Consider the following 144179-nt stretch of genomic DNA (forward strand, 5'->3'; position numbering starts at 1 on the left):
CCGTATCCCTTAGTTACTCATTATATGATTGCATGGTATGTGGCATTATGGGGGAACTCACTAAGCTTCGTGCTTACGTTTTATAGTTTTGTTTTCAGGTACCTCTTCAGCTAGGGGAAAGGAGCCGGCGCGGTAGCGGCATATCACACACTCTCATGTTTTCCGCACTATGGATTTCCTGGGATGTACTCTGAATATTTTACTATGATGTTACCGGTTCTCAGACATAAATTAATATTATGAATGTTTTGTAACGATGTTTTTATGAATTAACCTAATTTAAAAAAAAATGAAATTTTTAGCTGGTATTTTTTTTGGGATGTTACAACTCAAGACCACTGAGTTGATTCAGCAGGTTCGGAGTAGACTTTAGACAGCTCAGATTCAGCAGAAAAGCTATGCCGACAAGCGTCGATCAGACCTAGAGTTTCAAGTTGGGAATATGGTTCTACTGAAGGTGTCTCCTTGGAAATGTGTCATTCGATTCAGGAAGCAGAGCAAGCTGGGCCCCAGGTATATCAGTCCTTTCAGGGTTATAGCCCGGGTGGGCAGGGTAGCATATCGGTTGGATCTCCCAGAGGAACTCAGTCAGATTCACAATATTTTTCACGTCCTTTAGTTGCAGAAGTGTTTGGATGATGATTCCGCAGTGGTTCTATTGTAGGACATACATATGGATGACCGTCTGAACTACATTGAGAGACTGGTAGCGATCCTCGACGGGAAGATGAAGGCCTTGAGCAACAAAGTCAGAGATTTGATGAAGGCGCAGTGGCAGCATCGAAAGGGTTCAGAATGGACATGGGAGCCTAAGGATGAAATGATGGTGCATTACCGAGAATTATTTACAGCGACGTACTTTGAGTACGAGGTCTGATTCAAGTGGGGGAGATTTGTAGCAACCGAATCCTTGAGGTACTTAAATTATTGAAGTTTTGCATTTTGGATGAGGCTCATGGCGTAAGACACAGTGGCCACAACTTGAGAATACCCATTAAACGTTTGACCCGTATCCTCGAACCCTCACAACGTGAAGCATAAGGTCTCACGACGTGAGCCAGGTCTGATGACCCAAAACGCTAATTTTCGAGTATTTAATGGAATGAGAGGGCTAGGATTGTCCATCCTTAGCCTCTCTCACTCTCTAGCCCCCTGAAATACCTAACTTCGACCTCCTTGAGACTTTGGGCCATTGTTGGTGATTTTGAAGAGCTTACTTGGAGGTTTTTGGTTCTTTGAAGTGGAAGAAGGTTCTTGTGGTGCTTCATTTTGGCAATCTAGCTTCCACCTCTTGGATTTGCTGAGCTTATGAGCATTTGTAAGTCATAAAGCTCTTATCTTTTTGCCCTAATCATTCTAGATCTAAGCTTTGGAACCTTTCTTTGCATGGTTGGGTTATTTCACATGCATGAGATCCATAAAGTTGGCAACTTTATGGATCATTGAGACATCTTCTATATGTGAGTCCTTGGATCTGGGTTTTGGTGTGTGTTTTGGACTCGAAGCTTGAGTCTTGATCTTAATACCCTTCTTTTGAACTAGTTAGAGTCTAAGTCATGCATTGAAAATGCATGACTGAAAAGCTACTATTTTTATGGTCCTTGGGGTCGAGGAAGGTGTTCTGGAAAGTACCAATGTTTGTCTTTAAGGTTTAAGAGCTTAATGCTCATAGTTGGTCAGAACTGATCTCACGACGTGAGAAATAGAACCTCACGACGTGAGTAAGGTGGTTGTCCCGATCTGAGGATCCTGATGGATGAGTGAAACTGAGTCGACTCGCTGAGTGGGTCTGGGTCGAGTCTGTCCTCACCACGTGAGCCTTAGTGGTCATGACGTGAGGGTAAGCTAAGGAGAAAGTTGACCGTCGACCCTAGGCATTGACTTTTAACCTGAGTGGACTTTTCGTCAACTCTTGGTTTGAAGGGCAAAATTGATGGGTTTGAGCCACAAGAATATCCTATGTGCTCATGCAAACCCTAATGCTTGGATCTAGGTTTCTCTAATTGTACATGCATTCATCCAAGACTTTCTAACCCTATATCTAATGATAATAATTCGAATTTATAATGACCAAACCAGATCTAGAAGATTACCTCTTGTTACTTGCTTGAATCTTTCTTCTTTCTTGAGCTTAGAGTCACAAGTGTAACTCCTTTAATGGCTTACAAACACCAACTAGCAAGAGGGTAGTATTTGAGAGAGGGAGGGAGGCACTTGAAATCGGCTCTAGGGTTCTAGGAGAAGCAGTGGCCGATTTCTGTAACCTAGGGGATATATTTATACTGTGAGCAACTAGGGTTTCAGTCAAAACCCTAATGGATAGCTTAAACATTAAGCAGCCCATGGAACCTTCTGGAATAAGGCCATGGATGAAAATATGATGGACTCCCATCATAATTTCGTTCACCCCTTAGTCCATTAGGTTTCCCAGCCCAATATACAACTATCAAACATTTGACAGTTTATGTCCCTTTATTCAATTAATCTCTTTTAGTCACCAAATTAATTTCTAATTAATCTATGACTAATATTAATCAAATAATATGATTTCTCCTTTAATATGTTATTCTTATAATATATTAATAAACCATAATATCTTCTCTCTCTTCATAAATTACCCTGTCAAGTTGCTATGGTGAAGGCAATCCAAAAGGACCATGCACAACCGGGTCAAGTACTTACCAAATATAGTTACGAGCTTAGACACTAATCCAACAGTCTCCCACTTGGATAAGTCTAGTAACTATAATGTAAGCATATTCTGATTAGCAATCGTAGCTCTCAAAGACGCTGTCGAACTCTGATCTTATCAGCAACCTGTCCTTTAGATAAGAGATCATATAGTCCTCTGTTCTAGATATCATGCGGACACTTACATGGAACATAGTCATACTTATTGTCCAGCAGTTTGTTTCTCGATCTCAGATTCATTTGACATAGAACTTAATTGAACACATCAATTCAGTCCTGACCGGGCCCGACACATAAGTCAAATCAAATCATCGAGGGGCGCTGATATCGCCTTTACCCTCTTAGGATAAAAGGAACAGATAAACTTCGACTTATATGCATTTACTATTCACTAATCAAATCATACACAACAATGTGTTTTATGAAACCAAGTTACTGATGCGTTTTCCAATTATCAATGCACAACCAATCAGCAAACAATAAACCATATATCTAGGTTTTAAGACCATATGATATTATCGTATTGCGATCACTCGTGATAAATTCCATGAAGTGATTCCAGCAAGCGCGGGTTTATTCCAATGCTCAAAACTTGTTCATAAGCACTCATGAACGTTGTAGCAAACCTTTGCTATGTCTAATACCTTTCAGACAATCTACACACCTATTCATGACAGTCTTCATTCATACCTACTTCCAACATATGAACGACTGTGGACCGTTTGAATAATTCGATTATTCTTAAATAACTCAATTATTCAGGAAGTCAAAACATGCAAAGTGAAACAATAGTTAAACAATTAACATAAGACAGTAACTTTACTTATAAATAATACTCCTTTATTTAATCATCAAATGTTTATTACATTTATCTATTACACGTTTCTAAACTATCTAATCTAAACTAATATCGTCCTTAAGCCCAATGCTCCTAGCGTGCTGTAAGTGCTTAACCCTACTCAATCCCTTCGTAAGCGGATCTGCTGGGTTATCCTCTGACGATACCCTCTTCACTACGAGGAGTCCTTCTTCTACCCGATGTCGTATAAAGTGATATTTTCTGTCGATATGTCGAGATCTACCATGATCCCTCGATTCCTTGGTCAAGGCAACCGCTCCTTCATTATCACAGAAAATTTCCATGGGCTCCTTTATGGCAGGCACAACTCCAAGGTCTCCTATGAAGTTCTTCAACCATATTGCCTCCTTTGACGCTTCGCTCGCTGCAATATACTCTGATTCACACGTTGAATCAGCTACTGTTTCTTGCTTGTAACTTTTCCAAGTCACTGCTCCTCCATTGAGGGTAAAGACCCAGCCCGACTGCGAATGGTAGTTGTCTCTGTCGGTCTGAACACTGGCATCACTGTACCCTCGCACCTTTAAGCCATCACTCCCACCGAGGACTAGAAACCATTCCTTGGTCCTCCGAAGGTACTTAAGAATATTCTTGACTGCGGTCCAATGTGCTTTGCCAGGGTTCCCTTGATATCTGCTGACCATGCTCAAAGCGAAGGCCACATCAGGGCGAGTACAAGTCATAGCATACATGATCGAGGCAACTGCGGAAGCGTAAGGTACTCGGCTCATCTCTGCTATCTCGGCTTCGGTACTCGGACTTTGAGTCTTACTCAACTTGGCATTACTTTGGATTGGTAACTCTCCCTTCTTTGAATTCTCCATACTAAAACGTTTTAGTACCTTGTCCAAGTAAGTATTATGACTAATTTCTATTAGTCTCCTACTTCGGTCTCTCACTATCCTTATTCCCAAAATATAGGAAGCCTATCCGAGGTCCTTCATAGCGAAGCACTTCCTAAGCCAGGACTTAACCTCCTGCAGTGTCGGGATGTCGTTTCCTATGAGCAGTATGTCATCGACATACAATACAAGGAAGCTAACTATACTCCCACTGGCTTTGACATATACACACGATTCATCTTCGCTTCGTATAAACCCAAACTCTTTGACTTTCTCATCGAAGCAAAGATTCCATCTGCGAGACGCTTGCTTAAGTCCATAAATGGACTTCTCAAGCTTGCACACTCTATTGGGATGCTTCGCATTGACAAAACCCTCTGGCTGAGCCATGTAAACATCCTCAGCCAACTTCCCATTAAGGAAAGCTATTTTAACATCCATTTGCCATATTTCATAATCATGAAATGCAGCAATGGCCAACATCACCCTAATAGATTTTATTTTCGCAACTGGTGAGAAGGTCTCATCATAGTCAACCCCGGGAGTTTGAGTAAAGCCCTTCGCAACCAATCGCGCCTTATATGTGTGCACATTCCCATCCACGTCGGTCTTCTTCTTGAATATCCACTTGCACCCGACCGTCTTACGTCCGGGTACATGGTCAACCAAATTCCAAACTTGGTTGTCGTACATGGACTGAATCTCGCTGCCCATTGCCTCTTTCCATTTTGCAGACTCCGGGCCTGCCATGGCTTCCTTATAGCTGTTAGGTTCGTCCAAATTCACTAGTGTACTATCACTAATGAACGTATCCCCTTCCATAGTAATATGAAAACCATAAAACTGGGGTTGAACCCTAACTCTTTCGGAACGTCTAAGAGGTAAGGACTCGTCAATCGGTTCAACCGGAGTTTCCTCCTCGGGTTGAGCGCCAGCGTTAGAGGTTCCTTCATCGCTCGGCTCTTGAATCTCTTCAAGATCGATTTGCCTCCCACTGTCTCCTTGGCTTATGAGCTCTCGCTCTCGGAAAACTCCTCTCCTCGCAACGAAGACAACATTGTCACTCGGTCTATAGAAGAGATATCCAAAGGATTTCTGAGGGTAGCCGATGAAAATACACCGCTCACTACGAGGTTCGAGCTTGTCGTGAGTCTCTCGTCTTACGAAAGCCTCACAACCCCAAACCTTGATATGTACCAACGAGGGAGCTTTCCCTGTCCACATCTCGTGAGGCGTTTTGGCAACCTTCTTCGTAGGGACTAAGTTAAGGATATGGGCGGCAGTCTCTAAGGCGTACCCCCAAAATGAGATTGGTAGTGAAGCACGACTCATCATGGAACGAACCATGTCCAACAAGGTTCGATTACGCCTCTTAGCTACACCATTCAATTGTGGTGTCCTTGGTGGCGTCAATTGCGAAACTATTTCGCATTCCTTGAGGTAGACGTGGAATTCAAGACTTAGGTACTCTCCTCCTCGATCGGATCGAAGCATCTTGATTTTCCTACCCAATTGATTCTCCACTTCTTGTTTAAACTCTTTGAACTTTTCAAAGGTTTCTGACTTGTGCTTGATTTTCCTACCCAATTGATTCTCCACTTCTTGTTTAAGTAGATATACCCATATCTGCTATAATCGTTGGTAAAAGTCACGTAGAAGCGGTTCGCATCCCTTGTGGTTGATCTAAAGGGCCCACACACATCGGTGTGTATGAGATCCAATAGACCCTCACCCCTTTCACAAGTGCCAGTGAAGGGTGAATTGGTCATCTTTCCAAGTAAACAAGACTCGCACATGTCATCGTCCCTAAGGTCGAATGCCTCCAACACTCCATCCTTTTGGAGTTGGGCTATGCGTTTCTTGTTGACATGTCCAAGACGACAATGCCACAAACATGCTTTATCCATACTATTGGAAGAATCCACACACAACACATCATTTCCTAGGTTGTCTACAACCATAACAGTTTCATAAATTCCATTACAAGGCAATGCTTCGAAATATAAAACACCATTTAGATAAGCATAAATAGAACCTTTCTCATTATCAAATGAATATCTAAATCCTTGTCTAAACAAACCATGAAATGAAATGATGTTTCTTGCCATATCTGGCGAATAGCAACAATTATTTAAATCTAATCCTAATCCATTACTAAGCGCTAGAGAATACACTCCAATCTTGGTGACAGGCGACGATCTTCTGTTCCCCATGATTAGATTTATCCTTCCACGCTCCACATCCCTATCTCTTCTTAGTCCCTGCAAATCAGAACATATGTGAAACCCACATCCTGTATCAAGAACCCAAGAAATAGCATGTGATGAATCATTAGATTTAATTGTGTAAATACCTGCGAAAGATGGCTTGATCCTCCCATCCTTGATGGCTTGTAGATATTCCGGGCAGCTTCTCTTCCAGTGCCCTATCTTGTGGCAGTGGTGGCACTCTGCCTCCTTCGGGTTAGAGTTGGGCTTAGCAGAACCAACTTTGGTTCCACTAGAAGAGGTACCATCTTGGGATTTTCCCTTGTGGTGGCTCTTTGAAGGAGTCTTCCTCTTCTTGCCCCTCCCTTGCCCAATGGCCAAAACAGGAGCAGCGGTTGGAGTGGGAGTTGATGCAACAGACTTATCTTTGAGATTGTTCTCAGCAGTCCTAAGCAATCCTTGAAGCTTGCTCAAGGTGACCTCTTCCTTATTCATGTGGTAGGTCATGCGGAACTGGTTGTAGCATGGAGGCAAGGAGTGAAGGATAATGTCAATTGCCAGCTCTTCATCGAAGTTAACATTTAACTTCAGCAGGCGATCGATATATCTCTGCATCTTTTGCAGATGAGCGGTAAGGGACTCTCCATTACCCATTTTGGTAGTGATCATCGAAGTGATGCTCTCATACCTTTCTTGCCTCGCACTTTGGTGGTACCGGTCCACCAAGTCTTGATGCATCTCGTAGGGATAGTAGTCCTCGTAGGACTTTTGTAGTTCAGCAGTCATGGTCGCCAGCATGATGCAATGGACTTTCGTGGCATCACGCTCATGGGCCTCAAAGGCAGCGATTTCTTCGGGAGTAGCAGTGTTGATGTTCACCTCCTTCAGCTCCTTATCGAGGACATACTCTTTGTCCTCGTAACGAGTGGCCATTCGGATGTTACGGATCCAATCATTGAAATTGGTCCCGTCAAAGATCACTCTTCCACACAAGTTCATGAGTGAGAACGAGCCGGATGAGGTTGAGCCTGAAGCGTTGTTGTTGTTTGAGTTCGACATCTGAAGAAAAGAACAAAGTTTGATTAGAAATTAATCCCTAATTAAACACCCAAAATGAGAAATTAGGGCTAGGATCCAACAACATTATTTACATATTAGAAAAGGGATACCGTAATCTAACATGCAAATAATTTGAAGGTAAGTGAATGACGATTCACTAATTCTCCATCATGAAAAACGAAAAGAAGATTAAGTTTTAAATGTATTGAAAAACCCTAGATTCCTTTGAGATTCATTGAACTTTTCAATGACATGTTTTAATCTCGATATGCCCCTCAAGTTTGTGACTGGGATGCCGAGGATCACAAAGCGGGTGTGAATAACCATGCAAATGTACATGGTGCCCTCATTGTTACAGTCACCCATTCGATGTGCCGGTTAACCACACACGCTCAATCGAACTATGACCAACAATGAGTCACCCTTTGCCACCTTTGCTTAGAACCATGGTTGCAGAAATCGGGATTAATCAGCGATTAATCGTGGATTAATCGTTTGGCGTTCTCCAACCGTCGATGATTAGGACATTAATCGGAAATTTAGGATTAATCGGGTTTGGCGGGATTAATCGGCCTTGGCGAGATTAATCGGTCAACAAAAGTCAACAAAAGAAAAAAAAAGTCAAAAAATGTCAAAAAAAATTTAAAATTTTTTAACAAAATTCAAAAAACCAACTTTTTTTTTTACTCCAAAATTTTCAAAATTTCAAATAATATACCAAAATGTTCATATTTTCGTATTTCCAAATTACAAATTTTTTTATTTTCTAATTTTGAAGTACTTGTTTTTCGTAAGATATATTAATATTTAATTAATTTTAATATTTTATTAATAATCTATGGTCCCCGATTAATCCCCGCCAAGACCGATTAATCCCTTAACACCAGTAAACCGTTGAGCTACCGTCGAACGATTTTTACAACCTTGCTTAGAACTAATTAGTGTGTCGGTTAACCACACACACTCCACTAACTTCTAAGCAAGGGTACAAAGTGTAATTTCATGGGATTGCATCAATTCACTTTTCCTAAAGTAACTAAGATTGGGAATTTTGTAAAAAAACATTTAGTTACTTTATATAGATTCGTTATACTTTTAATGAGGAATGGTTGCCCCATCCTACCCGTTCGGCTAACGACCCTCCACCAATCAAGGAAGCGGTGGGTGAGAGTGGACACCCATTAAATGGTCATTTTATAGGCCATAACCTTATACCCCCCCTTATAGATCGGCTTCGTAAATGAGGCCTACTAACGGTAAGACTAGCATTTTAAGCTATACATATATATATATATATATATATATATATATATATATATATATATATATATATCAATCTTATAATATTGTAAAGTATAAGGTTGAATTTTAAACTTGTAACATTCTAGGGTTTGAAATTTAAATAGTTCAAATTAAACAATTTTAATCATAAAATTTAAATTTCAAAACTTGAGGACAAGTTTTGAACATTTTTAAAACATAAAGATCAAATAGCAAATAATTTTTTCAATTAAACATTTAATTTAATAATTATCTAAATTTGACCTAGTCAGTATTACTTGCAAGATAATTCATCAATTAATTTAAATAATCAATTATTATCAAATAAGGAAATTATTATTTAAACAATTGGAAATTATCTTTTGTTTTGATGAGGATATTGATAAAAAGGTAATAAAATTCGGATTTTATTAGGCTAAAACAATTTAGGTAATTATCCTTAAGCAAAACAGCAAGAAATCCCGAAATTCCCTCTGTCTGACAGCTAAACTCGTCGAGTTCAACCTACTCGTCGAGTTCCTCATGGAACTCGTCGAGTTCATCAGGCAGTTGGCATAAAAATCGATTTTAAAGCTTGAACAAATAAATAAGGCATCAATACAATACAAACCAAACATAGCTCTGATACCACTGATGGGTTTGAGCCACAAGAACATCTTATGTGCTCATGCAAACCCTAATGCTTGGATCTAGGTTTCTCTAATTGTACATGCATTCATCCAAGACTTTCTAACCCTAGATCTAATGATAATAATTTGAAATTATAATGACCAAACCGGATCTAGAAGATTACCTCTTGTTACTTGCTTGAATCTTTCTTCTTTCTTGAGCTTAGAGTCACAAGTGTAACTCCTCTAATGGCTTACAAACACCAACTAGCAAGAGGGTAGTATTTGAGAGAGGGAGGGAGGCACTTGAAATCGGCTCTAGGGTTCTAGGAGAAGCAGTGGCCGATTTCTGTAACCTAGGGGATATATTTATATTGTGAGCAGCTAGGGTTTCAGTCAAAACCCTAATGGATAGCTTAAACATTAAGCAGCCCATGGAACCTTCTGGAATAAGGCCATGGACGAAAATATGATGGACTCCCATCATAATTTCGTTCACCCCTTAGTCCATTAGGTTTCCCAGCCCAAAATACAACTATCAAACATTTGACAGTTTAAGTCCCTTTATTCAATTAATATCTTTTAGTCACCAAATTAATTTCTAATTAATCTATGACTAATATTAATCAAATAATATGATTTCTCCTTTAATATGTTATTCTTATAATATATTAATAAACCATAATATCTTCTCTCTCTTCATAAATTACCCTGTCAAGTTGCTATGGTGAAGGCAACCCAAAAGGACCATGCACAACCGGGTCAAGTACTTACCAAATATAGTTACGGGCTTAGACACTAATCCAACAAAAATGTAAGGTTTTCCTTACATGATTATCTAGGTGTGGAGTAGCACTAGTGTAGCTGATCGTGAGAGAAGCAGTAGTTGATTATCGATCGAGAAGTGAGTTTTCCTTCATTGTATCCGTAAGTCGAAGGCACCAATATCGGCCCACTAGTTTATGATGTAATGTGATGATTGTCTTTGTGACAATTGTCAGTTATGCCTGTATTGCTTGATGACTCTATTATTCTTGTAACGATATTATGTGGTAGTAGTATGGGTGAAATAGACTCAGTATCCGGTTGAGATCAACCGAATGGGATTGCAAGCACCCAGATATGCTTAACAATATCCGGTTGAAATAGACCGAAGGGGATTGCAAGCACCCAGATATGCATGATAGTATCCGGTTAAAATAGACCGAAGGGTAGGCAAGCACACATATATGCTTAGCTGTATGTTTGTTTAGTATGTGGTATTTTGGGGGAACTCAATAAACTTTGTGCTTATAGTTTTCAGTTTATGTTTTAGGTACTTCCAATGTGAAGGGGAAGGGTCCGGCCTGATCGCATCGCATCACCCTATGGTTTTCCGCATTTAGAGATGTTGGGAATTTGTACTCTGATAACATGTTACTATGGTACTCTTTTGACTATTTTGATATTAGTATCATATGATTTGAATGAATTTAAAAACAAAAATTTATCTGTATTTTTTGGTTGTTACAGTTTGACATGGAGTTTGAAAGTTAAGAACCCGTAAGGGCATTCAGTTTATAAGGTAGGTGGTTGTGAGAACAGCTTCACCCCATAAGTGTTTGGGAACTTGAGTAGAAAACATGAGAGATCGAGCAACTTCAAGGAGATGTCAATTTTTTCTTTCAACAATTCCATTTTGCTGAGGGATGTTTACACAGGAGCTTAAGTGTAGGATACCGTGTTGAGTGAGATAAGGACTAAGAATAGAATTGAAGAATTCTTTGTTGTTATCCGTCTTAAGGATTTGAATCTTGGTGTGAAATTGAGTTTGAATCATAGAATGAAAGTTTTTGAAAATTTCACCCACTTCTGATTTAGAATTCATGAGATAAACCCAGGTTAACCTAGTGTGATCGTCGATAAAAGATACAAACCATTTTTTTTCGATTATAGTATTAACTCGTGAGGGACCCCCACACGTCGCTATGAATTAATAAAAATGGTTTGGAAGGTGTGTATGGTATACTATGATAAGTTGTTCGAGTATGTTTTGCGTGTTGGCAAATTTCACAGCAAAGAGAATCGGGACGTTTATTAATAAACAATGAGGGAAACATTTTTGACAAATAGCAAAAGTTTGAATGACCGAGACGATAGTGCCACTACATGATATCACTATTTTTATTGGAACGAGACTGGTTATTTAAAGAGAACAAGCTAAATTTTTGAGATGTCCCGACAGAAAGAGCGTCATTTTGTAAGACATAGAGCTCATAACACGTCTTAGCACTGCCAATCATCTTCCTTAAACCCAAGTCCTGAAACACACAAATATCTAGGTAAAACTTAGCCATATAATTGAGTGCACGTGCAAATTTACGAACATATCATAAATTATTTTCCAATTTGGGTACATAAAGAATATATTTGAGGGTTAGATTTGGGTTTACTTTGATTGAACCCACACCCGCTACTTTGGAGGATGTGTGTAGCACCCGGTTCCTGGTATGTATTTCATTCAAGTATTTTTCACAATTTGGACTAAGACTCGGCGAGTTGATGGCCCAACTCGTCGAGTAGTAGCGACTTGGACCCGGGGGTTAAGTGGCGGACTCATCGAGTCGGCAGCATGACTCGACGAGTAGACTCTGGCTGGACAAAACCCTAATCCAAGGGTTTGCACCCTATTTAAACGTCTTATTCAGCCTCCCTCGTCCCTTATGCTCTCAGAACCCCCCTCACATCAAACCCTAATCGTCCTCAGTGAAGATCTAAGGCCTTTTTGGTGATTCTTAGTGGTTTGTGGTGGCAAGAAGGAAGGAGAAGCTTGAGGAACCAAAAGGTTGGCCAGAGGAGTCAAACTTGTGCATCATCTACAGTTCTTGCAAGGTATAAAGTCGATACCTTGCTCCTTCTTGTAATAGATCCCTTTTTGGGGAGATTTAGGGCTTTTATAAGCTATTCTTGGTGACCAACCATGATTGCAAGCATGGTGGGGGTTAAGGTTTCAGATCCAGGCTCATTAAAGGGATTAGAAGGCAGAAAGGGACTGCCTTTGCACCCATGGAAAGCCCCATGCAACTCAAGAGCTTCTTTTAGGGTCTTTTTAGCTCATAATCCCATGCATGCACGTAAAGTTCGTAACTTTACGTGCTATATCGATCTTAGGAGCCTAGATCTATCATTTGGACAAGTGTTGTACATCAGAAATCGAGAAATGAGACTTGGACAACCTCGACTCGGCGAGTTGTTCTTGGGACTCGGCGAGTCCGAGGCTTGACTCCCCTTTCCTGTTAGGGTTCAAAGGAACCCAATGAGTGTTAGAATGGTCTTAGAAGGGTCCGGGGGGAGTGACCCAACGCATTGGACTTAGCCATAGACCTGGAGTTCATAGGACTCGACGAGTGCATGAGCAGACTCGGCGAGTCCAAGGCAATCTCCCAACTTTTGAAGATGAAATCGACGAGTTGTTCATACAACTCGGCGAGTCAAGGACATGACTTGTTTGTAGGACGAGGATGAACTCGACGAGTTGTTCATACAACTCGGCGAGTCGGATGAAGGTTCATTCGAGGTTGTTTTAGAAGGAGAACCCGTCAAGTCATTGCTAAACTCGACGAGTAGAAGCGTGAAGAAGGACAGATGAAGGGTAGAGACTCGACGAGTTGGAGGCCCAACTCGGCGAGTCAGGTCAACTGGAAGTTGACTTTGACTTTGACTTGGTCAGGGGTAAAATAGTCATTTTACCCTAAGAACAGTTATCAGTGTCTGACTAAGTGTTTTATGGGGATTATAGCCGGAGGATCACCGAAGCAGCAATCAGACATCTGTCGATCAGCTTTTCAGCAGTCAGCCTTACGAGGTGAGTTACCTTCCAGTAGGGGTGGGTCTAAGGCACCAATGCCGGCCCACCAGTAGGTGATTATGGTTGAGATGGTTATCTTTGTGATAATTGTCTGGTTGTTATATCTGTGCTGAGTATGTGTTAAGTAGTAGTAGGGCTCACTAGCCCTGGTTACCGGTTGAAAGATACCGAGGACAATTACCGGTTGAAAGATACCGAAGGGGTGGATAAAACCCATGCATGTATAGTAGTATGATTATGATATGTCATTATGTGACTCTGTATGCTTATGTATGTTATTATGAAACCAATATGTTGATGACCTGTAATATGTGATAGGGATAGGGATGAAATAGTCCCCAGATACCGGTTGAAAGATACCGAAGGGGAGGTTAGTTCCCAGATACCGGTTGAAAGATACCGAAGGGGAGAGTAGCTCCCGGTTACCGGTTGAAAGATACCGAAGGGGAGGGTAGCTCCCGGTTACCGGTTGAAAGATACCGAAGGGGAGGGTAGCTCCCGGTTACCGGTTGAAAGATACCGAAGGGGAGGGTAGCTCCCGGTTACCGGTTGAAAGATACCGATGATTATGTGTTATGGGTATGATGGGGGAACTCACTAAGCTTCATGCTTACAGTTCCAGTTTTGGTTTCAGGTACCTCTTCGTCTAAGGGGAAGGAGCGGGCGGTGTAGCAGCGCATCACACACATACATGTTTTCCGCATGGAGCTTCCTGGGAATGTACTCTGATTTACTTTACTTTTGACAAAATGGTTTTATGGGGACATGTTTTGGATTATTGAGACATTGGTTGTGACATGAGATATCATTATGAATGTTTTTATACCGATGGTTTTATGTTATCATTTATTTTAAAAACGAAATTTTTGGCCTTAAATTTTGGGATGTTACAATGTGCGATCTGCAATTTTTACTGTGTGATGTTCTGGAGTTGCATGAAACTCATAAATAATGCTCGGATTTCCTGTCATATGATCTGATGCTCTAGAATCAAGAATCTAAGGGTTAATATTCTTTTTATTGACCATAAGGGCTAATGAATGGTTACCTTTAGTGGTCAACAACCCTATACTAAGAGTGGTGTTTGGTTGAATGGATTGACTTAGAATTTTTTGAAGTGCCTCCAATTGCTCTTTGGTGAAAGGAGATGAATTGGATGTGTCCCCTTTTCCTTCTGCAACACTTGAAAGAGTAACAACCATATTTCCATGAGTTTCTTTGTCTTTACATGATTTTGGTTTCTAATCAGCAAGTTTTCCATGAAGTTTCCAACATGTTTCTCGATAATGTCCAGATTTACAACAATGTTCACACCAAGTTTGTCCTTTTTGTTGTCCTCGGGCAGCAAGAGTAGAAGAATATTTAGTTGATGGATTAGGGGAAGCACCAAGCATGGACTTTTTCTTGCTATCTTCCTGTCAAACCTCTGAGAATGCTTCTTTGGCATGAGGAAGAGGCTTGATACTCATGATCCTACTCCTGACTGCATCAAGTTCTTTATTGAGTACATGAAGAAACTTGAAAGTTCTCATTTTCTCACCGATATTTTGGTATAGAGTAATGTCATCAGTACACTTCTAGGAATATGGTTCAAATTTATCTAACTTATGCTAATACCGAGTAAGAGCGTTAAATTATTGTGTGATAGAGGTGTCTTCTTGGTGGAGGTCATAAAGGGCGGCTTTAATATCGAAAAGTTCTGATGTATTTTTAGAATTGGAGTAGGATTCTTTGACAACATCCCAAAGCTCTTTTGCAGACATATATAAAAGAAAGTTTTCTCCTATATCATTATTTATAGAATTAATCAACCATTAATTAATCATGTGATTATCAGCCTTCCATGTTTTGTACTTTGGATCATCTGACTTTGGAGTCTCGATCTCTCCAGTAAGATTTTCCTCTTTTCCTTTTCCACCAATATACATTATCACAGATTGTGACCATTAAAGAAAGTTATGGCCATTAAACTTGTGACTGATAACAAGAGATACAGCTTCATTATCGTGAGAGGATGAACCAGATATGTTGAGGTTATTGAGGGTAGAAGGATGTGAAGAAGCATCTGATGTGAGATTGCTTTTGTCATTAGCCATGAGATCTGTTGAAGAAAGAGAAGGCTAGAACAAAGATTGCTAGAAGAGATGAAGGTGAAAAAGAGGCTTCTAATGCTCTAATACCATGAAGCTTTTGGAATGAACTGATACTTTATTCACCAGAGGAAAAATGCCTATTTATAGGCTAATTCCAGAGGATATCCTAGTTGTACAATCAATGTTAATTCCCGTAAATCAGTGATTCTACCTATAATTCAGGGATTTATAATAATTAATATTATTCTTTAATTAATACTCATAAATCATTCTACAACTTCACCATCCTTGGTGCAAACGGATGGAAAAAAAACTAGGGTTCACTATTTGGATAAAACAGAATTGTCTAATTAGACAATTTATATTGAACTATTTGGTTCGGATATTTGGATTAGTTTTCAACAAACCAGATTATTATTTTACATTTCGGATTGGTTTTGGTTTATAAAATAATAACTGAATAGTTCAAAAAAACTGAATAACAATTTATTATTTATTTAATATATCTATAATTATTTTTTAATTTTATAATTTATTTTTTTCAAATAGGTTCAAAAAGTGTCGTCTAATAAAAAACATAAATATGTATTTTCTCTCAATAGTTTTTTATCTATAATATATTAAATTATAATATTACTTCTTAGTAGTTGTTTATAAATTTCAAATCAAAACTAAATAATTTGTTTTTGCTTCTTCTATAAAATGTTCCGGTTTTTGAAAACCTAATTTTAAAGTTCGATCCAACCGAATTGTAATTGGATCGGATCAGATCAAATTTGAATTTAATTTGAACTATTTGGATCTATGTTTTGAAAACCAAAATTATTTTGGGTCGACTTGATTGGATTGGTTCGAATCGATCCATCCAAATGAAGACCCATACAAAAAAAAAACCTCATACTCAATGGGAAACCCGAAACCTACACCCGGTTTGACCGGGGAATCCCCAAATTGACCGGGGATAAGTATGGGGATAGTCCCCGGTCCTCGACAATGCCCCGGTAGATATTAATATATAAAAACCATACAAAACATACGTTTATTGTAAAATATATGATACCTAAAATTTAAACAAAGTCACCCGAAATCGGATAGTAACATCCTCTTAAATCTACCACACGAAATATCATTTAATTCAAACAATTATAATACTATTTTAATAGTTTATATATTTTTTTTATTTAATGAAATATTTTGATTATGTTAAATATTATATTAAACTTATTTTTATTATTATTTGTATTATACCATAATAAAAAAAGGAACGAAATATGAAAGAGGTATAAAATATTGAGTGAGAATTAAATGACGACTGCATGACATACAAATGTTGAAAGTTCAAAGATATATAACACCTATCTTACTAGAAGGCTTCCGTACTTCCATTCCCCAGATATCGGATGACTTTTCAAATTAGTGGCTAGATTTCTTTGCAAACAATCTTTTATTCTAAAAACTTTGAAACGGAACACAGACGGAGGTTTTGTGCGATGGCATCACGGTTGTGGTTGTGCTTCTTCTTCGGCTTGATGATCACCGACGCCCTAACTCGAGCTCAAAACACCACCGATCCAGCTGAAGGTACTGCTTCATCTCTCTCTCTCTCTCTCTCTCTCTCTCTCTCTCTCTCTGTGTTTACGTTTTCATCCGTTCAGTACTTCAGTTATATTATGATCTCCGATTATGCACAGCTGCCATAGCTTTCTGCTCAGTGTGTGTGTGTGTGTGTGTTTTGTAGGAAGAGAACATCGTTCTCTCATTATTCAGATTTCATTTTGAGTTTTATGTTCATTCGTATTAAAAGAACTTACTCAGTAGATTACCTAACAAATCCAGCATTTATTAAAAGAACTTTTAATATTATCTTTTTTCGAACCGTATAGGCGGTGCCGGTCCAAGACGATTTGAGGCCCGAATAAAATTTGAGGCCCTTCACTGCTGCACCTCGGAAAATTTGTTAAATTTAAAAACTTAATACAATATTTTAAAATTGTCTTTGATCCCTTACAGACTTTGTTTTTATAGTTTTCATTTTTATTAATATAATTTCTTAATTATTATTTACTCCCTCATACATAATTGTTTGGACCGAAACTTTATTTTTATAAATTGTAGTCCACTTTGCAAATGAGTTCTCCATTGCATCGCGTGTCGTATTAAATACTAATCGTATAAAAGATAAAGTTAATACGATAAAACAAAATAAAATAAAAAAATCTTGTAAAAATCACCTTATAGAAGAAAACCTAAACCTAGCATAATCTAATTGATTAAATCAACCACGCGCAAAAGTTCACAAAAAAAATAATGTTTTGTTCTTGAATCAGAATTTAATCTCCTTTTGGAAGCTGTCGACATGAACTAATAATATTCCCTTCATTATTTTTTATGATCTTTCCATTTGAATTTGTATAACATAATAGGAAATTTTGTTGTTGAATTGAAAGTTTTGATAGGATATATTTGTAGAATGCACTTTTGAGAAAAAAAAAAAGAATATGTTTACACATAGAATTTCAACAATAACAATTTTTGATGTGGGTGATTTCTTCCTAGTGGCTCCACGTTTTTTAGAGGGGCCTTAACATTTAGTAAAATATATATATAACAAGGACCTTTTTGGGAGCAGTGAGGTTCGAACACGGATTAACAACCACAACCATTCCTACGCTTCAAACCAAATGAAATACAAGCACATTTGGTTATTTTTCGGATACGTATAGTATTTATCATTTTAAAACTATATATATAATATTAATCACTATTTGGGGCCCGAGATTTGGCGAGGCCCGGGGCGGTCGCCCAGCTTGCCCACCCTCTAGGGCCGGCCTGCTTATAGGCAATATATAAATTTGATCAATTTAATTAGTTTGTATTATCTTTATGAATACATAAGTATGAGTTATGTTTTATTTTTATTTGATCGAGTAAATTGTTAATAAAATAGTTTAGACCAAAAGTGTGAAATTTGTTAATACGTAGTTATATACCAAATTGTGATAACGTGGTATTATTATTTGCATTTAACAAATTAATTATTTTCAAAAATTAAAAATAAATAGAAAATATGTGCACACCAACCTAACCAAGGCCATATTATTTGACCAATTATAATGTAGAAAACTTTTGTACGAGTTCTAGAATTGACTAAAACAAACAAATTGACTTGTGAGATCCGTCAAATATGTATCAAGTGTAATGTCGCAACTGCATTCTTGAACTCTTTGTATGATAATTCTTTCTAGATTAAATGACGATAAACACTGCATATAAAGTTAGTTGTTGTTTGTCTTTTTGAACCCAAAATGTTTGTAGTCTGCGAACCACATCTTCAAGTCTTTGCAGCAGAAGAGGTGGGTCAAACGTCTGCAGTTTGCAATAAGAAATATGTTTGTTTTTTAACGTCTACATGCTATTAAAATAAACTGAATTTTAAGTCAACTGATTTTACAAACTTAAAATGGTTTTTTCAACACCAAAATTTTAATAATAATTGAAACGTCCCAAAAATACAACCCAAAAATTTTGTTTTTAAATCATTATTATAACCATAATATCATCGTCATAGTATAAAATGATAAATCACGTGTCTCAAAATATCATAATATCTGTCAACATATTAAAATCTCATATCAAATATCAGAGTAAATCTCTCAGGCTAAAGACTGTGGTGTGCGCCATGCGATCATCCCGAGCCCTTCCTACCATATACCATACAAATAACATACAACTAGGAGATACGGGCCCCACCCACTTTCATGGAGATTCGGGCCCCGCCCACACTCCGTTGTCTAGGAGATTCGAGCCCCGCCCCTTGTAGGAGATGTGGGCCCCGCCCACACTCCGCTGTCTAGGAGATTCGGGCCCCGCCCACACTCGGCTACTAACATGCGTACAAGCATCACATAGACAACAAGTATATCTATCAAGCAATCACATAACTATACTCAAATAATACTATGAGATTCGGGCCCCGCCCACACTCGACTGCTAGGAGATTCGGGCCCCGTCCACACTCAACTACTAACATAACACATATACGGGCCGACCTTGGTGCCTTTGACCCGTTCCTACTGAAAGGGAACTCACCTCGCAAGACTGACTGCTGAAAACTCGAGTGAGGAATTCGTGTCTGCTGCTCCGGCGACTCTCCGACTATCAATTCCATAACAACACTTAATCAAAATCTGATAATCCTTCTTAGGGTGAAATAACCATTTTACCCCTGGTCAAAGTCAACATCGTGGTCCAAGTCAAAGTCAAGGTCAACTCCCAGTCAACCCCAACTCGTCGAGTCATCTCCCAACTCGGCGAGTTCACGAACAACTCAGACACGTGGTCAACTAAGTCAACTCGTCGAGTCCCTTAGCAGACTCGTCGAGTTCTTCCTGTCATAAGGATCGGGACAACCCACTTCAACTCGTCGAGTCCTTTCCTAGACTCGCCGAGTTCCCCTGTCTGTTTGAGCCATCTTAATAGATTAAGCCCCTATCTTCTGGATCCAAGGTCCTTGGTTCGTTTGCTCACTGGAATGGCCTTTCTAAGGGTAAAGTTTCCAACTTTACCCGTTCATAACTCTTCTTAAAGGGTTTAGACAAAACCCTAATTCCTTTAGGACATGGATCTTGTCCAAAGAGCCTTAGAATCTCAAATCCACGCATGCAAACCTAGATCTAGGGTCTAGCTATCAAATGATCACTAAAAGTCTCGAGCTTGATTCCATTAATGGCCCTTTTGGGTTCAAAAGGCCATAAATATTTCTTTAGCACTTGCATGAGGACTCTAAGGGCATAAAGTTTGCACCTTTATGTCCTCACAGCCTCTCAAGGCACTAGATCTGGAAGAGTAACTCATGGGTTAATCCTTACCCACAACTTAGCAAATCTTGGACCAAAAACCCTCAAAAGAGGTCATAAATAGATCTAAGAAGAGAATGATCAAGTTTGAGGCTTTATTACCAGAAAATGTAGCTAAAGGAATGAAACTTCTGGATCTACAGTCTTTCTCTTGAGTCCTCCAACTTCTTCTTCTTCCACAAGCTTCAAAAGACACAAATAACACTCACAAGTGGCTCACACACTCAAAAAGCACTCTAGGGTTTCGTAGCTAAGGGTTTGGGACAAGGAGACTGCAAATGAGGCTAAGGGGTGATTAAGGTGTTTAAATAGGGTGCATAACCCTGAAATTAGGGTTTCACCCTGACTGAGCTACTCGCCGAGTCAAGAGCTTGACTCGCGGAGTAGACAACTTAAACTCCGCGCATAGTCAGCCTTCTATTCGACGAGTTAGGGCTACCAACTCGTCGAGTCTTTCTCTCAAAATAAATAAATAATTAAATTAAATGCGTACCATGGGACCGGGCGTTACAATAATAGTCGTATTTCATACACATTTCAGCAAAAAAATCAACATATAATGACTATTTTCAACAATAACGAGTCCTTTCAGCAACAATATGGAATTTCCAGCACTATTTTCATATTTTCAGCACTATTTTTCATATTTTCATCAACAAAAAACTTGATTTCTAACAATCTTATGGAATTTCCAGCAAAATACACTAAGGAATATTGATTTTCAGCAACATTTAACAAAAATTTTAAGCAAGAAAAGCTATTTTTATAAATTTTTTCGGATTTCCAACATCCAACAACAAATTTAAGCAACAAGAAGCAATTTCAGCAAAAGTAAACAACAAATTTCAGTACATTAGAGAGTTTTCGTGCAAGATTAAGTATTAACTTCAAGTTAGAACTAAAAAAACGAAACATGAGGTGCAAACATCTTCATTTTCAATGGAAATCGAAAAGAGCTTTTTTCGCCCCTGATCAGAAAGGAGCGTCTGTGATCGGAGAAGAGGGCGGCGATGCCCTTGCTTCTGACCGGAGATGAGGAACGGTGGTGCTGGAGCGAGGCAAGAGGCACGGGGTTGGGAGGCTTCGATGGGAAGTCGAAAGAAATAAGGAGGCGTCGATAAAACAAAAGGGCGTGTTTTTTTAGGTTAAAATCCTTCGCATACCTTAGAAGTGGCTAGTACATGTCTGTGTGGTGAAGACTTCTTTTTAGATCTGCACATTTCGAAAAACAAACACACTATGAGGTTGTATGTCTGCACGTGGTCTGTGCGGCGTAGACAAAAGTGATTTCACAGACCTGCAGCTAAAAAACAAACAACCCCTTAGTATAGTTATAATTAGGGATGAGTATTAGAACCACTGGAATTGGACCGAAACCGGAACCGGATTTAATAAAACGGTTCGGTTAGCGGTTCTCTATTTATAGCAAAGTCTATTCAGTTCCACAAAAAATCGGTTAAAAAACTGGAATTGGTTTTTATAATTCCGTAACTCACTCATATTAAGTAGGTATAACTTGATTTTTTTTCCATAATGTAATTTAGTGTTTTTACTTCATTTTAGACTATAAAAAAACATATTTTGATTAAATATTAAATCATATACAAGCCCTAGAAGACAACATATAAATGTTGTGTTTTTTTATATTTCAACATGTTTTTTTTATTCTGTCCCGATTTTTAAAATATCGTAACTCATTAATATAAAGTCGAAATTACTTGATTTTTTTCCAACATGTAATTTAGTGTTTGTACTTCATTTTAGACTGTAACAAATCATATTTTGGTTAAATATTGAATCATATACAAACCTCAGAAGACAACATATCAATGCTATGTTTTTTCTGTTTCAACACGTTTTTTTATTCTGTCCCGGTGTTTAAAATACCTTAACTCACACATATGAAGTCGGAATTACTTGATTTTTTTTCAACATGTAATTTAGTGTTTGTACTTCATTTTAGATTGTAAAAAAACATATTTTGGTTAAAGCAGGACCGCGTCAACCCAACAAACCATATCATGTCGACATATACAATATCAATAAAAAACCAGCAAGTACAGATAATCAGGCTGATCTACCAATCTAGCCCATAATCAGTAAACACAGGTAATCATACAAATCTACTAGTCTATTGCATAACCAGCACGACATCAATCTAGTATACCACGATACATGATCCAGTGGGTCGGCATTAATGCCTTCGACCTATAAGTACAGTGAGATAAAACTCAGCTCACAATCCGAAATGTGAGCTGAACATATCATTGCTCAAACTGCCGACTCTACCGGTCACCTAAACAATAAACAGTGACATAAACTCAAACTACTACTCAAAATATCCCAAATGTCCTTAAGTCAAACTTGGTCAAAGTCAACGGTCAACGATCAAAAGTCAAAGTCAACTACAGTTGGTCGTCATGCCGTGGCGATCCCTAGCCACGCCGTGGGCACTGGGTTCCGAACAACTTAATTGGTTAAGTCATTTTCTTCGATTCTAAGAGCTGCACAACTCATATTTGGTCCATTTCATGGTCTAAATGGATAAAGTTTTCAACTTTATCTCTTAAGACCTTCCATGAGGCAAAGATCTCACCCTTAGGTCTAAAAAGGGTGAAAACACATCATGGCTTAATCATTAAGCACTTAATCTTTAAGATCTCATGACCAACGATTCCAGATGGGTTCCTAGTACCAAAAATATCATAAAAATCCATGCTTTACAGACTTCCATGTCTAATGCATGTCTTGAACTCTTAATAGGTCAAAAACTAGGGTTTAATGACCAAAACTCCATGAATGACACCCAAACTCATTTATAAATAAGACCCAAGACATCAAATACTCCATTTAACCTGAAGATTCATAAAGTTGCAAACTTTATGAGATCCTACCACTCAAATCCATCAAGACACGAAGAAAAGGGACAAATCAAGAGATCTAGTAACATGGCAAGTAAAGGGTTAGATCTTGGACACTCACCAAGGTCCAAGAGATGTGCTACCTGAAGAAAATAATACTTGCCAACTAACTACTACACCAAGAGCTTCCTTCTCCTTTAAAATCACGAAAAAGCACCAAGAATGAGCACACAAGTTCAATGTAGTCTAGGGTTATGGTTTCTGAGTTTGAGAGGGAGATGGAGGCTAATGATCATGAAACCCTATCCTTAATGTTCTTTATATAGGCCCAAAGCCCGAAATTAGGATTTTCATTAACAACACATGCACGTCGTGCCAGGTCATTTAAATCCCGCGGTCCAAAACATTTTGCCACGTTGTAGTGATGCTCCACCACGCCGTGGCCACCCAAATTAAAGTTGATTCATACATGGAACGGATGTTACAATATCTATTTTTTCTAAACTTCAAAGGAACCACCTTCTCTCTCTTTCTCTCTCTCTCTCTCTCTCTCTATATATATATATATATATATATATATATATATATATATATATATACACACACACACACACACATATGGTTAAGCTGTTTTGAGAACTTGAAGATGCATGAGAACTAGAGAACTTAGAACTCATAATTTGCTCAATATTTTTCAAAATGAAGACCATGATTTGTCTCCAAATGTTGCGTCTAAACTATATGTAAGCTCAAAAGAAAAAAAAAACTTAACGATTTTGCCAACGGCACCATCCTTTTTTTCACTCTTATATATATATATATATATATATATATATATATATATATATATATATATATATATATATATATATATATATAGGCTTAGGTTATTTTGTTTCTAGTAACTATTGTGTGCTAGAATGCACAGATAGCTGTTTTGAGAACTTGAAGATGCATGAGAACTAGAGAACTTAGAACTCATAATTTGCTCAATATTTTTCAAAATGAAGACCATGATTTGTCTCCAAATGTTGCGTCTAAACTATATGTAAGCTCAAAAGAAAAAAAAACTTGAACGATTTTGCCAACGGCACCATCCTTTTTTTCACTCTTATATATATATATATATATATATATATATATATATATATATATATATAGGCTTAGGTTATTATGTTTCTAGTAACTATTGTGTGCTAGAATGCACAGATCTGGACCATAGGATGGAATATAATCAAAGGTCATGATCTGAGGGTCTATGATATTAGAATAGGATAACATGTACCATATAATCACACAAATTTCAGCATAAGGGCATTTTAGTCGATTAACCTATATTAAAAAAGGAAATTTTCGGATTTTTAGGGATAATTAATTCCTTTATTTTTAAAAATATGAATATTTTAAATTAATTCAAATTTAAAAATCCGATTTTATTCTGTCAGAATGATAGAATGCCAACCATAAACTAGTAAATATATTTTTCGATTTTATTCTGTCAGAATGACAGAATGCCAACCATAAACTAGTAAATACATTCTGAAAGAATACACAAAATCATTCTTGAACTAATAATATACCAAATAATTTCATTGTATGATTGTGATTCATTGAATAATAACAACATTCTGAAAGAAAAAAAAACATCAAAATCTAACAAAAACACTAATCTATTCTGAAAGAATATTATTTTTAAGCAACACTTTGTACATTGTAGCATAACACATTCTGGTATAATACACTCTCGTTCTCTATGTTTTCTTCCTTCTCCACATCAATGTTAGCCTCTTCAAAACCTAAATCCACAAAAAAAACATAATCAAGTTTCAAAATTTTAAAAATTCAATGCATTCTAAGAGAATAAAAACTATAAATTCTGACAGAATGTATTAAAGACTATAAAGTTTGACAGAATATAGTAGAAAATAAAAACTATAAATTCTGACAGAATGTAGTAGATACTATAAAGTCAACCATAAAGTATCACAAATTCATTACCAGTTAAACAAATATACTTGTTGTTAACAATTATTCTCAGACATTCTAACAGAATACATTTATATAACTAAATTCTAACAGAATACATTACAGAATTCAAGACCTGGGATTGAATCATCAACACATATCTGCATTCATTCTCAGTCATGAATTCAAGAAACAAACACACAAGGATTCCCCTGTCAAATACCGAAACCCAAACAACCATGAGTTATATCCCATCTATTATCATAAATTTTTTTAGGAAAACCTAAACATCCAAATTTCCATGGATTCAAATCAAAATAAGATGAAGATGAAGATCACCTGTTGGCCATGGATGCTTTCGTTAACTTCTTCTTCCTTCAATTAGTCAAGAATCGAGACCCTTGTCCCCCTCAAACTTGTTGTTTTGCTGCTTCCTTTCTCCCTTCTGTGTCAATGGCCAACAACCCCATTTTCGTGTTTTTCCTATCCTGACAAACAAATAAAAACAAACACTTCCCAATTTCAGTCTTTTGTTGCCATTCTCTCCCCCTAGTTGTTGGATTATCGAACCAGAGGAAGAAGAACAGGAGGCTGTCGGAGCATACCTCCGTCCACGTACCTGCAATCGCCGAGAGTGATGCCCTCCTAAGCCTCTTTCCCATCAAAAGACATCGCCAAACACTGACCATCACAAACACCACCGGATTCCCTCCCTGTTCGCTCCTCGCTTCTCACTCGCGTTCACGGACCCCACAACAGCGTCACTGCTCCTCCGCATCCCCTTCTTCAGCCTCATCGAACTCCAGAGTCCATCATCGATTGCGAGACCAGAGTCTGTCCTCCCTTTTGGATCCGTTGACTGTAGAAGAAGAAGCAGAAGCGGTGGATCAGATTTAGGGCTAATGTTCTAAATTTATCATCGTCCCTTGCGTGATATCATTGCGTGATATCAGGAATATTAATTATCTATCATAATTAGTTATACAAAGATTACTATAATACCCTTTTTGATTTAATTAATTATTTAATTATTTGCTAAATTGTGATTGGTGCATTTAGGAACACAATAGTTGCTACAAACATTTGAACCTATATATATATATATATATATATATATATATATATATATATATATATATATATATATATATATATATATACACACACACACACACACACACACATCATAGCTTTTTTATTGGTTTAACCAAATATATTTTATGTTTAAGAATATATTGTCAATGGTTAAATCAATAAAAAACCAACATTTTTCACTCTTTTACTTTTTAAAGTTTAATGTTTAACCCCTAAATTATAGACAATATGATTTTCTTATTGTTATCACCCCTGAACTTTGTTAAATGTCACTTTCACCTCTTCGACTTTCTAAGTTTTTCCGTTTACCCCATCTACCGACAGTTTTGTCAGTGGTACCAACTTTGTATATTTATCTACAAACAATTACTTTTTATTTACAGAATCGTCAAAATTCATTTTACAAAACGTAATGGCCCCCGCTACGCACCACAGTCAAAATACTATAAATACTAGTTATTATAGTTATTATGGAATTCTAAATTTTGAGAACTCCTTTAGAAATAAAATCAGAATCCTAATTTGGAATTTGTTAATTGTTAGGATGAGGATGGGGCTTTTAGTATTTACCTAAAAATAAAGGATTGCGTTTGACAATTTGTGAAACAAATATCCGCCGACTTTTATACCATATTCGTCTGCTCGTTTTACCCCTTGAACGAGCATAATTCCGGTGGTAGCACGAGCTCGCTCTGTCTTTAATTAGTGAATTAAGAATAACGTCACTTGTAACAATGATTATGATCTCCATTATGAATGAAACTGAAGAAAATTGGTGCTGCAGTGCGAGTTATAAATGCAATGTTCAGCCAATGGGGGATACCAGAGAGCTCAGCAACAGAGATGGGATGGAACATAAGTGGAAACCCATGCACCGGCGCCGCCGTGGACTCTAGCGACTTTGGTGCCGATACCTACAATCCCGGCATCAAATGCGACTGTAATATCCCCAATTCTACTACTTGCCACATTACCCAAGTGTGAGTGCTTCTCTCCGTTCTTTCCCCTTCAGAGATACAACTTTGTCATGTCGGAATAAACATTAGGAACATGATCTTTGGTTGCTTCGTTTGTTACTTATTTGTATGTTATTTATCTTCTAACAATCATTCTCTCCCTGCAAATAATCAGAAAAGTTGTTGCAATGGATGCTGTGGGCCCAATCCCAGAAGGACTTTGGACTTTGACTTACCTTATCGATCTGTATGAATGCTGCTATTTCTTTACTATAATGTTATTATATTAGGCCCTGTTTGACGAGACTAGCTGAAAAGCCGGTTGGTAACCGAGTGTTTGGTAAAACGTAGTTTATAACTACATTGCAATGTAAAATGACATAAATAGACATTTAGATATATAACTAAAAAAGAATATATATATATATATATATATATATATATATATATATATATATATATATAATTGAAGGCATATTTGGAATATTTTTTTAAAAATTTCATAAGCTTATCAAAAGCTATCTCAAAATAGCTTATCAAAAACTAGCTTATAAGCTAGTTCATAAGCTAAACTAAGATACTTTTGTGGTTTAACCAAACAGTAAATTAAAATAAGTTAACTTATAAGCTAGTTTATTTTTGCCAATCAGGGCCTTAGTGTTAACTACTATAGAAAGTTAAAACCTATATATATATATATATATATATATATATATATATATATATATATATATATATATATATGTTTTATGAATATTTATGCTTGTATTATGCTAAAAAATGAATTGTTTGCTACAGTAATTTAGCCCAGAATTACTTGACAGGTTCCTTGTCACCTTCCATTGGCAATTTAAGTCGTATGCAGTACCTGTAAGCCATCCCTTTTTGCTACTTTAAACTCAAATAATGATTGTGACCTCTATATCTTTAAGAATACATCTGAGATTTCAGATATATGATGATGAATCTCAACTTTTTATAGGAGTTTCGGGACCAATGCATTATCAGGGCAGGTTCCACCAGAGCTAGGACAGCTTACTGACCTTAGATCTCTGTATATTTTTTTTATGCTTTCTTTGTCTTTCATCTTCCATCATTCAGTGACTTCTGTTTAATTGTTTGTTGATTATATTTGTGTTTTCTATATTCTTTTATGTTGCAGCTCATTTGGCACAAACAATTTCACTGGTTCCCTTCCATCTGAACTTGGAAATTTGAGAAGATTGGAAGGGCTGTAAGAACTAAGAACACCCATCTTGAACTCCTCTTTCATTACTATTGGAAATAAATCACCTATATTGTCTTCTGTTGTGCATATATGTAAACAATATATATTTTATTAATTACCTCATCTAATACCATCTTTGTTTATGTTCATTTTTGTCAGTTACATTGATAGTGCTGGAGTTGGTGGTGAAATACCTCCTTCATTTGCTAATTTACGGAACCTACAGATAGTGTAAGAGAGTTTATATTTAATGATGTTTATGGAACTTTATCCATCATATAAGAAATCATGATACTTTCCTTTTGGGATGTTTGATAAATGCAACATTTCCTTCTTGGAATGTTTTTATGTAACAATGACCTACTTCTACATTGTGCTAAATGATACACTTGGTCCTTTGACCTACATACAATCATACTCTTTTATAAAAATACATCTCATTTCCATCAACAACATTTATAAGTCCTACAAATAAATCCACAATACTATTTATATTCCAAAATAATACTTATTGCAACAAAATGTAAAATTTAAGATGTTACACAATATTCAAGAAGGAGCATCATATGTTTATTCTTCCCAGTTTTTAATAATTTGGGTCTTTAATTTGTTGTGGAAAATAACTCTTGGTTTCTCAGAGGGGCTTCTGATAATGGATTCACAGGCAGAATACCGGACTTTATAGGGAATTGGACACAGTTACAAGAATTGTAAGCAAGCATCTTAGATTATTTACATGTTTTTCATTTGGTAAATTTTCACTATAAGTTATCCTTGATGTTTCTATAGCAGGATTGAGGGAAACTCTTTTGAAGGTTCAATACCACCTTCATTTTCTAGACTGACCTCTCTGCAGGACTTGTAAGCCTTTGTTTTGCAAGTTACTATATGATCTTTTAACTTGCAGACTAAAATCTTACTGCTTTGGTTTTATAATGTTACAGGAGGATAATCGGTTTATCTAATGGAACTCTCGACTTTATTAGGGATTTGAAGTCCCTGAGTGTTCTGTAAGCTACTATATTGATTTTTTTTCTTCAGTCTAGTACCCATGCTCCCTTTATTATCCTGAAGCTAAGTATATAAAAAGATGTCATCTCTTGCAGAACTTTGAGGAATAACGGACTTTCTGGTTCTATTCCTAATGACATAGGAGAATATGTAGACTTGGTAGCACTGTGAGTTATCAGAATACATAGATTTACCTATATAATATAAAACAAGCTCTCCAATTGGGTGTCTACTTTCAGGGATTTGAGTTTCAACAATTTGAGTGGGGAGATTCCAAGAGGATTGTTCACCTTGAGTGAAATGTCTTTCTTGTAATACACATATACTCCTTCTTTGATAAATAATATTTGGTCAATAGGTCTTGGTATTGACCAGATTTACATGTCATCATTCTCAGGTTTCTTGGAAACAACAGCTTAACTGGTACTCTTCCTAATGTAAAGAGCAGAACTCTCAACAATATGTAAGTGGATTTGGTATTTGCAAAATTGATTATAGGTTGGTTAATCAAAAAGAAAATGATTTTTATTTTTCTAATTATCATACAATGTTCTATCATGCAGTGATTTGTCATACAATGAACTATCTGGGACACTTCCTTCTTGGGCCACTGACCCAAACTTACAACTGTACGTGCTTCATTTTTTATATTTCTTTGAAACTCTGACTTGCACCTTGTCTATTTTCTGTTAAAAAGTAGCAAACATACATTACTTTTTAGCATAATTTTCAAAGCTAATATCACATTTCTAGTTATTAGATATATACCTATCTGATTATGTTGTAATTATCTAATTATATTAGATATTTAAATTAGGATTCTACTTCCCAATGGTAGGTCTCATCTTGTGTATATATTGAGAGGTTGAGATTGTAAATATCAAGGAAATACAATCAACCCTAGCTGCCGATTCCCTACTTCCTTCTTCGGCGATCAGCTTTTTCCCATTCTCGTCTCTCTTTTTTCTCTATTCGGTATTAACTCTTGTTCCTTGCTAATCAATGGTTAACGACACCAAATTTCACCCAGATTTCACCGTTTAAAATATCAAGAATCTCATACCTATCAGCTTGGAGATGGAAAAGAGTTTGAAATACTTCCTCGTCCGAACTATTCAAGATTCACTGTCTTGCCTATCAAGTCATCAATCATATCATTCTTCCTATATCACCGCCACTGCTACCCTCCTAGATGTTGTCGCCAAAGAAACATGGACTCGTCTTGATGCTACTGTCCTTAGTGGATTACGATACGATTTCAAACTATCTACTCCATACCATTATTCCACCCAACTCCATCGCTTAGCAAGCATGGGAGCGCGCCTACAAAACATCTTTCCAGATAACAAGCATTCACGTGTAGTCATCTTGCAACTTATCGCCAATCTCATAAAGCCTTATGATGGGGTTGCAACTCTTATCCTTTCCCTTCTTTCTACGAAGTCTGATCGAAACTTGTCGTGGAGGAAACTTGAAAAGCAAAGCAATCTGCCTCCACCGCCTTATACTCCTCCACCGGTAGCTCCGTTGTTATCCCATCACCAAACACCTCCAACCTATTGCCACCACCACGACACCACCTAAAAATAGTGTTGGTGTGTGAAGTCTTGTTCAAAGCGTGCTTCTGGTGATCAAAGTGTGCTCTCGGTGATCAAAGTGTGCTTTTAGGAAGCATGGTGTCCCCTGAAGCATGATGTGCCATCTTGAAATCAAGATGAGCCCTTTGGAGCCTGATGTGCCACCTTAGAAGTACGGTGTTAGGATCGAGACACTTAACACACGACTCTAAACACACACACAGCTCATGAAAAACAAGAACACAAGGATGAACACGAGGGATTTAACGTGGTTCGGTCCTTCTCTGACCTACGTCCACCGGCAACTAGGAGTTTATATTTCTTGGTGCTAATCTGCACTCACTCTTTGTTGCTTATTTTTACAATACAGATGAGACTCATATATAGAGTCTGAAGTAAACAATTGAACAAGAAAAGCAGCCATGAAACATGCATCCGGGAAATATGGATCACCTCTCCTTTTCCACCTTTTTGACTTGCTTTTCTTCCATGTTTTCTGCCATGTTTTCTGCCTTTTGACCAGCCCAATGGCTTCACACTCAACAATCTCCCACTTGAAGCCACGAAACAATCTTCACCATAGCTTCAACTGTGTATCTGTATTTCTGTAAAAACTTTTGATCTTGACTCCTTCCTAGTTACCCTGACCTTCTCTTCAATTTACCTGAAGGCTAGTTGAAGCTTCCGTTAGCTCCAACACATCAGTCATGACTAAGTCTGCCACTGACCTGTTCTCTGTCTCCACCGGCTCCCACTGAAATGAACTGCCCGATCCTGGAACATCTTGAGAACAAACGACACTCTCCATATGAAGCAGATAATCTGGAGAGACTTTTACAGATGGAATACTGGTTCTCTTAACCCACTGTGTTCTGGGTATTCTAGCTGAAGCACAACCCTTGCTCCCACTGCTATGAATGCCCTTGACTGGTTTTTTTGAACCGTTCCAAACACGTTCAACCTGAATCTGACCTGTGACTCTGGGTTTGCCATCTGCAAAGCAAACCTTCTTCTGTCCACGAGACTCTATGAACCGGATTTTGTTTTTCTTCTGAACTGGGACGGTTACTCCCTCAGATGGTAATCTGACCATATATAATGAACCCTTCTTATGTCCACGAGCTATCACAAGATTTCCTTTGACAACCTTCCACTGCCCATTCCTGAACTTAACCTCGTGTCCCTGTTCATCCAACTGCCCAACAGAAATCAATTGTTTCTTCAGACTTGGAATTACCCGGACATCCTTCAAAGTCCATGGACCGACTGGAGTCTTCAAAACTAAGTCACCTATGCTCGTCACATCAAGAACCTCATCGTTCGCCAGTCTTACCTTACCAAAATCTCCTTCTTTTAGATTCTGCAGTGCTTCACGGCCGTGGGTAGCGTGAAATGAAGCACCCGAATCCATAACCCAGGAATCCACATTGCTCTCCACACTACAGATCAAAACATCATCGTCTGAATGGTCTACTGTAGCGTTAACTTCTTTCTTGTCTTTTGGACATTGATTCCTGAAATGTCCAACCTCTTTACAGTTCCAACAAGTCACATCATTTCGAGTCCTCGACTGACTCCTTCTCCTGTTCCCGCTCCCACTACCTCTGTTATTTTTTCTACCTCTGACCGCATTCAATTGTTCACTTGATGATTCCCCAGAATTTCTTCGTCTGACGTCTTCGCCTAGAATTAAATCCCGAATTCCCTCAAAAGTGAGCTCTTTCGATCCTGAGGAACTAGTAACGGTTGTAACTGTTCCGGACCAACTGTCAGGTAATGATGATAACAGTAGTAAAGCTTGAACTTCGTCCTCAAATTTTATTCCCACTGACCCAAGTCTGGATAAAATCGAGTTTAAATTGTTGATGTGTACTGTAACTGAACTTCCTTCCCTCATCCTCGTGTTGACTAGCTCCCGAATCAGGAAGACTTTATTTGCTGTCGACGGCTTCTCGTACATATTAGACAATGCCTCCATGATTCCCTTTGCCAAGGTCTCCTTCAAAATGTTGAAGGCAACATCCTTTGACAACGTCAGTCTAATAAATGCCTTGGCCTTCTTATCCAAAATCTCCCAGTTTGTCTGTGTTATCGCCTCCGGTTTTTCACCTAAAACTGCGTCCAAGTCTTTCTGCACGAGCAAATCTTCAATTTGCATCTTCCACCAACCAAAATCTTTCCCATCAAACTTCTCAATCTGAAGCTTACTGTTTTCTGCCATTTTCTGAAAGATTAGGGGCTAAACTGCAATTTTCTGAAAGTTCAGGGGCTAAACTGCAATGTTTCAAATCAGCTACAATTTTGCTACAGTGCCTGCTGACGTCACCGCTGACGTCGTGCTACAGTGCTTGCTACAGTTTCTGTTGACGTCACCGCTGACGTCGTGCTACAGTGCCTGCTACAGTGTCGTTTTCTCCGGCAGAACTCCGGTGCTACAGTGTCGTCTTCTCCGGCGGAACTTCGGTGCTACAGTGTCGTCTTCTCCGGCGAAACTGGTTTTTCCGGTAACTATTCCGGCAACCTTTGACCGGCGATTTGGACGTCTTCCGGTGGTCAAAAAATTCAGAAAAAAAATATTTTCGGAATCTTCAGAACGAGACCTTTCCAACGGTATACACCAAAATCGTTTTTGACGAAAAAAAAATTTCGACCAAAAACTGAAAATCACCTTCTTGAGCTAAAACCTTGCTCTGATACCACTTGTTAGGATCGAGACACTTAACACATGACTCTAAACACACACACAGCTCACGAAAAACAAGAACACAAGGATGAACACGAGGGATTTAACGTGGTTCGGTCCTTCTCTGACCTACGTCCACCGGTAACTAGGAGTTTATATTTCTTGGTGCTAATCTGCACTCACTCTTTGTTGCTTATTTTTACAATACAGATGAGACTCATATATAGAGTCTGAAGTAAACAATTGAACAAGAAAAGCAGCCATGAAACATGCATCCGGGAAATATGGATCACCTCTCCTTTTCCACCTTTTTTGACTTGCTTTTCTTCCATGTTTTCTGCCATGTTTTCTACCTTTTGACCAGCCCAATGGCTTCACACTCAACATACGGTACACCCCATTGGAGCATGAGGCATCATCTTGGAATCAAGATGCTCCCTTTGGAGCATGATACGCCACATTGCATGCAATATGCACCCTGCACATTCAAGATGCACCCTGTGCATTCAAGATGCACTCCTATATGCATGGTAGGTGGCCATGCACATCCCTTAAGATTGAAGATTCAAAAAGCACCTATATGGCGTCCCGAGATTGGTTGACAATTAGGGCATCCCTTTTCATGGGCTAATTATGGATGGGTTTGGCCCATCAGAATTAAGGTTTCTCATGCTTGCCTATAAATAGACACATACCACCTTCATTATTCCTTTATGCAGAAAGTTCAAGAGAGAAATCATTATGAGGTTGAGAGCACATCCTGTGGAGTGGTTAGTCAGCAAAATAGATTCTTTTTGTTTGAGATCTCAAGTGAGGTATAACCTTTGTGAGTGATTGTAATTGTTCCTAGAAGTTTAATAAAATCTTTTCTCTCTTGTTCGCGTGTGGACGTAGGTATTTTGACCGAAGCATGTTAATTACTTTTTTTTAATAGTTTTTAGAGTTTTATTCCGCAAGTTCTACCGAAATTCATTTATTGTTTGTCTGAAGTACTTAACTTGTTATTTTAGTTCCCAACAAATAACACTACTAACATCGTAAACCAAAGCCGAGGCCTTCGTCTAGCTATTGATAATAATATCTCTCGATTTCTACCCATTTGATTTTATTGTGAAAGATTACGCAACATGGACACATTTAATGCAATGCAAAGAGTCCTCAAGCCTTTAGCTCGTTTTCTTAAGATTTATGACGTCACTGCCTTGGTCACCTAGTCGCCTCTATTTTAAATTCTCTTGCTTGTAATAATTTCATTCCTTGTAAGAATCAAACAACTTCTAGCATTTTTCAATCATGTGTTTTTGGAAAACAAGTTACCTTTTTATTAAGTGTTTTGCTTCATATCCTTTCGATATTAATTATACTATCTTATGAACATCACCGGTTTTTAGTGTCGGGGAACACCGATACTATATTTTTTTTTCTTGATGACTATGTATATTTTCAATGGAACTTCCCCCTCGACCTTCATAGTGTTCACTAATATTATTTTATTTAAACACACTTTATAAAACCAATCAACGTATTCCATTGTGACAATGGTACCGAATATAATATTTATTTGTTTTACAATTTTTGTTCACAAAATGAAGTGGTCTTTCATTTTTCTTGCCCAAAGTTCTTTCTAAAATAACAAATCCGGATGGAAAATCCATTCCATAAACATCATTAGAGCTCTCCTTTCTCATTCTCATGTACCCATAGTTTTTTTTGGTACCATTCCCTTCAAACGACAACATACCACCTCAACCTCCTTCGTAGCAAACTATTAACTTTTACAACCTCCACCCAACTACTCTATTAAATACTTCTCTTTTATCACCACCTTCGGGTATTCAGATACCCATTATACCCTCCCATACCCTCCATCACGGTCAATAAATTCCAATCCCGCTCTCTATATATTGCATTTTTCTTTGCTATCCCGGTAACCATCGAGGATTTAAATGTTATAACCTTGCCACTAAAAATCATTCTTTTTCTTCATATAAATCTGGATGAAACAAAATTCCCTTTTGCGAACATAACATACCCAAAACCACCAAACTATACCCTTCATGAACATTAATCCCATTTTTCACTACCAAAACCACTTCCAACCACCTATGTCCCCCTACTTACCTCTATTGGCCGTGGACTCAAGCAACCCGCACCGCCTACCTATACGCAGTTGCCAGCCCAATTCAACCTCATGCTGGCGACATTGGCCCTTTACCGACTGCCTGCCAAAACCTTCACCTTCAGCCCACTCTACACGCAAACATGCCACCATGCTAGCCCCTATCCCATCCGACATACTACATTGGCCGTTCCTACACGGACAATCTAAACCCGTAGTATGTCGCGTACCTCAAACACCCGACATGAATATTATAGGGTCCATGTAAATTTTTTTTGACACAAAATAAACTTGGATGGGTCCTTTGAAAGATACAAGGCATGTTTGGTAGGGGTGGATGCTCACAACAAATGGGCATTGCTTTTCATGAAACATTTAGTTGGGTTATTGCTACCATATGTATGGTCCTCAGTCTTGCAATCTCTAAATCATGGCTTATTTATTAAATGTATGTAAAAAGACTTTCTTACATTGCAACATATGTGAGACCATTTACATGTACCGGTCGGTTGGTTTTAAGATCCATCATGGACTCGATTTTGTATGCTTACTAAGGAAGTCACCATATCTATACAGGTTCAAACAATCCCCTCGAGTTTGGTATAAGAGATTTGCCGATGACGTTTCCTCAATTGGATTCAATCATAACAAGTATGACCACTCGCTTTCCATCTACCAACATGGTGTTGGCTACCTAGTATTATAAGTCGATGACATAATCCTCACCACATCCTCTCATGCACTTCATCAATCATTCATGACACTCTTGGCTCGTGAGATTTCCATGAAGGACCTTGTCCCCCTAAGTTATTTTTTAGGGCCGTAAACTGAAGTGAAAATAGGATCTTTCTCCAACAAATACAATATGCCAAGGACATCATTAACCGGACTATGGATACAAATGCAAAACTCGACTCCACCATTTGCGATCCTTTTCTGGATCCAAATTATTTTCAAATTTTAACCGGCACACTTCAATACCTTACCTTCACCCGTCTCGACATCTCGTATGTCGGCCAATAAATTTGTCTCCACATGCACAATCCTCATACGTGTCACATGAATGCTCTCAAACATATTATTCATTACTTGCAAGGCACTACCTTTAAGGCTTACATTTATCCAAAACAAAATCAGATAACCTACTTTGTTACATGGAGAGTTCGATACAGATTGGGACATGTGCCTCGATACACGACGATTTACTTCCAACTATTGTGTTTTTTCTAGGAGACAGTCTTATTTTGTGATCATCTAAGTGACAACCTATTCTCTCTCGTGTGGAGGCCAAGTACCATGACATCTCTAATGTTGTTACTGAGCCTTGTTGGCTCCGTAACCTACTTCTTAAGTTGCATTGTCCTCTCACAAAAGCCACTATAGTAAATTTTGATATGTTAGTGCCATTTTCGGGTGAACCTGGTTCAAGTTCAACTAACTAAACGTATTGAGATGGATATCCCTTTCGTTCTGGAAAAGGTTGCTTGTGGAGAGGTTTTCATTTTACATGTACCTTATCAACATCAAATTATCAATGTGTTCTACAGAGGATTCTCTTTGATGATTACAGGGACGGTCTTAGCATCTTGCCACCTCTAGCTTCGGCTACGGGGGACTATTAGATATACCTATATGATTATATTGTAGTTATCTAGTTGTATTAGATTAGGATTCTACTTTCCATAGATAGGTCTCATCTTATTTATATATTTAGAGTTTGAGATTGAAATATCATTAAGGAAATTAATTAACTCCTACACAAATGTGTATTTGCAGCCACATACTTGTGAACAACTTCACTTTAAACGATTCAGGATTAAATTGTCTCCAAAGGGATTTCCCTTGTGGGCGTGGATCACCAAGATGTAAGCCAAAAAAATGAACTTTCTCTTGTTAAGATTTTACATTTTTTTCCTGGTTGTTTGATCCTTATTTGAGGTTATTGTAACGTTTTTGGTCATGTTCCAAGTAAAATGGTTATATATTTGGGAGCAATATTGCCAAAAAAAAAGTTATACCTTACTTAGAAGAAGGACTAAATCGTTACAAGGATCGAAAAGAAGGACCAAATTACGAGAGCTTTTTGGGATTAAAATTGGAAAAATCAGCTATGCCCTGGGACAAAAAATGTAATTTACTCTAATGTTTTTTATTAAATTGATTTGTGGAGTACTCTTTTCATGTTGATTTACAGATAGTAACCTTGGAATCAATTGTGGTGGCCCACAAATTACATCCTCAAGTCAGATAGTCCACGAGCAAGATAACAACCCTCTTGGTCCAGCAACATACTATTTGACCCCCGAAATGAGGTGGGGTGTCAGCAATGTGGCACGAAGGGACATCCCTTCTAACAGCATAGATCCCACCCAACGCTATTTCAACAACACAATAGCCTCCAGTGTAAACCAGTTCACGGACACTACAGATTCAGGACTCTTCCAAACAGCAAGACTCTCCGCTGGATCATTAAGATATTACGGTTTAGCCCTCGAGAATGGTAACTACACCGTAAAACTCCAGTTTGCAGAAATTGTGATTGAAAATGGTCCCACTTGGAGAAGCCTTGGAAGACGATTATTTGACATTTATATCCAGGTCAGTGGTAAATAACACTCTTAGGGGCTGTTTCTTTTTTACTTAATCTGGACAGAATGACTTAATGGATTAAGCTAAAAATCTTTCTTAATTTATTAAGACACCAACTCTTTACCTATTTGTCATTCTTCTTTTTCTTCCCTCGTTAAAATTGATGAATATTAATAAAATTAATGAGTATTGTGAAATTAGGTTTTTGGAATGTAATGTGAAATGGTCATATAATATCATTAACACGATTTATTTGGTCAAGAAAACAAACAAATTTTATGTATACAACGCTTTTTACTGTTAGATGCATAAAGATAAGCATTGTTTACTGTTATATGCAAAAGACCAAGAATTTCCATAAATTTGTAGTATTTAATTATTCATAATAACATTTGTTCAGATAGACACAAGAACAGTTGTAATGAACTCTTGAAGAGAAAAACCAATAATAATTTACCTCTATTAAATTGAAAAGAGAGGGAGGGAGGGAGATCCCTAATATGGGGGAAAACTTTTGTGAAGTTTTGTGAGGGTATTATTGGAAAAATTAATATGAGATTACCACTTAATGTTAAGGACATCTATTTCTCAACTTAACCTTAACATTAAGTAGAAAAGAAACAACCATATATTTGGTGGAAATAGCAGATTCAGTCAAGTTTCAAATTTTGTTGCACGGGTGGTCCTCATGGCTTCACTTTGTTGCAACCTTCGTCCCTGGGTCATTAACTTTTTTTTTTTCTTTTTCCAGGGAAACCAGGTGTTTAAAGATTTTGATATTAAAAGGGAAGCAGGGGGGGCTTCATTTAGCCCTGTTACAAGGGAAGTGACAGTTGACGTTATAAATAACTACCTTGAGATTCATCTATTATGGACTGGAAAAGGAACTTGTTGTGTACCTGATCAAGGAACTTTTGGACCTCTCATATCAGCAATCAGTGCCACCCCAAGTATATATTCTTTCTTGAAGTTTATTATTAATTCTTGGCCTTGATACTTTGACAAAATGACAACATTTCCCTTTACTATATTTGTGTACAGATTTCATCCCTAGTGTGAGCAACAATCTGCCTTCCAACAACAAGAACAATAATACCGGTTTGATTGTGGGGATTTTAGTTCCGATTGGAGCTGTGAGCTTTTTGACATTATTAGCCCTGTATATTCTTCGTCAGCGAAGGAAGAGGAAGGATACATCCGGAAAATGTGATGAAGGTTGTCTTTCTGGATCTTTCTTTATGACAGAGGAAAAATATTTTAGATTGGTACATTTGGATTTCTTTTTGACTTTTCCTTACTTGCAGAGTTTTTGGGAATTGATCACACAAGGCCATATACTTTTGGTTATGGAGATTTAAGAGATGCAACGGATGATTTTAGTCCTGCAAATAAGCTTGGTGAGGGTGGTTTTGGACCTGTTTACAAGGTAAGGTAGTTTTTTACTTTTTTTATGAAGAGTATGTTTTCGCTTCTTAAACTCGAAGTAAACTTTAGTTGGCCAGATGGAATGGAATAACAAAAAATGGGATGACAAGGTTATGGAGTAAGTGAAACAAATGATGAAACTTTTAAGTTGTAACAACATAGGAAAGAGATAATCTACTATAATTACAAGATTAAGGACTAAAATACAGCTAACGTAATAGCTAATTTAGGTCAATTTAAAGCTGTAAGTACAACAGCTGTTAGCTGTATAAGGATGTAATATTTTCAACACTTCCCCCTCAAGTTGGTGAATTTTTATCAATCATAGTTAAACCATGTAAAAGGTAATGAATTGTGTATTATGAAGCGTAGATTACAATCATATATATATGTTAGATAGTTACATTTAGATACCCTCTTATATAAACACTATCAATAGACTATCTAAACATATGTCTAACATTCCCCCGCAAGATGAGGGCGGGGAACGACCTGCAGCTTGGACCGTAAAAAGAGAAATCTTTGAGAGGATAAAGGCTTAGTGAACACATCAGCAATCTGATCATTGGTAGATATAAATTGTACTTTTAATTGACCTCGGGCAACTTGTTCACGAACAAAATGAAAATCTACTTCAACATGTTTTGTTCGGGCATGAAAAACCGGATTTGCAGAGAGATATGTGGCTCCAAGGTTGTCACACCATAGCGTGGGAGAGAATTTTGTAGAAACTCCCAGTTCATGTAGGAGAGCCCTTAGCCAAAGCAACTCAGCAACAGTGTCTGCAAGAGCCTTGTACTCGGACTCCGTAGAGGACCTTGAAACAGTTCGTTGTTTGCGAGCATTCCAGGAGATCAAGTTGGACCCCAAATAGATAGCAAACCCTCCCGTGGAACGTCGATCGACCGGGCAGCCAGCCCAATCAGAATCAGAGAAGGCGGTAATTTTTGAGCCATCAGTAGGTTTCCAGCAACTATCAGTGAAAGCTTGAAGGGAGGAGTCCGAGTTGTGACGAAGAAACAAACCAAAATTAACAGTGCCTTTGAGATAGCGCAATATCCTTTTGACAGCAGACCAGTGGTTCTCAGTGGGAGCATGCATGAACTGACATACCTTATTGACAACAAAGGCAATGTCAGGTCTAGAAAGCGTAACATACTGAAGTGCTCCAACAGTTTGTCGATAGGCAACAGGGCTGGAGAGGTATGGACTATCATCGGGAGTCAAGATCTGAGTAGTACTCATGGGAGATGATACCGGCTTACAATCTGTTAGACCGGAGCGTTGAAGTATGTCCAAAATATACTTGCATTGGGACAAAAGAATGTTATGGCCATGGGGAACAACTTCAATACCCAAGAAGTAATGTAGTGTGCCAAGATCTTTGATGGCAAAGGTAGATCCCAGTTGATGAATGATCTGATCGATAGCCTTAGTGTCATTACCTATAACAATAATATCATCCACGTAAACAAGAACATAAACAATAACACGGCCTGTTTTGAGAATGAAGAGAGAGGGATCTGTTTTGGATCCTAAAAATCCAAGACGGTGAAGAGCCGTCGACAGTCGGGTGAACCAAGCTCGTGGGGCTTGCTTGAGTCCATAAAGAGATTTGTGAAGAAGGCATACATGATCGGGCTTGCGAGGATCAACAAAACCCGGTGGCTGTCGGACATAAACTGTTTCACTGAGATCACCATGCAAGAATGCGTTTTGGACATCTAACAGTCGTAAGGGCCATTTGTTTGTCACGGCTAGGGAGTGTCGTTTTCATTGGTAGTGGGTGCTTCAGGATATAGCTCTGGTGTGCTTGCAACATGAGTGGGAAAAGTGGAGACATAAATGGGTGATGTAGTGGGGTTGGATGGTGATGGTGAAGGAGAGTGAAAAGGAAAGACCTCTTCATTGAAGCGGACATGACGGACGATGTAAATGCGGTCAGGGTCAAAGCATCGATACCCGTGATGAAGAGGACTATATCCCATGAAGACACATGGAGTGGAGCGAAAATCCATTTTGTGTCGGGTATATGGTCGTAGGTGTGGGGAGCATTGACAACCGAAAACCCGAAGGAATGAGTAATCGGGTTTTCTATTGAAAACATGCTGAAAATGTGACTTGTTTGAAGAGATACGGGATGGTAGACGATTAATGAGATAGACAGAAGTTTCAAAGGCAAAATGCCAAAAACGTTGTGGAAGGTTTGCTTGTGCAAGAAGGGCTAGACCAGTTTCAACAACGTGACGATGGCGACGCTCAACAATGCCATTTTGCTCACTAGTGTATGGACATGAACGTCGATGGGTAATTCCAAGAGAGGTGAAAAAAGGAGATAGATTGCGAAACTCACCCCCCCAATCAGTTTGAACAGTTTTGAGCTTGGAATTAAACTGTCTTTCAACTAACGTGACAAAGTTTTTGAAAGTGGAATAAACATCGTATTTGTGAGCTAACGGGTAAAACCACATATAACGAGTATGATGATCAACGCATAACATAAAGAAGCGATAACCATCAGAAGATAAAACGGGTGCAGGTCCCCAAACATCACAATATATCAAATCTAAAATATTATTGCTTTGAAAGTTGGAACTAAATAATGATAATTTGGAAGACTTTCCCAATTGACAAGATGAACATAATGAAGAACATTGTTTTGTAGAAACTGCTAAAGAACAACTAGAAACAATAGAACTAAAAACACGTTGATGTGGATGACCAAGACGTTGATGCCAAATGGTTGAGGAAGCTTTGGTGGTAGTGAAAGCAATCTTAGGAATATACTTGAGTTGAGGAAGGCGTACAGAATAGAGACCATTATCACTTGGACCCGTGAGAAGAGTATTGCGAGTTGTTTCGTCCTTCACAACAAAAAAAGAAGAATGAAATTCAAAGAAAACTTTATTTTCATGACAAAATTGTTGAACAGACATAAGATTCTTTTTAATTGTCGGAACATGAAGAATATTAGAAAGAGTGAAAGTTTTGTGAGGAGAGTAAATTTTGGTAGAGCCAATGTGAAAAATAGGAAGAGGTTTACCATCACCAACATGGAGAGAGTCAGAGCCATGATAAGTCTCTGAAAAATCAAGGTTGGACAGATCAGGTGTAGTGTGGGCGTTAGCACCGGTATCGGGAAACCAGGTTGCGCCTAAACTTGGGCCGTGATCAGAAAAGGCAGCAAAATTGGCCTGAGAAGGTTGTCGTGTTGGGGCAGAATTTTGCTGATTTGGACAATGAGAGGGTAGATGACCAATACCACAACGATTACAATGACCATAAACTGTATTTTGAGTAGAGGCCCATGCAAATTGTCTAGAACCAGAAACCACTGTTGCCACTATTATCACGCCCCCGATTTTGATTTTGAAATTGATTGCGAGAATTATTGTTGCGGGTGTTGCCACGACGATTGTCTCGATTGTTGTTGGGTGGACGCGAGGCATAGAAAGCTTGTGGAGAAGGCTGTTGGGAGGCGATAGGATTCAGTTGAAAGCCTAACTGAGATGCCAATTGTTGAAGACTTTGAATGGCGTTTCCAGTAGAAGTAGCAAAAACCTGTGGTGATGCAGTGACGGTAGTTGTAACGGGTTTGTTGATCATGTAATCATGATCACTTAGAAGACCATGTAACTCGTTGAAGCTGATTGGTGGGTGACGAGCCAAGAGAGTCGACTTCAAACCATTGTATTCTTCCCGAAGTCCCGATATTGCAAGCATAACAAGATCTTTATCCTTCATTGGTTCACCAATGTTGGCAAGGGCTGTGGCATATTCTTGAGCCCTGCTTAGATAGCCCTGTGGAGATTCATCACCTTTCATGGCAATTTTAAGAAGCTGGGTTTTTAGTGTGTATTCACGAGAGGCGGTATTTGGTGAGTATGCCCGTTCAAGGGCTAGCCACAGTTCTCTAGAGGTTGCTCCTTGGACATGTTGAAACGAAGCTTCAGAGATGGTGGATATGATAATCATCCGGACATGTGCATCATTGGCTATCCACCGGGGATAACTAGGGTTATCCGTGATTGCGTCTCCAGTTCCCACTTTCTGTGCTGGACAGGGTATCGTGCCATCTACATAACCAAATAAATTGTTGGTGATGAGAAAGGGTTCAAGCATTGCTTTCCAGTACCCATAGTTGGTGGGAGAGAGAGTGAAAGCAAATTTATGGGAGTTATGTGATGTCTTTTCTGCAGTAGAGAAGGCAGTAATAGTAGCCATGCGAGTTTGAGTTGATCACCAGTGATTGGAGTTGAGCACAGGATGAAGCCGTAAGAGACTTTTCTGCAGTTAGGGTTTAGAGCCGTAAGGTAGGGTTTACTTGGCTCTGATACCAAGTTAAACCATGTAAAAGGTAATGAATTGTGTATTATGAAGCGTAGATTACAATCATATATATATGTTAGATAGTTACATTTAGATACCCTCTAATATAAACACTATCAATAGACTATCTAAACATATGTCTAACAATCATTCCCAACTTGGATACATTTGACTCAAAACTTACCCTCTGTAACAGTTTAGTAAGAATATTGGCTTCTTGATTGTTCGAGGGCACATATGAGAGTTTTATCTATTCGCTTTTAATCTCTGACTTGATGAAATTATATCAATAAGAACGTGCTTCATGCAGTGATGTTGTATAGGATTATGAACATTTGCAATCACTGATTGACGATCACTGTATAGGTATACATCAATTTTCAGTTCCGTTAATGGTAGGTCCAGCCAAATTATTTCACAAATTCCCTGTGCGATGACACGATACTCTGCTTCTGCACTACTTGTTTACACGACTGATTGCTTTTTGCTTCTCCAAGTGAACACATTTCCCCAAAAGTTGGTATAGTGTCGATTGTTGTCAATTATCTGACCAATCTGCATCATCAAAACCCTCAATCTTTTGGTTCTTGGCTTTTTATATTATTATTTTATAGAGCAGTCCTTTTCAGGTGTTCCTTTCATATATCTAAGAATTTGATTAACTGCATTTTGATGGAGAACAGTTGGAGCATGCATAAATTGACTTACCTTGCCAACACTGTAGGCAATGTCCAGGCTTGTGAGTGATAGATAGATCAGTTTTCTTGCTATTTGTTGGAATTTCCATTCCAAGAAAATATAGTTGCTGGTCTAATGATTCTCTTCATTTAAATTCTTCCCTGAAGAAAATCACGAGAGTAAAATGGTTGATCTATGAAAAATGTGACTTGATAGGATGTACATAACGTTTTCATGAGGGGTTTGAAACATTTGTACACTTTTTGTGTAGACGTGTATACACACTTGGTTGATTTTGATCAATTTTTCCTCTAATAAGACTACTGGTGTGAATAAAGGCTGAACACCAAAAACTTTTGGAGGAAGGGAATTAATTACTATGGACTCCAGAAAAGTTTTTTGAAGGACACTGATTGCACAGTCTGGAATTCTAGAGGTTATGAGGGAAGCCGGTTTATGAGATAGGAAGCAGCCAAGATTGATTCTCCCCAAAAAGAATTTGGGACATGACTAGAAAACATGATCGAAGGTGATACCTCTAAAAAATGCATGTTTTTTACAAACGACAATCCCATTTTGTTGAGGATTTGATGCAAACGAATTCTGATGTGAAATACCATTTTCTGTGAGGTAGCTTCCCAGGTTACTAGAGAAACATTCTCCCCCTTTATCTGTTCGGAATATATGAATATTGCTTTGGAATACGTTTTTTTAATCATTTTGTGAAATTTTATAAACTCATCCGCAGCATCCGTTTTTTTAGAATAAAAAATCTAACATACACAAGTATAGTAATCTATGAAGGCGATGAACCAGCAGTCAGAAAGGCCTGTACTTATAGAGTACAACCCTAAATATGCACTAACCTAACCTAGATCTGATACGATGTGAGAGAATCAGATATCTTGAAAATATTTCACTCTTTATATAACGAGTAGAAGCCTTTATATATATATTTACAAACTACATAGCAAACTAGGAAACTAGAAAAAGATACTTTAAGAACTGATAAAACCTTATTCTACATATATGGTCCATTCCATTCCATCGAGCAAAACAAACAAGATTTCATTCGTTCCGACAGAATGAACCATTCTATTCCTTCTCCGGATTCCATCATACCAAACACTACCAACACAATGTTAAAATCTCTATAATTTTAAACAGGGAACACTTGAAGATGGGAGAGTAATAGCTGTCAAACTACTCTCCGTAGCCTCACACCAAGGCAAGTCCCAATTTGTTGCAGAAATTGCCACAATATCCGCAGTCCAACACCGTAACCTCGTGAAACTCTATGGATCCTGCATCGATGGAGAAAAACGACTTCTCGTCTACGAGTATCTTGAAAACAAGAGTCTTGATCAAGCATTATTCGGTAAAAAACAAATTACATATTTAGACATCAAGTGTAAAGTACTAGAGTATAATGGTAATAATGTTACATTTGGGGTATGTGATGCAGGAAGCAGCAGATTGTCGCTTAAATGGTCAACCCGTTTTGATATATGCATGGGATTAGCACGGGGTCTCACGTATCTCCATGAGGAATCACGCATACGGATTATACATCGAGATGTGAAATCTAGCAATGTTTTACTTGATTCTGATCTGAACCCTAAGATATCGGATTTCGGTCTGGCTAAACTTTATGATGACAAGAAAACACACTTGAGTACTCGTGTTGCAGGCACATTGTAAGATTAATTAATTGAAATTTGAAGTTATTCTCATTTTAAGTAACAGACTAACAGTGAGTTGATTAATTCTTGGTGATTCATTGTGTAGTGGATATCTTGCACCAGAGTATGCAATGTGGGGACACCTTACGGAGAAGGCCGATGTGTTTGGGTTTGGAGTTGTGGCTTTAGAGATTATCAGTGGAAGGCCCAACTCTGATTCGAGTTTGGAAGATGAGAAAATATATCTTCTTAATTGGGTATGTTTTATCTTCTTCTTCTTCATAAATGAATTTATGCACTCGATCTACTCTTACCAAGCAAAAAGAAGGATTCATATAATACACTAATTAAAGAGAAATTTACATAAAAAGGTAATATAATTTCGGTCATAACTCTTTTAAGGTATCTAACTTCTTTTAAAAACCAGACTAAAAACTTTGAAAAAAAAATCTATTTAAGGTAACGAAGTTCTAAATTTTTCTCAATTAAGGTAACAAACTCTCATGTATGTACATATGTATGTATGTACGTCGGTCGGTTGATACGTACACACGTGTTGTGGAATAAGAAAACTTGAATACAAATTTCCCTAAAACTCAAACATGAAAAAAGTCATTGTTAATGATTTTGAAAGTTGACGTCTTACCTGTGATGCATTTTTATAATATTTACTGGCCTTTGGTATGATTTTAGGCATGGAAGCTACATGAAGGTAATCGTGAATTAGAGTTAGTGGATGAAGAATTGTCTGAATTTAATGAGACCGAAGTGAAAAGAATGACGAGAGTTGCCCTTTTATGTACGCAAACCTCGCCAACACAACGGCCATCAATGTCACGTGTGGTGGCAATGCTTTCCGGAGACATAGAAGTAACTGGTGTCATTACTCGGCCAGAGTACCTGACTTATTTTGAGTTTGATGACTCTACAACATTTAAGAGTGCTACTCCAACTTCAACTATGAATTAGGTATGTGACCTAATTTCCCGTCATGATATATATATATATATATATATATATATATATATATATATATATATATATATATATATATTTGTAAAGTCACTCGATTCAGACGTTACTTTTTTTTTTTGAAGATGTTGAACGCAAATGTAATTGTTATAATATTGATGGTATACATGACTTATAGATAACTTTTTACAAAATAGGGTTTTATGTTGGCACAGTTAAGTCAGCCCACATCGTTTCTTCCCAACATCATATAGGATATTTATTATGTACATAGTGGCTCGTTAGCTAGATGACATAACACTTGGTTACCAACAAGGAACCTAATCCACATTGGAAATAGAGCCATGCTGTAACGGTTGAAACTCAAAACCTTGGTCATTTCTGCAACTTTACCATCCCAGTCCCTAGACGACGTAACTATGTCCTTGGTCGGATAGTAACCTGTTAACTCAACAACTTCTTGGATCATTTAATTCGGAAAACTAATTAGTACTATTTTATACATGTTAAAAATGTAGAGCATAGACAAAATGGTCCTGTGACATACATGTTAGTAAAATAGAACATAAGTTATAATAATCTCAATTTTTTTATGGAGTAGATGCAATGTACAGTAAAACCTCTATAATTTAATACTCGATAAATTAATAACCTCAATAAAATTAATAATTTGTCCGGTTCTAGCTTGAGACCAGTACAAAATTGGATCATAATCGATAAAATAATAATTTTTTTGAAATCCAAATGTAAATATATTGGTCCCAGCGAAACTATAAATTAATAATTACTAAAATATTCCAAAATTCTATAATTGTCTAGTAAAAAATGAATCTATAGTCACTTGTTTTTTTGTGAACTTCAAATCTATATTGAGTTCATCTTTAAATATCCCAATTGCACTTAAGAGTTGAGGCACTGTATTCTCGTATTGCAACAAAAAGTTGTGAAGAGTTGTTGCTGCTTGCAATGCTTCTTTCCGAGTGACCGGTTCCAAAGGTACTGAATCATCATTAACTTCATCACCAACCGAATTTTGAACGGTATCCGCGATAATTTCTTCAATGCTTTGAACCTCATAACATTCATTATTTTCACCTAGATAATCCAACAACTCATTCACATCCATTTTGTGCTGATAATGCATTCCCGTAATCAAGTTCTCAAGCTCACGAATGTCTTCTCCAGAATTTACATCGTTTAAATCATTTGAGCCGGTTGGATTAATCGAACAAATTTTACAATGTCGAAAGCAATTATGGACTCGTGTTTCACATTTCTCCAAGCCGAGACGGCCAAGTTGATGGCATCTAAAATATTAATCTTTCCTAGGGAAGAAATGTCCAACTCATAACCTTCCAAAATCTTACGATAAAACCTTTTACGGTAGTACATTTTAAAGGCTCTAATTATCCCAACATCACATGGTTTAATTTTTGAAGTCATGTTTGGCGGTAGAAAAAACAACTTGATGTTTTGCAACCCTTGAATATTTTTTGAATGGGTTGGACATATATCCACTACCAAGAGAATTTTTCGACCGTGCATTTGATCATCTAGCCAACGAACACATTCTTCGAAAAGCAACCCAGTCATACATGCTCTTTTGTTGGCACGATATTCACAATCTAAGCTATTCATGTTGACATTCTTAAAACAACGTGGCTTTGCATACTTACCAATGATCCATACAGGAATTTTGTATGAGCCATCCGCATTGCAACAGATAACAATTGTAAGTCTTTCCTTGTCCTGTTTCTTACCTTCAAGTTGTTTTGTTCCAAGTAAATGGTCAGCTTGTAACCTGTAAAACAAACCAGTTTCATCCATATTAAAAACATCTTTCATTGGAAATTGATTATTTTTTTTCCCTTATAGACTCCAATTTATTCTCCATGTCATGTGTGTCGACTGATCCACTTTCTCCAAATTGGCGATACGATATGATACCATGCCTTAACTTGAATTTCTCAAGCCAAACCTGTGAAAGATTATGCTCAGAAGAATCATGTAGACACAAAATCTTCAACGTCTCAACCGTCTTCTCTATGATTAACTCTCATGTTATATTTAAATGCTCTTGATGTTGGAGAAATCATTCATAAACAACTTTTTGTATGTCCGGATACTTGGTTGCTTTGTGACGCTTGGAAGATCCATCTTTATCAAGGTTAGCCGATAGGAACTCCGATGATCTCTTAAGAGTGTAACGCCCCGACTCTCAGGTATTAATTTTATGGATTTAATTTTCATATTGCAAGGTCTACTCGACGAGTTGGATGCCCTGACTCGTCGAGTAGGAGCGGGTTTGGTCACGTGTTTAAGTGACCGACTCGCCGAGTCCAAGATAGGACTCGACGAATAGGAGTTGGGGGATTAAACCCTAATTTTCGGGGTTTTGCACTCTATTTAAAGAATCATAAGCCTCCTTCAGCCTCTTTACAGTCCCTTGAGAGCTCAGCAAAACCCTAATACGTGTGTGTGTGGGCTCCATTGTGTGTTTTAAGCTTTGGAAGAGGATTCTTGGTGAGAAGAGCTTGGAGATCAAGTAACTACAAGCAAGGAACTTGTGTGGATCTGATATCTACCTCAGTTGACATCTAGTGGAAGGTATCAAGTCGTTACCTTGACCTCATTTCATTCTAGATCTCATTTGGTTAAAGATTAGGGCTTTTCTAGCATAATAAGAAGCCATTCATGGGTATAAGCTAAGATCTGAAGTTGTAACTTCAAATCTGGACTCTCCTTGGTCTCTAAGTCCATAAAGTTTTCAGTTTTGGCAAGTATGAACCTCTCCTCAAGTTTAATACTCCATTACAAGCTTGGTTTTGTCATTATAAGACTTTAGAGCCTTGCATGCACGTAAAGTTTGCAACTTTACGTGATAAACATGCCTTGGGAGGCTGGATCTGCAATATGGAACCTTAAGATGGCCTAATAAGCATCTGTATGGATATGGACTGAAGGGACTCGGCGAGTCAGTGGGGTGACTCGGCAAGTCAACTAGGGTTATCCCGACTTTTAGACACGCATAGACTTGACGAGTTGGTCGGAAACTCGGCGAGTCAGTGAGGGTTTTATGACCTTCTGAACTCTTAAGGAACTCGACGAGTTGGGTCAACATGGACCGTTGACTTTGACTTGGACCAAGGGTTGACCAGCTTGACCTCTGGGGGTATTTTGGTAATTTGGGAATTTATGGAAGTAAGTCATCGGTGGATGTAGGTGTTGGATTTGGAGCTGCATTTGGTTGAGTTGACTTTATCGATTCGAGCTACTTGAGAGGTGAGTTCTCCTCACTATATCAACAGGATCTACGGCACCAAGGTCAGCCCTTTATAATTTACATCATGGTTTAGGATGGTTGCTATGTTATTGATCTGTTAGATTTCATCCTGGTTTTAGGATGGTTGCTATGCTAGTAATCTGTTAGATTGATATCATGGTTGTAGGATGGTTTCCATGTTAGTGATCCGTTAGATCTGTATGACTATCTGTTATTGCATGCTAGCGTATGATATTTATGTGCACATGTTTATTGGTTTGGGGAAAGGGTTGAGGCAGGTCCTGCTGTGTACAGTAGGCCAAGACACCCTGGGCGGACCGGGTAGACTGTAGGCTCGGGCCGGGCAAATCTAGTCAAGCCGAAGGCCCAGCGAGCGGTCCGGATAGGCTGAAGGCCCCGAGGAGGGCGGTCCAAACGTGCCGAGGGCTCGGAGAGCAGTCCAGATAGACTGAGGACCGGGATTCGGTCCTGATGGCTCATTATGCATGTTGTTTGCCTATATGTTATCTGTTACCGATATGTTTATGGCGTTGGTATTTTGGGGGTAACTCACTAAGCCTTCGAGCTTACATTTATCGATTATTGTTTCAGGTACTTCTGATGATCGCGGGAAGGCGAAGGCATGATCATACCGCTCCTCACACTTTATGATTTTATGTTTTGATTCTGGGATACTCTGTCAATATGCTATTTTGAAAACAAGTTTTGTAATAATCATGGGTTTCGAAATGTTTTAAAAAAATGGGTTTAAATTTGGCATGATTTTTATGGATGTTACAAAGAGTGTTTGATATTGTTCCTTGACTAACTTTCAAATCGAAAGTTTTGTCAACCGACTTCACCAAATCTTGTTGAGTGTATCCTTGGTGATCTCTCTGATACTCGTATAATAGTTTTCGTTGTTGATTGGTCATCGTTGATTTTTTTAACACCTTTTAGTTTAGAAGCCATAGTTGATGTGATTTTAAAATTTATCATTTGACAAGTTCATTAATGTGTGAATGTACATGGGAATTTTGAAGGTGCTTGTTTCTGTTTTATTCAAATAGGTAAAGTGAACGGACATGAACATTTTGAAGGTCGAATGCATTAATTTGATAGTTGCTCACGAATATAAGCCAACTCTTTAAATTAATAATTTATTAATTCATCGATATAATAATATCTTGCTAAATTAATAAAATATCTTAGTCCCAATATTATTAATTTATAGAGGTTTTACTATATGGAAATAAATAATGCAATGATATATCCCATTTTAGAACTCCTCATGCCAACTAGCCTTAGAGTGATCTTCCATTAATAAAACTAACTCACCTGACACTTATAATCCTTGCTAGGATAATGGAACCAACTCGATAACGACTCTACTAGCCAAAGAGTGTTTGATATTGTTCCTTGACTAACTTTCAAATCGAAAGTTTTGTCAACCGACTTCACCAAATCTTGTTGAGTGTATCCTTGGTGATCTCTCTGATACTCGTATAATAGTTTTCGTTGTTGATTGGTCATCGTTGATTTTTTTAACACCTTTTAGTTTAGAAGCCATAGTTGATGTGATTTTAAAATTTATCATTTGACAAGTTCATTAATGTGTGAATGTACATGGGAATTTTGAAGGTGCTTGTTTCTGTTTTATTCAAATAGGTAAAGTGAACGGACATGAACATTTTGAAGGTCGAATGCATTAATTTGATAGTTGCTCACGAATATAAGCCAACTCTTTAAATTAATAATTTATTAATTCATCGATATAATAATATCTTGCTAAATTAATAAAATATCTTAGTCCCAATATTATTAATTTATAGAGGTTTTACTATATGGAAATAAATAATGCAATGATATATCCCATTTTAGAACTCCTCATGCCAACTAGCCTTAGAGTGATCTTCCATTAATAAAACTAACTCACCTGACACTTATAATCCTTGCTATGACACTTATAATCCTTGCTAGGATAATGGAACCAACTCGATAACGACTCTACTAGCCAAACAGTTCTCTAATCTCTAGTAGATAATGAACAATGCACGAAAGAGACCACCACCACCATACTAAGAAGAGGTGATAACTAATGATTTCATCATAAAAAAAGGGATATTGAGTAATCTACCCCATATAAATGAATTATTTGAAAAAAAAAATGACCGATATTATTATAAAATAACCACTTTGTCTGGAATATATCACTCTGGAGAGGTTTCCGGAACACCAGAGTAGGATTTCGGACACTCATTCTGGAATAGTTTTTTATGCATAAAATTTGTTTCTTTTTGTATAAGTTTTGTTTTTATAAAATCTAAAATGCAGATGCAATCTTAAAAATCAACAAAAAAACTAATAAATACATAAACTTAAGGGATTTGTTTAAAATAATATTCGAATGTTCAAATGGTTTTTGTCCTTGTACCCCAAAAAAAATTTGCCGGTCGTTTGCAATATGACATAGCCCATAGACCATTTTTACCCTCTATAAAATCAGATTTCCTGGCGATCAACATCTCCAAGAACTAACACAAAAACACCTCACAATCCTCTCTACTGTCAATCTGTTGTGGTACGTCTAGGACCTTTTTGAGGTTCATGTTGAAACTCTCAAATGGGATTGCATTGGTTGGTACGGTACCCCAGTAGTTGATACCCACTAACAGTCTAGGCTCACATACCTATAAACAAATCCTCATTTTATGAATAGTAGCACTCTTCCAATGACTATCGTATATAGCCATTCTGAACGTATTCAAATCCAAAGCACCCAAAAACCAGTGAGCACTTGGTATATTGATTAGGATGTAAAGCTACACAAAAGGTTAGAAATAATTAATCAACAAATAACATTATATTATAAATTACTATTACTTAGGTAATGTAATCCAAACATAATCACTCCAATCAAATGCATTAGTGTTGAAAGCTAACGACACAATCGTCCACGGAGCATCATCCCCTCTACACTCTATCAACAATGAGATCCACATCATGATGAGCTGTCAATCAAAAAATTTGCAAAGTAAAGTATTGTTATTAGAACATAGTACATAATGAGCACATAATTATGTAACTTACATCGCATTCCAACCAGCTTGCATGACTATCCGCATATAAGCACATCCAAAATTCAATCGTCACAATACAGGTCAAAAAACGGCGAGCTGGCTATCCGCATATAAGCGTGTCCAACATTCAATCGTCGCAATACTGGTCAAAAAACGGTGAGCAAACAACAACGAACCGTCCCGTTCTTTATATAGACTGTGTACGGTAGGTTCTAAAATATTTTCCAATGGTGATGGTTGTTGGCGTGCAACACCTTTCCTTTTCATTTGTATCCATGGGAACTTATACCATATAGACATAATTTTTTTCGTATAAATTGCCTAAGAGGTGCTGCATGCGACATTTTGTATTCATCCCATAGAATCTCTTTTACATCTGACGATTGAATACATGCAAACGACTGCTCATGGCCGTGACTTAGCAGTTGTTTGGGTGTGCCTAACCCATAATCATGCTCCCATATTTCATTTTCATTGTACTCTGTGGTACTAGCATCTTGCACGATAAGTGCCTGTATGGTCCAATAGTGTTTATTTATAAACGATGCAAAAACATAAGGACCATAAAGTTAAATAAAAACAGTATGGGAGTGAAATAATTAACAATGTACCCCCACTCCCTTCGAGGTACCAACATCATCTTCGAGAGTCTTATTGATAAGTTTTAGAATCATGGCTAAGGTAGCGTCATGCTCTGCTAAACGCTTATCATGTGACCTCGTATTCTCGCGACATGCATTGAGCTCGTTTTGCAATTGACGAACCTCGTTTTACAAGCCAACAATAATATGGTCCTTATTAGTTGGTGGTTCAGCGAGCAGCGGTGGTTGTGGTGGTGGGTGAGATGTGTCACACCCCAAAACCGAAACGACGGAAACGTTCGGGGGTGGAGGACGTCATGTTTAGTATCACAAGTCATGCATCATAGTAATCAAAGTAATAAACAATCATTTCATTAGAAAGAAAGTGTTTACAAAGTATGTGGTTCCCATAACATATACTACAAAGTAAATAACAAACAAGACATGAAGCTATTATGCTCCATCTTCTGAATTCCAGAGCGCGTACCTGTCTACTGGTCTCTGAGATACAAGTTATTTTGAAAGAGTAGATCAGCATTTAAGCTGGTGAGTTCATAAGATTTTAGTGATGTAAGTTAGTTGCAAGAAAGTTGTAGTAAGTTGTAAGTTCTTTTAGAAAAGTTCGTTTGTTCCTCCAGAAAATCCTATATTTCCTGCTTTGATGAAAGATAAGTAAAAATGACTCTACAATCCTTTCTATGAGTACTAAATGGATACAAGTTATATAAAACCCAGAGTAAACAAACAATCGGTTGTGTGTATATGCCCTAAGCCCACAACCAAACAAGGAACAGGAAATGGGGCGGAAGGCACACATCCCATTGTTTGTTAGATCTTCGTTGTATATAACCCTGGTGTATTCACTTGGTACTCACGGAGTTAACTGTAATAGTTCCTTTATATTTGATGAAAATATTCTTTAAGAAAACCCTTATTTCTTTTAGTAAAAATGGTAACCACAATGGTTCCTTCTATAATCACTTAGTTTATACTAGCTATATATAATCTAATATCGAACAGATAGTTAATTGTGTGAATATGCCCTAAGCCCACAACCAAACAAGGAACAGGAAATGAGGCGGAAAGCACACATCCAACTACCTATCGGGTATTAATTATATATAACCCTAATGTATACACTAAGGTATTATAGAATTAACCACCTAAGGTCCTTTAAGTTATACTGGTTTAATAAAATGGATTAAACCCTTAATGGTAAGTTTCTAGTTTTGTATACCAAATGTTCTATTTGAAAAGTATGTTTTGTACTAGAAAACGGTGCATTGAATTAGTGTCTTATGACCTGACCCATACCTGGTACTCATTATGATTACTTGGTGTATACGGAATATATATATATATATATATATATATATATATATATATATATATATATAGCTAAGATCGAATAGATAGTAAGCTGGGTGAATATGCTCTAAGCCCACAACCAAACAAGGAACAGGAAATGAAGCAGAAAACACACATCCTACTACCTGTCGGACCCGATTAATATATATCCCTGATGTATAAACTAAGGAATCATAAAGTTAGCATTATAGGCCCCTTTCTACTGAATGTACTAGACTCGACTGTTCTGTTTGTCGCTTGAAAAGATGTAAGTTTTCCCTCGTTTATAACTATCTTAACTCGAAAATAGTTTGCATTAACTTTCAAGTGGAACTGTCACAATATGAAAGTAATGGGAAAAATGTAAGTACACAGTTGTCTTTTGAATTGACATTCTGAAGTATTGATTACCTTAAAACAAGTTTGTTTTATTAAGGTCATAATGTGATGAGTAGTACTCATACTATACGCTCTCCCTACAAGAGATTCCGGTTACCAAACGCGACTTCCGCAAACATATTGCTAAGCCGTGTAAATTCACATTAAAGTTATATGATCATGTATACCCAATTTATTATCACATTTTGTTTAGAACAATGAGTTAGTGATCATTGGTATAATTAGATCCTGGTTTGTTCTTCAGCTATAGCATCTTAGTATGTTCTTTCTGTTATAGTATCTTAGTATGTTCTTTTTGTTCTAATATCTTAGTATGTTCTTTCTGTTATCGTGTATTGTATCTACCTCCTTGTTTCTCTTTATAGTATGTTCTAGTATCTAGTATGAACTGAACCCCTAAACTATACCTATTATAGTTTACTAGTTTGTTTACTTGAACTGTTACTGAAAAGACTCATTTATCTACTAAGTTATGATTGTATTTTAAAAACGGAGTTTTATAAACTATAAAGTAACATAACTTAAAAAGAGTTTTTGAAATGTTTTGATCACTTATAAAAACATAAGCAATCCTTTAAAAGATGTTTATAACAAACATTTACACAATTATCATTGTGTTCAACTTGGATTCCCCCCCTTAAAAGCATTTAAAACAGTTTAAAAGATTGATTATAGGGGTATGAACTCACCTTATGTGGGTGATTCAATCGAATGTGCGCGTAAGGATGAGAAGTTCCACGAATGAAGTCCCGAGACACAAACGAGTCCTAAATGACATATATGGCATGTATTGGCATGAATATAGTGTTTATAAGCAACTAACATGCAAGGAAACACCCTTAGGGACTAGGAAACACTTGGACCAAGTGTTAGAATCACATGTGATTCATCTAAGGGGTGTGTACGGCCACAATGAGGAGTGTACGGCCATGGGTGTACGGCCATGGAGTGTACGGCCGTAAACTCATGGTAAAAAGTGCACAAAAGTGTGTTTGAATGATAGGGAAGCTTGTGGGACTATTGCTCAACAAGGATGTGAACTAGATTCTCACTTTGAAGGCCCTTTAGGGGTGTTTTGAGGGGTGTACGGTCACACATGGGTGTACAGACGTACACTCCTTATGTTCCAGTTTGAATGTCGATTCTAGGGTGTTTAACATGAGATCCTAACATGTACTAAGCATAGGGAAAGGATACTTACAATTTGGAGGCTCAAAAGGGTGTTCACAGCCACCAAGAACAAGTGTGTGTTCTTGGTGTTCTTGGTGAAAGATGAAGATCTAACATAAAAAAGATGTTTTCATGGATGAATCAAGAGATGTTTACAACACCAAGGAAGATATCTAGAAGGGTAGAAGAATCACTTACGATTTTGGAGGATTTAGATGAAGAACTTGATGGTAGTTGAGAGAGAAATCCGATTTCTAGACTTGGGAGTTGAAGAAATGGCAAGAAATGAAGGGGATATCATACTTATGGAGGTGGTGTACGGCCAACATGGGTGTACGACCGTACACTCCCACTGACGGAGTGTTCGGCTCGATTTCAACGCGAAGAACTTTAGCTGACACTTCCCCAAACCCAATGCTTGAATGTACTGAGCTTAAAACCCTTAAACATACTCTAAACAATGCTAACTGGTAGCAGAAACGGGTCTGACACTCGGTTGAGTTGAATGGCTGGACTTTAAAAGGCAAAAAATTTCGGGTTGTCACAAGATGGAACGTTCGAGGATCATGGGTAGGGAAGCGTTTAGGTGATGGTGTTAGGGAAGGTTCCCTATGAACTTCCGTATCAGGAAAATCAGGACCACCAATCCACACTGAGCTAACTATCCACCATTCAGCACGGCTCTCAACTTCTATAGGCTCCAACTTCTGTACAAGTCTATTATCCTGGTAACAAAATTTTAAAATTATAAATAAACATAAATTATACATATAAAAGGAAATCTTAAAATATATAAGTAAACATACTTCGTTGATTTTTATAAACTGGTTGGACTGAGTCTTTTGTAAACGCCCCAATTTCTATCATGCAACAACCCAAGGGATCACATTCTCTTGTAGGGTACCAAACAAACTGCTCTCAGAAAAAGTCTCAAGAATCCATATCTGAAAAAAAAATCATGTATTAGAATATTAGCAAACAAAAAAAAACAATAAATTGTTAATCATGTACTTACCTTAAAAGCATATAAAAAACCGCTTAGGGTGTAGGTCATTTTTTAAGGTTGTTTCTTTTTTGTTTTGACTGGATGTATATGTTTGTCAAAATTATTGAATACATAATTAACTGTGAGTACAATTGATCCCAAATTATCCTCCCCCATGGATATCTGCAACATAAAAAAATCCATAATTAAATTTCTAAAAAATATTAGTAATGCTAATTAATTACCCTTAATTATAATCCGTAATTATAAATTAACGATATGATACCTGTTGCATTCATCAAAGTCGGATACCAAAGTGAATTACTTTTCTAAAATGGCTTGTTTAGCCAACCACCCATTGAACCTCTTCTCTAGTAGATATAAAAGACATACATGATCTACGTCCTCGTCTGATAAGTCATTAAGCGAATGCTCAAACACATTCTTCACATCGTCTAATTTAACGGAGACATTCCTTGCGACCATAGGAAACACACGGGGTAGGAAAATAATCTCCAAAGCAGAAGTCAGTGACAAGACAAAATTCTTTCTTCCCAAAAGACAGCTTGTAACCCCCAACCTCAAAAACCATTTCCTCTACTTCGCTTTGGGGTCCATGATAACTTCGTGGCAAAAGACGTAATGTAGAAGCAAATGATCCACATCTACATTAGGAATGTCTAACCACCTTCCAAAACATGAATTCCGGAATATAGTCTCGCATGTCGGTCTTTCTTTAAATGTCATAAGAATATCCCCACCGATTTTTGGTTTACAAGACAATATAATTGATGCATCAAAAACCTTGTCGTGCTGCAAATAAAAAGGTTGTTATAAACCAACTCCAAAATGCAACTGACCAACATTTGGAACACGTTCTTAGTTTTCTAGACATATTCCTTATGTTCCGGACCTATTCCTTGTGTTCCAGACATGTTCATCGTGTACCGGACCTATACTGAAATGCAATTTATGTTCCAGAACCCTAGATTTGGATGTATAATAACACTCTATAAACAACTAAACTACTTTTGGGTTGGTCCTAATGCACTGAAATCATATATGGTACTTCAGAACGTGGTCGGTTCATTCCGGAGGTGTTGTTCGCATTCCGGAATGCAATGTTTAGTTTCGAAACACTATTTTGTGATGAATATAAACAAAAATATTAAGTCGGAGTAAAGGACTTAGCGGTTGTTTGATACTTGCTTGCTAGGTTAGAGCTGACTGAGTTAGAAGCCAAAGTTCTAACTGGGTTAACTTACGACTTAAATTTGTTATTTGATTTTGCATTTGACTAACTGTGCAAAATGACTATACTACTCTCAAACAATATTTTTTATAATAATTCTTTTGTCCTTAACCATTTAATTTATAACATTTACATATAATAATTCCTTTATCATCCAAAAAAATGTTAACAACATTGTTATAGGTCAAGTCAATCATTGATGAATACTGTAATCTTTACAATAAACAAGAATATTAGCATTAATATCACTCCAACAAGATTCCACCACAAAAAAATTATAAAAATTGGTTACTAGTTAATGGCATTGTCCTTTAATGTTTGTCTAGTTTTTTTTATTTAAATGTTCTTGTGTGGTTTCGGTTTTATTTATGATTTCTTCTCTTCATAGTGTGATTCAAATATCATCAAATAGCTACAACATTCAGAAGAAATCAACGATACCAATGTCTCTTTTGTTGCTCAAATAGTTAAATACTTTGTGCAGGAAGCCAATTCTTGTATTTCCTTTAGAAATCAGAAAATCCAAATTACATTACACTTCACTGGCTCTTCTCTTGATCCAGATCAATGTCAAAATTTTCCACCCTTGAAATTATAATTAATAAAATTAGTAGCTGATTTGGAATTTATCATTATTACACACAAGAGATTGCAGGAATTTATCATCATCAAATTGTATTAATGGTAGGTAAAAAAACAAAAACAAAACAGAGTCTATGTTTGTGCATTATCGATTAGTGGCAGAAAAAAAAAATCAAAATTAAGAGGATCTTGAGGTTTTCTTGGCAGAAACAAACAACACCAAATAAATTAACATATTTTTCATCATATTAAACAAGTGTAATGCTTTTAAGGCATATATGTCCAATATAAATAACAAAATAACAAGAATACAAAAGACACGGGTGAAAAGGTCATTTTATATGGATTTAACGGTGATATTCTAACAGAGTTAGACGGAAGGACCATTTTTGCAAGATTTGCAAACCATAGGGACGTGATCTATCAACTTTTCAAAGGTTGGACCAAACCTGCGAATTTGACTAAACCATAGCAACCATTTCTTTCGTTTACTCAAATACATATAAATACAACATAAAAATAACAAATAAAAAATACATAAACAATATATAAAATGGTTAAAAAAACATATAAATACGAAAAAAAAAATATGTTTATACATTTGAAACATATAAAAATTCTTAAACATATACATATAAAAACTTAAAAAATACATAAATATGTAAAATTAGGTAAAAATTACGTTTATACATTATACACAAATTTTGACGAAATCTTCAGAAAAGTCTTATTATTTTGAAAAAATTAACAATTTGGTCCATGACCTGCTGAACATGAACAGGTCAAAAATGACTAAAGTGAATAAATTAGCCGGTTCCTTAGGCTTTTCTATTCAAAAAGTCGGAACTTTTCTGTTCAAAAAATAAAATTTATGACTTTATTAAAAATTTACCAAAATATTGAGATTTTTCTGGAGATTTCCTTATTAATGTTTGGATAATTTCCCATAATGAGATTGCCTTCATTCCACAAAATATATACATACAAATGGGTTGACAATATACAATACAAATGAGCTAGACTAATTGGGCTAACAATACAACATATAATATACACTAATAATAATTTTTATTCCTTTTTATTATATTATATTTTGCTTAGAAAAACAATTTGTGCCATCCCTAGCAAAAATTCTTGGATACGACCTTTCTCTTAAGTAGGGGTGGGAATCGGTTCGGTTTACGGTTTCTTCGGTTTCCTGGAATCGGTTTCCTCGGTTTGAAATTTTTTTGGTCTAATTCGAAAACAGAACCAAATCGAATTCAATTCTCCAAACCAAACCAAAAACCAAGTTTTAATTCGGTTTGGTTCGGTTTGAAAACAGAGGAAACCAAATATTACCTTAAAAAATAGTGTTGCAATTTTCCAAACATAAATTACAATGCTTTTAACATAGAAACCTAAAGTTGTTCCAAACATAAAGATTAAAGTTTCACAAAAAAAGATCCAAAGTTTCATACATTTACTTGCTAGAACAAAAAGTTTAACTTCCAAGTTCCAATTTCCAAACAAAAGTATAAAACATGAAGTTTAAGTTGTTCCTAGTGGCTTGTCAATGTTTGATCCATTTTATATATCAGTTACATAATCAAAAAACCTAAAACATAGCTAGTTTACCTCAATATCTAAAACTGATTATTAATTTATTAGTAACTTCGAATTGCAATGAATAGATTAAGCATGTTTCTCCCAAATATTTTAGGGATTGTTCTGGTAATAGACTATTATCGTCCAATTAGGTTTGATAATTTACTTATGGTTCTCATTTCAAGAATCTTAAGTAAAAAAATGAGTCGATGACCAAATGATCATTCAAAATCAGCACCATATTTCACCAAAAGCAGACAAACAACTGATTTGGAATTATCTATGAAATATAGTTATTATATATATAAACCAGAAATTTACAGAAAAGATCAATTAACTAACAGATTAAGTGATTAACAGAGATGTGTACCTGATATACCTTTTGGGGGGAATTTCACACTGACTTCGTTTAGGTTGAGGATGGTCGGAGATGAACTTTGTTTTTATAATTTTTCTAACAGTTACTTTTCCTTACAAATTATAATTTTTGTACAAATTTTTAATCAACTTTTTAACACAACTATTATATCCGGTTTCTAAACACACACTCAAGCAGACAAGTGTAGGACCAACCATAGCTTTCAACTGGGAAGAAGTAAAGTCTGCTTCACTGTCTATGCATTTATATGGTATCATTGGAATGCATTTATGTATATGAAGAAAAGTCTGCTTACGCTATGTATGCATTTATATAAATGAATATGATGTGAAACTGTATTTTTAAATGGAAGCAACTAACGGAGGCAGTGATTGCAGAGGCAACAGGATTTGTGTGATGGCACTCCGGTTGTGGTTGTGCTTCTGTTTCTGTTTGACCATCACCGCCGCCATAACTCGAGCTCAAAACATCACCGATCCAGCTGAAGGTACTGCTTCTCTCTCTCTCTCTCTCTCTCTCTCTCTCTGTGCGCGTTTCATAGAGAGAACTTCATATTCGATTTAGTTTCATGGTCGTTCACATCAAGCGTTTCAAATGAAATTTTGATCACTTTTTGTTTGTTCGGAACCTTATGCAATTATATAAAATTTGTACCTTGGATACCACTTGAATTATTCAAAATCTAACATAATTGAACTTTTAGATTGAAATTGGTTAATAGAATATTATTTTTGTTTTTTATTTTAATATTCATAAGCTATCCAAACTCTCAATCCAACTCTGACATGGCTTAAATTCATCAAATTGAGATACTATAGGCTTTTTTAACATAAAACATAATTTTTCGATTGTTTTTTGGAAATCGTGAATAGAAAAAACTTTTAAAAAAAAATATATTTTATAGCCTGTCGTGAATGAAAACTCTAATTCATAATCATAGTACCCTATTCGGGAATTTGTTAGGATATGATGAGTGGTGGGTCTTTTCGTATTTAACTAAAAATTTGTATTTGACAATTTGTGAAACAAATATCCACCGACTCTTACGTCTATCATATATTCCTCTGCTTCTTTCCCGCTTGAACGGGCATAATTCCGGTGTAGCACGAGGTCGCTCTTTCTTTAACTAGTGAATTAAGTTTTCGATTTTGTTATTTTGAAGAATAACGTCACTAGTAACAATGATTATGAATGAAACTGAAGAAAAATGGTGTTGCAGCGCGAGTTTTAAATGCAATGTTCAGCCAATGGGGGATACCGGAGAGTTCAGCAACACAGATGGGATGGAACATAAGCGGAAACCCATGCAGCGGCGCCGCCGTGAACTCTACCGACTTCAATGCCTTCGGTTACAATCCCGGCATCAAATGCGACTGTAATTTCCCCAATTCTACTACTTGCCACATCACCCAACTGTGAGTGCTTCTCTCCCTTCTTTCCCCTTCAAATATACAACTCTGTCAAGTTGGAATAAACTTTAGGAACATGATCTTTGGGTTGCTTCGTTTGTTACTTATTTGTATTCTATTTATCTTCTAACAATCATTCTCTCCCTGCAAATCATCAGAAAAGTTATTGGAATGGATGCTGTGGGCCCAATCCCAGAAGGACTCTGGACTTTGACTTACCTTACAAATCTGTATGTTTCACTATTGTGTTAACAACTATAGAAAGTTAAACCCAAAAATATAGGAGTATATCCGTTTTATGAATATTTATGCTTGTATTATGTTAAATAATCAAGTGTTTGCTACAGTCAGTTGTCCCAGAATTATTTGACAGCTCCCTTGTCACCTTCCATTGACAATTTAACTCAGGATGCAGATCATGTAAGCCATCCCTTTTTGATACTTAATTTAAACTCATATACTAATTTTTACCTCTATATATTTAAGAATATGTCTGAGATTTCAGATAGATGATGATAATTAAACTTTTTTATAGGAGTTTTGGCATCAATGCGTTATCAGGGCAGGTTCCACCAGAGCTAGGACAGCTTACTGACCTTAGATCTTTGTATATTTCTTCCTACTCTATTTACCTTTCTGCCATCAAGCAACAACTTCTTCTGTTTAATTCTTTGTTGTTTACAATTTTATAATCTATATATTTTCTATGTTGCAGGAGTTTAAGCACAAACAGTTTCACTGGTCCCCTGCCATCTGAACTTGGAAATTTGAGAAGATTACAAGAGCTGTAAGAACACTCATCTTGAATCCTCTTTTTCATTACTATTGTACTCACTATTACCTTTTGTTATGCATAGATGTAGACAATATCATTGATTAAATCATCTAATATGATCTTTATGTATGTTGATTGTGTCAGTTTCATTGATAGTGCTGGATTTGGTGGTCCTATACCTCCTTCATTTGCTAACATACGAAACCTGCAGACAGTGTAAGAGTGTTTATCTTCATTGATTTTTCAAAGTAATATTTCATCCATCATATAAGAATCGTGACACTTTCTTTTTTATAACGAATTCACAGATGGGCTTCTGATAATAATTTCACAGGCAGAATACCGGACTTTATAGGGAATTGGTCACAGTTACAATTTTTGTAAGCAAGCATCCAAATTATTTACATGCTTTTCATTGTGAACTTTCAAAATATAAGCTATATGCTTAATATTCTTATAGGTGGATTGAGGGGAACTCTTTTGAAGGTTCAATACCACCTTCATTTTCTAGACTGGCCTCTTTGCAGGAATTGTAAGCCTTTTTTTCTCCTAATAATTTATAATTATACATTGCAAGTTGGTCTTTTGATCTTTTAATTTGCATAGAATTAAATCAAAGTGGTTGGGTTCTATAATGTTACAGGGGCATAAGTGGTTTATCTAATGGAACTTTGGATTTTATTAATGGTATGAGGTCCCTGAGTATCGTGTAAGAAACATATATAGATCTTATATTTTTGTTTTATCAAGGATTCGAATATAAATTATAACAAGATGTCATCTCTTGCAGAAGGTTGAGGAATAACAAAATTTCTGGCTCTATTCCAAATGACATAGGAGAATATGAAAGCTTGACAGAACTGTGAGTAATCTGCATTTTTATTGAAGTATTTGAATACATAGATTAACCTAATAAGTGAAACATGAATAATAACTTCTATTGAAAGAAAAGCTCTCTAATGTTATTTTCTCAGGGACTTGAGTTTCAACAATTTGAGTGGGGAGATTCCAAGAGGATTATTCAGCTTGAGCCAAATGTCTTTATTGTAATACCAATATTCTCCTTTTATGATAAATAATATTTTGCATGCAATTTGGTCAATAAGACTCAATGTTGACCAAATATACACCTCATCATTTGCAGGTTTCTTGGAAACAATAGTTTAACTGGTACTCTTCCCGATGTAAAGAGCACAACTCTCCAGAATATGTAAGTGATTATAGGTTAGTTAATTAAGAGAAATTGTTTTTTCTTAATTAATTTCCATACAAATTTCTTCATGCAGTGATCTGTCACACAATGAACTATCTGGGACACTTCCTTCTTGGGCCGATGACTCAGGCTTACAACTGTACGTGTTTGATTTTGGATATTGCTTTTTAAATTCACATTTGTACCTGTATTTGGAATTTGTTTTCTATCAAAAAGTGGCAAACATACATAAGTTTTTAGCCTAGCTTTTGGAGCTAATACCATGTTTTTAATGCGTGTACAGTAACATAGTCGTGAACAACTTCACTTTAGGCGTTTTTGAAGGCAGGTATTTATATTGAAGCTGCAACTTACTTCTACATTTATTTCTACAACAATTATGACAAAAAATGAAGGGTTATATAAAAAATGACCACCTTTTTATCACTTATCAAAAAATGACCCCTGATTTCGCAAAAAAAAAAAAAAAAAAAAAAAAAACCACATACATATATGAAATTGCTTTTTCAGCCCACCACCATATTTTGAGAATTTTTATTTTTCGCCGTATATTCCTTTTCAAATGCTTTTTCTTGGGAAAAAAGTACAATAAAAAAGTTCACAAATTTGTCTTATATAAATATTCCTTTAAAATATAAACAAAATTGTTCAGCAAAATTCTTGAAAAGCGATCTTATCAGCTAGCTAGCTGTGGCGCGCCAAACACAACCTTTGTTGCATCTAATTTTGTTTGCATTTCAAGAAATACTTAAGTTATCTAATTTCCAAGAAAATAATTTTTTTCGAAAATGGCAATTTTTTTTGCGGAATAGAATAAAAATTCGCTAAATATGGTTTCAGAGAAAGTAATCTCTCATGTTATGTCTCATGTTAAGGAACCTTTTTACTCGAAATATGTGGTTATTTTGTGATTATTTTAAAATGTGGTCATGTTGTGATACAGACATTTCCCATTTTTGTGATTCACTCATTTAACTTTTTTTTATTTTTTGTTTCTTGCTAATTATAATGCAATATCTTTTGTCTAAGAGGTTTGCCTTTAGGAGTGGTTTGTCTCCAAAGGGATTTCTCTTGTTACCGTGGATCACCAATATGTAAGCAAAAAGCATGAAGTTTCTCCTTTTATTATGTAGCAAAGTCTATAAAAACATATATTTTGGAATTTTCTCAGTTTAACTACCTAAAGAATATTTTTTTTGATTTAGTCACTAAGACTTTGTTTGTGGGGGAATCTTCGACAAGTCCCTATATTATGGGTTCATTAACAATAAAGTTGTCTTTATTTTTTTGAAAAAAAAAAAAAAAAAAAAAAAAAAAAACCGAAAATTGTTTACATATTTTGGATTTTAGTCGGCGATCTTCATAAAACTCCCCATCTTTTGGGCTCATTATAATAAAGTCATGTCTTTTTGACAAAGGGTATTATCTTACTACAATCTCTTTGTCTGATTGCGGATCTTGTCTCGTCTTACTATATGAAGTTAGCGTATGAAGTTAGCGTTTAGAAGGGTATAAGGTGGAAATACGGATTCCCAGTGGATCGTGTAGGTTCGCTTTCCGAACTTATACTTATACTCTATGTCTGAGTTACTAGGATAATCCAAAGAGACACTTATGAATCTAGGCACAGAAACGCAAGCCAACTTGCTAGAAGAATTCAGAGTTCGTCAGAGAAGAAGAGCTGAAGTAATCTTGGGATTAATGGTATGATCAATGGGACCACCGTCAGGGGCTCTTCCCCTTAGACCCCGCTAGGGACGATGCCCCTAGGACCTGCAAGGGGGCGCGACCCCCTTGACCCCCACTATTTGGTCGTACCGGCGTATAATTAGATCTTACACATGTGTGCACTCCGCACACCCCGATTATTATAGAGTACAAATTATAAACCCCTTAACTTACATATTAGTTCTATTAGACAACATTAAGTCTCCTGTACATCTTCTATTTTGTGTGTATGTAATTGTATGTTTTCTAATTCTTTGAGGATGTATCTTGTAAATTCCTTTTGTATAAATCTATTGTCTCTCCACCTTATTTGGTGTGACGAGTTATATTCTCATGGTATCAGAGCTTAGGTCGGCTCACTTTCTTCCCTAATCAATCCATCCGTATCTCTTCTTCTTCCCTCTGTTACTTCCTGTCTCCTCTTTCTTCTTCATCTATGGCTTCCTCTTCTCAAGATTCTACCCTCCCAATGAACACCATCCTTCATCTTATCACCAATCGATTATCCTCCTCTAATTATCTTCTCTGGAAAAACCAAATAATCCCTCTTCTCACATATCAAAATCTTATGGGATATGTGGATGGAACTCTCTCAAAACCAGCCCCTGAAATTCTTATTGATGGCAAATCTGTACCAAATCCGGCTTGTTCTTCTTGGGTCTTGGCTGATCAGCGAGCAATTATTCTCCTTCAAGCCTCTCTAACAGAGGAAGCATTCTCAGAAATTGTTGGCTTATCTACTGGCTATCAGATTTGGACAGCACTTGAACGTGCTTATAGCAATTCCTCAATTGAGCGTGTTCAAGCCTTGCGTGATCAGCTTCGCCAAAACTCCAAAGGTTCGTCTACTGTTGCTGATTTTGGTCGTAAGTTTAAATCTATTTGTGATCAGTTATCTGCTGTTGGTCACCCGGTTGATGAATCAGACAAAATTCATTGGTTTTTATGTGGTCTCGGGTCTGTTTTTGAGACTTTTTCTACTGTTGTTCGTGCTTCTCAATCTCCTACTACACTTCGAGATCTTCTTGCTCAGGCGGAAGCACATGAATTATTTTTACAATCCTTGTACGGAACTACCTCTTCTGCTGTTGCATTCACTGCTGACACCAGACCACCAAATTCCTACCGTGGTCGTGGTGGTCGGTTTAATAAGGGTGGTCGCGGTCGCGGTCGCCGTCCTCCACATTGCCAGTTGTGTCGTAAGGATGGTCACTACGCCAATACATGTCCACATCTTTCTTCCTATGTCACTCATAAACCCGGTACAGATACGGAATTAGCAAAAGCTTTCCATGCTCAGTGTCATGTTACTACAAATGCTCCTGGTTTGTTGATTCCGGAGCTACAAATCATATGACGGCTTCCACAAATTCTGTTACACAACCTGCTCCCTATGATGGTCATGCAAATGTTCTTTTGGGAGATGGTAATACTCTTCCCATCTCCCATGTTGGTCAATCTGTCCTTCATAATAATGTTCGGCTACGAGATGTGTTGGTAGTCCCAAATATTACCAAAAATTTATTGTCTATTAGCAAGTTGACAACTGATAACAATGTGGATGTTTTGTTTTTCCAACCCAATTTTTTTATTCAGGATCGAGCAACAAAGTGGGTTCTAGCAAAGGGCCGATGTGAACAAGGACTATATGTTCTCTCTCATGAATCTCAAGCACTTACAGATGTTGTACGTTCAAGACTGAAGGCATCATTTGAACTTTGGCATTCCCGTTTGGGTCATGTCTCTTTTGATACTATTTCTCTATTAAATAAATTGGGACACTTATCGGTGACATCTTTATTACCGTCACCCGTTGTATGTTCTCCTTGTCAACTTGCTAAAGCACATCGCTTACCTTTTAAACTTAACGATAAACGCGCTTTACATGTGTTAGATTTAGTTCATTGTGATCTATGGGGATCCTCACCCGTGGATTCTATTGATGGTTATCGCTATTATGCTCTCTTTGTGGATGATTATTCGAGATTTATGTGGTTCTATCCTCTCAAAACCAAATCAAGTTTTCATATGGTTTTTGGGGCTTTTATCAATTTTGTTGAAACGTAATTTTCTTAAAAATCAAGGTTTTTCAAAGTGATGGGGGCACAGAATTCATAAATCATCATGTTCGCAATTTGCTTGAAAAAAATGGCACATTTCATCGCGTTTCTTGCCCGTACACTCCACAACAAAACGGGAGGGTGGAACGAAAGCACCGTCACATCGTTGAAACCGGACTTGCTATGTTATTCAATGGGCACGTTCCTTCTTCTTATTGGGTTCATGCATTTCGTACTGCAGTCTACATTATTAATCGTCTCCCTACTCGGGTGTTGCAAAATAAGTCACCTTTTGAATCATTGTTTACTCGGGCTCCATCTTATGATCATTTTCGACCGTTTGGGTGTCGAGTATATCCGTACTTACGTAACTATGCAGATCATAAATTGTCTCCGCGAAGCCTTCCTTGTATCTTTCTTGGGTATTCCGTACAATATAAAGGCTATCTATGTCTCGAGCCTATTTCATCTCGTATTTACGTTACCCGACATGCCAAGTTTGATGAATTCTCATTTCCCTTTTGTGGCTCTTCCTCTCCCACTTCACTTAATGACCTTCTTTTGGTCACTTTTCAAGATGATACCCTATGTTCACAACCTTCATCTCTCATTACCTCTTCCCCTTCACCCACCAACTTCAATAATTGTGGCTTGTGTGATGAAAACCCACAACACGTGGGTTGTCTTGATGACTTAAACCACTTATCTTCAACCCCAACTGATCATGTTCCGTCATCTCCATTACCTGAGGAAGCTCAAACACCTCCAACCCCCTCGACACACTCACCAGCCCCCTCGGCCCAATCACCGATTGAATCCATTCAGACCGACACCACCACCTCACCTGCCCCTGCCTTTAGCCTACCACACACAGCCACACAACCATCTGATCCTGTTGTTCCTCCAATTGCTTCAATACATCCTATGGTTACACGGGCTAAAGTCGGGGTTTTTAAACCAAAGTATCGAGCTGATCTGTCATACATTGCTCTTCATTCGACATTATTTGCTGCTAGTGATCCCACCACCTATGAGTCTGCCGCCTCAGAATCACATTGGGTAGATGCCATGAATGCTGAAATGCCTGCCCTTCATCTTAATAAAACTTGGACCTTGGTGCCTAGGCTTGATGATCGTAATGTGGTCGGTTGCAAATGGATTTTTCGAACCAAATATCTGGCTGAGGGCACGGTTGATCGCCATAAAGCACGTCTTGTTGCCCAAGGCTATAGTCAACTACCGGGTGTTGATTATTCTCTTACCTTTAGTCCGGTTGTCAAGGCATCTACAGTTCGTATTGTTTTGTCATTGGCGGTGATTAATGATTGGCCTCTTCATCAACTTGATGTAAATAATGCATTCCTTCATGGTACTTTAAGCGATCTTGTTTTCATGGAGCAACCTCCGGGGTTTTCTGATCCTTACTATCCTAATCATGTGTGTCGCCTAAACAAAGCTCTCTACGGTCTAAAGCAGGCGCCTCGTGCTTGGTTTCATCGCCTTAGTACCTTTTTAACGAGCAATGGTTTTGTGTGCGGTCGTGTTGACCCCTCACTCTTTGTCTTCAAACGAGATTCATGTGTGCTTTACCTATTGGTCTATGTTGATGACCTCATTCTTACCGGTAATGATGCCACCGTTCTTCGCTCTGATACCATGAGAATATAACTCGTCACACCAAATAAGGTGGAGAGACAATAGATGTATACAAAAGGAATTTACAAGATACATCCTCAAAGAATTAGAAAACATACAATTACATACACACAAAATAGAAGATGTACAGGAGACTTAATGGTGTGACGAGTTATATTCTCAAGTTCCAATTACACAAAATCTTTGGTGAAACTAAAATCACCAACATAAGATAACACCCTGAGAATAAATTAAGATTACTGACAGAGAGAATAAATTAAGATTATTGTACTATAATATCTTTTACATAAAGAATAAATTAAGATAACAGTACTATAATATCCTTTGCAAAAAGAATACAGTAAGATTACAGCTTGCTAATATTCTTTGTCTGACAGAAAACGAAGAAAATGAAGTAAGATAATAATTTGTGTCATTTTTTGTTGAAAATCCTGACTTTATCGTTAATGGTCCCCGAATATATAGAGAGTTTTCTAAAGATTACCGGCTAAAATCCAAAATGTGTAAACGATTGCCGGTTTCTTGTGTTTTTCTATAAAAATATAAATTCATGGCTTTATCATTAATGAGCCCATAATATAGTCCTTTATGAAGATTTCCCTTTTTCAGAAAAAGCACCTTAACCGGGTATAAAGTTGGCACGTTTCGTGGTTCTTTACAGATAGTAGCTTTGGAATCAATTGTGGTGGCCCACAAATTACATCCTCAAGTCAATTAGTCCATGAGCAAGACAACGAACAACTTGGGCCCGCAACATACTACTTGACTCCCGAAAAGAGGTGGGGTGTCAGCAATGTGGGAGTGAGTCTAAGTGACAACCCCCCCAAATACAGAGTCTCCACTCTACGGGAGTTTACAAACACTTCAGATCCACAACTCTTCCAAACAGCAAGACTCTCTGCTGGATCTTTAAGATATTACGGCTTAGGACTTGAGAATGGCAACTACACTGTAAACCTCCGGTTCGCAGAACTTGAGATACAAGATGGTCCCACTTGGAGAAGTCTTGGAAGGCGCGTATTTGACATTTATATCCAGGTTTGTGTTAAAATACATTTTCATAATTACAATATTTGAAACACTAACAGCTTGAGTTGTTAGATGACAGAATTGCAAGAATTGTCACTGTGGTTAGCTGAAAAATGTCATTTTGGTCCAAACAAGTTTAGACTAACACTAGAGGTTCAAAATTTTCATTTTGTTGCGAGTTTTTTGCAAAGCATTTTTAAAATTCTTCAAATGATGGATTTGCCCTTTCTGTTTGTTTTTTTTCCATTTTTTACTTTACTATTATTTAATTACACAAGGCCCCACCTGTGTGTGTGTGAGAGAGAGAGAGACCAAATTTGCAAAATCGGTTATACTCAGTAAAAGTAATCGTTTTACTTGTAACATGGACTAAAATGTTACAAAAACCTCAAATAAGAACCAAAGTTGCAAGAATAAACTTATTGGGACCAAAACTTAAAAAATCAACGGTCCAAAAAACATAATTTATTCAAATTAGAGTAAATTGCATTTTTGGTCTCTGAGTATAACCGACTTTATGCCCTAATTTCTGTAAGTTCGTTTCTGAAATTTTGTTTTTTATTAGGGAAATCGGGTGTTTGAAGATTTTGATATAAAAAGGGAAGCAGGGGGAGCTTCATTTAGTCCTGTTTCAAATGAAGTAACAGTCCAGGTGTTACATAACTACCTTGAGATACATTTCTTTTGGTCTGGAAAAGGGACTTGGGCTGTACCTGACCAAGGAACTTTTGGACCACTTATTTCAGCAATCAGTGTCACCCCAAGTAAATATTCTTTCTTGAAATTTGTTGTTAGCTTTTGGTCTTTCTACTTAACAAAATGACAAGGTCTCCCTTAATTACTTGTTCTTGTACAGATTTCATACCTACTGTGAGCAACAATCCACCTTCCAACAAAAAGAAGAATAATACCGGTTTGATTGTGGTGGGGATTTTGGTTCCGATTGCAGTTGTGAGCTTTTTGACATTATTAGCCCTGTATATTCTTCGTCGGAGAAGGAAAAGGAAGGATAATAATGACAACTATGATGAAGGTGATTTTCTTGACTCTTTTTTTATGACATGGATGAAAAATGTTTTTCACTGTTGATTTATTTCATTTTGCATTTCTTTATGACTTTTTCTTTTCTTGAATTGCAGATTTTCTGGGAATTGAGGCAAGACCATATACTTTTGGTTATGGTGAATTGAGAGATGCAACAAATGATTTTAGTCCTGCAAATAAGCTTGGGGAGGGTGGCTTTGGACCTGTGTACAAGGTAGTTTTATACTCTTTTATGAAAAATCTAATATTTGATTCTTGAAGTCGAACTAAACTATCATTGGTTGGACGGAATGGAATGACAAAAGAATGGAATGGACTATGGTATAAGCAAGTTAATGGAATGGGTCATTACATTCCTTTCTCATGCTTGGTTGGCCTTTAGGATTAGATTGAAATTTCATATGATTTTTTATAGTATGTGTAAATACAATGTATTACTTTAGCTTTAATCTATATATTACTTTAAGAAATAATTGCTAAAGAGACCAAAATGGGTGGTGCCCTATCACAAAATGACCATTTTTTGAACAATTATCACAATATAACCACCGATTTTGCAAAATTGCTTTATGAATGATCCGCTAGAATAAGAAATTGAGGTTTTTTTAGTGGGGACCATTCATAAAGCAATTTGAAAAAATAATATTGCAAAGTCCATTTCGCAAAAAAAGGATCTTGCAAAATATAAAAAACTTAAGGTTTTTGTAGTAGGGAGCTTTCTTAAAGCAATTTGAAAAGTAATATTGCAAAGTCCATTTTGCAAAATATGTGGTTATTTTGTGATAAATATTCAAAAAAAGTGGTCATTTGGTGACATGATACCACCCATTTTGGTCACTTTTGTGATCATGCTTTATTTGAATTAGATTAAATTACATTTTTTGTCCCTGCATACAACCAATTTTTGCAATTTGGTCCCAAAAAGTTTTCTCCTCCAATTTTGGCCTTTATTTGAGGTTTTTGTAACTTTTTTGGTCCTTATACACAATTAATGTTTTCAATTTTGGTCCAAAAAATAGTTATTATACTTGGAACACCGACCAAAAACATTGTATAAACCTCAAATAAGTAGCAAATTTGCAAAAGAAAATTTTTTGTGAATTAAAAAAAAAAACAGCTATGGAAATTGAACTGCTAGAACAAAAATTGAAAGATTGAACTAGAAAAAGAAATGATTACAGTTGGTTCTTGGCATCCGGGAGGCCAAGTCTCTCCCAGAAGTGTGACTTCTAACTTTTTCAAATGATGCTCACCGACTCCCACCATACCCCCATTTGCCTCATTTAAACCGCCCTAACTATTAGAATGACCAAAATGCCCCTCCTTAGCTCCTATATTACAGATATTGTACTTCTACTTATTTCCTATCCTTAGACTACAAAAATGAAAAAATTAAAGATAGTGAAAGCTCTTAAGAATCGAAATTAACGATAGTTAGTTATTCTAAAAAGTATAACTAACATAATATTTTTTTAAAATACTTGTTTTTTTAAAAAGCACATAATTCAAAATGGGTTATATTTACAATTCTTCATTCCATTCCAGGAAGGAATAAAAAATAAAAAAAATAAAAAAAAAAACTAGCTAAAAATGGAACAAATAATGTTCTCATTTTTTCTGAAATGGTCCATTCCATTCGATCAGGCAAAACAAAGAGGTCTTTTTCATTCCAATGGAATGAATTCACCATTCCATTCCTTCCCCAATTTCATCACACCATATCCTATCTTAAAATTCTCTTTGATGAAAAACAGGGAACACTTGCTGATGGGAGAGTAATAGCTGTAAAACAACTATCCATAGCTTCCCACCACGGTAGGAGTCAATTTGTGGCAGAGATTGCTACAATATCAGCAGTCCAACACCGTAACCTCGTGAAATTATACGGATGCTGCATCGATGGAGCAAAACGACTTCTTGTCTACGAGTATCTTGAAAACAAGAGCCTCGATCAAGCATTATTCGGTATAAAAAGTTACATATTTTTAGACATCAAATATAAAGTACTAAAAAAATATAATGCTATAATGTTACATTTTTTGGTCTATGATGTAGGAAGGAAAAAATTGTCACTTCCATTGTCTACCCGTTTTGATATATGCATGGGGTTAGCACGCGGTCTCTCGTATCTTCATGAGGAATCTCGCATACGGATTATACATAGAGATGTGAAATCTAGCAATGTTTTGCTTGATTCTGATTTGAATCCTAAGATATCGGATTTTGGTCTTGCCAAACTTTATAACGACAAGAAAACACACATGAGTACTCGTGTTGCAGGCACAATGTAAGATTATATACTTGATATAATTTTGTATAAACATTTTTGGTCACTAGTTTAGCTGATTTTTTCAATTTTGGTCCGAACGGTTTTCTCTTGCTATTTTGGTCTGAAAGGGCTTTTCTTCCAGTTTTGGTCCTTATTTGAGGTTTTTATAACATTATTGGGACTTGTTCCATGTAAAATGTCTATATTTGATCCATGAGTATAGTTGATTTTTGCAATTTTGGTCCCAAAAGTTTTCTCTTGCAACTTTGGTCCTTATTTGAGGTCTTTGTAATGTTATTTGTCCCGTTCCAAGTAAAATGACTATAATTTTTGACTAAATGTGCAAAAATCAACCATACGAACAAAAAATAGTCATTTTACTTAGAATGGGGACCAAAAACGTTAAAACAACCTCAAATAAGGACCAAAGTTTCAAGAGAAAACTTTTTGAGACCAAAATTGCAAAAATTAACCATACATAGGGACTAAAAATAGTCATTTTATTTGGAACATGACCAAAAACGATACAAGAACCTCGAATAAGGAGTCAAATTGTAAGAGGACTTTTTGGGATCTGGATTACAAAAATCAGTCAGACTTGGACCAAAAATAAAAGTTTTACTTGGAACTTGGACCAAAAATTGTAAGAGGACTTTAAAAAAACATGTAGGTTTTTAAAATATGGTTTGGACTTTCGAGAGGGTACATCTTTTTCTAATGCAAATTGTTAATCAAGTTCCCAGTGTGTAATTACTAACCACTAGCCATTATTAGATTTTCGTAAACTTAAGTTCTCAGTGTTTATATACATAGATATAATTACCAAAACATAAAATAAACATTTTTTAGCAATTTTATTCAATCAGCCATACTTAATAAATTTTTTTATTTCGCAAAATTAACATCCTTTTTGGAAAAAATTTTGACAGAAAAAGCAATTTCGTGAATTTGCATTTCTTTTTGCGAAGTAGGTGGTCATTTTGTGAAATATGTTGAAAATGTCAGTCATTTGGAGTTATGCCTCTATCTAGGTGATCATTAGCTCTCTTATAAATCCCATGTGGCGTCTACATGGCAAAAATTGTTCCTATGTCCACATGGTGCTAACATGGTATCCACATAGACTTGTGCACTTTCGCATAAAAACGTAACCAACTTTGGTATGATTTTAGGCATGGAATTTACATGAAGCGAACCGTGAACTTGAGTTAGTGGACGAAGAACTGTCTGAATTTGACAAAAACGAAGTGAAAAGAGTAATAAAAGTTGCCCTTTTATGCACACAAACTTCACCCACATATCGACCATCAATGTCGCGTGTGGTGGCCATGATTTCGGGTGACGTTGAAGCAAGTGGTGAAATTACTCGGCCTGAGTATTTGACCGGTTTCAGTTTTAATGATGCTACAACTTTTAAGAGTGTAGTTCCTACTTCATCTACAACTTCGGGTGGTGATGGTATGGCTAGTATGAGTAACTCGACAGCTTCACCATCACTGCTTTCCCCACTTGATATTTACCGACCCATGCTTTATAATATTAAGGGAGAAGGTAGGTGATGTGATCACCTAAATTCCATTCATGGTATATATGTAAAGTTTCTTGATTTAGATTTTAGACTTTAACTAGTGGATGGCCCACAGGTTTATTAATCCTATATTTTCGACACAATTACTATAATATTCCCTTACACGGGGGGACCATTTCTATAAGTTTTATGAAACACATGGACCATTTCTATAAATTTATAAAACATAGGAACTATTTCTGTTATTTTTCTATTAGGCAGGGACCATTTATGTAATTTTGTGAAACACATGGACCATTTCTATAGTTCTCATATTGGAACGAGACAATTTCTTAAAATTTGTGAACACAGGGACCTCTTATGTTATTTTTCTATTAAACATGGATCCTAAAGGTGCACACGACTTTATGAACGATATTAATTGTTATAAGTTGGTGAAAATATAAATAATAATAATGTATAATAGATGTGTGAAAAAACGAAGCAGAAAAAACAACGTTCGGTGCCCGAAAATACAAAAATATGAAAAAAAAAATTAGCTAATCTGTAGGTAATTACCTACGGATTGGTAACGGAGTTCTGACGGAAAACCTTTTTCGTAGCTATTCCGTAGGTAATTACCTACGGAATAGCTACGGAAAAGGCTTGCTGTCAGTATTCCATGTAATTAGCTACGGATTTTTCTTATTTTCGTATTTTCGGGCACCAACCTATAGCTATTAATATCGTTCATAAAGGCATGTGCAACTTCGGGGTCTATATTGGTTTCATTGTTTAACATTATAATGCTTACACTTTCACTAACAAGCTACTTTGTTTCTTTTAAATACATACACATACACACATACATACGCATACACACATACGTACACACATAGACATACACATACATATACACATTCAAATATACACATACACATACATATACACATTCAAATACACACATACATATACACATATAAACACACATACATATACATAAGCACACACATACACACATACATAAATATGCATACATATACATACATACATACATACATACATACACACATACATATGCATAAGCACACATGTACACACATACTGCAAGGTCTATGTTTTATCCTTTCCAAAAACTTGTAACATCGATATTCAACCAGTGGCCAGGTGACCCTATCCAAGTAGAGAATTCGAATGTTACCTCGAACATCAAAAGATAGATCCAAGTGACCAAGTGATCTTGTGCCACAAGAACCATACTAATAACGAGTAAGTGCTTTTTTCGGAATGAGTTGTGAATCGATTCCACAACTCCTAAGATGTTCCAAGAAGACTTGGTTTACAAAACTCATTTCTTTATCACAATAAAAGGTTAATGATGATCTCATTAAGTTGTATTTCAATCTTCACTATGAAACAATTTGAGTAAATCAAAAGTTTCAACAATAACGAAAAAAATCGTCAGTGAAATTGACTAAGAATCTATCATCAAGTCTACTCTGAAAAAATTACATACATCACTTATGTGTAATTCTTTGTCAAGCCTTGTGTTCTTTAACTACTAATAGTTTAACTACTAATAATTAAAGACATTTGCGAATCATCTTCCCATATAAATAGGAGAGTAAATTACACGATTCGTCCCTGGTGCGACTGTCAAAATGCACATTTAGTCCTTATTTTTAAAAATTAACTCGGGTCATCCCTGATAGTTTAGTTTGTTGCCCGTTTCATCCCTAGCATCGTTAGACGTTTGTTTTACCGTTTAAGTGCCCCACATACCAGGGGTATTTCAGTCTTTTAAACTAAAAAATAAATTAATTAATAAATAAATAGATTAATCAAAAAGTAAACCTAATCCTCTTTACTTTCTCATCTCCCATTTTCTCTTCTTCTCTAACCCCTGTGAAACACATTCGTCGGCACCACAAATATCCTCCTCTTCTCTCCGTCATCCACATCCTTCTCTTATCTCCGGTCACAAGCCACGGGACACTGGAGACACGGTCACCGGAGACGCTACCACCACAACTTAGTCCACCGTTGGTTTCTCTCCAATCTCCCGGTGATTGCAATCACCACTAACGCAAGCCACTTTGCCCTCCATTTCACCATTGACCTCGCTTTTGTAGCCACCGCCGGCAACAAGTATTCCTTGGAACTCCGATCTACTATCTCTGTCTCTAATAGATCCGATGTGTAGAACCCAACCTTTTATCTCTTCTCACATGTTCAATGTATCTGAAAATCAAATATATAACAACATATATGTTCTTCCTTTTCGGCAAAGAAAGAGGGTGATGACAATTTTTCTGGTTAGGATAGGGTTGTCGGAGATGCGAAGGAGAAGGCTTTAACTGATAAGTTTCCAGTGGTTGATGTTACTCAATTTGTCTACTTCAAGGTCTGCTAAAAAGAAAATTAAGGAAGCAGGTAGTGTCGTTGTACTTATTGCTTAAGTTTGTTTTTCTATTTTTGATGTAAATTATGATTATTACTGTTAGTTTCAATTGACAACCACTATGAATTTGCTGGAAAAAAAAAAAAGACAAATTGTGTTTTGTTTTAAACCCAAAATTTTGCACTATTAAACATGTAATTGATTTAAATTTGTTTTTGAAGCAATGTATGATTCACGGTTGTTTTTGCAGGTGTATAATTTTTGGAATATACAAGGTTTGGGGTTGAAAGCAATGTATAATTTTGGGCTGATTCTTTTGCCGGTGTATATTTTTGATGTTCAAAGCAATATATAATTTTGGGGTTGATTTTTTTTTCCACCGGAGAAGGTGTCGGAGTGGGGTAAGGTGCAAGGTTTAGGGTGGGGAAGGGTGTGAGGTGTGCCAAGGATCTCCTTATATTTTACACTAATATAAGTATTAGAAAATAATAATAAAAAGTAGAAATATATTAATAAGGGTAAAAATGTCATTTACTATGAGTTGACGGAAAAAATTTAACGGTATTAGTGTTAGGGATGAAACGTGCAAGGTTAAAATTAACAAGGGACTTTCCGAGTTAAAAATTGAAAATAAGGACTAAACGTGTAATTTGACAGGCACACCAAGGACGAATCGTGTAATTTATTCTAAATAGGATTCACATATGTCAAATGAATCAAACACATTTGCCTTCAAAAATTTCATCCTTTTGAAGTTGACATATGTGTTTCATATTTATATAGTCATGATGATTATGACATAGATAAGTTTGAATCAAATATCATTTGATTATTTAGGTGTCATGATCAGAACTATCAATTTAATGAAAGCCTATAGATTTACTTCATAATTAACACTATGAGAAAATATTCTTTAACACAGAATACATCATTTCAGAACATGAATGTGAACTTTCATAAAGCGATAAGTAAATCTAGATTTATTCATAAATTTAAAACTGTTACATGTCCCTATAAAATAGGCACAAAACATCTATTGATTATAGAAAGACTATAACAACACTTGTTATATCTTCAGCACGAAATACCATTCGTTTGTAATCAGTTGATTATTTCTTCCAATCATCAGCATATAATATCAATCATTAGTGTCACTTTAAGTATAACATACTCAAGTGAATGATGGAAAAATAAATAGTTCTATCATATAGATATCTAAAGTCTTGTCCAAGTCAGACTTCTTCATCTCGATGAAATTAGAGAAGAAAATTCTCTTTCAATGTCCAGTTTCTTCCACAATAGAAACAACATCAATCATTTAGATCCTTTCTTGATTCATGGGTTCATGTTGTATATCCCTTAACTGAACTGTAAGTCTATTTGAGTACATAATCTCTTAGACTTCCTTTATTCAATGCTTGAACAGACTTGAAGTACTTTCTAGTGTTCTGATTTAATATATGTTTTACTTGATGAGACATCTAATATATTTCAAAATTAACCAAGACTTTCTGCAAGTCAAGGCTAATTACTCAAATATGATGTGAGACACATCAATATCATTACAATAATGCTTCCATCAACGCATCATGATCAGACTGACTGGTTTGCAGAGGTTGTTCAGGTATGGGATCTTTTACTATATATAATTTCTATTTATCTTTAAGGTAGAACCTCAAGATATTATACCATTTATATAAATTATAATCATCAAATGTTACTTTCTCTTGAAACTCAACAAGAGAGAGATTTTGCAGGGCATAAAATTATTAACAATTATCAACAGAAATTCAAAAAAGCTTCATTTAGTATTTTCAATATTTAGTCTTTAAAAATTAATACTCTTTATTTTTTCTTAAAACATTAATTTGTTAAAGTTTAGGATCCAAGTAATGAAACAAGTAAATGGTTAGGTGACATTTATCTCATAAACTTAGTCAAACTCGGTAGGTAGCGATTACCAATTTCATACGATATGTAACTCCTAGATTATGGGATCCTGAACTGTAACATCCCAATCTCCAGGTATGAATTTAAAAGCTTATATATGTGTTTTCAGGGCAACTCAATGAGTTTGAAGGCTCCAACTCTTCGTGTAGAGTTTAATGGCCACGCATGTTTCAGGGTCTACTCGACGAGTTGGAAGGCCCCAACTCGACGAGTTGACGGTTGTTTATGAAACTCTAATTTTCAGGGTTTTGCACCCTATTTAAGGACATTATGACTCATTTGTGGCCTCCCTCATCGTCCCCTCAGTCCATAGAAAACCCTAATCGCGCCTCTTTCCCCATTTTGAGTGGTTGTGAGCTTAAAGAGTGTTATTTGGTGCATTTCTTGAAGAAGCTTGAAGTGATAAGTGCATAGCTGAAGGAGGAGGCTGTAGATCCGACATCTACACTGTGGTAGCAACCATTTGGAGGTAAAAAGTCCTTACCTTGACCTCTTGTTTCTTAGATTTTCTCCTATGGAAGTTTAGTGCATTTTTAGCCTATTTTGGAACCATTTTCATTGCTGAGCATGATTTGAAACCTAAAGATTCAAGCTTTATCAAGCTTTGGCCATTCTCCATGTCCTAAACCCCTTATTAAGTTTCATATGAGTGTTTTAACCCCTTGGATGCCATGCATGGACATAAAGTTAGCAACTTTACGTGGTACCTTAACCCTATGGGACTAGGTCTGTAGTTTGGGGCTTTGGATTCGACTGGAAAGGACTGGATATGAAAAGGCGAAGGAACTCGACGAGTTGCTTAGCCAACTCGACGAGTTGAGTCGGGTTTTCCCGCTTTCTGGATTCTGAATAAACTCGGCGAGCTGATGAGATAACTCGACGAGTTAGTTAGGATTTTCCCGATTTTTTGAGTTCTTAAGGAACTCAACGAGTTACTAGTTGCACTCGACGAGTTGGGTCAACATGGACTGTTGACTTTGACTTTAACCGGGGTTGACCAAGTTTGACTTTTGAGGGTATTTTGGTAGTTTGGGACTTGATGGAATTAGTTCTATGGTGGTTGTAGGTGTTTGAGTTTGGAGCCGTGTTTAGGGAGCTTGATCTTTTCGGTTCAGTTCGACATTATGAGGTGAGTTTTCCTTACTATACTTAGGGGTCGAAGGCACCAAGGCCAGCCCATTGGATTGATATCCTGGTAGTTGTTGTTATGTTGAGTACGAGTTAGTTATGCATGCTAGTCTAGTAGGTATGTAGGACTACATGTTATATTGTCTGATTATCTGTATGTGTTTTTAGTTGTTACATATCGACATTTTGTGTGGGTAGGGTTGAGGTTGTACTGCTCCGTGCGGTAACTAACAAACCCTGGAGTATGCCAGATATGAGCTGAGAGCCAGGGAAGGCATGCCAGACTCATACTTAGGACTCCTAAGCATTCCAGATGCAAGCTGAGGGCCAGGGGAGCATGCTAGACTTGCACAGAGGGTTGATCATTTATATTCCACTCTTAGGACTGAAGGGGCAAGCTAGTCATAAGCTGTGGGCTCGAGAGCAAGCCAGACTTATGTTGTGGGCTTAGGAGCAAGCCAGATGTGAGCTGTGGGCCTGTAAGGTAATCCAGTCTGGAAAGTTGTGGACCCGTTACATGTTGTTATTATGTGTGCTATTTGTTATGTATTGGTATTTTGGGGGGAATGTTTGGTTGTCAAACCAACAAATAATGGGATAAAATAATAACAATAAAATTCAAGTCACTGTTACTTCATACACTAGAGATAGTATAGAGTAAGCATGGTCGGTCCACAGGAATACGGGACTTCTTATTTAGCCATATTCTCACACATCATACAAACAAAAATTAAAATGGGGGATTGTGTTTGAACTCGAATTAAACTTCATAAATAAGCAAGATTGATAACAAAACGCAGTAAAAGAAGTACATTTCCGATTTTGATTCCTATACATGTATTATGTTGAAAGAAGTAATATGATTATAACTCATGTTCAATCTAGGTTGGTAATTTAGATATTAATAAGCTCTAATATCCAAATTGACAAAAGTATTTTATTCAAAACAAGTTCTTCAAATAAAACTTCATTTAATTGATTCAATTCAAATAAGTTCTTGCATCGAATCATTAAATGACATTAAGTTCTTGCACTAATTACCAACAATGTTTAACATTCCTCTTAAGCTTGGGAATATAAACATTTAATCTTTGATTGCACTAATTTTGATCTAATTACAACCAAATAAGTGTGAGTTACTAACATCAAATCATAAAACATATACGAATTTCATAATTTGATTAACTAGATTGATAAGAACCCTAATTCATTGATCAAGTGGAAAAGAGAACCAATCAAACACATTATTAAGATCAAATCAAAGATTACTAGATATTAAACATAAGTCAAGTGCAAATTACAACCTAACAACAAATACTTAGGAATCCAGAATCAGAAATGATAAAGAAATCAGCCACACATGTTTAAGTTAAACTACAAATTCAACAAGTTTAATCTTCAAATTGACTTACGAAATGCAAATTAAAGTGTTTCCAAGTGTTAATCCACTTCCAAAATCTCCCAAAATCGCCTTCTCCTCTCTCAAAATACGACTTAACTTCCTCTCCCCCTGGCTGTCTCTTTTTTACAAATGATAAAACTGTTTTAAAACTGGCGACACGTTTACACGGCCCGTGTAAACTAACACTGGCCATTTACACGGCCGTGTAAACTCTAAAAGTAAACTGCTCAAATCTGCCAGACCTTCGAAGTACATTGCTGTTGAATATGCGTTTACACGGCCCGTGTAAACTCAAGGCTTTCATTTACACGGCCGTGTAAATGTCTGCAAAGTCAAAATCTTTATTTTCTTCTTAACTTCCTCCTCGATGCTCCAATGGTCCCGAAACTTCGTCCACATCTTTTATTCATCACCTTAACTAAGATCCTTCCTTCAAAAGTCCCTGAAATATCACAAAAGTGTGTGAATGGAATTGCATCATGAAAAATCCCGAGAAATATGCAAAATGCATGAGTTTAAACCTAAAGGCAATGCACTTTTATGGATTAAAACTACAAAACGCATGCATGAAATGCATCTAACAGGGAACTCACTAAGCTTTGGGCTTACAGTTTTGGATTGTGTTTCAGGTACTTCGGATGATCGCGGGAAGGCGAATCATGCACCTCCTCACATTTTATGATTTTGATTTCTGGATACTCTGATATGAAACTATTTTGAAAACATTTTGTAATAAGTAATGGTTTCTTTTATGCTTGAAAAGGTTTTAAATTTTTTATGAATTTTATGGATGTTACATGAACGACTATTGCTTAACTTGGAATGTTTATCCCATCTATGCATCGAACCTCTCATGCTTAGGTGACCTTTATCACACAAGATTCAGATCAAGTCATCCTACATGAAACAACTTGTAGTATTGTAACTAACCAGTGACAAGGTGACCCTTTAGAAACCGGAAACTACAAAACTACCCCGAACATCATAAGACAATCCTAATGACCAGGTGACCCTATGACACTAAGACCATACAAATGATACTTAGTGTTTTTCAAAAGGACGATAATGACTTGCATTTTTATAAAAGGTTTTATATATGTTTTACAATTATAGTTTATAAAAACATGGTCTCATGAATATTGCATACATTCAACAATTCATGTACCATTTTGTAAAATTCATATCACTTGTTATGAGCTTTTTTAGGTGCCAATTAAAACTTTATTTTATTTTCCATTTGCCATAATCAATTATAAATAAAATCTGGTATTTTAAAGTTTAGTCGTAAATCGGTTTTAAAAACTGATAATAGTCTTAATAAAATTTTATTTTATACTTAAGACTTGGAGTTTTGGATGAGTTCTAAAATCACAGTTTTAAATCTCCTTTTAATAATCAAAAACTTATGACTTCATGAATTTATAGAATAATATAATTTTATTTTATAAACTCAATTTTATGCATCTTATGATAAAAGTCATATTTTGATAAACCAAAACTTGGATGACGATACTTATGTTTTAAATCGCATTCGGCATGCATAAAACATAATATCAACATGTTGCGTTATGTTTAAAACACTAATATCATATATAAAGTTTTGACGCAAAAAATAATCACTAGTTTTATTATTTGCCGTTATAACGCTATAAACCGATTTTAGTCTTTTTAATAAAACTCTTATTTATTATAAAGAAATGGAGTTTATATAATGTTTTAAACACCTTTTAAATCATTTCAAATATTTTATAGTTGGTTATGATTGAATACAACAATTTCCCCGAGGATCAATACCCCTTTTTACCATTATATTACGTTTTATTTGTAATAAATGGTGTAATTTGCTTGGTGGACTTGACATCCCATCAAATATTAATTAACAACACTAATTGTTATTGTATGTTATCATTGTTGTGTCGTGTCATGTTTGTCATTTTTTAATTGGTTTGTTTTCGTGTTAGTTAAAAAAAACACAACGTCGTGTTGTGTCATGTTCGTGTTACATAAAACATTGTCGTGTTGTGTGATAAAAACACGACACGATGACGTGTCGTGTGATAAAAACATGACACGATGACCCGATTTCCCACCCTTAATGGTTAGTTTCTCTCTTTGGTGATTTTAATGAAGTAAGGATGTAGGAGTTGAGGTTTAGGTCAATTTTCTCGCATCAAGGGGATGTTGCAATTCATATTTGATAGTATTGTCTTAAATTCTTTTTGGATTGAAAATTTGATGTAGATTGGAACTATTGGCTTCAGTGCCCATTGGAATCGGTTGATTCTCTCTCTCTCTAGGTAATTGTAAGAACGTAGGTATGTATGAATATATAGTTGTTTAATCTTTTATGGTTATGTGTTGTTAAGCCCCTAGTCATTTAATTATACTCGATAACGGTGATAATAAGTCACTAAACATCTAATCAGTATTCAATTACACCACTGACATCAATTTCAAGGAAGAGTTAGTCACAGAATTGACCAAAAGAGGTAATGTATAACCAGGGGAGGGGTGGGGTGGACCTGGAGGAGTCGAGGCAGCAGCCCACCAAAAAAAAAAAAAACCTTAATTAAAAACATGTTTTTTTTTCAAAAATGAAATATTTTGCCCCATAAAAGAATATAATTTTTTTGTCCCCACTTCAGAAAATTATTGGGTCCGCCTGCGTATAACACAAAATGGCCATTTTCAATAATGAAGACCTATTTCGTGAACTTTTTGCAACAATCATATATATATATATATATATATATATATATATATATATATATATATATATATATATATATATATATATATATATATATATATATATATATATATATATATAGGTGACATCGGTTGAGAACTCATAGTTTCCCGATAACTAAAAGTGGAGCGTTAAATCAAACTAATTCATTAAGGACATGATCGTAATCTTAACAATCTCAATTAATGTTTAATTTTTTTGTGTTATTGGAAATATTAACATAAATGTCTAAAAATTACATAATAAATCAACTTTTCGGATTTTTTTTAAAAATAGTATTTTTCAAAAAAAAAATTAAAAAATGCAGATTTTTTTTATTTTTTTATAGAAAACATGAATTTTTGAAAAAAACTTTGAAAAAAAATATTTTTTTTAAAAAACTTCAATCTTTTTAAAATAATTTAAAAATCAATAAAAAAAATTATAAAAAAACTGGAATATTTAAAAAATACTATAATTTTTTAACCAAAAAAATCAACATTTTAGGTACATATATGCATATTTTTACAAATACATATATATGCATATTTCATATACTATAATATTTGTAAAGAAATCATAAGAAAACTCATTTTATTACTAATCTACAAACACAATAGAATAAGTATTTTATTCAATACAAAATAAGATATAAAAAACAAAAAAATGCTACAGAATTTCAAAGCATTTTCAAGTCTTCGTGTTAATATTTCCATATTTTTTTCAATTTATCATTTTTCACCTCTTCAATATTCACTACATTTTCTTCCAAATCTACAAGAAAATTTGAAAAAAAAATGATTGATGCAAAAACACTCACAAAAGTACATATGTGATTTAAATGTGAATTACATGTAATTCATATGTGAATTACATGTGATTTACATGTGAATCACATGTAAATCACATGTGATTTACATCTGAATCATATATAATTTATATGTGAATTACATGTGAATCACATGTAATTCATATGCGAATTACATGTGATTTACATGTGAATCACATGTAATTCATATGTGAATTACATGTGAATCACATGTAATTTATATGTGAATTACATGTGAATCACATGTGATTCATATGTGAATTACATGTGATTTACATGTGAATAACATGTGATTCATATGTGATTTACATTTGAATCACATGTGATTCATATGTGAATTACATGTGAATCACATGTAATTCATATGTGATTTAAATGTAAATCACATGTAATTCATATGTGAATTACATGTGATTTACATGTGAATCACATGTAATTCATATGTGAATTACATGTGATTCATATGTGAATTACATGTGATTCATATGTGATTTACATGTGAATTACATGTAATTCATATGTGAATTACATGTGAATTACATGTAATTCATATGTGAATTACATGTGAATCATATGTGATTTACATGTGAATCACATGTAATTACAACGTTGAACTTTTTTTAAATTTAGCTAAGTAAAAAGGAAATAGGACAATTATTATCTATGATTGTTAACCATTCCAAACTCCAATGTTACATCAGTTGTTGCATCCAAAGAACTTGGATCACTCTCAATTGAAAGCTCGTGATGTTCAAACTTTTTCAAGCTTTTATGTATTTCTAAGACTTCGGGTGTATCATGAAACAAGAAAATCAAATTATCCAGTTAGCAGTAGTCAGAAGTAGGTATAGTAAAAGCACAAGAAAATCAAATTATGCCTTGTATGATGCATAACTAGGATCTACATATACTTCTGCAACAAGCAACAAGAAAGATGTCATTAATGTTATATATGTTTTTTATGATTGAATACATCTCAAATTCTGAATGCTTGAAAGTTGAAAACATACCTCCTTTGAAACCAGATTGCTCAGAGAATGCTCTTGCCTGCAAATGGTGAATAAAACACTTATCATAAAATATATATTAAAATTAACATGATCAACACACACACACACACGTGCCTGATCAACACTACCAGGTCCAATCAAGAAAAGCGCCACACCTGAAGCATCTTTTGTATCCTGATTGAAGCGCAATTGAGGAAAAACTACATGAATTTCATCATCGTATGTCTAAAAGGTGTAAGATACAGTTTGTAAAATCTGAATACCTTCCTGTTGATACACAATTAACAATTGATGCAATAAGCAGGGCCGGTCCTGAGGATTCAAATGCCCAGGACGAGCCGAAAAAAAGGCCCTTAGAAGTCGGAAATTATGCATATTTTTGGCGATTTCTGCACATTTTAATCAATTTCTGGAAATTTTCTTGACTAAATATTGAATTGAATTGCAGAGAGAGAAATAAGAGGGAGTTGGATGTGAAGCAGAAGTCGGAATGAAGACCGAAGAACTGGAATGATGAAATACCTCATTTTAAGTCCAATTGACTTGAAATTTGAAACACAAGGTGTACTAACATATTCGAAGGTGTTGGCATTGTTTTTTTTGGTCTTTAGATAATTCTAAGAGCGATAGAATTAACAATTTTGGGAAAAAGACCAAAATGCCCTTTTGTCCAAAAATTACCAAAACCCAGCCAAAAAAACCCATTCAAGTCATTCAACATTCTAATAATGGTTTAATTATACACTAAACATGAAGTGATAATGATTCAACATTCTGATTTCTATTATAATCTATTAATCTGATTCAACATTCAATATAACTTCAAAATTTCAATATGGAGTCATTAACTATAATCTGAATTTTGATAAAGTGAATAAATGATAAACTATCAAATTGATAATGATTCAAGTTCAACAATCAACATTCTGATTTTTGTATCTGATAATCTATTCATTCAACTATTCAAGTATTAACTATAAAGTATTCAATTATAAACTGAAAAACTAATGATCAATTGATCATGGCAGGTGTTGACTATTGAATCATTGTTGATAATGGATTACCATATAATGACTGATTCTATGAGTGATTCAAATGACTGAGTAATCGACCCTAAACCCTTCACCTTCATTGTTGTTCGATGAAGACTGAGCCCTGAATATCGCTATAAATCGCTTCTTCTATTCTGCTGCGGTTTGCCAATCGTTGTTCTGTTGCTTATGTTCTTGCGTTTGGACTACGATGGCAATTGATCTGGACTATCTCTGAATTTAGATTTGTGCTAAAACTGAATATACTAAAAAAAAAAATTTGGGCCCCTTGAAAAAAGGGCCCTGTGCACATGCCCACATTGCACACCCTTATCACCGGCCATGATAATAAGAATATAAACAATGAACTTAGATTCAGGTTAAGGAAAAAATCACGTCCATGAACACATACCTTATCAAATTACAGTAGATGTCTTTCGTGTTGTTGATCTTGCGATGATTTCGAGCCTTACTACAAAACAAGAAATCAATAATCAACCAAAAAGCAGAAATGAGAGGCTTTGGAAAGAAGATGAAGATGATTACATACATGAAAATATGTGAAAAAATGATAATAAAAAAGTTTATTTTTTTTTAGATTTTACAAACCTACTGGCTTCAATCAATGAGAGATGGTCATTATGGGGTTTTTCAATCACATTCATCACCTTAAAGAAATGGCAAAAAGTAACACATCTACTTTAGCAAGGATAAAAAGGTAAATTTACATAAATAAAAGTAAAAAACTAAAATCTTACTTTTGAAAGTAACTCTTGGCTTTCGGGAGGTTGTTTTTTCAAACATTTAGGTAAGATTACATTAAGCAACTTTGGTCTTTCAGCTCTTAATGCACCTCTAATTACAACTGCATTTGTTCCAAAAGCTCTTGATGTGAAGATGTGATTTTCTCTTTGACATCCCTTAAATATGTCATTCACAACTATGTCTTCAACACGAAAAAACTGCCAATTTCACACAATAAACACACTTAAAAGATAAAGTTTTGATAAAATACAACTAGTTTTCACTTCCTTTTGATCTATTGCCAACCATTCTAAATCTTTCATCTAGCCACATGTTGTGCAGTACCACTAACTTCATCATGATGTTGTGCAATCCATAAAGCATCAACTAAATAATCTGTAGTGCCCCTGTTTTGTTCCTTCCCTTCATCACTTCCAATCGCCTAATTGACTAAATATTTATAAAAAAAACTAAAATAAACCAAAACATCAATCTTGAAAACTTTACTTGAGTAATTTAATTCCATTCCATTCGAATTCACAAAAGCAAACAACATCTGAAATATCATCGCATACACTTACAATCAAATCATTTCTATTGTACGTATATGATCATACTGAAACTACTTAACTTAAACTATTGTTGTAAGCATAAATATAATCTAGAATACTGCTTAAGTTGAGAAAAACCTTATATAGATTCTCAAAGAATAGAATAGAATCATACACAAGGAAGGCATGATTATTAGAAAAAGGTTTATGAGAAACTCATTCAAATTTATAAAGTTTACAATTGTGATATACAAAAGAGTAATAAATAAAAGTAATTGTTTGGAGTATTACAAAACAGGCTGAAGATCATTAAGAACAAAATTCGTCGAATGTTAATTTCCTTAGTTTTTGCATCCCAAATGATGGATCTATAGATGAGCTTTTGGAAAATGTGAACGAAATAGAATGAGTGAAAGATAAATTCAATCTGCACTTACGTCGTTTAAGTGAATCTGAACCTAAGTTGCATTGGGACTATACCTACTTTAGATCCTAGTTATGCATAATACAAAGCATAATTTGATTTTCTTGTGCTTTTACTATACCTACTTCTGACTACTGCTGACTGGATAATTTGATTTTCTTGTTTCATGATACACCCGAAGTCTCAGAAATACATAAAAGCTTGAAAAATTTTGAACATCACGAGCTTTCAATTGAGAGTGATCCAAGTTCTTTGGATACAACAACTAATGTAACATTGGAGTTTGGAATGGTTAACAATCATAGATATTAATTGTCATATTTCTTTTTTACTTAACTAAATTTATAAAAAGTTCAGCGTTGTAATTACATGCGATTCACATGTAAATCACATATGATTTACATGTGATTCACATGTAATTCACATATGAATTACATGTAATTCACATGTAAATCACATGTAACTTACATATGAATCACATGTAATTCACATATAAATCACATGTAATTCACATATGAATTACATGTGATTCACATGTAAATCACATGTAATTCACATATGACTTACATGTGATTTACATTTAAATCACATATGAATTACATGTGATTCACATATGAATTACATGTGATTCACATGTAAATCACATATGAATCACATGTGATTCACATGTAAATCACATGTAATTCACATATTAATTACATGTGATTGACATGTAATTCACATATGAATTACATGTGATTCACATGTAAATCTCAAGTAAGTCACATATGAATCACATGTAATTCACATATGAATTACATGTGATTCACATGTAATTCACATATGAATTACATGTGATTCACATGTTCACATATGATTTACATGTGATTCACATGTGATTTAAATGTGATTCACATGTGATTTACATGTGATTCACATGTAAATCACATAAGAATTACATGTGATTCACATATGAATTTACATGTGATTCGCATGAAAATCACATGTAATTCACATATGAATTACATTTGATTCACATATGAATTACATGTGATTCACATATGAATTACATGTGATTCGCATGTAAATCACATGTAATTCACATATGAGTTACATGTGATTCACATGTAAATCACATATGATTTACCTGTGATTCACATGTAATTCACATATGAATTACATGTAATTCACATTTAATTCACATATGAATCACATTTAATTAACATATGAATCACATGTAATTCACATATGAATTATAGGTGATTCACATGTAAATCACATGTAATTCACATATAACTTACATGTCATTCACATTTAAATCACATATGAATTACATGTGATTCATATTTAAATCACATATGAATCACATGTGATTCACATGTAAATTTCATGTAATTCACATATGAATTACATATGATTCACATGTAATTCACATATAAATTACATGTGATTCACATGTAATTTACATATGAGTTACATGTGATTCACATGTAATTTACATATGAATTACATGTGATTCACATGTAATTCACATATGAATTACATGTGATTTACATGTTCACATATGAATTACATGTGATTCACATGTAAATCACATGTGATTTACATTTGATTCACATGTAAATCACGTATGAATTACATGTGATTCACATATGAATTACATGTGATTCACATGTAAATCACATATGTACTTTTGTGAGTGTTTTTGCATCAATCATTTTTTTTTTAATTTTCTTGTAGATTTGGAAGAAAATATGGTGAATATTAAAGAAGTGAAAAATGATAAATTGAAGAAAATATGTGAATATATTGACACAAAGACATGAAACGCTTTGAAATTTTGTAGCATATTTTTTGTTTTTTATATTTTATTTTGTATCTGTAACATCCCGAAATTTAAGTACATCTATTGAACCCTTTCTATTTACCAAACTGTCAAGTTTAGCCCCTAAGTGAAAAGTGTTGCAAACGAGTACGCTGGGCGTACTGAAGAGTACGTTGCGCGTACTCATGTGCTTATTATGGACGCGGACTCAATTAGGTACGCTGGGCGTACCAAAGTTACGATGGGCGTAACTGGCTCAGATGCAAAACCCTAAATGAGACTTGAGGACTATAAAAGGAATGATATGGTCCTTACCCCAGCCACCATATTACAGAGAGTGAAACCCTAAGAGAGCAAAAACCCGTTATAAGCTTATGTGTGTGTTCTTAAGCTTGAAAGTGTCATTTTGTGATGGTGAAGAAGAAGAAGAGGCCATGGTGGAAGCTAGAAGTTAAAGGGCAAGCTTAGATCCGAGTTCTATAGAGGTTGGAGCTTCACCTGGAGGTAAAAAGCTCAAAGCTTTCCTTGTCATCTTTGATTTGTGCTTTAGGGACCCATTTTTAGGGTTTTTGGTCCCAAGGTGGAGACTTTATGAGCAAAGGGTCTCCATAAGCTTAGATCTGCCCTATTCCAGTGTAATATGTGTTGTAGGTTCATAAAAATCCAATCTTGGACGTTGAGATTAAGTCATGCATGAGATTAGGGCTTAATGGGAAAAGAGGATATATGTTTGAAGTGATTGGTGACCTTTACAACCATGCAAGGGCTTAAAGGTTCCGACTTTATGACTTAAGGGGCAGTAGGGAGCTTAGATCTGAGTTATGAGCCTAGGTCTTAATCTTTTCAGATCAAAAATGAAGAAAGTAGGAAACTGGGACTTACGTTGGGCGTAATCCCAGTACGCGCCGCGTAAGGGTTTGAGACCCCGATTCTGGATCGCCGGAGTACGCCCCGCGTACAAGAGCCGGTACGCGCCGCGTACTGCCCCCTGTTGACTTTTGTTGACTTTTAGGGTTTTAGTCAACATTTGGACTTTTGGGTTAAGGAGGGGTAAAATGGTCTTTTACCCTTCTGTGGGATTGTAGAAAAGGGATTTAATCTAGCCTTTGAGAGCCATTATTTATTTGAGGATATTGTTTATGTGATTAGGCGGGGGCTAGATCCGTATATCCGTGTGCGAGATTATCCAAGTTACCCGAGGTGAGTATTCTCACTATACATTATCTAGAGTGGTATTTATGTGTAGACCGGAGGGTCTTGTATGCTATGTGTATATATGAGATTATGTGCATTGTGTTATATGTATGTTATGTGTTGAACAGACCGGGCCGGAGGGCCCAACGATATAGACCGGGTCGGAGGACCCAACGATATAGACCGGACCGAAGGGTCCAACGACACAGACTGGACCAAAGGGTCCGACGAGCTATGACCGGACCAGAGGGTCCAACGAGCTACGGGACTGGAGGGTCCCGCTGAGACACATCGACCGGAGGGTCGTACTGTAGCCTCGAGTGGCGTATGTGTTGTACGTGGTATTTTGGGGAACTCACTAAGCATTTATGCTTACCGTGTTATGTGATATGTGTTTCAGGTACCAGCGAGAGTCGCGGGAAGGCGCCGACATGATTTGTACACACTGGCAGAAGATTAAGTGTTGAGATTCTGGGATATGTTTTATGGTGATGACATTGATATATGAGATTTTGAGAATATTATATGAGTTTTATTATGTTTGAAAAATGAAAAACTGTTTTAAAAATTTACGTCGTTACAAGTTGGTATCAGAGCCTTGGTTTGAGGGATTCGGATGCACCTTCGGGCGTATCTGAACTCAAACTAAGGATTTGAGGAAATTTTCATAAAAGAAACATTTTTTCTAAAAGAGAAAGATTTTTGAGAAAATCAGAGCGGAGCAGTGTGTACGATCAGCCAGCGCCCGAACGGTGATTTCCCAAAATACCCTTACATTATGTGCTATGAGATATTATGTGATATGCTATGCATGCTAGAGATAGGCTAGGTATTTCATATTTTAGGACTAGAGTGGCATGATCTGTGATGCCTTAGCCTAGGAGTTGCTGTTATATGCGATGTGCCTTCGAGTATGTGTTGAGTATGAGTATCCATCAGGAATCCTTTTAGAGAGGGATCTGAGTAGGGGAGTAATCTAGGGGAGATACCTAGATGAGCACGTGTGGAGTCTACAGAGAGAGTAGACAGATGGCCGCATGGGGCGGAGTTGATTTATTATGTAATTTTTTAGACATTTCTATTAATTTTTCGAATAACACAAAAAAAAAAATTAAACTTTAAATGAGGTTGTTAAGATTACGATCATGTCTTTAATAAATTAATTTTTATCTAACACTTCACTTTTAGTTCTCTGGTTCTTGGGAAACTATGAGTTCTCAACCGATCTCACCCATATATATATATATATATATATATATATATATATATATATATATATATATATATATATATATATATAGGGTTAGGTTATATTGTTTTTAGTAACTATTGTGTGCCAGAACGTACAGATCTGGACCATCGGATGAATAGAATCAACAATCATGATCTGAGGGTCTATGATATTACAATAGGGTAGCATGTATCATATAATCACACAAATTTCAGCAAAAGGGTATTTTGGTCAATTAACCTATTTTAAAAAAGGAAATTTTCAGATTTTAAGGGATCATTAATTCCCTTATTTTAAAAAAATCTGATTTTTTTTAAATTAATTCTAATTAAATTTTAATATTACTTTTAATAATAACCAATTTTATTCTGTCAGAATGACAAAAAGTCAACAATAAACTAGTAAATATATATGCGGTTTTATTCTTGCATAATATTGTTTCATTCAAGATACTTTTTATATTAAACATGCTTAAAGAATTATACAACATATTATCAAGAAAAACATTTTCTAAAGAATACGGATTTTATTCTTTAAGAATCAATATTTACATTCATCCGTAAAGAAAAAGACTATAAACAATTATTACAATCATTCTAAAAAATTATGACTAATAATGGTTTAAGGATTACATTTTAAAAAAGAAAAATCATCAAAATCTAATAAAAACACTACTCTATTCCGAAAGAATATTATTCTGAAAGAATATTATCGTTCTCCATATTTTCTTCATTTTCCACATTAATGACAACCTCTTCAAAACCTAAATTCACAAAGAAGAAATAATCAACTTTCAAATATTAAAAATTTTAGTGCATTAAATAGAATAAAACAATAAATTCTAATAGAATGTGATATACATTCAAATAGAATATAACTATAATTTCTACAAACCAACATTAACAATCATCCTTAAACTTGCAATGTATATTATTCTGAAAGAATGTAATGTTTCATTATTTAGAATGTTATTCCATAAGAATCGAGACCAATAACAAGAATATAAACCAATTTTATTCTGACAGAATTGGTTACGGTAATTCACTGCTTAAGTTAACAAGAAATTCAAGATTCTATTCTGACAAAATTAGAATTCGATATTCCATTCTAGCAGAATGATCGACATCAAGATGCATTAAAAAAACCTAGATTTCAACTATGTATTTTATCGAACACGTGGTGTTCTTCTTTAGTTTCTTCAAAAAAAATTAATGAGAGTCTTACCAATTCAGTTTCTTGGTGGTAGGGAACTGGAGATACAACTAAAAAAACATGTTATGATTAGTACAATCATGTAATCAATAAAATTGAACTTACCTGATGTTAGTGGAAGAATGAAATCGTACGCAACCTACGTAATGCACAATAAGTGAATTCAAAAAGAAGATTCATAGATTAATTTTGAGAATCCATTAAAAAACCTAAAATCACTTTCATATTCATAATCAATTTTACAAAATTGCGATTGGTAATTCTTTTGGGTATTACCAACAATCAATAAAAAAACCATAGTGAATAGTAAATCACGTAGTTATTTTGGGGGCTAGCAAAAAGAGAAAATTTTGAATTCATAAGCAACTTTTATAACATCGTGATTGATACTCTGTGATTGGTATACTAATAATCAAATGAAAAAACATAATGGATGTTAGAAATCACGTACGTATTAATAGTTGAAGATTGGTAGGAGGCATCAATCGATATTTCACATTTGTTTTTTGGCCGGCGATTGAATGTAGATTTATATGGCCGATGGTGTTTTGACGAAGAAGGGATACGTATGAATGTTTCAGAGGAGCCTACGGCGACAGAAATAGAATATGTATGATATGATAGGCTAGGGTTAAATAGTTGGTCAAAAAGATTTTTATGGTAATTACCATGAATTAAGGGATTTTATTTTAATTATCATGCTAAAGTTACATAATTACCCTTATAACAATTTTTATTTATTTAATTATTCCTAAATTCCTATTGGTGCATTCATGCACACAATAGTTGATAGAAACATTTGAACCTAACTCTCTCTCTCTCTCTCTCTCTCTCTCTCTCTCTCTCTATATATATATATATATATATATATATATATATATATATGATTCAGAGAGGATGCATCTTTTTCTAATGCAAACAGTTTGTAACCAGTTGCTATTATTAGATTTTCCAAAACACTTAGGGTGCGTTTAGTTGCAGAAAAATAGGCCGTTTTCCGGAAATTTTTTCCAAGAATATGAGAATTTTGAAAACGCGTTTAGTTCGTCTATTTTTCTAAATTTTTCACGGAAAATGAAAATTTTCCGTTTTCTAAAATTACAAAGAAGTTGAAATTTTTGGAAAACCAATAATTATTGTTTTTCACATTTTTATAATTCCAAAGTATTTGTAAAATATAAACACACACTTAATCCCACCTCTACCTACCCCCACCTTAACACCTCCAACCCACCACACCCCTACCTACCCACACCCACCCACTCATAACCCCCCCCCCCCACACACACACACACCCACCCATAAACAAACACCCACCCCAACCCCTACCCACCCACCCACACCCACCCCTACAAATACACACCTACCCCAACCCCCACTCACACTTGCAACCCCCCCCCCCCCCCCCGCCCACCTACTCACCCACACACAAACACAAACCCACAAACACCCACCCACCCCCTACACACAAACACACACACCCACACCCACCCCCCACACACAAACACACACACCCACACCCACCCCCATAACACCCACACCCACCTAAAACACACACACACACACACCTAACACCACTACCACAATCACCGACCTACCATCACCATCACCACCACCACTACCTCATCACCAGAATCACCACTGCCGCCGCAATCTCCACCATCGCCGCCGCCACCACCACCACCCTGTCGCCATCATCGACACCACCACTGCCCCCACCCCTACCCTACCACCGCTACCGTTTTCTAAAAATAAAAACCGATAGCAATATACATATCTAAACGCGTTTTCTAATTTTCTAAAACTGAAAGTGAAAAATAAATAAGTTTTAACTAAACGCGTTTTCTAAATTTTCCAATGAAAACTGAAAACGAAATATAAAAACTTAAAAGAGAAAACGAAAAACAGAAAACAAAAATTATTTTTCCGAAAGTAAACGCAACATTGTATTACCAGTTTTTTTTAGGTAGGTGTGGACATTAACGACGGCAATTGATTGTTGACCAAATTATACTATTGGGTAATATGGTCTTCTTTTATCATTATGGTAAAATCTAGATATATTTATAATATCGAAAAGGCACTAGTTGCATGGTTGGATCCATCCATGTTGATTATATGATAGGCGCCGTCTCAACCCCTTTTAAATAGTCATTACAAATTCACAATTTGCCAAAGTTTCATTTAAACCCCTCCAATTTGTGTAAAACCTTTAGCCAGTAGTTGTGAATGATTCAATGTTATAGCATGTTCCGCTTCTATAATTGTGTTGAATATATTGTTTTGGCAAGATGTAGGTGGTAAGTTTGAAATGTGAGGTTATTTTCCTAAATCACAAAAGTTTTGGTCGTTTTGATCAACAGCCTCATTCCTGGGGGTTAGTTTCGTCAAAATCCTTTTTTCTTTTTAAATTATAAATATCACAAAAATCAACGTAGAACACCCAATAGTGTTTTGAGAATAATAATTATAAAAACGGTCGAGAGTTTGAAATAATGGAGATGTGACCTCTGGGAAGAAAAGTCTGTTCACACAGCAAACACGGATACACGTTCAGTGTACATATTATTGCACACATCGCCGCCGTGTAACAGAGCTCTGAGCATTATGGCATCTCGGCTGTGGTTGTGCTTGACGATCATCGCCACCGTAGCTCGAGCTCAAACCACCACCGATCCAGCTGAAGGTACTCTCTCTCCAATTATTTATGATCTCCGATTCTCCACAGATGCCATACGTTTCTGCTATGTGTGCTTGTGTGTATGAGAGAGAGAGAGAGAGAGAGAGAGAGAGAGAGAGATTAGTTCCCAAGATTTCAATTAAAAGGGGCTGTTTAGAAAATCAAGCTGTTTAATGGTTCTAATCTTTGAATTAGTGGCTAAAAGAATATAAGATTGCTTAACAGTTCATAAACAATTTCGATGCTTTTGATTCAAGTTCGTTTAGAGTTTGCATAAAATGCTATGAATGATGAATGGTTCAGAGCTAACATTTATTGGGTGTGTTAAAACGAAGTGAGGTATCATAAGTAAATTTTAGTTTTTGATAAATTTCTATTTTATATGTAAAAATAATAACTAATTTAAAACTATGTATTAGGGGATGGTTGGATAAATTAGATTATAGTTTATTAGCTTAGTAGCTTATTGCTTATTAATTTATTTGCGGTGAGAATAAACAATAAGCAATAAGAAATGGGAAATATGCTTATTAAAATCAGCTTATTGCTTATCTCTACCACAATAAGCTGATTTTTAAGAATTTCTATCCAAATACTTAAACTTAGCTTATTGTGGTGGGAATAAACAATAAACAATAATCACCCTTTCTTTTCCCTATCCAAACACCCCCTTTGTAACTAATGATTATCAATAAATTTGATCAATTTAGTTATGAATATGTAACTATGAGTTATATTTACTTTTTAATTGGTTGAGTAAAAAATAGTTTAGATGAAAACGTTGAGAAATGTGTTAATGCATCCAAACATTCATATGTAAACTACATGTAGATTAATGAGTCGCTCGGGTTGAAAATTTATGGTTCATATTCATGCAAATAGTCCAATATAAATGGATATTCAAATTGTAAAAAAAATGATGTTATTTTAACCGATAAAATATTATATTTCAATTAACCTTTTTTCCCATAAAAAAATAGATTTTGAAGAGTTACAAATAGAGATATTCACCAATATAATAAATATTTGGGTGTTAGCTATACTTGGATGATCTATTTTTCAACTTCTATCGCAAATGGATGTCATTAAGGCGTGTTTTGCAAAGAGACTTTGAGGGTTTTTAACACCCAGTTCCCGAGTTCAATTTAACGAGAGAAAAGAAAGGAAGTTGGCGGAAATGAGAAGAAAATAAAAGAAATTGGTGTTCCCGAGTTTCATTAAAGGAAAGAAGTGGAAGGAAGCAGAGGCCTAGAGGGAAATGAAATGATCACTTTCCCTCCTGACTTTCCTTCCGATTTGGGAGGATTTTGAAAGAAAAGAACAAAATTATTAATTTTCCTCCTGCTTCTCTTCAACTCATGAACACAAAATAAATTTTTGTTTTACTTTTCTTTCTCTTCTTTTCTCTCCTGACTTTCTTTTCACTTCTTTTCTTTTCTCTTGTTAAACTCAAAAACTAGGCCCAACAGTTTTTAACAAAAATACTTAAACTTTAAAAAATGTCAGGAAGTACGGGTTTAAACTTTTAGCTTTTAAAATGTTTTAACATCTAAATTTTATCTAATTTTATGTATTTGAAAAGTTTCCAATTATTTTTGTCTATGCATTGACACCCTACACCTTACATATCTTACACCTTAAGCTAGTTTTGCCAAATAAACTCTAAAAATTAAAATAACCCAATACAATGTAATATAACTCATACATTGATTATATTGAAGTAATAAAACTAAAAATACCCCAAAAACTATTACATGGATAATAGCCCAACATCAAATGATGTATGTTTACATGTGGGTCTTAGGTGGGGTGTACAATTTATGGCTCGTGTCCATGCAGGGGATTTTAAAGGCACCCAATAAAAACTCAAAAAAATTAAAACCGTCTAACTCAAAACCATTAGTAAATTCAATTAACAAAGTATTAAAAATGTGCTGAATGACCGTCCACTTCTTTTCAAAACTATTTCATGTTCTTTTTAGAGTAAATTACAGAAATGGTCCTCATGCTTTGGTCTGATTTATAGTTTTGGTCTCCAAATTTAAAAATTAATAGGTTATATTCCTATGGTTTATAAATATTACAGTTTTTATAATTGTTTTATATAAAAGACTAACTTATTATTTTTTTTTCATTTTTTTAACAATGTATTATTATTATTATTATTATTATTATTATTATTATTATATAACAATTTTATTTGTTCTTTACTTTAATAGAATTTATATATATTTCTTATAAAATTATTTTTATTTTTTAAAATTAATTAATTATATATATATATATATATATATATATATATATATATATATATATATATATCATATTGTTATTTATTCTTACCTTTATTTATTCATATTAGTTTGGTTTAAAATATTTTAATATTTTTGACGTCTTAATCGAATATATGATTTAATATTATTTTTTTTATGTTTTGTTTGGTCACAATATATAATTTTTTTTTTAAATTTATTTATTTATGTTTTTGCTCGAATAAACAAATTAAAATAGAATCTTCGATAACTATCAAACATCAAATATAATTATTTAATGTTTTTTATGTGTTTTTCGTTTACATCATTTGTATATATGTTTAATTTTTTTGTTGAGAAAAATTGCAAAAATAGACAAATCCACTAATTACTTTGTAAAAAATAGCCAAAAAAACTCAAATTACAAATTTAGCCACTGAAATCACAAATGGATTAAGCCCATCTTCGATTTTGAAAAGTCATCTACGAATGTACAAACCATCTGAAATCATACTGGAATTCCAACCCGTCACTTTTTGATTTGTACTCCTTTTTAGCAACTTCTAAGATTACCTCCTCGTTAGCATTTAAACGGACGTCATCAATTTTGGTGTAAATATCGTTGAATAATAGAATTTCGGTTTTCATTATCAAAAGCATCGTGGCAACCTAGATATCGTTTGTACGTTCGCAGATGCCTTTTCAAAATCACATATTGGTTTAATTCATTTGTGATTTCAGTGGCTAAATTTGTAATGTGAGTTTTTCTGGCTATTTTTTACAAAGTAATTAGTGGATTTGTCTATTTTTGCAATCTTCTCAATAAAAAAAAGTAAAACATATATACAAATTATGTAAACGAAAACCACATTAAAAAAACATTAAATAATTATATTTGATGTTTGATAGTTATCCGGAATTCTATTTTAATTTGTTTATTCGAGCAAAAACATAAATAAATAAATTAAAAAAAATTATATATTATGACCGAACAAAACATAAAAAAAATAATATTAAATCATATATTCAATTAAGACGTCAAAAACATTAAAATATTTTTAAACCACAAAAACTAATATGAATAAATAAAGGGTCGTCACACAAGTTAGATGTAGGATTGAAGATATCTGGTTCAACATCCAAGAATTAGTACTCGATTGAAAAGAGGCAACCGGCAAAGACTTGATTACCGGTTGTTAACCGGGTAAGGTATAATAAATGGAACATCATCTCTTTAACGGTGACAAATAAGTAACAAAAAAAACATTGAGGTTAAATCCAAACGAACATGTATAAATATGTATAAGAATAAACAACTATTATACCGTCATAACAACTATATTTTAACAAATATTTGTTAAAAGAATAATCTTAAATAAAATCTACCACTTGTTGATACTCATTAAGTATATATTGTCTGAAATACTAAAAAATTTCCCTCGTATTTTAATTTGAATCCTATTTCTTTTGTTAAAATAAATACGTAGAGAATTTTTTATTATTTCAGACAATATATATATACTTAATGGATATTAATAAGCGGTGGATTTTGTTTAAGATTATTATTTTAACAAATAGTTGTTAAAATATAATTGTTATTTTGATAGTTGTTAAGTTGTTTATCATAACAGTTAAGGTTATTCATTTAAAAAGTAACAATAAAACCTCTTAAAACTGAATAAAAAAAATAAAACACATAAACGAACGATGTAACGAAAAAGACAAAAAAAAACCATTAAATAATTATTGTATTTATATTTATCTATACATAAAAATGGATTTGTTATAAACTATAATAATTATTGTACTTTTATTTATATTTGATTATTCTCACATTAATATTTTGTTTTAATTTTTATATTGATTAAGCTTGTATTAAGCTACGATTATTCCTTAACCGACTGGGGTTGTCTCAGGTCCCACCTAGTTGATTAATTTTTACATAGAATACGTTAATATTAACAATAAAATATGTAATATTAATAATATACAAATTAATATAATTAATTATCAGAGACATCAACTATATGAAGATTACAATTTATTAAGTGGTGCATTCGGTGGAACATATGTATTAAGTCGAGCATTATACATTATTTCTCATGTATTAAAACGTTCTGATATGTTGTGACGTCAAAGTGACAAAACTCTATACATTAGATGTGATTCTTGTAAATTTACAATATATATATATATATATATATATATATATATATATATATATATATATATATATATATATATATATATATATATAGGGTCCAGTTCCTGTGAGGACTAATTTTAAAGTGAAGACTCGTGAGGGCACCTTAAAAAATTTGAAAAAAAATCTAAAAAAAATACAAATTATAAAATCGAGCATAGATCTATGTCCGGAAGAAAAAAAATTGGAAAAAAAATTTGTATCATTATGATCCATGGTTCAATTTTAATGATCCAAAATTTTTTTTCTAATTTTTTTTTCTCCCGGACATAGATCTATGCTCGATTTTATGATTTTATTTTTTTTAGATTTTTTTTCAATTTTTTTAAGGTGTTTTCACGAATAATCACTTTAAAATAAATTGTCACCCGATCTTTTATATATATATATATATATATATATATATATATATATATATATATATATATATGACAAAAATTACAAAAATGGTCCCTGTGGTTTGCCAAAAGTAACAAAGTTAGTCCCTATTAATGCGTTTTCATATAATATGTTATCACGTTAACGTTTATAAGTAAAAAAAACGTTATATGGGTGAGGGATCAATCACCCATACGTATTGTAAACGCATTTTTTTACTTATAAACGTTAACGTGATAACATATTATATGAAAACGCATTTTTACGTTTTCTTTACGTATGGGTGATTGATCCCTCACCCATATAACGTTTTTTTTTACTTATAAACGTTAACGTGATAACATATTATACGAAAACGCATTTTTACGTTTTCTTTACGTAAAAAATATAAGTCATTTTGATTTGATCTTAAAACATATTTTTACGTTATGTTATCACGTTGTTAATGTTTTTATGTAAAAACTTTTTATACGAAAATGTATTTTTTAAATATATAAAAAACATATTTTATACGTAAAAAACTTTTTTTTCTATGTGAAAGAAAAAAAAACGTATTTTATGAAAACATAAAAATATGTTTTAGGATCATAGCAATGTAATAATATAGTATACGAAAACTTATTTATTAAATACATTAAAAAAATATTTTATGTAAAACAAATACGTAAAAAAACAAGTAAATTTTTTGTAAAAAATATTTTTTTACAATACGCAAAAAATATAGTGTTTTATTAATTTTTTTTCTCTCTCTCTCTCTCTCTCTATATATATATATATATATATATATATATATATATATATATATATATATATATATATATATATATTAATTATTTACGTTTTTATATAATATTAAGTAATTTTCGAAATTATAAAACAAGTTTGGCTCTAGCCTAGTTGGTTAGAGCTTTGGTTGAATAAGGAGAGGGGAAGGAGGTCCCAAGTTCGAATCCTCCTCCCCTCATTTTATATCATTCTTATCATTTTAGACAAAATTACAAAAATGGTCCCTATGGTTTAGCCAAAGTTGCGGACTGTCTTATCATTTTAGACAGAATTACAAAAATGGTCCCTATGGTTTAGCCAAAGTTGCGAATCCAGTCCCTTTATATTTAAAAAGACGAAAATACCCTTGCTAATTGAGTTAGGAATTTTATATCATTCTTATCATTTTAGACAGAATTACAAAAATGGTCCCTATGGTTTAGCCAAAGTTGCGAATCCAGTCCCTTTATACTTAAAAAGACGAAAATACCCTTGCTAATTGAGTCCCTAACGGCTGAATACTAACGGCGTTAGTAAAAAGGGTCATCTGTGCAAGTTTTGCAAACCACAAGGGCCATTTGCATCAAAAAAAATTAATAATGACTAACTTTGTTACTTTTGGCAAACCACAGGGACCATTTTTGTAATTATATATATATATATATATATATATATATATATATATATATATATATATATATATATATATATATATATATATATATATATATATATATATAGTAAATTGAAGTAAGGACTAAAAGTAATTTTCTTTAAATAAAAAAGGATATAAATTGAAAATATGTGTTAACTATAAGGGTAAAAATGTTAAAATTATTTAATTTTGATAAATTGATTATTCGATGGGGGGTATGAAGAAATTCAAGACGCCCGTAGATAAATTAAAATTATTTATTATTGCAAGTCACATCAAATTTAGTTATTTTACCAAAGTCGGATGCGAATAGCAACACCCGTCCATGCAAGTCCAATATTGGATGCAAGTTGAAGTTTATATAAAATTTATATATTTCAGTAAAGATTCTTCCTTTTATTTTTGTAAAATAATGGGTCAGAATATTTTAAAAAATAATTAATGGGAGACATTTAACAGAAAAAAAAAAGTCTAAAGTATATAAAATAAAGATATTTTGGATTCAACTATATTTACGAGACCAGCAACGTTTTTAATGTACTCATAAAATAAAATAGCCACACATAGAAGGGTGAAACCAATTTTTTTTTAGGATTATTCCTTATAGATTAAATAATATATATACTTTAGACTTTTTTCAATAGAGAACGTTATAAATGGTTCTCCAAAGAACCAATTATTTTTTTAAATTTTAAAGCTTATTATTTATTGGAAAAAAAAAACTAAAAATATCTAAATTTGTAACTTCATATTATGAATACTAAAAAACAAATTATATATTTGTACAGATTCATACTATGAATTTGACGAAAAAAATAAATTTTCTTTTATCAAATTTGAAATCATTGGAAAAAAGATAAAAAAACAATTATGAATTTCTGTATTTTTAGTTTTTTTATTAATAAAAAAATAAGTTCTAAAAATTTTAAAAAAAAAGAAAAAAAATTGGTTTCATGATTAATAACAGATTTTTTAAAGTTTTGAGGATAGGCATGGGCCTATCCTGACTTACGCCCTTGCACACATACAATAGAAATTAAGTTCATAAATCTTGAAGGTATAAAAATACCCTTAAAACTTGTTACATGGATATGATAACACAATCGTGAATTTCAAAAATAGTAAAAAAAAAATCATTAATATGTGTTTACTTGTGGAGTGGGGGTGCAAGTGCAATTTATGGCTTGTTTTCATGAAATTTGTAGAAAAATGCTGATATTTTACCTTGTAATAGTTATTAAAAAATTATATACCAATCAAGCTTCCATTTTTTTCCCAAAAAGTTGGATCTTAATATTTTTAAAAATAGAATCCGGAGGCTTTAATAGAAAAAGTCCAAAGAAGATAAAATAGAAAGATATTCCCTAAAATATAATATTTTTGTGTCTGTTACATCATATAATTGGACCAATGCCTTGTCACAAAATGTATAAGATTTTAACCTACTCTAAATTTAAATGACCGCAAATACAATGTAAAAAAAGTTGGTTAAAAATTTCCCCAAAACTTATTATATGGATTATAGCACCATCTCCACTTACAAAGATATTAAAAATCATTAATATGTGTTTATTTGTGGAGTGAATGGGGAGACTTTATGGCTCCTTTCCATGCAAGTTATAGGAAAATGATGTTATTTTAAATTGTAATTGTAATAGTTATATAAAAAAATAATAGAAATAGGAAAATGATGTTATTTTAAGTTGTAATAGTTATATAAAAAATTATATTTCTATTAAGTCTTTTCTATTTTTTAAACCTATGTCCTAAAGACCATACATATTGTTTCATTTGCATTATCCATCCATATCTAATCTAATAAATGAATAAAGTTAACCTCATTCTGCCATGTGTCAAACTATTAAATTAATATTACGTCACATGTAACTCCTAAATTCAAATTCAAAATAGTCTATAATCAATTCCATATATTATTTGAAACAATTTTCGTATATTATTTGAAATGTAAAAGTAATTTGAAAAATAATAAATGATAAGATAATAAAATAACACGACAATTTATATTAACTGATTCGTTCTTTCAGGGAACAACAAATATATTTTCCTTATTTTAAGATAATTACCAAGTTAGCAATGTCGATTACCAAGTTAGTAATACATAAAATGGGAAATTTTCAAATTTACTTTAATAATAATACTAACTTCAATGTCCAATCTAATTTACATTTATTATTTTGATTGGTGACAAAATTTCAAGCTCGCGTCTTTAATGATAATTTTTTCATAATATTCGAAACATCTATATTTATAAATTAATAAATTTTATCTTATCATTGTTCAATTATAATCTTATGATTTATTGATAATTTTTCTTTTCTCATCCGTGGTGTCCACGAGTTTTAACCTAGTTAAGATATATCTATATTAACCACTTTTGCTTGAGAATAACACAACAATGTTACGAAAACATTCATGCGAGTTTCATTTCCATCAATGTTACGGAAATATTCATGAGATATTTTTATATTAGATAAAAGAGAATTATGCAGAAAAGTTTTATTATTTTAGGAATTTTTTTAATAAAGTCCTAAAAGTTTTTTTTAACGGAAAAATCCCAAGTTTTTAGCATTTTGGCAAAATTAACGAAAAATGTATTTTTTTATATTTTAACAGGATATTACAGATTATGTGATTTTCCCAAAATAATGAGACTTTTCTATTTAAATAAAATTTAGACTTTATTAAAAAAATTTCTCAAAATTGTAACACCCATAAAAATCATGCCAAATTTAAACTTTTAAAAACATTTCAAATCTATTAACCATTACAAAACTTGTTTTCAAAATGTATCATAGCAGAGTATCCCAGAAACAAAGTCATAAAAAGTGAGGAGCTGTACGATCACGCATTTGCCTTGCCACGATCCCCTGATGCACCTGAAACAATAAATTGAAACTGTAAGCCCGAAAGCTTAGTGAGTTCCCCCAAAATACCCATACACACAACAATACACATACAATAACAAACAGCATACTATGAGTCCAATCATCCGTCAGGATGGAATACCCCAGGCCCCTCAACCATCGGGTTGGAATGCCAACATACTATGGGTCCGATCAACCATCGGGTTGGAATACCCCAGGCTCACAACCATCGGGTTGAATACCCACCTACTACGAGTCCAATCATCCTCGGGATGGAATACTCTCGGCCCACAACCAACAGGTTGGAATGCCCACACACAATACATATATCATAGATAATATGGGTCCAATCATCCATCAGGATGGAATACCCCCGACCCACAACCATCGGGTTGGAATGTCCTCATACTATGAGTCTAATCATCCTCGGGATGGAATACTCACGGCCCACAACCATCGGGTTGGATTGCCCATAACCAATCAAACATGTGCACCTATATCAGATAATCATATAACAGCCGATAAAGACAACATACTAGGGTCCTATCATCCTCGGGATAGAATACCCTCAACTACCAATCAATCATGTGCACATATAACATGTAATCTCCTACCAGCATACATACAGTCAGACCAACTACAGGTCTTTAAGCATAACCACATCCTATCTACCAGGATACCGATCTAACATAGCATACCAACATATAACCATCCTATTTACCAAGATACCGATCTAACATAGCATACCAACATATAACCATCCTATCTACCAGGATACCGATCTAACATATCATAACAATATCAATTCCAAATAACAAATCAAAGGGCCGACCTTGGTGCCTTAGACCCTTGAGTATAGTGAGGATAACTCACCTCGCAAGTAGCTCGGAAGATAGGGTCAAACTCCTCCAAATGTAACTCCAACTCTCACACCTATTTTCACCAATGTCCTTTGCTATAAATATCCAATTTACCAAAATACCCTCAGAAGTCAATTGGTCAACCCTTGGTCAAAGTCAAAGTCAACTGCCAAGGTCAACAGTCCATGTTGACCTCAACTCGTCGAGTACCCTCAGCTACTCACCGAGTTCCTTGCATAACTTGCCAACTCGCCGAGCCCAAGGCAAACTTCATCGGACTCGCCGAGTCACTCTCCTGACTCGCCGAGTCTACGACAATCTTCATCGGACTCGCGCGAGTTGACCATGCAACTCGTCGAGTCCCTTCAATCCTTCATCCATACAGAAGCTTCTTCGTGAAACCAAGGCTCCAAACTGTAGATCTAGGCTCCTAGGGTGTTGTTATCACGTAAAGTTGCTAACTTTACGTGCATGCAAGGCTCTATGGAACTAAAACACTCATGATTAGCATTAGGAGAAGGTTTTGGACATGAAGGAGGGTCAAAGCTTCATAAAGCTTGAGGCTTTCTGTCCACAAAGCCTAGGGGAGTCAAGATCTGAAACTTTGCCCTTGTGACAAGCTCAAACCCGAAAATGACTCTATCTTGCCCTAGAATTGACCATTCTCTTCCACAAAGGGGAGATCTAAGCAATGAAATGTAAAGGTGGTAGCTTTATACCTTAATCTTGATGCCACAAAACTGGAAAGGCTGGATCTACAAGCTCTTTCTTGTCCCAAGCTCTCAACTCTTCAAGAAATGCTCCAATACACTCTCTTTTGGTTTCACACACTCAAGAATAGATACTAGCTAGCGATTAGGGTTTTCTCTGGACGTGAAGGTGACAAAGGAGGCTGGGAAGGAAAGTTAAGGACCTTTAAATATGGTGCAAAACCCCGGAATTAGGGTATCATCCTCCAGCTCCTATTCGTCGAGTCCCTTCTTGGACTCGGCGAGTATGTCACTTAAACACGTGGACCAACCCGCTGCTACTCGGCGAGTCAGGCAACCAACTCGTCGAGTAGACCCTGAAATCATGAGAACTTATAACCACAAATTGATACTCGGGAATCGGGCGTTACAAAAATAGTAGGACTTTTCCGTATAAAACCCTTAGATAAAATAATTTATGAATTTACATATATTTTTACGAAGTAGATATTATTTTATGAGATAATTAAAAGTTATGTCTGATATCTAAATATGGTATTTTCGTAAATATATTTGAAATAATTTATATTGGATAAGTCATTGATTTTTTTCCAATACTAACCTCAAGTTAAATGACTAAATGTAATCTAAATATATTAAATGAGTATAATTAACAATTATAATAAGTTGATTGAAACTTATTTATTTTCCTACATTTAAGTTTTTTTAAGATGGATAACACATGCATCTACAAATTTTACTTCTAAATCTGTATTTTTTTTAAATTACTTCTAAACTGTTATCATCTACAAAAGGGTAATATATTTTTTGATTTGTACATATTTGGTCACTGAGTTTTTTTCGTCCACATTTACCCCTTCAACTTGTTAAACTGTACACATTCAGTCCTTATGACTTGTTACTCCAGGTTAGCCGGAAAAAATGACTTAATAGGGTAATATATTTATCATTTTGTACACATTTAGTCCTTAATATTTTTGTACATATTTAGTCCTTAATATTTTTTTGTTCCAAAATAAGTCATTTTTGTTTTTGTACACATTCAGTACTTATGAATGTTTTCTTTAGGTTTTATCATGACATGTTACGTGGGACAATTATTGGTGAAGTGTGTAGGGTTGTTGATGTTTATGTGTAATGTCTCATTTCCACAACAAAAAAATTTCATTTTTAAATAAGGCAAAACTCCCTGATTATAAATTCATTATTAAGAAAAAACGTTTATTCCAAAATACATTTTATCGAAAATCAGAGTAATATAAGAAACGCGGAATCCTCATTATTGTTGATGAGTGTGTACAATCATACATTCTCCTTCCCACGACCAACGATAGAACCTGAAAACATAAACAACTGTGTAAGCACAAAGTTTAGTGAGTTTCCCCCAAAATACCCGATACAACAAACGTATTATCATGCATAACGGACCTACACTCATCAGATTGGAACCTTGGCCCAACCAGTCATCGAACTGGAACGCCAACATGCAACAGGTCCAATCAGTCATCAGACTGGAATACCCAGGGTTTATTGGCATGCCGCCTTAACCTAGCAGCTCTTCTTGAGTCTCCATGCATATAGCTTATAGCCGGCCCGCACCAGGTATCTTGGCTTACAACATATAGCAGGATCACCTCAGCCTATACCACCACCATATGGCTATCCCACATAAGATGTCGTGAGAAAAACCTAAATAGATCATTTATAAGTATTAAATGAATACAAAAACAAAAATGACTTAGTTTGCAACAAAAAAATATTAAAGATTAAATGTGTACAAAAATATTAAGGACTAAATGTGTACAAAGTGAAAAATATATTACCCTATTAAGTCATTTTTACCGGCTAACCTGGAGTAGTCGGTCATAATGACTAAATGTGTACAGTTTAACAAGTTGAAGGGGTAAATGTTGACGAAAAAAAAACTCGGTGACTAAATGTGTACAAATCAAAAAATATATTATCCTTTTAAGTCATTATCCCTAAATTTTTAACCTTTATTACCTATTGTCAAAACTCTTTAGAAATAAATTCATAACCCTAATTGAGGGTCTTTTTCATAACTAACTAAAAGTAAAGGGTTGGATTTGACAATTTGTGAAGTAAATATCCACCGACCACCGTCCACCGACATTTATTTTCCCGCTCGAATGGGCAAACGCCGGTAGCGGCACGGCGGTTTATTGGAAAGACAGTCGTAGATTTTGGCATACGAATGATGTGAAACTCTGTACGAAAATTCGAATTGTGGCCATTCAGTTAAGTAACATAGTTTTGAAGATGAAGATCTCGACCACGCTGGTGAATTAAGTTTTTGGTTTTGTTAATTTGAGGATTAGGGTTACTAATACCATGATTACGATTTGATGTTGAATGTAACTGAAGAAAATTGGTGTTGCAGCGCGAGTTATACATGCAATGTTCAGCCAATGGGGGATACCAGAAAGTGCAGCAACAGCGAGGGGATGGAACCTAAGCGGAGACCCATGCACCGGCGCCGCCGTCGACTCTACCAACTTCAATGACGGTAATTACAATCCTGGTATCAAATGCAACTGTAATTTCCCAAATTCTACTTGCCACATCACTGCATTGTGAGTGTTTCTCTCTGTTCTTTCCCCTTCAAATATCTCCGAATAAACTTTAGGAACATCATCTTTTTAACAATCATTATTTCAATTCCCCTTAAATCATCAGGAAACTTTATGCATTGGATGCTAGGGGCACAATCCCTGAAGGACTCTGGACTTTGTTTAACCTTACTATTCTGTATGTATTCATCTGTTTCTTCACTCTGTTAACTACTATTGAAAGTTAAAAACCTAAAAATATCTATCCATGTTATGAATATATATGCTTGTATAATACTAAATAATCAGATTGTTTGTTACAGTAATTTGGCCCAGAACTACTTGACAGGTCCCTTGTCACCTTCCATTGGCAATTTAACTCGGATGCAGTACATGTAAGCCAACAATTTTTCATACTTTAAACCCTCTATGTCTTTAAAGTTACATCTGAGATTTCAGATTTATAAGTTATATAATGATGAATTTTGAATCCCTTTTATAGAACTATCAGCATCAATGCATTATCAGGGCAGGTTCCACGAGAGATAGGACAGCTTACGGATCTTAGATTACTGTATACTTTCTTCCTACTTTGTTTTACCTTTCTGCAAATCTGCAATCAATCATCAAATTCTTCTTTTTAATTCTTTGTTGTATTACCTATACCTTTTTATGTTGCAGCTCATTTAGCGGAAACAATTTCAATGGTTCCCTGCCTCCTGAAATTGGAAATTTGAGAGAATTACAACAGATGTAAGAACTAAGAACACCCATCTTGAACTCCTCTTTCATTACTATTGTCTCACTATTGCCTTCTGTTGTGCATATCTGTAAACAATATCATTGGTTACATCATCTAATATCATCTTCATGTATGTTCATTTTTTGTCAGTTACATTGATAGTTCTGGAGTTACTGGTGAAATACCTCCTTCATTTGCTAATTTACGGAACTTGCAGACAGTGTAAGAGAGTTTGTATTTAATGATATTTCATGGCACTTCATCCATCATATAAAAATTGTGATACTTTCTTTTTTGGATGTTTGATAAATACAACATTTCCTCTTTGGGAAAGTTTTTATGTGACAATGACTTAGTTCCACATGGTCCTTTGGCAATGCTTAGAAGTTCCATTCTATTCCTCAACAAAGCTTAGAAGTTCTATGATTAAATCCACAATACTGTTTATCTTCCAAAAATAATATTCATTGCAACAAAATCTAAAATTTAGGATGTTACACAGTTTTCTTTGAAAAGGCGCACCATATGTTTATTCTTATCAGCCGTCTTCAATAATTTGCGTCATTTATTGTGGACAATAACTTTTGGTTTCTCAGATGGGCTTCTGATAATGGATTCACAGGCAGAATACCGGACTTTATAGGGAATTGGTCACAGTTACAGGCATTGTAAGCAAAAATCTAGATTATTTACATGTTTTTCACTTGGAAATTAATTTTTCAGTATAAGTTATTGTTGATGTTTCTATAGGAGGTTTGAGGGAAACTCTTTTGAAGGTTCAATACCATCTTCATTTTCTAGACTGGCCTCTTTGCAGGAGTTGTAAGCCTTTGTTTTCATAAGCATTCATTATTATATTTTGCAAGTTTCTGTTTTTGATCTTTTAATTTGCATTCTATAATGTTACAGGAGGATAAGTGGTTTATCTAATGGAAATCTGGATTTTATTCACAATTTGAAGTCCTTGAGTGTTCTGTAAGCAAACACATTGATCTTTTTTTTGTAAGTCTACCCATGCTTTCTTTATTATCGTGGAGCTTAATATATAACAAGATGTTATGTCTTGCAGAATGTTGAGAAATAACAAACTTTCTGGCTCTATTCCAAATGACATAGGAGAACATGTAAACTTGACACTACTGTGAGTAATGAGTAATGGGAATATATGGATTTACTTTCATAATATGAATATAAACTAATAAAGAAAAGCTCTCCAATTGGGTGTCTTCTTTTCAGGGATTTGAGTTTCAACAATTTGAGTGGGGAGATTCCAAGAGGATTGTTCAACTTGAGTCAAATGTCTTTCTTGTAATACACATATTCTCCTTCTTTGATAAATAGTATTTGGTCGATAGGTTTCGATATTGACCAGATTTACATGTCATCATTCTCAGGTTTCTTGGAAACAACAGTTTAACCGGTACTCTTCCCAATGCAAAGAGCACAACTCTCCGCAATATGTAAGTGGATTTTGTATTTGCAAAATTGATTATAGGTTAGTTAATCAAAAAGAAAATGTTTTTTTTTTGTTCTAATTTCCATACAAATATCTTCTTGGCTCTTGCAGTGATTTGTCATACAATGAACTATCTGGGACACTTCCTTCTTGGGTCATTGACCAAACCTTACAACTGTACGTGCTTCGTTTTTATATATCTTTGTGCCTTGTCTATTTTCTATTAAAAAGTGGCAAACATGCATTACTTTTTAGTATAAATTTTAAAACTAATTTTACATTTCTCATTGTTAGATATATACCTTTCTGATTAAATTGTAATTATCTAGTTGTATTAGATTAGGATTCCACTTTCCATAGATAGGTCTCATCTTGTGTATAAAATGAGAGTTTTGAGACAATAAATATCATCAGGGAAGTTAATTAACTCTTACATGGTATCACGCCTATAAAATCACCCCTAGCCTCAGATCCCTATTTCCTTCTTTGGCGATCAACCTGCCCCTATTCTCACCTCTCTTTTTTTGCAATCAATTTTGTATTTGTTAATGCACCAAATTTCACCCGGCCATCACTGTTTTCAAATATCAAGAATCTGGTACCTATCACTTTGGAGATGGAAAAGAGTCAATATACTTTTTGGTCAAAACTATTCAAGATTCAATGTCGTAGCTATCAAGTTATCATCGACCATATCATTCCATGCACCACCCTCCCAAATGCTATTACCAAAGAAACATGCTATTGTTCTTCAATGGATTTAGTGTTGGGAAATACATATCCAAATGGAACAACAAACAATCAACAATATTGATTAATGAGAAGTCATCAACTGAAATACCTTAAACCCTTGGTCCCTAAAAGGAGGGTCAACTCACAACCAAAATGGAACAAATAGGATGCGGAATAACAAAGATAACAATGTCTAACACAATCTAAACAAACAATATAACAATAATCAAACAAAATGAGATTTAACGTGGTTCCACGACCGAAGAGATTGTGTACATCCACAAGGGAGAGATGGTATCTTGTACATGCAAACGTCTACGTCTTATGCTCCCACGGGTCTTGCACAAACAATGCAAGCTATATCATTTAACGTTGTTGATGATAACCAGACATAGACATAGACATAGACATAGACATAGACATAGACATAGACATAGGACATTGGGGCCTTATCACTTGAAAGGCACTCAAGGTAAGCTTCAGGACTTTCAATTTGAGCAACTTAAATAAACACATAATCGTCGATAATAGACATAGGTAACCTTCTAAATTACGGATACGAACATTTGTCCTTCCCTCCTCATCCTCTTTTTCGATTTAACATCCTCTTTTCTCCCCGTCTTGCTAAAAACTTAATCTTTGTTCGTTGTCTAGCTATTGATAATAATCTCTCTCTCGACTTTGACTCATTTGGTTTTCTTGTGAAGGATTACCCGACGGGGATGCCTTTAATGTGATGCAATGTTACCAAGGACTTTTACATGCTTTTCTCTCCTACGCTCCAACAAATTCAAACTCCTCAGGCCTTGTAAGCGTTAAACAACTTCTAGTATTTGTTAGTCGTGTATTTATGTGTCTTTGGGAAAGAAATAAAGTTACCTTTTTAGGATTCAATGTCGTTTACGTCATCTCCTCTCGATATTATTCATGGCGACTTAGGGACATCACTGGTTTTGAGTTCCGGGGACATCGTTACTATATTTTATATTTTGACGACTACTAATATTCTATGGACTTTTCCCTTAGGCCATAAATCTAACGTTTTTTCGACTTTCATAGGATTCGATTATTTTACTCGAATACTTTACAAAACCAATTAAAACATTACAATATGACAATGGTATGGAATATAATAATCATTAGTTTCACGATTATTGTTCACAAAATGGAGTGGTCTTCCATGTTTCTTGCGTACATATTTTTTCCCAAAATGGCAAAGCCAAACAGAAAATCCATGCTATAAACATCATTAGAATTCTCCTTTCTCATTCTCATGAACTCGTCAACGTTTGGCACCATGCCCTTCAAATGGCAACATACCTCTTCAACATCCTTCCTAGCAAACTATGAACATTTATCTCCATTACCCAACTACTCTATCATAGACTTCCCTTTTATCACCACCTTCGTGTATTTAGATGCCTATGTTACCATCTCATACCCTCCACCATTGCCAATAAACATCAATCCCGCTTTTCAGCTTGTGTTTTTTCTTGGCTGCCCCAATAATTATAGCAACTTTAAATGCTATAACCATGTCACTAAGAAAATCATTCTTTCTCATCATGTAATTTTTGATGAACAAAATTCCCTTTTGCCAACATAATGTATCCAAACCCACCTAATAGGGGTGTAAGTGAGCCGAGCTACTCGTGAGCTACTCGGGATCGACTCGTTAAAAGCTCGACTCAAGATCGAATTAAACGAGCCCGAGCCGAGCTTCAATTCATGGGCTCGCGAGCCTAAACGAGCTTAAACGAGCCTATATATATATATATATATATATATATATATATATACACACACACACACACACATATACATACATACATACATACATATATACATACACACACATATACACACACACATATATATATATATATATATATATATATATATATATATATATATATATATATATATATATATATATATAGAGAGAGAGAGAGAGAGAGAGGCTCGTTATAATAAGCCGCAAATATGTGCTTGTATTGATTGTGATAAACGATTACAAGCTAACCATATATATGTATAATTGACTATTACACTTTAGTACCCTCTAATATATGGTAATTCTAATTGTGTCTATTACGCCCCCGCAAGCTAAGGACGGGGAACGACCTGTAGCTTGGATCGTAGAAAGATAAACCTCGGAGTCAGTAGCGGCTTTGTGAAGATGTCGGCAATTTGGTCATGCGTTGATATGAATTGAACACGAAGATCACCCTTTGCAACTTTTTCTCTAACGAAGTGAAAGTCAACCTCCACGTGTTTTGTGCGAGCATGAAATACTGGATTAGCAGCAAGATAAGTTGCTCCAAGATTATCACACCATAATACAGGAGCTGACGAGACGTTAACATTAAGTTCACGAAGAAGTGCTTGAAGCCATGTGAGTTCGGCGACTGTGTCAGCAAGAGCTTTGTACTCGGATTCTGTAGATGACCTCGATACAGTGCGTTGTTTACGTGCGGTCCATGAAATCAAATTAGAGCCAAGATATATAGCAAATCCCCCCGTGGATCGACGGTCATCCGAGCATCCTGCCCAATCAGCATCAGAGAAAGCAGTGAGCTCGGAAGGTGAAGTAGTAGATGGTTGCCAGTGATGATCGGTGAAGGCCTGAAGCTGAGTGTTGGAGGTTTGGCGTATGAGCATTCCATGATCAACTGTGTCGTGAAGGTAGCGGAGAATCCGTTTGACAGCAGACCAGTGATTTTCGGTTGGAGCATGCATGAATTGACATACTTTATTGACTGCAAATGTGATGTCAGGTCTTGATAGGGTGACATATTGGAGAGCTCCAACAAGCTGACGAAACCGAACAGGATCTGAGAAAAGAGGGTTGTCATTTATTGATAAGGGATTAGATGTGGTCATTGGTGAGGAGTATGGTTTGGATTTCGAGAGACCAGCCTTTTGTAGAAGTTCCAGAATATACTTTCTTTGAGATAAAATGATGTCTGATCCGTGAGGGACGATTTCAATTCCTAAGTAGGAGAGAGTACCAAGGTCTTTGACGGCGCAGGTTGCACTGAGTTGTTGAATGACTTTATCAATGACATCATTATTGTTTTCAGTAATGATGATGTCATCAACATAGATCAGCATGTAAAGGGTAGTACCAGCACGGGAGTAAATGAACAGAGAGGGATCGGTCTTGGAGCCCTGAAAGCCGATAGTTTGTAAGACCTGATTGAGACGTTGGAACCAGGCCCTAGGGGCTTGTTTAAGACCGTAGATGGATTTGTGAAGCAAACATACATGATCAGGATGATGTGGATCAACGAACCCCGGTGGTTGCTTCATGTAGACAGTTTCGTTGAGTGTGCCATGTAAGAAAGCATTTTGGACGTCAAGTTGTCGTAATGGCCATTTTTGTGTAATGGCAAGAGAAAGCACGACCCGAATTGTTGTTGACTTGACTACGGGGCTGAAGGTTTCGTGAAAGTCAATGCCCGGTTTCTGATGAAAGCCTTTGGCTACAAATCTGGCTTTGTAGCGAGTGATTGCACCGTCTTTGTCACGCTTCAACCTGTAAACCCACTTACAATCAATAATGTTAGTATTAGGTACCGGAGGTACTAGAGACCACGTGCCATTTTTTAGTAAGGCGAGGTACTCGTCTTCCATTGCTTTGCGCCATTCAGGATATTTGTTGGCAATGGTGAAGGATGTAGGTTCAATGACAGAGGTGGTGGTGTGGTGAGCAGAGGGGTGGAAAGGAACTTTTTGTTTGGGGTTCTGGCGAAGATGGGAAGGACGAGAGCGAGGGGAAGGGGTTGGGGAGGCAGACACCGACGTAGGAGAGGAGGGGGTATTTGGTGGTTGGGAGTCGAGCACTACGTGAGGTAGTGCGGATGGAGTAGGAGGTGAGTCTGTGTTGGAGGGTGTTTTGTCAAGAGGAAAGGTTTGTTCATCAAAGCGGACATGACGGGCAATGTAGAGACGATCGGTGGATAGATCAAGACACTGATAGCCATGGTGTGATGGGCTATAGCCAAGAAAGAGACAAGGAGTGGAGCGGAAATCCATTTTGTGAGAGTTATAAGGTCGGAGGTAAGGGAAACAAAGGCACCCAAAAACACGAAGAAAAGAGTAATCAGGTGCACGTTTGTAAATATGCTGAAACGGAGATTGGCTATTGGATGTGTGAGAGGGCATGCCATTGATAAGGTAAACAACGGTGTCAAAAGCAAAATGCCAAAATCGTTGAGGTGTACCAGATTGGGCCATTAGCGCAAGCCCAGTTTCAACGACGTGTCGATGTCGTCGTTCAACAAATCCATTTTGGGCACTGGTGTGAGGACATGATCTCTGATGAAGGATGCCTAGTTTGGTGAGGAATGATGATACATTGCGAAATTCACCACCCCAGTCTGTTTGGACTCGCTTTAATTTTGTAGAAAATTGTCTTTCAACTGTAGTGACATAAGTTGTAAAGATAGCATATGCATCTGATTTTTGAGATAAAGGAAAAATCCACATATATCTAGTATGATGGTCAACACATAGCAAAAAATAATGATGACCATCAGAAGAAAGCACAGGAGCAGGGCCCCAAACATCACAATAAACCAAATCTAATATATTATTTCTACGAAAGGAAGTAACAGGTAAAGTAAGTTTTGAAGATTTGCCTAGTCGACATGATGAACAAAAGTTTGGCAACGTTTTATTTGTGACAGGAAGAGAAAAACTAGAAAGCATAAACTGAAAAAGACGTTGATGAGGATGTCCGAGCCGCCTATGCCATGTTGTGGAAGATGCACGAGTCGCAGAGAAAGCTACGTGAGGAATGGAATGAAGCTGTGGGAGACGTAGCGCATAGAGACCGTGCTCACTGGGGCCCGTGAGAAGTGTGGTGTGTGTAGCCTCGTCCTTGATAACAAAAAAGGTTGAGTGAAATTCAAAGAAAACGTTATTATCTAGACAAAATTTTTGGACAGAAAGAAGTTGTTTAGTGATATCTGGTACATGAAGAATATTGGAAATATGAAACGTTTTATTGGGTGAGTGGATGCGAGAAGAGCCAATATGTAAAATAGGGAGTCCCTTACCATTGCCAACATAAAGGTTGTCACCGCCTTGATAGGTGCGAGAATCATCCATGCTAGCGAGGTCCGGTGTGACGTGGCTGTTGGCACCGGTGTCTGGAAACCAGGTGGCAGATGAAGAAGCTGTAGATACATCTGCAAAATTCGTTGTAGGTCTGTTGCGAATGGTTGAAGGATCACGATGTGGGCATTGCGATGGAAGGTGGCCAATGCCACATCGATTGCAGGTACCAAAAACTGTATTTTGGGTTGAGGCCCAACTGAATGGGTGAGTACTGTCAACTCGGTCCCGATGATGGTTGCCTCGGTAAGAGCCACGTCGACCTCTGTTTCCACGGGTAGAGTTTGAACGTTGTCTGGAGCCATAAAAAACCTGTGAGGTAGCAGTAGGTGATGCGGTGGGGGCTGAGGTCGACTGTATTTGAAGGCCGAGAGCAGCAAGTTGAGAGGCAATGGCAGATAGCGAGTCACTGTGGGTTTTTGCAGTTTCTTGGGTGGTATGGAAGGCATGAACCGCTGGTTGGCGAGACTTTGCAATCATAAAATCATGATTACTGATTAGGGCATGAAGTTCAGTGAAGGTAGTGGGGCATTGTCGTGCTGTAATGGTGGACTTTAGACTATTGTATTCGTCTCTAAGACCCGAGACAGCAAGCATAACCAGGTCCTTATCTTTGACAGGTTCACCAATGGCTGCAAGAGCATCAGCATACTCTTGGGCTCGGTTGAGATAGTTATCAGCGGTTTCATCACCTTTCATCTCTATTCTCAAGAGTTGAGTTTTTAGTGTGTATTCCCTGGAAGACGAATGAGGTGCATAGGCTCTTTCAAGAGAAGACCAGAGATCATGAGAGGTGTTACCTTGTACATGGCGAAAAGCAGATTCAGAGATCGTAGAGATGATTAACATACGAATATGGGCATCGTTGGCAATCCAGATGGCGTAGTTTGGATTTGCACGTGGTGCTGGTTTGGATCAACAACAGTGGCGGCATCAGGGGGTAGGTCTTTGGGTGGGCATGGGATTGTGCCATCAATGTAACTGAATAGTTTGTGAGCGAGAAGAAAAGGTTGGATCATATTTTTCCAATAACCATAGTTGGTTGGTGTGAGATTGAAGGCAAATTTGTGAGAATTGTGAGCTTTCTTTTCATCTGTTGTGAAGCTTGCGATGAGTGCCATGATTGCTGAACAGAGAGGGTAGAGGAGGACCGATGCTAACCTTGGTTGTGAGGGAATCGGCGCTTGATTGCTTGAAGGAGACAACCCTAATCGTTTTTCTTGTATATTAGGCAAGAAGAACCCTTGGCTCTGATACCATAATAAGCCGCAAATATGTGTTTGTATTGATTGTGATAAACGATTACAAGCTAACCATATATATGTATAATTGACTATTACACTTTAGTACCCTCTAATATATGGTAATTCTAATTGTGTCTATTAGTTTAGGCTCGATTAGGCTCGCGAGCCCACTAAATTGTTCACGAGCCGAGCTTGAGCTTCATTTTAAGGCTTGAATCGACCTCGAGCTTCCTCAAAATTAAACGAGCCGAGCTCGGGCTCGGCTCGGCTTGTTTACACCCCTACCACCTAATTACACCAACCCTCATAACAACATTAGTACCACTAAGCTATATTTTAGGAGTATCCGTAAACCAAACTAAAAATAGACTCTTTTTCCAATAAACACAATATGCCAAGGACATCATTGAAGGGTAGTATGACCTCATATAAATCGTCACATACACCCGTGGATACAAATGCAAAACTCGGGCTCCATCATTGGCGATCCTTTTCAGAGTCCGACTTATTTTCAAAGTTTAGCCGACGCACTTCAATACCTTAACTTCACCCGTCCCGACATATTCTATCACTACAACAAATTCACAACATATTTTCCTCCACATGCACCATCCTCATACGTGTCAAAGGAATGATGTCAAACACATTATTTGTTAGTTGTTATGGCTTACATTTAGTCAAAACAAAATCGGACAACCAACTTTGTCACATGAATGCAGTCATGCACCATCCTGGTACACGTTGATCTACTTCCGGTTATTGTGTTTTCCTAGGAGACAATCTTATTTCATGGCCATCCAAGCACAACCTACTCTTTCCCGGTTAAGTGCGGAGGCCAAGTATCATGGTATTGCTAATGTTGTTTCCGATTCTTGTTAGCTCTGTGACCTACTTCTTGAGTTACATTGCCCTCTCATAAAAGCCACTATAGTATACTGTGATAATGTTAGTGTCATTTTTATTTCGGAGAACTCGATCGGTTCAACATCAATGGACTAAGCATATTGGATGGATATGCATGTTGTACAAGGTTGCTTATGGAAGGGTCCACGTGTTACATGTACCTTCTTGTTATTAATTTTCCGATATGTTCACCAAAGGTCTATCCAGGGTTCTCTTTGATGATTTCAGGGACTGTAGCATCCATCCAAATCCAGCTTCTACTGTAGGGAATATAAGATATACTTATCTGATTATATTGTAATTATCTGGTTGTATTAGATTAGAGTTTCACTTTCCATAGATAGGTCTCATCTTTTCTATGTATTGAGAGGATTCTAAACATCAAGGAAATTAATTAACTCTTACAATAATTTGTGTACGTGCAGTAACATAGTTGCGAACAACTTCACTTTGAACAATTCCGGATTAAATTGTCTCCAAAGGGGTTTCCCTTGTGGTCGTGGATCGCCAATATGTAAGCCAAAAATATGAAGTTTCTCTTGTTATTAATAATTGTTCGAGTAAATTACAATTTTGGTCCCAAAAAGTTGTCTCTTGCAATTTTGGTCCACATGTGAGATTCTTGTAACGTTTTTTGGTCCCTGTTCCAAAAATCAGCTAAAAATGTAATTTCCTTTAATGTTTTTGATTTGTATGATTTATGGATTACCCTTTTCATGTTGATTTGCAGATAGTGACTTTGGAATCAATTGTGGTGGCCCACGGATTACATCCTCAAGTCGATTAGTCCACGAGCAAGAAAACGAATCTCTTGGACCAGCAACATACTATTTGACCCCGGAAAGGAGGTGGGGTGTCAGCAATGTGGGACGAAGGGACAACCCTGCGGATATTGTGTCCTCCCAACGCCAATTCACAAACACATTAGATTCAGAACTCTACCAAACAGCAAGACTCTCTGCTGGATCTTTAAGATATTACGGTTTAGGCCTTGAAAATGGTAACTACACTGTAAAACTCCGCTTTGCAGAAATTGAGATTGAAGATGGTCTCACTTGGAGAAGCCTTGGAAGGCGTGTATTTGACATTTATGTCCAGGTCTGCACTCTGTTAAATAGCATTCGTAGGGGCTGTTTCTTTTTTACTTAATCTGGATAGAATGACTTAATGGATTAAGCCAAAAAATCTGGCTTAGTTTATCAAATCTCTTTACCTATTGGTCTTCTTTTTACTCCCACGTTAAAATGGATAATTATTGATAAAGTTAATGAGTAATGTGAAATTTGTTTTTTGGAAATGGTCATATAAATCCCATTCAAAATATGCAACACTTTATCCAGACTTAAATCATTACCCGTTAAGCTGCTTCTTCATATAGGACCTTGTGAGTAAAAAAAGAAAAGAAATAGTCCCTTAATTGAAAGAGGGAATTATAGAAATAGTCCCTATGGTTTTGTGGAAGTAGCTGATTCAGTCAAATTTTGATTTTTGTTGCCTGGCTAGTCCTTGTGGTTACACTTTGTTGCAACCTTGGTCCCTGGGTTCTTAAACATTGTCTTTTATATTCAGGGAAACATGGTGATTCAAGATTTTGATATAAAAAGGGAAGCAGGGGGAGCTTCAAATAGACCTGTTACAAGGGAAGTGATAGTTGAGGTTTCAAATAACTATCTTGAAGTACATTTATTTTGGTCTGGAAAAGGGACTTGTTGTATACCTACTCAAGGAACTTTTGGACCTCTTATATCAGCAATCAGTGCTACCCCAAGTACAATTCTTTCTTGAAATTTATTGTTAAAATTTTCTCTTGATTCTTGACAAAATGACAAGAACGCCCTTCACTTATTATTTTTTTTACAGATTTTATCCCTAGTGTGAGCAAAAATCCACCTTCCAACAAGAAGAAGAATAATACCGGTTTGATTGTGGCGGGGATTTTGGTTCCGATTGTAGTTGTGAGCTTTTTGGTGTTATTAGCCCTCTATATTCTTCGTCAGCGAAGGAAAAAGAAGAATAATGATGACAATTATGATGAAGGTGATTTTCTTGGATCTTTCTCTTTTACATTGTAACAATTTGAAATCGTTTTGACTTTTGATAATTTACAGAGTTTCTGGGAATTGAGGCGAGACCATATACCTTCAGTTATGAAGAACTGAGAGATGCAACAAATGATTTTAGTCCTGCAAATAAACTTGGTGAGGGTGGTTTTGGACCTGTTTACAAGGTACTTTTTTGTATATCAAGAATCCATTTTTGCTTCTTGAATTCAAAATAAACCATGATTAGTTGGATGGAATGGAATGAGTCATTACATTCCATGCTCATGTTTAATTAGAGTAATGGAATGATAAAAGATTGAATTTCCGTATGATTTTTGGTATTTTGTAAGTACATCGTATAGTTTTAACTCTACCCTATAGCTCATCTTATGGGATAAATGACCATGTTTTGTACATTTATCACAAAATAAACACCAACTAGTTTTGCAAAAAAAAACAAATTTTTAGAGGAAATGGCCCCACTGGAATTTCATTAAAAAGGAAATTTCAGAAAAAGGTTTTTTAATAGGGTTTTTGTCATGGAAAGAAAAAAAAAACTAGCTTAAAATGAAAGGATTCACAAACAAGTTTATTTCATTCCATTCCTTCCCTTATCTCACAATACCAAACACTCCCTCAAAATCTCTTTGATGAAAAACAGGGAACACTTGCTGATGGGAGAGTAATAGCTGTTAAACAACTCTCCATAGCCTCCCAACACGGTAGGAGTCAATTTGTGGCAGAAATTGCTACAATATCTGCTGTCCAACACCGTAACCTTGTAAAATTATATGGATGCTGCATCGATGGAGCAAAACGACTTCTTGTCTATGAGTATCTTGAAAACAAGAGTCTTGATCAAGCATTATTCGGTATAAAAAGTTACATATTTTTAGACATCAAATTTAAAGTACTACAAAAGTATAATGCTATAATGTTACATTTGGGGTTTATGATGTAGGAAGCAACAAATTGTCGCTTACATGGTCCACCCGTTTTGACATATTAATGGGGTTAGCACGGGGTCTCGCGTATCTCCATGAGGAATCTCGCATACGGATTATACACAGAGATGTGAAATCCAGCAATGTTTTGCTTGATTCTGATATGAACCCTAAGATATCAGATTTTGGTCTGGCCAAACTTTATGATGACAAGAAAACGCACATGAGTACTCGTGTTGCAGGCACAATGTAAGATTAATTGATCGACTTTATTTGATTTTTAGAGTAAATTACGTTTTTGATCCCTAGTATATATAGCTGATTTTTTTTCAAAATTTTGGTCCTTATTTGAGGTTTTTGTAACACTATTGATCTCTGTATCAAGGAGTTCGCAAAAGTGTCCCTCCCCCAAGGGGTTAAGGGTTCAAGTCTCGCTAGAGACATTGGTGTGGTTTAGGAGTAGATTAGAGTGTCTCTAAAATAAATGACTACTTTTTTAGACTAAATTTGAAAATATCAACTATACTTAGGGATCAAAAATGTAATTTGTTTACTCTTTAGAAAGTTATAAGTTGACAAAGTCTTATTGATTCACTATCGATATGTAGTGGGTATCTGGCACCAGAGTATGCAATGCTTGGACACCTCACGGAAAAGGCTGATGTGTTTGGGTTTGGAGTTGTGGCTTTAGAGATTATTAGTGGAAGGTCCAATTCCGATTCATTTTCTGAAGATGAGAAAATACATCTCCTGGAATGGGTATGTTTTCATCTGGAATCTGCACAAATGAATTTATATACACAATCTACTCCTAATAAACCAAAAGTAAAGATTCATATATATGATAAACCAAAGGGAACTTTTCATAAAAGGTTTCCACATGTGATAAGAGATTTAAATAAGTAAGAAGGAAGTGACTTATTAGAAACTCTTTATTAAGTCAATAAGTGCTTCTAAAATTCTCCTATCCCAAACACGTAAAATAGTTTATTAGAGGTGTCAAACTACAATAAGTCAATAATGGGATCGGAATCTGCGAACCAAACACGATGCGTCACAAAATAAAAGAATTTGAAGACCAAACTCACTAAAATTTAGCCAATGATTTTAAAACTTCATTTTTTAGCCTTGATAATCTTTATTTCCATGTGTAACGGATTTTAGTCATGGAACCTACACGAAGGGAACCGTGAACTCGAATTAGTGGATGAGGAATTGTCTGAATTTGACGAAAACGAAGTGAAAAGAGTAATAAAAGTTGCCCTTTTATGCACGCAAACTTCACCAACATCTCGACCATCAATGTCGCGTGTGGTGGCTATGATTTCGGGTGACATTGAAGCGAGTGGCGATATTACACGGCCTGAGTACTTGACGCGATTAAAATTTGATGATGCTTCAATTTTTAAGAGTTCGGTTCAAAATTCGGTTAGTGATGGTGTGACAAGTACGAGTAACTCGACTGTTTCACCATGCACGCCAAATGATATTTCTCGACCTATGCTTAGTGAGTTGATCGGAGAAGGTAGGTGATGTAATAACCTAAACGCCCTTGATGAGTTGTTCTGGACCTTAATTTGTTTATTTGGAAGACTGTTAATAGACTTTAATTTGTTTATGTGGAAGATTGTTGAATGAGCATGTAATTGTTATGGTTGTGATGGTATAAATAAAATTACAGTAGTTTTATTTTGCGGTTAACTTATGCAATTAGTTCCAAACCTTGAAAGTTTTGGATACACGGTCCTTTTGAGCATCTTTTTTCTTTTTTTGTGGATTTGGTCCCCATTAAACTTGAAATGTCTATTTTTACCCTTTTAAATATAATTTTTACATTCTTTTATCATTTACTTATATATATATATATATATATATATATATATATATATATATATATATATATATATATATATATATATACTAAGGCGGGAGGGAATGGTGTCATATTTGCCACGGTCCACGTATGTGTCATGTTAGATTTTCCAAACTGCTTCAAATTTTTGTCATTTATATGGCATGGGTTGCCGTACTTGCCATGGTATTTAAAAAAAATTGATTAATTTAAAAAAATAAACATTTCAAACATACTATTTTTTTAAAAACTAAAACTTCATTAACTTAAAAAAAAATCACACACTTACACTTAAAAACCAAAACACATTTGAAATTAAAATAATACACACTTAAACTTGAAAAACATAACACAATTGAAATTAAACTAATACACACTTAAACTTAAAAACATAACATGCTAGAAAAAAAAACTTAAATTAAAATACAACGAGTTTAAATTTAAGCAAATTTTGGGGACTGCCTCACAAATTTTCAAAACTCAACAAGCCGAAAATCTTTGCTAGTTTCAATACGGTAAGCATCAAGAGCATTTAGCAAAGTATTTTCATTTTCACCATTTTCAGCTTCATGCATCACCCTACGAAACACACTGTTAAACTTGTTAAACTACTGAGTTGTAAGTGTGTTTGCGTGCCTCCATTTGGACTAGATTTCTTATTTACCTCGAGGGACCGAGGCTTGACGATTGTATTTTTCGGTGACTATCCTCCAAAAGGTTGTCGTAGGGAGGTTAATATGGATTGGGTTATCTGGAACATTAACCCATGAACGAGCCAACAACATCTCTTCTTCAGGGGACCAAAAACGAACCACACGAGCCATTAGCGATGAGGTTTTGAAGAAGATGAAAAATAAGAAAGTTAGAAGAATTGAATCAAGAAGATTTAAATGAGATGAAGAATGAACAAGGATGATGGTATTTATAGTTGAAGATTGAGGGTTTAAAATTTGAAATTTAAAAAAAAAATGGTTATATGTTGAAATTGAGTGTTTTTTTTAAAAGAATGTATTTTTTGAAAAAATGAATTTAAGTTAATGGGTAAAAAACACTTTCTCTCTGCCAAGCTCGGCATGCCGAGGCCTCTGCCGGTGTTCGCCGAGATTGTCGAAGTCGATGTCGAATCCACTCCGATCAGCCTAAATGAAAATAACCCACAACTAAACCCCACTCCCTTTGCCCCCTACCTCCTCCTCTACATATATACATTCGTCGGATATCACCCTATTCCTTTCCACCAAACACTCGCCACCATCGCCCTACCCTTCCATGACTGTCTTCTCCATCTCATCAGCCTCAACCATTGTTGGGTTTCCACCTTTTATGTCTCCCCTCCCCTCTACCAGAGACTGTAACGACCCAAATTTTCAAAAGAAATTTCCATTTTTAATTAATAAAACACATTTGCATAAATCATGAAATCCCAACATAATTGTTTTCAAATCAGCATTCATTACAACTTGATTAAATCATCAGAGTGTCCCCAAAACATATCAGTGAAAGAGAGATAGAGTGCACGCCGCGCCATCATGCCTTGCCCTTGCCCTTGGGCTCAGATGTACCTGGAACAAATCAACAACATGTAATCGAAATGCTTAGTGAGTTCCCCAAAGCATACCACACACAATACACATACACATATCATGTGAGCTAATTAAAGCTACACACATATCGCATAAGCCATGCATACATAAAACCTGTAAGAATGTTGTAGCCCCCGATTCCTGGTACGTATTTAAATTCAAGAATTTCATGTATTTCCTCTGGGACTCGACGAGTTGGCGGCCCAACTCGTCGAGTAGAGTCGTGATTCGCGGGAAGTTTAAGTGGCCTATTCGACGAGTCGGGAGACCGACTCGGCGAGTAGGTGCTGTTTGAGTGAAACCCTAAATTTGAGGGTTTGCACCCTATTTAAACAACTTATCTCAGCCTCCATCGTCCTTATACTCCCAGAAGACATCATATCGAAACCCTAGCCTTGTTTGAGTATTCTAAGGCCATTTTGGTGCATTTTGGTGGATTGTGAAGCTTGAGAAGGGGAAAGGAGCTTGGGAGTTCAAGTTGGAGCTTGGAGATCCAGAGATTGTGTTCCATTTCCAGCTCATTTAAGGTAAAAAGCTCTTCCCTTGATCTTCCATGTGTTTATTCATCTTTAGGGCTTGGATTTTGGGTATATTTAGGGCTTTCTAAGCCATTTTCGGGTTGTGAAGTGTTATATGGAGTATTTGTTGGATTAGGTGTCTAAGCCCATAACTATAATTGGTATGTACTTGAATTGATAGCAGCACAGTCCTTTTGGGTTGCCCTCAAACCTAGCAACTGGACAAGGAAATTATGAAAGGAGAGATATTGATTTGTTATAAGATTAATAAATTAATATAAATGATTTATTAATATGTTAAAAGATTAATATATTAATTAGAAATCATAAGGTTTAATTAATAGTTAGCCAGAAATTAATCAGAATTAATTTTGGGGTTAAAAGTATTAATTATAAAGTGTAGGGACTAGTTTGCAATTATCAAATAGTTGAGTGGAAGGCTCCAGAACCTCCTTGGAAGGAGGTGGATGAAATTCATAAGGGAAACCCTAATGATTTCGTCCAAGGGGGCTTGGATAAGGCCTAGGATAAGCTTAGGCCCCAAGCAAAGGAGTATTAGGGTTTTCCCTAAACCCTAGATCCCTCAGCTATATAAGGAGCCTCCTGGCTCCCAAAATTGGTCACTCTTACTTTGGTGAAACCCTAGGGCCGAAATTGCATACCCTACTTTCTCTCTTCTTCTAGTTTCCTTCTTGCTAGTTCTTGGGTGTGATTCCATCAGAGGCATTACATTTGTGGTGCTAGGCTTCCAAGAAGATCAAGTTCAAGAGGATTATCAATTGTTTACTATAACAATTGAAAGGTATGTAACTCTTAAACCCTAATTAGTTATTTTCGAAAATAGCCTCCTCCTCTAGGGTTCTTGTTTTGCAATTCAAAGTTATATGTTCAATAGTTAAAACATAGATCCAAAGTAGGTTGCATGTGAACTTAGGAATTGTTTTCTAGTTTATTTGTTTTTACCTAAAACCCATCAGTGGTATCAAAGCCATTGTTTGTTTTAAATTGAATTGCTATAATAGTTGAATTGCAAATTAGGGTTTATAGCTATTAAACCCTAAAGGCCAAAATTTTCGATTTTTAGGGTTTTGGTTCAAAGGGTTTTCGAAAAACCCTAGCTTCTATGAACCCTAATCGAAATTAGGGTTAGGGTTTGAAAAACCCTAGCCTCCTCCCTTGATTTTCGAAATATGCATGGTATTTTTAGGGTTTCTTGTTTTGGGATAATTGTTGCCTTACTGGATAATTGAGAAAAATAAGGAAATTATCCTATCCCCATATTTTCGAAATCTAGAAGGGATATGGATTAGGATTAAATTAATTGTTTAATTTAATTAGATAATCCTTACAAGATTTAATAAATTAGTTCAAAGTTAATTAATAGATAAATATTAAATCTAGTTATTTGGTTTATTTTAAATTTAAAATTAATGGCTTAATTTTCGAAATTTATATATAAACCCTAAAGTTTTAAAAAGTTTAAAACACACCTTATATATATTATAATTAAAAGTTAAATATTATATATGTATAAGAATATGGCCAGTCAAATCGCTAGTATGCCTCATTCACGAAGCTAGTCTATAAGGGGGGGTATAAGGAAACTGCCTATAAAATGGTAGTTGAATGGGTGTCCACTCTCACCCACCGCTTCCTTGATTAGTGGAGGGTCGTTAGCAGAACGGATTTGATAGGACAACTACATCTCATTAAAAGTATAATGTTATTAAATAAAGTACTAGAACATTATTTTACAAAATCCCAACTCTAGTTACTTTAGGAAAAATGTGAAAAGTATGCTAATCCATGAAATTGCACATTATGCTTTATTGGTTGTTAGTGGAGCGTGTGTGGATTACCAGCACACTAATAGGCACTAATAAAGAGTAGTAATGGGTATCTCATAATTATCATTTTGGTGGAGCGTGTGTGGTTTACCGGCACATCAATAGTTAATGATAAAGACAATGAGGTTACCAAGCACATTTGCATGGTTATTCACATCTTGTTTGTGATCCTCGGTATCCCAGTCACAAATAGAAGAGCATAATCTGAGATTAAAACATGTCATTGAATAGTTTCAATGTATCTCAAAAGGAATTAGGAATTTCACTTCGTTTATTTTGTCTAATGGTGGAATTGGTGAATCGTCATTCACCTACCTTTATGAAATTTACACTTGGATCTCGGCATCCCATTTCTAAGTTGTGAATCTTCATAGTTGGATCCTAACCTTGATATTACATCTTTGGGTTATTATATTGAGGTATCTTGAAATCTAACTAAAACTTTCTTTCTTTTCAGATGTCTACTCCTGGAAACACTTCTGCTTCATCATCCTCCAACCACAACTTCTCTTTGCTCAACATTTGCTCCAAAGTCGTTATGGATGGCTCAAACTATAACGATTGGATGCGTAACATCAAGATGGTGATTCGATTTGAGGACAAAGAATATGTCCTTGAAAAGGAGCTCAAAGAGCTTGATGAGTCTAAAGCTACTCCTGAAGAATATACTGCCTGCAAGAAACACTATGATGATGCTACCAAAGTGGCATGCATCATGGTCGCAACCATGTCCCCAGAACTGCAGAGGTACTATGAGGACTACTGGCCCTTTGAGATGAACAAGGACCTTATGGAAAAGTACCATAAGCGAGATCGTCAAGAAAAGTTTGAAGTAGTCAAGTCACTCATGGCTTGCAAGATGAAAGAAGGGGAGTCAGTTGTATCTCATGTGCAAAGAATGCAACGCTACATAGAGCGTTTGGTCAAGCTCAACATTCACTTTGATGAGGAATTGGCCAATGACATGGTCTTGAACTCATTACCTGATTGTTATGGTCAGTTTATCCTAACTTGCCATTTGAACAACACTGAGCAGACACTGGCCCAATTGCACAACTTGTTGCAGACAACTGAAGCAGGGATGAAGGGTAAAAGTATAGCCTCCACTCCTGCAAGTGCCCCTTTCTTGGCTATTGGACAGGGAAAGGGGATAAAGAGGAAAGGTCCTCCTAAGCAAAATTGGAAGAGCAAGGCTCAAGCTGGGTCATCTACAAATGGCCCAAAGGCTAAGCCCAATGCTACCATTCCCCATGTTTCTGATCCAAAGGATGTTGATTGCTTTTATTGCAATGATTAAGGGCACTAGAAGAGAAGTTGCCCAAAATATCTGCAGGATATCAAAGATGGCAAAGTGAAGCCATCTTCAGCAGGTATTTACACTATTTCTTCTAATAACTCATTATCTTCTCGTTCATGGGTCCTTGATACAGGATGTGGTTTTCACATCTGTTCTGTTTTGCAGGGGCTAAAAGAAAGTGAGGAGATAGAGCGAGGAAGGATAAACTTGATCATGGGAAACAATAAGTCTTCACCAGTGATCAAGATCGGAGTTTATCAACTTTTGCTTAGTAATGATGTTAGATTAGATTTATTGAATTGTTGTTATTCATCTGAGATGACGAGAAACATTATTTCATTTCATGCATTGTTCAGACAAGGTTTTAAATATTCTTTTAATGATTTGAATGGTTCAATTTCTGTTTATAAGAATGGTGTTTTCGTGTTTGAAGCTTTACCTTGTGATGGTGTGTATGAAACAGTGACTTGTGTTGATAGCTTAGTAAATAGTGTGTTTAATATTGACTTGTCTAATAGTGTAGACAAGGCATGCTTGTGGCATTGTCGTCTTGGACACATTAACAAGAAACACATAGCCCAACTCCAAAAGGATGGAGTGTTGGAATCATTTGACCTAAAATCAGATGATATGTGTGAATCTTGTCTTTTGGGAAAGATGACAAAATCACCATTCACAGGGCCTTGTGAAAGAGGTGAAGGTCTGTTGGATCTCATACATACAGATGTGTGTGGGCCCTTCAGATCAACTACAAGGGATGCTAATCGATTCTATGTGACTTTCACTGATGATTATAGCAGATATGGCTATATCTACTTAATCAAATATAAGTCAGAAACATTTAAAAAGTTCAAAGAGTTTAAGCATGAGGTCGAGAATCAATTGGGCAGGAAGATAAAGGTACTTAGATCCGATAGAGGCGGGGAGTATCTTAGTATCGAGTTCAATGACTATCTAAAAGAATGTGGGATAGTCTCACAATTAACTCCTCCTAGGACACCACAATTAAATGGTGTAGCTGAGAGGCGTAATCGAACCTTGTTAGACATGGTTCGTTCTATGATGAGTCGTGCTTCGCTTCCTATTCACTTCTGGGGGTATGCCTTAGAGACAGCCGCCCACATCCTCAATCTTGTCCCTACAAAGAAGGTTGCCAAAACACCTCACGAAATGTGGACGGGGAAAGTTACCTCATTAGCGCATATTAAAGTCTGGGGTTGTGAAGCTTTCGTAAGACGAGAGACTCACGACAAGCTAGCAGCTAGAAGTGAGAAATGTGTTTTCATTGGTTACCCAAAGCAGCTTTTTGGATATTTGTTCTACAGGCCTAGTGAAAACGTGGTCTTTATAGCACGAAGAGGAGTCTTTCTAGAAAGAGAGCTCATATTCAAAGAGGACAGTGGGAGCACCATAGACCTTGAATAAATTCAAGAGTTAGCCAATGAAGGAACCTTAGATGACACTAGCACTCAACCAGAGGAAACAATTCCTGTTGAACCAGTTGATAACTCATTACCTCTTCGAAGATCCACTAGGGTGAGTGTGCCACCTGAGTTGTATGGTTTTCATATTACTTCAGATGGTGACACATTCATTAGTGATAGGGCACTGGTAAATTTAGATAAATCAGTTACTTACAAGGAAGCAATGGCAGGCCCAGAGGCTTCCAAGTGGAAAGAGGCAATGGACAGAGAGATTAAGTCCATGTATGACAACCAAGTTTGGAAATTGGTTGATAGTGCACCAGGTCGTAAGACAGTTGGGTGCAAATGGATCTTCAAGAAGAAGATAGACATGGATGGAAATGTGCACACATTCAAGGCTCGACTGGTTGCAAAAGGTTTCACTCAAACCCCAGGGGTTGACTATGATGAGACCTTCTCGCCAGTAGCTAAGGTTAAATCTATTAGGATATTGCTCGCCATAGCTGCCTTTCATGACTATGAAATCTGGCAGATGGATGTCAAGACTGCTTTCCTTAACGGGAAGTTGGCTGAGGATGTTTACATGAATCATCCAGAGGGTTTTGTTGATGCAAAGTTTCCCAATAAAGTGTGCAAGCTTGAGAAATCCATTTATGGATTGAAACAAGCATCTCGCAGCTGGAATCTTTGCTTCCATGAGAAAATCAAAAAGTTTGGTTTCTCTAGAAGTGAAGATGAGTTTTGTGTGTATATCAAGGCTAGTGGGAGTATAGTAACTTTTCTGGTGTTATATGTCGATGACATATTACTCATTGGTAACGACATTCCAACCTTGAAAGATGTTAAGTCTTGGCTTGGAAAGTGTTTTTCCATGAAAGACCTTGGAGAAGCTGCCTATATTCTTGGGATTAGAATATTGAGAGATAGAAAGAAGAGACTGATTGGACTTAGTCAGAGCACATACTTGGATAAGGTACTAAAGAGTTTTAGTATGGAAAATTCCAAGAAGGGAGAGCTACCTATCCAAAGCAATACCAAATTGAGTAAGACCCAATGCCCGAGTACAGATGAGGAAACAGCTGACATGAGTCGCGTACCTTATGCTTCCGCTGTCGGATCGATCATGTACGCTATGACATGTACTCGCCCTGATGTGGCATTTGCTTAGAGCATGGTCAGTCGCTATCAGGGAAACCCGGGTAGAGCTCATTGGATAGCGGTTAAGAATATACTCAAGTATTTGCGAAGGACAAAGAACTGGGTCCTTGTGCTTGGTGGCAATGATACTTTGAGAGTAGATGGTTACAGTGATGCCAGCTTTCAAACGGATAGAGATAACTTCCGTTCTCAATCAGGCTGAGTATTTTTACTGAATGGAGGAGCAGTTACTTGGAAAAGTTCCAAGCAATATACGGTGGCTGATTCTACTTGTGAATCAGAGTACATAGCAGCGAGTGAAGCGTCGAAAGAAGCAGCTTGGTTGAGGAACTTCATCGGAGATCTCGGAGTTGTTCCAACCATCCAGGAGCCTGTGGAACTGTTCTGCGATAATGAGGGAGCGGTTGCCTTAACTAAGGAACCCAGAGATCATGGTAAAACCAGGCATATCGACAGAAAGTACCATTTCATCAGGCATAAAGTAGAAGAAGGACATCTTGTAGTAAAGAGGGTGTCATCTGAAGATAACCCAGCAGACCCCCTCACAAAGGGTCTGAGTAGGGCTAAGCATATTCAGCATGCTCGGAGCATAGGACTGAAAGATGATATTAGTTTTAGTAGTTAGATTAGTCTAGTTCAGAAACTTGTTACAAAGTAAATGTGATTGACTTTTGGTGATTAAATAATAAAGTATTATTTATGAGTTTGTTTACTGCCATTTGTCAATTGTTTATTATTGTGTTTCATATTTTGCATGTTTTTTACTTCCCGAATAATATGATTATTCAAACTCCACAGTCGCTCATACTTGTGGAAGTAAGTAGTGAATTAAGACTGTCGTGAATTGGATTGCAGATTGTCTAAGGATAGACATGGCAATAGAATTGCTGCAATGTTCATGAGTACTCAGAAATTGAGATTTGAGTATTAGATAAACCCTCGCTCAGAGTATCACTTCATGGAATTCATCACGAGTAATACTGAGACGATAATATCTTATAATCTTGAAACGAAGATATATGAGTTGTAATTTACAAAGTCGGTTATACATTGGTGATACGAAAACACATCAGTAACTTGGTGTTACAAAACGTATTGTCATGTATAATTTGATGAGTAAAAGATACAAGCATATGATTCAACGTTTATTCGTTCCTTTTGCCCTAACCGGAAAAGCGATATATGTGGGTCCCTCGATGATTTGGTGTTGACTTATGTGCTGGGCCCAGCCATGACTAAATTGATGTGTTCAATTAGAAGTCCTACATCATCACAAATCAGAAATCGGGAAACAGAGATTTTGGACAAAGAGATTGATTACATTCCATGTCTTATGTCTGTGTATATCTTGCAGAACGAAGGATTATATGATTACTTATCTAAGGACACGTAACTGACTGGGTCAGAGTTCAGCAGCAGGTTTTGGAAGCTACAATTTGCTGGTCAAATTTAGAAGTCATACTAGCAATTATAGTTACAGACTTATCCAAGTGGGAGACTGTTGGATTAGGTGTCTAAGCCCATAACTATAATTGGTATGTACTTGAATTGATAGCAGCACAGTCCTTTTGGGTTGCCCTCAAACCTAGCAACTGGATAAGGAAATTATGAAAGGAGAGATATTGATTTATTATAAGATTAATAAATTAATATAAATGAATTATTAATATGTTAAAAGATTAATATATTAATTAGAAATCATAAGGTTTAATTAATAGTTAGCCAGAAATTAATCAGAAATAATTTTGGGGTTAAAAGTATTAATTATAAAGTGCATGGACTAGTTTGCAATTATCAAATAGTTTAGTGGAAAGCTCCAGAACCTCCTTGGAAGGATGTGGACGAAATTCATAGGGGAAACCCTAATGATTTCGTCCAAGGGGACTTGGATAAGGCCTAGGATAAGCTTAGGCCCCAAGCAAAGGAGTATTAGCGTTTTCCCTAAACCCTAGATCCCTCAGCTATATAATGAGCCTCCTGGCTCCCAAAATTTGTCACTCTTACTTTGGTGAAACCCTAGGGCCGAAATTGCATACCCTACTCTCTCTCTCTCTCCTTCTAGTTTCCTTCTTGCTAGTTCTTGGGTGTGATTCCATTAGAGGCATTACATTTGTGGTGCTAGGCTTCCAAGAAGATCAAGTTCAAGAGGATTATCAATTGTTTACTATAACAGTTGAAAGGTATGTAACTCTTAAACCCTAATTAGTTATTTTCGAAAATAGCCTCCTCCTATAGGGTTCTTGTTTGCAATTTAAAGTTATATGTTCAATAGTTAAAACATAGATCCAAAGTAGGTTGCATGTGAACTTAGGAATTTCTTTCTAGTTTATTTGTTTTTACCTAAAACCCATCAGTATTGACTTCAGATCTTGGTTATTGGAGGGGTCTCATGGCATAAAGGTGCCAACTTTATGGCCATGAGAGCCCCATGCATCTTTTAGACATCATTTGTAGTCCTTTAGGGCTAAAAGACCCATGTATGGACGTAAAGTTCATGGCTTTACGTGCTATATCGGCCCTAGGAGGTCGGATCTACCCTTTGGATGAGATGAGCTTGACAAAAATCGAGTTTATGGACAAGGACTTTAGTGGACTCGACGAGTTGTTCTTGGGACTCAACGAGTCGGATAGTGATTCTCCAACCCTTGCTATTTTGAGGGTCTGGTTGAGTCTAGAAAAGGACTCAACAAAGATGGACGAGATTATAGACCTGGGAATCATGGGACTCGACGAGTGTTTGAGCAGACTCGGCGAGTCCAAGGCAATCTTCCAATCTTTGAAAATGGACTCGACGAGTTGTTCATACAACTCGGTGACTGATAGACTGGACACATTCTTATGAGGGAGATGAAATCGACGAGTTCAAGGTCGAACTCGGCGAGTCGGATGAAGATGGCCCCGATGGTATGATTGAAGAAGAACCTGTCGAGTTCTTGCTAGACTCGACGAGTAGAGACGGGGATTGGTTCGAGTTAGAGGAGTATGGACTCGACGAGTTGGCAGACCAACTCGGCGAGTCAGGTCAACTGGATGTTAACTTTGACCAATGTTAGACTTTTACTAAATTGAGTTGACCCTGGTTTGGGTTGCATGTTCGAATTGATAACTTCAAAGGGTTGCCGTGTAGGGATTGAGGAGTCGAGGGGAGTCGACTTTCACGCCGAGGACATTTCAGACACTACACGACATCGAGGTGAGTTACCTTCCAGTAGAAGTGGGTCTAAGGCACCAAGGCCGGCCCACTGGTAGTTGTTTAGTTGTGATGATTTTCTTTGTGATAATCATATGGGTTGCTTTTGCTTGATATATGTGTATGCTAGTATGCTATGTTATGTGAGATAGTATCAGTAGGAGGGGACTAGTCCCCGATTCGGTCACTAGGACCAATGGGTAGGTCGGACACCCCAGATATGTCTGACAACATGATTCTGATATGATATTATATGCTAGCGGTAGGGGGTGAAATAGTCCCCGTATTCGGTTGAGATAGACCGGAGGGTAGGTCGGCACCCCAGAATAGCCTGACATGGGTAGGTCAGCACCCCAGAATGGCTTGACATGGGTAGGTCGGGCACCCCATAATTGTCCGGCAATATGTATGTGGTTTTGGTATGTGGTATGATGGGGGAACTCACTAAGCTTTGTGCTTACAGTTTCAGTTTTGGTTTCGGGTACCTCTTCGTCCAAGGGGAAGGAGCCGGCGGTGTAGAAGCGCATCACACACACATGATTTCCGCGTGGAGTTTCTAGGATTGTACTCTGATTTTCATAACTCTTGTTATTGTGATTTTGAAACATGACGTTATGGTTTTTATAAGTTGATGTAACCTTGACAATGTTTTGGTACACTATTTCATGAGGTACTTAATTTAAAAATGAAATTTTTGGCCTTGAAAATTGGGATGTTACAAGTTGGTATCAGAGCCTTGGTTTGAGGGATTCGGACACACCCCGGGGGTGACTGGACTCAAACCGAGGAATTAAAAGATTTTTCACAAAGGAAACAGTTTTCTAAAACTTAAGTTAAAGAATTATGAGAAAGAACAAGGTGTGTGATGCGTGCGACCGGCCGAGGTCAAGTGAGTTTTCCCCAAGATACCCATACTTGTTATGTTATGTCATATGATATATGATTCTGAGAACTGCATGCTAGATTAGGGCTAAGGATCTAGGAGGATGCCTTGTATGCCTGATGTATGATTCTAATAACTGCATGCTAGAATAGGTCTAAGGATCTAGGAAGGATGCCTTGAATGGCTGTTGTATGAGCTGTATGCTAGGACTGTTTAGTCAGCGGTAGGATATCCTGATTAGGTTATGCTTGCTGTGGTTACTCGATGCACAAATGTTTCTTGCTTTGTGCTATAGGGGTTCTGGCTAACTTTAACTAACTAGTGAGCGGATATGTAACAGTATTTGCAAGCTAGTTAGGGAGAGGTGGTAGGGACTCATAGTGAAGCTGACGGCGGAGAGTAGGTCGAAGAGTGTCCTAGGAAAGCCTAGGATGAGCTTAGTTGGGAAGTTTTATTAGTAGAAAGGGACTTGGTGAAGTCAAGGCGGTTCTTGAGGAAAGTACGGATAGATGTGGAAGGTGGTATGGGCCCGTACTACTGGAAGCAGAGGATCCGTACTCGATTCAAGGAAGGCTGAGACAGAACCGGGAAACTTGGAGAGTGTGCGAGACCTCTCAAGTATATGTATGATCCTGACGTTTATGTGTTTATTTTCAGTATGGCGATTACACGACATGGAGCAGGATCTGGGTCAGGGTCAGGCTCGGGCGCGGGATCCGAGCAGGTTGATGACGGACTACGCGAGTTCATCGCGTCTGAGATCACTAGAGGTATCCTTGAGTCAACCCCTATCATTTTCGGGTCGATCAAGGAGGGGAATATCGAGTTAATGGAGGATCGCCTCCAGGCGTTCAGGAGGGACTCGACGTCCAGCCAGTCGGGTACGCGCACACTGTCCTTCAAGGACTTTAAAGGGAGTGGTGCGCCGGACTTTCATGGGGTGAAGGACCCCATTGCTGCCAGGAGATGGATCGCAGACATCGAGTCTGCGCAGTTGACGAGCTTCTGCCTGGAAGGGTCGAAGGTCCGCTTTGCTGCGGGATGTTTGAGGGATAGAGCTAGAGATTGGTGGGAGTCAGTTGGTGACTCGTTGGGAGCCCCAACCATCGAGGCTATGACTTGGTCAGATTTTGTGACTAGATTCAGGGCTGAGTTCGCGCCAGCTGTGGAGCTTCAGCAGCTTGCCCGAGAGTTTCTTGATATGAGACAGACGACTGAGACAGTGGCGCAGATCACCGACAAGTTCAGGGAGAGGGCCTTGTTGGTACCTCAGTATGCGGGGGACAAGGAAATGCGGAAGACCCGCTACCATGATATGTTGAGGGCTGATATCCGGGAGCATGTCAGCTATTCAGCCTGCCCGACCTTGGAGTCCATGATTGCCAGGGCGCGGGAGAGGGAGATTGATTTGGAGCACCTCAGGAAGAGGAAGGCAGAGACTGAGAAAGTTACAGGGGTTTCGGGGAAGAAACCCAAGGGATCCGACATTAGGTCAAAGGGCCAGCCGGGCCAGAGCCACTGCAGGAAATGCGGCAGGCCGCATGAGGGAGCTTGTAGAGCGGGGTCGTCAGGCTGCTACAAGTGCGGCAAGACGGGGCACTTTGGCAGGGATTGTACTTCCCCCACCCCCACAGTTCAGACATCAGACCTGATTTGCTTTCATTGCAATCAGAGGGGCCATAAAAAGGCCAACTGCCCTAGATTGTCAGCAGCAACGCCTGTGGTGGGGCCGACTCCAGCGACAGCACGATTTGCGGATGGCCGGAAGGTCAAGGCAGAGGCTCCAGTTGTGTGGAGCCGAGCATTTCAGTTGACAGCCAAGGAGGCACGCGCCGTACCCGATGTGGTGACGGGTATGATTTCTTCCTTATGTTCTTATTTTATGTCGCTGTGATTTTGATATGTTATATGTATGCTCTGTTTAGGATCGTTCCATGTGAACGGTATCCCAGTTCAGATGTTGTTTGATTCGGGTGCTACCCGATCATTTGTCTCTCTTGCGCTTAGCAAGAAGTTTTCTGAGTCCTCGGGCATGTTGGATTGCCCTCTAGAGGTCGAGATTGCGGACGACCGGTCAGTACGAGTATCAGAAGTTTTCAGAGACTGTGTTCTGAGACTGTTCGAGGAGCGCGACCTGGTAGACTTGGTTCCCATACCTTTGCGAGGGAACAAGGTTATTATAGGTATGGATTGGCTAAGCCCCAATGGGGCGGTGATCGATTGCGCGCAGCAGTTGGTGCGGATCAGGACCCCAAGTGGGGGAGAGCTGGTAATTCAGGGCGAGAGGCCACAACGAGGGCCAACTTTATGTTCAGCAGCGAGGGCTAGGCGCCACCTTCAGCAGGGTTGCGCAGGATATGTCGCCTATATTATGGATACCCGGGAGGCGGGTAAGGCGACGGTGGGCGATGTGCCAGTGGTACGAGAGTTCGCGGATGTATTCCCCGAGGAGTTGCCTGGGATACCTCCGGAGAGGCAGGTAGAGTTCAGGATCGACCTAGTTCCTGGTGCGGCTCCGATAGCCAAGGCACCGTATCGGTTGGATCCTCCTGAGATGCAGGAGTTGTCTACACGGTTGCAGGAGTTGTTAGACAATTGATTCATTAGACCGAGAAGTTCACCCTGGGGAGCCCCGATTCGGTTTGTGAAGAATAAGGACGGGTAGCATCGGATGTGTATAGATTACCGGGAGCTGAATAAGGTAACGGTAAAGAACCGTTACCCACTCCCGATGATTGATGACCTCTTTGACCAGCTGTAGAGAGCATCTTGGTTCTCCAAGATTGATTTGCGTTTAGGCTATCATCAGATGAGGGTCAGAGAGGAGGATGTGCAGAAGACTGCCTTTCGGACGCGTTATGGTCACTATGAGTTTGTGGTGATGCCCTTCGGGCTCACCAATGCTCCTGCCGCGTTCATGGATCTCATGAACCGCGGGTGCAGACAGATGTTGGATCGGTCAGTGATAGTTTTCATCGATGACATCTTGGTTTATTCAAAGAAACGAGAGCAGCATGAGGAGCACTTGCGAGAGGTTCTGGATACTTTGAGGAGGGAGAGCTTGTATGCTAAGTTCTCCAAGTGTGAGTTCTGGTTGCGCGAGGTGCAGTTTCTTGGGCACCTTGTCAACTAGAACGGGATTTCGGTCGACCCGGCCAAGGTGGAGGCCGTGATGAGATGGGAGGTTCCGAGGTCTCCATCCGAGATTCGGAGCTTTCTGGGACTGGCAGGCTATTATCGGAGATTCATTCAGGACTTCTCCAAGATAGATGTGCCCCTGACCCGGTTGACAAGGAAAGCCGTGGTCTTTCGCTGGGGGCCTGAGCAGCAGGCCGCATTTGAGACGTTGAGACAGAGATTGTGCGAGGCGCCAATCTTAGCCCTGCCGGAGGGCATGGAGGATTTTGTAGTATATTGCGATGTGTCCTTCTCGGGTATGGGTGCGGTATTGATGCAGAGAGGGCACGTTATCGCTTACGCTTCGAGGCAGCTGAAGCCTCACGAAGCGAACTACCCGACGCATGACTTGGAGTTGGGGGTAGTTATCTTCGCCCTCAAGCTTTGGCGACACTACCTCTATGGGGCCCGTTGTACCATCTACACGGACCACAAGAGTTTAAGGTACCTCATGGATCAGCCGAATCTAAACATGAGACAGCGCCAGTGGCTAGATGTGGTTAAGGATTATGATTGTGAGATCCTCTATCACCCGGGGAAGGCCAATGTCGTGGCCAATGCGCTTAGCCGCAAGGCAGCGCCAATCAGAGACATGTGCATGAGGATGAAGGTGGTGGCTTCTCTTTTGGAGCAGATCCGAGAGGCCCAGCACGAGGCTATGAAGGAGTTACATCGGATGAGTGAGCGTATTGTGGGACAGGTTTCCTCCTTCGACTATGATAGTCGTAGGTTATTGACGCTACACCGCAGGGTGTGGCTTCCATACCACGGGGATGTGCGCCAGATTCTGATGGAGGAGGCACACAAGTCCCGATTCTCGATTCATCTCGGGGCGACAAAGATGTACAAAGATCTTCGTCCCGATTATTGGTGGCCCTGCATGAAGCGGGATGTAGCCTGGTATGTTGAGAGATGCCTGACCTGTAGGAAGGTCAAGGCCGAGCACTAGAGGCCTCACGGCAAGATGCAGCCATTGGATATCCCTATATGGAAATGGGAAGATATTACTATGGATTTCATCACAAAGCTTCCCAGGAACGCGCGAGGGGTAGATTCGATTTGGGTCATCATTGATCGATTGACCAAGAGCGCCCATTTCATTCCGATTCAGGAGAGCATTTCGGCTGAAAAGTTGGCCGCATCTACATCAGGGAGGTAGTGGCGCGTCACGGGGTGCCAGTTTCAGTGATTTCCGACAGGGACGTGCGGTTCACATCCAGGTTTTGGAAGAAGTTTCATGACGAGCTAGGTACTCGTCTGCACTTTAGCACCGCCTTTCACCCGCAGACGGATGGTCAGAGCGAGCGGACCATCCAGACTCTGGAGGATATGTTGTGGGCGTGTGTTTTAGATTTTGGAGGTAGTTGGGATACTTACCTACCATTGGCGGAATTCTCTTATAATACTAGCTATCATGCGAGTATCGCCCGTCCTCCTTTCGAGATGTTGTATGGGAGGAAGTGCAGGACCCCGATATATTGGGGTGAGGTTGGGCAGAGGGTCATGGGGAGTACTGAGGTGGTACTCAAGACTACAGAGAGGATTCAACAGGTTCGGATCAGGCTTCAGACTGATCAAAGTCGGCAGAAAAGTTATGCCGGCAAGCGTCGATCGGACCTGGAGTTCCAGGTCGAGGATATGG

General features: G+C 36.4%; 3 protein-coding genes and 1 pseudogene across 7 annotated transcripts; 3 read left to right on the top strand and 1 right to left on the bottom strand.

Annotated features, from left to right (window-relative positions):
- The first annotated feature begins 16881 nt into the window (after window positions 1–16881).
- On the top strand, window positions 16882–51516 carry LOC145124154 (putative LRR receptor-like serine/threonine-protein kinase At1g56140). Of its 3 annotated transcripts, none has more exons than XM_079059389.1 (23): window positions 16882–17068; window positions 27049–27244; window positions 27396–27467; window positions 28019–28090; window positions 28203–28274; window positions 28383–28454; window positions 28608–28679; window positions 29087–29158; window positions 29238–29309; window positions 29393–29458; window positions 29555–29626; window positions 29699–29770; window positions 29857–29922; window positions 30023–30088; window positions 37615–37703; window positions 38033–38436; window positions 39179–39377; window positions 39469–39642; window positions 39732–39853; window positions 46027–46556; window positions 46648–46798; window positions 47235–47510; window positions 51388–51516. In XM_079059389.1, the coding sequence occupies exons 1-22, from the start codon at window positions 16978–16980 to the stop codon at window positions 47508–47510; spliced, it is 3078 nt and encodes a 1025-aa protein (XP_078915515.1). In that variant the 5' UTR covers window positions 16882–16977; the 3' UTR covers window positions 51388–51516. The 3 variants fall into 3 exon arrangements, with proteins under 3 accessions (XP_078915515.1, XP_078915516.1, XP_078915514.1); XM_079059390.1 differs by lacking the exon at window positions 51388–51516 and having other exon boundaries at window positions 46027–46237; window positions 46325–46556; window positions 47235–47558; XM_079059388.1 differs by lacking the exon at window positions 51388–51516 and having other exon boundaries at window positions 47235–47559.
- Window positions 48319–52345, bottom strand: LOC145127782 (ARS-binding protein 1-like; annotated as a pseudogene).
- Window positions 52346–62453: 10108 nt separating this feature from the next.
- Window positions 62454–76658, top strand: LOC145124158 (putative LRR receptor-like serine/threonine-protein kinase At1g56140). 2 transcript variants are annotated; one of them, XM_079059397.1, is made up of 23 exons: window positions 62454–62624; window positions 63357–63552; window positions 63705–63776; window positions 63894–63955; window positions 64072–64153; window positions 64262–64333; window positions 64466–64537; window positions 64630–64701; window positions 64782–64853; window positions 64965–65030; window positions 65112–65183; window positions 65296–65367; window positions 65466–65531; window positions 65608–65673; window positions 65818–65862; window positions 66564–66628; window positions 71640–72016; window positions 72573–72771; window positions 72864–73040; window positions 73147–73265; window positions 74806–75016; window positions 75107–75338; window positions 76493–76658. In XM_079059397.1, the coding sequence occupies exons 1-23, from the start codon at window positions 62483–62485 to the stop codon at window positions 76530–76532; spliced, it is 2649 nt and encodes an 882-aa protein (XP_078915523.1). In that variant the 5' UTR covers window positions 62454–62482; the 3' UTR covers window positions 76533–76658. The 2 variants fall into 2 exon arrangements, with proteins under 2 accessions (XP_078915523.1, XP_078915522.1); XM_079059396.1 differs by lacking the exons at window positions 62454–62624; window positions 63357–63552 and having other exon boundaries at window positions 63709–63776; window positions 63894–63966; window positions 64082–64153.
- Window positions 76659–98906: 22248 nt separating this feature from the next.
- On the top strand, window positions 98907–127309 carry LOC145124156 (putative LRR receptor-like serine/threonine-protein kinase At1g56140). 2 transcript variants are annotated; one of them, XM_079059392.1, is made up of 23 exons: window positions 98907–99152; window positions 112256–112448; window positions 112552–112623; window positions 112748–112819; window positions 112927–112998; window positions 113106–113177; window positions 113317–113388; window positions 113763–113834; window positions 113917–113988; window positions 114076–114141; window positions 114236–114307; window positions 114403–114474; window positions 114561–114626; window positions 114734–114799; window positions 123048–123136; window positions 123353–123720; window positions 124192–124390; window positions 124483–124659; window positions 124731–124849; window positions 125326–125536; window positions 125626–125857; window positions 126217–126367; window positions 126773–127309. In XM_079059392.1, exons 1-23 carry the CDS (start codon window positions 99074–99076, stop codon window positions 127139–127141), a joined length of 3033 nt encoding a protein of 1010 aa, XP_078915518.1. In that variant the 5' UTR covers window positions 98907–99073; the 3' UTR covers window positions 127142–127309. The 2 variants fall into 2 exon arrangements, with proteins under 2 accessions (XP_078915518.1, XP_078915519.1); XM_079059393.1 differs by lacking the exon at window positions 98907–99152 and adding an exon at window positions 111855–112155.
- The last annotated feature ends 16870 nt before the right edge of the window (window positions 127310–144179 follow it).

Source organism: Lactuca virosa, chromosome 7 (assembly GCF_052849685.1).
Source record: "Lactuca virosa cultivar CGN04683 chromosome 7, Lactuca_virosa_CGN04683_v6, whole genome shotgun sequence".
Classification (NCBI taxonomy): domain Eukaryota; kingdom Viridiplantae; phylum Streptophyta; class Magnoliopsida; order Asterales; family Asteraceae; genus Lactuca; species Lactuca virosa.

Coding starts and splice junctions, on each gene's coding strand:
- LOC145124154 (XM_079059389.1), top strand. CDS start 16,978: ATGGCATCACGGTTGTGGTTGTGCTTCTTCTTCGGCTTGATGATCACC. Junction 30,089..37,614: donor ACTGACCCAAACTTACAACT/GTACGTGCTTCA, acceptor GTGTATTTGCAG/CCACATACTTGTGAACAACT. Junction 38,437..39,178: donor TATTTGACATTTATATCCAG/GTCAGTGGTAAA, acceptor TTCTTTTTCCAG/GGAAACCAGGTGTTTAAAGA.
- LOC145124158 (XM_079059397.1), top strand. CDS start 62,483: ATGGAAGCAACTAACGGAGGCAGTGATTGCAGAGGCAACAGGATTTGT. Junction 64,702..64,781: donor TGGTCACAGTTACAATTTTT/GTAAGCAAGCAT, acceptor ATATTCTTATAG/GTGGATTGAGGGGAACTCTT. Junction 72,772..72,863: donor AGCAATCAGTGTCACCCCAA/GTAAATATTCTT, acceptor GTTCTTGTACAG/ATTTCATACCTACTGTGAGC.
- LOC145124156 (XM_079059392.1), top strand. CDS start 99,074: ATGGCATCTCGGCTGTGGTTGTGCTTGACGATCATCGCCACCGTAGCT. Junction 113,835..113,916: donor TGGTCACAGTTACAGGCATT/GTAAGCAAAAAT, acceptor ATGTTTCTATAG/GAGGTTTGAGGGAAACTCTT. Junction 114,800..123,047: donor ATTGACCAAACCTTACAACT/GTACGTGCTTCG, acceptor GTGTACGTGCAG/TAACATAGTTGCGAACAACT.